This window comes from Diadema antillarum, unplaced genomic scaffold (assembly GCF_040938485.1).
Source record: "Diadema antillarum isolate AM-2024a unplaced genomic scaffold, OU_Dant_1.0 seq00000906_RagTag, whole genome shotgun sequence".
Lineage (NCBI taxonomy): Eukaryota > Metazoa > Echinodermata > Echinoidea > Diadematoida > Diadematidae > Diadema > Diadema antillarum.
The window spans coordinates 873-141,185 of record NW_027271764.1 but is presented as its reverse complement, the minus strand read 5'-3'; the positions used below and the strand labels follow the sequence as shown (position 1 = coordinate 141,185).

The following is a 140,313-nucleotide window of genomic DNA, read 5'->3' as shown; positions in this document are numbered from 1 at the left end:
AATGTACGTGAGCCTATTATGTACACACATGTACACACGCACATTCTTCGTAGCACATTATAATTGCTTTCTTAGTAATCATATCATGTTTATGTGCATTTCTTTTATTACAAAGTGTGAGTCGACACAATGAGTAACGGAGAAGGGCTACTCAGCTAAAGCGCATAGCTTTATCTGCTTGCAGCCCACATACTCATGTATGAAGAAAAAAATAGAATGGAAGAGTGACTTTGATAGAGATAGGATAGACGAAAGGGGAAAGGGACTGAGAAGCTCGTGACTGCTGAAGGTTCATTCCATTTATTTTGCGAATATAAAAGGAATGAATGAACCTTGGTGAAAGCAGATAAGCCTATCCTTCCCTCGAGGTTTACACAAAGGGTGCAACGAGGGATATTTTTTATTTTTTTTAATGCCTGGTCGTGGTCGGTCGCATATGGTTATGCCATGAGATTGAGTGCGACAAATAATTATGCGAAGGAATTTATATACAGTATGCATTGACATGTCATAGGTTCATTTGCCACGCACGCCCTAAAATACTGCTCAAAATCTGCTTGTGCCGGCTCGAATTTTGAGGCTTGAGTATACCAGAACCTACATTAACAAAATAATAATTCAAACAGTTCGCTACTTTTCTCTAATGATTACAGAGAGCGTCCTTCAGGTGCAATTTGAAATGTTTACACTTTCTTTTGCTTACCAATGACCTCATTAATGACTTTTCAAGTGACTGACATTAACGCTTCCATATACTGTAATGCATTCTGGGGGAACTTCTTATAATTTGTGTCAGGTTTTTTTCTTTCTAGAATCTATAATTATTAAAATTATCATTAAGAATGTTTTTTGTTTATTTTCTTAATTTAACGAAAAAATGTTACTTGGAATTTTTGCTTTATTTTTCTTACCAATTGTGGGGGTATGTTTGTCAAAAATAGAGAGAAATAAATCCCATATGATGTCAAATGTGATATTTGTGTCTGCGCTAAATGATACATCATGCCATGGGGCGTCACGGGGGGGGGGGGGCTTGCGTTGGGTGCGAACGCACCCCCTTCAGACCCCCCCCCCCCAAAAAAAAAGAAGAAGAAGAAAGAATGCCACTTCAGTCTGCGAGCAATCGCAACGCCAGACGCTATTGTAATTATTCTTTTTCATATTTTTTTCATTTATTTTTCATTTTGTACTAGGGACAAAAAAGAAAAGAAAAAAGAAAAGAGAACAATATTCTCTTTTCTTTTAAATGATTATCGTTGGAAAAAAAAATCGCACCCCGGGCTCTGGCATCACTGATTTTATACATAAGTCTAGTGGGATTTCTGAAAAAGGGCTCTCTAAAGGGTTGTTAGAGGCATTTTTGAGTAAAAGTTGGGAACCGGTCTCTTTTACCTAATTTGAGTATGCTGAATCCAAAAAATCCGGTTTCCAAGCGAAATTCATCGACCTTGACCGTCTAATTTGCATAAAACAAAATGGCTGCCCAGTCACAGAAATTGTCAATTTTAGAGACACGTTTTCTACAAAATTCTTTGCAAACGAGCGGGGAAAAATGATTTGAAATCTCTGTACATGGAATGCAATTAGCGATTTGAGGGATAAGCGTTTCTCAGGTGGTGAATATTTGTATTCATAATTATGCAAATTATTGCTGAAATATGCAAATATTTATATACATATATATATATATATATATATATATATATATATATATATATATTTATATAAATGTATATATAATGTGAGAAATAGTTCCCTGGGTCCCGAACGTACGCGGTGCCGCATTGTTGGATGCATATAGTTGAAAGAAATTGGACTGAGGCGGGACGTTGAATGATTGATTTGTGTATATAAAGGAAATGATTTAGAAGATTGGTAATATGTGAAATTGCATTATATATTATATGACACATCAGGTTATTCATATAATAATCGTTCTGTTCGTAGGTCCTGACGAAGGCCCAATGACGGGCCGAAAGCTTGACAAATAAAAGGGAGACTAAGATCGAGAGCAACGTCCCGCCTCAGTCCAATTTCTTTCAACTATATGTATGTATATATATATATATATATATATATATATATATATATAGAAGAACTGGAAGAGTGATTTTTACAGTTCTTTTTCTTGAGAGGCAAATTAAACATGCTTAAGGTTTTGAGGGCTATTAAATGCAAATATTGTAATTGGTATATGCAAATCATATACAGTAGGCTTCATGAGTCTTATATACATGCAGTTCATCCATTAGTCTACATACCGCGGTCAGATCTGTTTTTTTTTAAACTCCTCTAAAAAGGCACTGGTGGATTTTTTTTTTTAAATTTCAAGTTAGTTTTTAAACAAAACTGCGTGCGCTAGGGCCATTTTTTTTAATCTATAATAAATGATAATAAGATAATTTATGTATAAATTAAAGCAATTTGTTTAACAATTAAAATGTTTTGATGTTATATTCAACTATGATTTTGTCATATTAAAATCATGGAATATTAGAGTGGGGAAGTTCAGCTAGGATGAATATTGATAAGTTATTTGTTACTCTAAAAAGAGTTTTAAGATGTATTTATGGATGTAATTTATATGCACATACTGATCCACTTTTCTTAGATAGTAAAATTTTAAAGATAGATGATTTGTATTCACTGAATTTAGTCATTTTGATGTATAATTTGGATAATTGTGTTTTGCCTGAAGTTTTGGAGTTGATATGTAAGAAAAATAAATAAATACATAGATATCCAACACGACAGAGTGATATGTTTCATATACCGAAAACTAGATTACGAATATTACAGAATACTTTTATTTACAATGACCCCAAATTATGGAATTCTTTAGATGGTGAATTACGACGAACTCCCGGTTGGTATTCATTCTAACGCAAGCTCAAAAATAAACTTCTTTTGCAATACTCTGTGATAATATGAATTTATATGATTTTAGCAGATGATTTGAAATTATTTGCAATACTCTAGTGATAATATGAATTATAGATCTATCAGTTGATTTGAAATTATTAATACTGATATAGATTATTCGACATGATTGTAGAACAGGTCTGTATGGTTTTATTTTTAATTAATTTCTTTCATATTTCTATCCTCTTGCAGCTGCAGATACCGTCATTAATACTGTCCCTATGACGGTCTTGTAGGTGATTTCTCCTCTTCTTCCTTCTCATTCTCTTCTCCTTGTTGTGTGTGTGTGTGTGTGTGTGTGTGTGTGTGTGAGTGTAATAACCTGTGTTTGATTTTCTTTCGGGGAACCTACTCCCACAAGCATCTGCTTCTATGTAGGTTCCCTCCACACACAAGTTTATTCACCAGTATACAAATGATGCACAGGACAGAGTGGATCGGTGAGAATTGGATGCGCGAGTTTAACTTTGGAACTGTTTAAACCCACGAGCGCAGTGAGTGGGTTTTAGACTATTCCAAAGTTAAATGAGAGCATCCAATTCTCACTGATCCACGAAATAGGCCTGTGCATCATTTGTGTTATAAAATGGGCCCGTAAATTCATGAAATGCAACCATTTTCCCATCATGCGTCCGGTAAACCTACAACACTGTACAAGACTTGAGCCATGCGTTCGGGTTTTAGCGGACGCATGCATGGCCATGCGTTCGGATTTTACCGGACGCATGGCTCAATGTGGATCAGTAAAAATCAGTGCATGGCAATTGACCAAACAGATTGCAGAGATTCTAAAGCCCATCTTATTAATCATGAATGTACTCTTGAGAATGATTTCATTTGATTTTGTGTTATGTAAATGCTATTTGTAAATACTGAACTTATAACTTATAATTTATGTGTTACTTTACATTGTCATGGATGGATGTTGTAGACACAACACTTTATGATTTGTGTGGAAACTTAATAAATGAAATGAAATGAAAAAATCCGGTTCTTATTCAAGTGAATGAACTTTAACACCAAATTTGCATAATACATACAAAATATTACCATGAATTTGTCATTTTACAGTACATAGATAAACGTATAGAAGCAAAAATGAATTGATTAAAACTCTCAAATCTGTAGCATCAGCACAGAAATTATGTTTCCCAGTGAATCTATTTTTTCAAGAGCATGGTAATCATAACACACAGTGTTATATTCATTATCATTAATATCGCAAACATTCGTCTATAAGTTGAAATGAGATATGTGGTTTTATTCTCTTTTTTCTTGAGGTATTTGTTTTTCTTTCACGTCGAAGAAAAACGCCTTTAATTTTATAACAAACATTACTGATGCCCCAATAGATAAACAAAATCATGTTGTAAGTCCGTTAGATAAAATAATGATATTTTTTAAAGACTGGAGAAGGATCCATTGGGAAGTAAGGCTTGTAGAATAGCCACGATCACACACTGGCAAAAGATCAAGAAAAAAAAAAAGGCGCGGACAGATTGGCCAAATATCGAACAGTTGGATAAGATCGCGATCTTTAAGATCTCGACGTTTTGCAAGTGCATGTGACCTCAAACTTTCCGCGAAACTTCCCACTACAACTAGGGATATTTCATCCTATGCCATTACGGCCAAACTTCTCGATCTTTTGCTAGTGTGATCGGACAACAAAAGATCGCGTCTTAAACTTTCCGATCTTTTGCCAGTCTGACCGCGCCTTATTATGATAAACTTTAATAACGACGTTAGAATAGCAGTGATCGAGGGAGAAGAAAATGGATAAGAAAACATATCACACACATCTATCTAGATTTGATCTTTTTATACATCTGTTCCCCCCCCCCCCCCAAAAAAAAAAATACTCGGTCAACAGTTTAAACTCTGAAATTGCCTCGGTCAGTGCAATCTCACCTTCACCCCTTCCTGGTCCTTTTTTTTTTACTTTAAACATACGTGGATAACATGCCGCCAGTGATAACCACCAGGTATTGATGCATTTCAGTTTATTCTTAACTGGACGACACCACGCTCCTTTGTCTGTCTGACTTTTGCTAAACAGGTAAATTATTCGGTCCCATTCCCCCCAAAATTGTACCGTTATAAATCTTAACCAGGCTTGTTTTGCACAAAAAGTGTTCTACCCATATCACCGACAAAAGTAAACTGAACGCTTGCGGAAGCAGTTCAACGACAATACTCCTGTATCAAAAAAAAAAAAAAACCAGAAAGAAAGAAAAACCTGCTCACTGTGCCAGACCTGATCTTTCTTTACCAGTAGACAATGGGTGGGCACGTTTTGATTTGGCCTACAGCCTGTACTGATATCTCTAGCTCCAATCCTCCAAAGTTGCCTTGAGATTATTTCACGTGCATGCGAAAGCAATGCAGAACGTTTCGATGCAAATGTCACAAATCAGGGGCCTGTCTTATAAAGACTTGTGATAGAAATCAATCACAAGTTTCTTGTGAGCTGCAATGCAAGTTGCGATTGATTTGGGGACTTGTGATTGATTTGAAGGCTTTATAAGACGGAGCCCAGGCCTACGATGTACAGCAATGTGTGCATGTCAGCAACAATGTGATGATGCAAACCTTGCATGAATGTAGATTGATTCAGCTCGATTGAGAAATAGACCTTTCGACTCAGATTATGTTTCTTTGACAGCAAACATAAATTATGAATGTGTTAAAGGTCCTGTTTACCTTTGGGAGCAGTGATTTAAACAATATTTTTGTCAAGACATCACTTTTGATGCATATTATGTGTAGGTCAGTTGTATCACAAAACACTGTACCATATAAAATTTCTGCATAAAGCATAAAATGTAAGGAGATATCGCTATTTTTCTCATTAAACCATAACTGCAGACGGTTTAATCTGGAAACATTGTCATTATAAGTATTGTTCAAATTTTGTATATTAGTACTTAAAAATCTATTATACTGGTTCACATTTCTACATTGGTTGTTTCTATCCCTAACTTACATTTTAGAACTATTTTGAAGCCCTGATGCTGGGTATTTATTTCATCTGCAAATGGTAAATCAAGTGGTAAATTATGCATTTAATAACTTAGGTATATTACAAAGTCATTCTTCGGTTCTGTTTCAGAGATTCCAGGATTTTTCTTACAATTTATTTTTTTATTTTGGCTTGAGCTTAGTGACATGCAGAGTGGGTGAAGAGATAAATGAAAACAAAAAGACATTTTATGTTCTCAGACGAGATTTATGAAAGTTGCCACTTGATTTTACATTCACCTGCAGATTGAAAATAATTACATACCAACTTATCCAATGAATCCGACAAAGTACAGGGAAAGATACAGTGACCTTGCACTAATCTATAGAGCAATGGATAGTGATGCGATTGCCCGATAACTTATCCTTTTTGATACACTTTCATATATAGCAAGACTTTGTTTTGGTGGAATATATGCATCGAAAATGGGCAAATATTTGCATAATCTATTATGCAAATGAGATAATAGAGATGTGTTGTGTAAAAGATGCAGTTAATTCTTTTTATCTCGTTATCACCCCAGGAATCTTGAACAAGTCTTGATGTATAACAAAAAGTCGCCAGACATGGGTTTTTAGTTAGGGGCAGCTCCCCTTTATTGATTGATTTCAGTACTTAATTTACCTTAGACTCTGACGACACTATAATGTGCACCTTGTTTGCTCGATAACTTACCTGATTTTCAGTACGCCAAGGTACGTGTACAATTTGATAGCAAGACTTTGTTTTAGGGAAAATATGCGTAGAAATGGCCAATTATTATTTTGCGTAATTCATTATGCAAATCAGATTATTAATGTATTTCAAAGTTTTTTTTTCTCTGTATCTCATTATTACATCACAACCAGGAAGGTCTTGGTATATATATATATGATAACTAGTGTATATAATTATTCAGATTCATCTATATCGCGGCAATGTGTTGTAGAATCTCGAAGCCTGTCGCTTCTATAGCCTCTTGCATACCAATTTGCACACATAATTGCAAATATTGTTATTCATTTTTTTTTTCTGAATTGGTTGATTTCAGTACTTGATTTTCCTCTGATGACACCATGTACGCTTTCTTATAGACCGATACCTTATCTATTCTTCACACATGACGTCAAGGTACAGTTTGATAGAAAGACTTTGTTTAAGGGGAAAATATGTTGAGAAAATGGCCAAATATTTGCATAATTTATTATGCAAATGAGATGCGTGTGTTATCTTAATAGCTGAAGTTGGTTCTTGTATCTCTTTATCACACTTAGGATTCGTGAACCGGTCTTGATACAATGATTACTATATATCATCATGATTATGATTCAGATTTATATATTGCGGCAATACATTGTAGAATCTATAGTAGAAACCTGCCAGTCCTGGTATCCTCTTGTATGCCAATTTGCATATAGATATTTTGCATATGTATAATTCAGTTCTTTTGAATTGATTGAGATGCATTAGCAGGACCTAATTTTGATTGGGCTCTGACAACACCATGTACTTTTTGTTTGCCGGATAAAACAGAAGGGAATATAAGTACTATACATGTGCATAGTAATATGCTGTAATGCATTGCTGTATCAATGGCAACTCCTAATTTGCATATTTCATTTCTTAGTTTGCATAAAAATCAATGTTATGAACAATATTGATGATCTAGCTACTGTCTTTGGCACCTTGATTACTGAAATTATTACTATTTCTGCATTTCTGTGGAGATTTTATGAAAATTTAATCATCGAAACACCTTAAAAAGCAATGGATTGTCGGCCATTTTGTTTATGCAAATTACATGATCTTAGACGGAATTTTTTAATTCAGCGTACTTGAATTATACAAAATAGACCGGTTCCCAACTTTAAACAAAAAATATTTAGTGTCAAAACGCACCCCCCTTGAAAAAAAGCTGGTGACTCCCCTGTGCCGTGTTTCCGTGATTAAAAATAAAATCGTCTTTCAATAATAGGATGTTTTCTTATAACATTCATGTTACGTTTTGTTTGTGTACCATAAGGATACTTCATGTCATTACAAATTATGATATTTTAAAATGTAAGTAAAGTGATCAGCAATCGCACTATGCAAAAGGCCAGATTTCAAATAATATTTAATCAGTAGTAGTAAAAATATTATCAATCAAATGTAGTGTTAAAGAAATTTGCCTGTAGGATATTATATAGTTTCTTATAAATACACTGTATAAAATTATTAAAAAGATGAAAAAAAATTCTCATCCAAGCATCTTTTCTCGATTAATTATCTTATAAATATTTCTTCGGAAATAGGTTGCTGTTAATATGTGATAAAGGGCCTGTATATTACACAAAATATTCGATTTCCCAAAGTGGTGACACCTTATGCATTCCTTTGTATGGTGCAAAAGAAAAAAAAATGGGGGGGGGGGGGCCGAGCCCCCGGTTCCGCCGGCCATGCATCAGTCTCACGAGTCTTTTGCTCATTGTGCGAAACGGAGTACCACTAGGCGTTTTCACATCAGCCCGATGTTTCGAAATAGCGCGCTATTTTCTGACTTGGGAAATTGGAAAATATCTCGAGCTTGGAATTTTATCGGGCTGATGTGAAAACACCTGTTAATGAGTATGCGCGTTCGAGCGATCAACCCACACGTCGATCTTGCTCGTTGTTCACGGTTGACACAAGAGGGCGTTTGTTATTTTTGTCGGATTTGGCAGTTGCTGCCATGACGACGAAGGCGGCTCTTCCGCGGCGTCGGCGTGCGCGTCTTGTATGTGTACGTACGTACGTACGTTTGGATCATGTGTGTGTGTACGCTTTTCTTGTGTACACTACACACTGACTGGTTTTAGTGTACGATTGTATTGATCATTCAAACTTGTCCAACTTGTGAAAACAAGATTTTAACAATTTCAAATCAAGTGGAGTGATAGAGTGACCATACCGGCGGGCCACTTTGGTAAGAAAACTGTGTAAGTTTCGTTCTGTTGCTGCACGCAAATACGATGCAAGACCCGAACAATCTGTGAAAGTTTTAATGTACTGCCGCTACATTTTGCAGCTCCTAGAATCCAACGCGACCTCTCTGCTACAGATTGCCCCGTAGTTTCGGCGGTGGTGTCTTGTCCGGGTCCGGGTGTGTTGCACACAGCAGCTGCTGCACTGCTGCACTGCATGCCGCACAAAATGTGTCCATCTTGTAGAATCTAGACCTCCTATTGTAGTAGCTCTACTACTAACTAGGCCTAGGGCCTACCCTATAATACCTAGATCTACACTACCATGCTACTACTAGTGTCGCTGTTTGGTTTCTACACTACAGCTGTAGCTATTATAAACAATAGAACTTGTCTAACACTATTGACAGTTATTGTACAGTTAGTTCATGAGTTCTCAGCTAGGTAATTTTACTGATAGATTCTCAATCTCAAGAAACCGTATGCTGCTGAGGCCTACTACTAACTATGCACTAGAGTAAATATAGTAGTAATGTCTGGCATGTTCTGTTATTTATCTAGAAAACCCTATTTTTCCTGACGTAAGGGTGGAATTGAGGAACTGCTTCGTCCACATAAAATCTATCAAAGTCTCTGTAGAACTGGAGGACAGTGAAAACACTTGTTATGTGGGTGGACAATGAAAGAATTAATGTTAGGGTCTCCTAAGATCTAGGCCGTAGAACTACAAATTTGCTTTTTAATGTTTTTTTTTTTTTCAGTCGAGAATGAATCTGGACTGTGAATTGCAGTGTGTTTCTTACCGCAGTCCAGGTTTATAGGATCTTATTCTAAGTGAATATCTAACTAGCATTAAAGCTATCTTTCATAGACACAAATCATGGGCTGTACACATAACATAAAATTTAATGATGTTAGACTTTGTATCTAACTTGACTGACACAACAGAGAGTGTAAGTGGGTATGGGCACTGGTGAAGGGGATGCTCTGGTTGATAGGAAATTTGGGAAAAGTACACTAAATAAAGGCCATATCTTCAGTCCTAATGTTAGATTCATCATGAGAATTGCACCTACTGGAATTGGGAGTGCATTTCTGGGAGATACTGCCCAGCATTTTTAGTCAAATGGTTAAAGAAATAGAAGCTCAACAGCCCTTGATTTAGTGTGAACGACAACCCTGTCACAGCTAAATGCTGTAATCTGCAATCAGTTGTAGCCTGTGGGTTAGTAATACTAATATGCTGTCATGTAATGGTATTTATTGTGGTTCTCATAAAATTTTACATTTTGGCTGCATGATCGATTCAAATTGCATTGCACTGCACTGACTAGATAAGCTTGGATTTCTATACAATATGGCACTTCAAAAAACTATATTTTGCTTTCTACACTGCATGCTGCAAAGCAGCCAGCATAATCTTAATTATATTTGTAACTCACTGTTTTTTTTTTCTCTTGTCTCTATTCGTAATTCATAACAGGAACAAGAGAGACTGAATATACGTGTCTAGTGTACAATTGGATGCGTTCACACAACATGGCCGAGTGAGTCTAAGAGCAAAGGGGCGTCGCCATCTGACAGCTGCACAAAAACGTCAGGACACCAAACGGCACAATGTTTCCAGGCGGTCACATGCAACCCATGGCCAATCAACCACAGCTGCTGTCCTGGCTCCAAGAGCAACAGCGCCCTCGTCGACTACGCAGCATCATGGAAAAGGAGCGTAATAAACAGTTCCTCAAGCAAGCACAGGAAAAGGGCTATCTTGCTTCCCCCACAGAGGCTATGATTTTGACAGTAAGGAATACTTTGATACTCTATACACAGTTATGTAGATGCTCTACAGGTACCCTGTGGTCAGGTTTATCTTTGCAGTCTCTGAGGTCTCCTTGCCAGAGACTCCAACTCTCCTGTTTTCGACGGGAGATCTCCCGCTGAAAACCCATTTTTGCAAAATCTCCCGTTCTCCCGCTTATGATTTAATTTCTGCTGCCCTGGCTCTGTGTCTCCCGTTGGAAAGGATTTCTTACTTATTGCTATCGTATGTTGAAAAAATAAGCCTTAGATAGCACCAGAGAGCATCTAGAACCCTGGGAATTTCGCGCTTTGCACACATCAACTTGGAATCTCCCGTTTGCTAGGGGTTTCAGGCGGGAGAATCTCCAGATCAGAAGGTGCTTTGGGTTGGAGTCTCTGTCTTGCCCCCTGATGTTGTAGCCTTAACCCTAACCAGGCCAGGCTTTTTGGGGTGTTCTGTGGCCGAGGGGGGGGGGGGGGGGGGGGGGGGTTTGATTCCAGCAACTGCGGTTGATTTAATCAGCCCCGGCCTATTTAGGGTTAAAATTATGTTATGATGTACAATCAAAATGTAATGTGCGTTAAACTGATACAGTGTTTCATTGTAATTGTTCAGTTCAAAATTTAAGTTAGCAAATGCATTACAAGTGTAATTCTCAAAGTTTTCCTGGGGAGAGGATGTACTGTATGCCTGTTGGTTTCTGGTACTGCACACAAATTCTTTCTTGGATGAATGTGGTCCTGCAAAAGGACCTACTCAGTTCACGTTCGATGTAGTCTGGTCTTTGATGGACAAGTACACTGGTTCTTTCCGGGTCCACATTCACTAAAGGAAGAATTATTGTGGGCACCAGAAACCAACTGAGCTAACTGTATCATTGATGATCAGTTTGGCTTATAATATGTAATTCATACATTGTTTATCTGGCCTGTTTTTAACTTTGTTTACAATTTCAGGTTTGAACCGAAAATGCATTGGAATTATTTCAAACCCATAAATTTTTGATTGTCTGCAGGCATGCCGAGAAAAGGACGGAAGCATTTATAACTTAGAAGATGTCCAGATGGTGCGACTCTGTGGGGTGCACCTCAGGGATGTGGGAGCCACTGGAGAATGCCTCAACCTGAGAGTGTGCAACCTGGCTTCAAACTACATCAAGAGCTTTGAGGGGCTGGCTGCATGCAGGCGTCTGGTCAAACTCGATCTCCATGGCAACCAGGTTTGTACTTCTCTTAAATTTTCCACAGACATAAAATAAGACCCTGCACCTCAAAACAAACAAAAAGTCGCCAGACATGAATTTTTAGTTAAGACCATATTCTGAAAGAACAGACTTTAAGCTTTAAAATGATGTATAACTCAAATCAAATGGACTCTCCTAACCTATCTAAATATTGGAAAGAAAGCACAAACTCAGGAAAAGTGTGAACTGAGAAAAGAGGCTCTGAAGTACAGTGTCTATTCAAGCGCTTAATCTTTACCAAACCGTGCTGGCTGTGCGATGAATGGGACAAAAAAACAGGAAGTAAACCACGAGAGTAATAACAATGAAGGGATTATCAGATTAAACTGAAATTAAGCATGCCTCATTAACACATTCTGTCCATAATTAATGCTAACTTTCAAAGCAGTAGCACTATCCTTTCAAAAGTTATTAGAGTTGAAAGTGGTGAGTGTGGACAAGGTTTTTCAGAAATGAAAAAGGGATTCTAAAGACACACCTAATCACACTATTCTACCAAAAATGTTCGAGATAAACTGCTAAAAAAAACACACTTTCTTGCCCGTTTTATGATACCAAATATTAGCATAATGTAAAAGAAGACCCGCTCTTTCAGAAAATATGAAAAAGTCAAGTTCGGCTAGGTTGACCCATTTCACTTATTTTCAGTCCTCATGCAAAATCAGTGTGTGCGCGACTTTATGTTCGTTTTGAGGTGCACGGTCACAAATACCACAACATTTGTCATACGTGTAATTTCTTTTTTTTTTCCAAAGAATGCATTTATTGAAATTGATGAAGTAACATTTGTAAATTAATTAAAGCTATTCTCAGGGCACTATATTTAAAGAGATGAAGTATATCTGATTCCAATTCATGTGACTGTATCACATTCTACAATTAAAGAAACAATTGTTGATATTTTAGTGTTCTTTTCTTTTCTTATCTTGTGTTTGTGTTTTTTTAAACATCTTGTTATCCCTTTGTTCTGGTTTCAGATCAACCAGCTCCCAGATGAGAAATTCTGGTCAGGGATGAGAGAGCTGCGCATGTTGTATCTCCATAACAACAGCATCAGTCGGCTGGACTACTTGCAGGCCATGGGGGCAGCATCCAACCTTCAGGTCCTGACTCTGTACGACACCCCGATCAGTCTGAAGATGACCTACAGGCATCACGTTGTCAACAGGTAAAATGAGATGGAAACCCCTCGCAAGGCATTATTTATCAAATCCATCCAAAAATAATAATAATAATAATAAAAAACAGCAACACTATACAGCACTTCCCTGAGCGTAATAAGTGTCTGACCAACGACAAACTATCATCACCTGTAAACCCAGAAGGGCATGAATGTGGTCCTATATCCTAGAAATTAACAACCTATTCTGCTCTTTAGTGGCCGGCTTGTCATTGTAATGGGTCACCTAATGTCAGATTGAGGTAGAATGTACAAAGTAAGTCAACTTTGCAAGGTTGTGGCCCACTTGATGAGTTTCCAACCTTCAAACAAGCACACTTGATGATTGTTTTCTGCAATCAGAGTAATGAAGGGTTCACCTAAACTCACATTTAGGTGTTTAGAGTGTGGCAGTCAAATAACTTACTGAATGAATTTCATGAACGATTTTGATTGTGTGTAATGTACTCACTGCAATGCTGAGGGATTATTATGATCACACGTTTCAAAATCTGAATTTCATCTTTTGTTTTGTTATGTTCATGCAGTGTATGGTCGCTGAAGGCGCTAGACAACCATGTCATCTCAGATGAGGAAATCATTGAGGATGCCTTCTTTGGAGGTCACTTCAGCATGCTCCACTCGTCCTTCCATATGAATCTCGTCACACCTGACAAAAAGGTAGGCAATTTCTCATTTGTTACAAGAATATGCTGTAACAAAAATTCATTTCTCATTTCATACAAAAAAATAATGTTGCGGAATAGGATTCAAATTATTTGAGTATGTTTCTATTTGGTTTTATAGAAGACATGAAATGTTACAACTTTGTTTTTTTGTCTGCAAAATATTTTACATTTTCTGCCGGAAACAAACGAAGATTGCTACATTTTTCCTCATTTTGTAAATTATTAATTAAAGCAAAGAAGATAGATCAGTGCATGTCTGCAAAAACCACAGGATTTGTATCTCATAACAGCTGAAATCAAATTTACATTATCTAAAATGTCCCATTAAAGACCATTTTGGAAGTATCAACCCCAATATAACAAAATGGCTTCCTTCACTTTTTTGTCCCAAGTGATGTTACCCCATGATACTAATGATACAATTTCTTTGGCTGTATAGTTCTACAGCTATTTCTTCTGCTGTGATATTGTGTTGTTATTATCATATAATCTTTTATTGCTGAGGATAAAGGGCAAATCATAGTGTGGCAAAGATGCTTTTCCTGGTTCATTTGCAGTGATCTTCCTAAATGTATCAGTCCTTTCCACACCATCATCCACTTCTATTCTATTTATTTTTTACTCTTTACGTGCCATGTTTGCATGCCCACCTCAGTCAATGGCATGCCAAGTTCGTATATTCTGCTAAAACGCATAGATTTGACAGGCAGAATGTTTTCTGAAAGCTTGACTGTGTTGCTGTCTTAGAATAATGTGGCACGTAGAAGGTTTACACCATGGCACATAAAGTGTTAAATAATATACCCCTGTTTATTTCTGTGCATTGTCATTTTGCTTAGAGCAGTAGATAAGACTCTAGGTTTTAATTATTATTATTATTTTTTTTTTTGTGTGTGTGTATTCCCTTGGATTCCCTTCACAGGACAACTCCCTTGATGAAGAGCTGGCCCAGGTGCGGTCGGTGCTCCAGAAAGTCTCCCGCATCCAGGCCAAGCATTCCCCGGTCCTCATCATCCAGCGCTTCATCAGGGGATGGGTGACGCGCAGGAGGTTCCGAATCATGGCACGGACCAAGATCTGGTGAGTCCACGGATCTCCAGTTTCTCTTGAAATATACTGATTTACATGACCAGGGGGACGCTTTCATGAATGGATGCATTAAAGGGGACCTCCAGATGATTTTCAGACTTATACATTTGAACAACTATGAATTAGTTATACAAAATGTAGACTTTTCAGAATTTATCGTGATTGGGAGGAGGAATAAGAATGTTTTCAAAATTAATAACAAATTGCAATGAACAAGGATGATGACATGGCAGCCTCACCATAAGAGTGCTTGAGTTGGGGCTCAATGAAGCAGAACAAAAGAAGAAGGCACACATAGGTTCTATACTGGTGAGTTAGTTGTTCAACAAGCGGTATTGTAATTGAATTACACTGCTACATTTCTCAAATATGTGAGGCTCCTATGTCATCAACACTGTTTAGTGTAATTTGTTTAAGATTTTCAGAGTATTGGTTTCTCTGCTCAAGGATCACAATGAATTCCTCAAATCTATACATGGAGCTGTCGTTTTATGTACTACATGTGAAATTGTGAAAATTGTCTGGAATGCGCCTTTGAGTGTAGTGGTATAAAGGAATAGACCAAAAAATATGTTTCATGTGCTGAATGATAGAAGAAAGCTCTTGGTTTGGCCCCAGAACCAAAGTCATAATAATAATAATGATCATGATAATAATATAGTATTTCTATGTAGCACAATTCAACAGAGAAATAGCTGATGAAAGAGCTTTACAAACATAAAGTATAAAACATTTTTGCATATAAATAACAGTTACAGTGTATTTTTGGAATGTGTTGTGTACTTTGTGTACTTAGGGATCCTCTGCTGTTTGTAATTGGTGTGTGTGTGTGTGTGTGTTTTTTTTTTTTATTTAAAGACTCAGTCAGTGTATCTCTATCCATTGGTACAGTAAGAGTGAAATAACTTTGAAATAAAAATGACGGATGAAATGAGATTCCACTCCCCAAGAAAAAGGTTGTACCTGACGAACATGGATGACATACAAAGCCACAGATCTGTAGAGATTTTATCAGCTCTTGAAACAATTTATGGAGGCCTTTTACCATTATAGATGCAAGTCACCCGTTCAGCACCACATGAAGGGCATTGCTCTGTGATAATAAAAATACAGCCACATAGAATTGTAGGCCATTTGTTTTTATAGAAAGGATGTCCTTGATAAAGAAGTATGGAGAAAATGATAGAAAAAAAGGGTTTTCTATGTGAGTCTATAAAATGTGCAGATGGACTTGTATACACCACATACAAATGGCTCCCTTCATGGAAAGCTCAAGTGAAAAACAAAATCAAGCTCGAACGCAGCCCGAAGTGCTCTTCTGAAGTTTCAGTAAGATCCCAGAATGACCACAGAAGCAGATTCAGTTGTTATTCAAAAGACCTTACATGTAGAAGACTATAGTAGATATCCTTTTTTTTTACTCAAATAGAGTGATGACAACTTCTTTAGTTACAAAAAAAAGCAAGTATGTAGTAATTCTGTATAAAGCAGAAGAAAAATGTAATTAGCATCCACCCATCACACAACATTATTTGCGTGTTCGTATGCAGGGCAGTGGTAACGATCCAGCGCTTCTGGCGTGATTGCAAAGGCCTTGAGTGGAAACCTGCTCCAAAGGATGCTGGGATCGTGGCTCCGCCCTCCACGGCCGTCCTGACAACTGTGGCTCGCAAGCTCTCGGCCTCCCCTCCCCAGACCCTCAAGACAAGTTCCCCGGGGGCGGCAATGAGCGCCTCCGTCACGGAGGGGTCCAGCACGGGGATGGACTACGACACGTACCTAAGGAACCGGAGACCTGGCTCCAAATCACCAAGTCTGGTGTCGGCAATGGCCATTGAGCGACCCCACCCTTTGGCAGAGGATGTGCAGCATGCAAGACTGGTTGAGGAACATGTATGTTTAATTTTCCAGTGAAGAGTGATTATTGAAGACTCATACACCCACTTCCCCACAAAAGAGTTAATGTGTACATGCACTGTATATCCATTAAGAAGATATGAATTCTAATGTCCCGTTTGACCCAAGTTATCACGTTTCTAGATTGAATGGAATGTAGACATATGTCGTAATATGTATTTTATTGTTTTATCGTTAGCTTTATAGTCTGTTTGTGGTAGCATTGGAGGTGAACTCTTTGACTCCATAAACATTGCTCCAAATAAGCAATGAAATATATAGTTGCGAACACATCAAAGCAAAATAGATTACAATTTCCTTCAGGTTAAACCGTAGCCTGGCTCGTGAGATTGAATACGGACATTTTCTTTTATGTTAACCCTAAAGGGGCCGGGCTTTTTTGGCTATCCACAGACCGGGGGGGGGGGGAGATGGATCCCCCCCCCCCCCCCCCCCCCCCGAGATCTCGGCCATCGGTGGTGCGATCGTGCTGAAATTTTGCATGCTTGAGACCCACTTCAAAATCTACAAGATTGTGTCATAAGATTTTTTGAAACAATCAATTTCTAATTTTAATTAATTAATTATGCAAATTAGGCTCAAGATCATATTTTGGCCTAATTAAAAGCATTGAGAGTCTAATTTTTGATGTGTAAATCTGTTTTAGCATGTTCAACAATTGTACATCACAACAACTTCCAAAACTCATTCCAATTCTTATGTATTTTATTGTTTTCAGAATTTCTTATGTATTTCTTTGTTTTTCAACTTTTGTTTTTTCTTTGTTTTCTCATTGGAAATTGTCACTGACCACTTTTCTACCATAATGAGCACAAAATTAATCAATGAAAGTGATTAATTGTAAAAATAATTAGGTTTTTATGACTCATGACAGAGCACCATTTTCCATAGGAAATGTACACAAAATCACAAAATTGTTCCCGTTTTGGGGCAACATTCCGTTACAAAAATGGGCTTGGCTTCGCAAAAGTATGCGCGGACGTTGCAAATTTGGTCTCAAAAGTTGCAGGAGACTTGAATGAAGAAAGTCAAGTAGCCTCGCAACAAGGCCTTCTCGTGTGACAGAATTATAGCGCGATAACGTCGAGGGGGGCGGATTCCGCCCCCCCCCCCCCCCCCCCCCCCCCCCCCGGCCCTTTTAGGGTTAGGCAAGTATTTACTTGTGTGGAAAAACAGCCTGTAAATAAGATTCTTTCAAAGGCTCATATCTTGGCTAAGCGTGTTCTCTCTTTGTTTTCTATCCGATCCTCACCACAGGAAACTTCTGGTTCTCCAACAAGAGTAGGGACTGGCACCCGAAGACAGACCACTTTTTTTGTCAAGTTGCTCCCCTCCGATGATGAATTGCCCTACGAAGATATCTTGCCGGAAAACGCAAGACCAGGACTTTTCCGCAGCATGGGTCAGGACTTCAAGAAGCCCTCAAAGCCGAAAGAGGTTAAAAAAGCAAAAAAGAAACATAGAACTGTTGGCTCAATGCTGGGCACCCTGTCAGACGGTGAACTGCAACGGAATCGGTCATCGGATGAAAACTCTGAGGACGAGGAGCTGTCCACCGTCAAGTTTCGACTCATGGGTTTGGTTCCAGCCTCTCACAAACTGGACCCCCTCCAGGATCTGCTGATATCTCGCCGAGAGGCTGGTAATGACGTCAGGACGGGGTTTCAGAAGTACTACACCCGGAAGGCAGCGACTGCCAAGCCCGTCCAGAAGCCCGTGCATAAAAAGCCGATGAACGCGGACCAAAAACTGTTTGCCAGGGCCCAAGGCACAATGGGTCTGTCCTGTCTGAAGGCAGTGCTGCAGGCCTATCGTGATAGAGAGAGCTCAGACGTGCAAGGGCTGAAGCGGGACAAGGTTGCAGCCATGCGGGAGCAACGCGCTGAGGGCAAGTTGAGGGCCAAGAATTTTCTGGACGAGAAGCGCCATGCGGCGCTGCGCAAACGTGATCGGGAGATCAGCAAGATAAGCAACGAGTACAAGAAACATGCCAGTAGGGAAGTGGAAGACATGGAGAGGCGCCGAGACGTCCGCACCAAGATGGTGGAGATGTCGAATCGCTCCCGCAAGGAGAACGATTTCAGCCACGACTTCAGCAGTCAGCACACGTCCATATCGAATGCCCTCTTGCGCCACGACAGACAAGCCCGCAACGAGAAGCTCAGCGTCAACAAGGTGGACTTTGTTCAGACCGAGCGTGAGCACGAGACGTCCCAGCGTAACCTGGTGAAGCGTTACCTCGAACACAGGCAGCTGATGCGCCAAGCGCAGGTCGCCGTGGAAAAAGCCGCCCTCGACACGCGCATGATACAGGAGGCCAACGACCGGCTGATGGAAGCGCGGGAAAACATCTCGAGGCAGAAGGAAAAGGCCAAGCAACTCCACGCCTTCTACCCGCTGCCAAAATGTGCCACTCACCCCGTCCTTCCCCCGGTGAAACGCGAAGGCAAGCCTGATCAATGGAACACACTTATCTCCATGTATGAAGGGAGAATAGGAAACCATCCTGCAATGATAGGAAGTACTTGATACTTAGTCTTGAGGCTGTTGTACCTTATTATTAATAGAAATCGTGTGAGGAGAATGTGCGCTGTTACGTCACTGGAAAAACTGATGACCCAAATGCTCTCAGGAAAATACGTGTTTGCTCATATGCCATTTGTCAAAAAACAACAGCAACAACAAAATCTTAATAGAAAATTTTGAAGTAAGCAACTCCATACTAAAATATATTTTCATGTTACTGCACACATATGTATGATATATTGTTTTCTTTGCTGTTCCATCACAGTAGTAGTGAATATTGAAATTGTCTTCCGTGTCTAGATGACATGTGTATCCTGCGTTTGATACAAATATCGATATAATATATGCATTGCCGGGTGAGCTGGTTAAAACAAATTACGTTTTATAAGTTGCCATACGGTGTATGCCCGATTATGAACATGGTGAATTGGAATACATTCATTCGTAGCGTTGAAGATCATGTACATCAATTATGTGGACACCCAGTACTTTATCTCAAATGTACCTTTTGGTTTTTATTTTCATTATGCTGTTGATAAGAATTAACTTCGTCTGGATATATTTGTAAGTCTGTAACCTTGTGCAACACGTATGTACGTGTGTATTATGTATAGATATGTATTTCAGGATTGCTTCCATTTATTGGCTGAATAAATTACGTTGTAAGGTTCATGAGAACCACTGATGTACATTAGGTTTCATCATATGATGACAAACGCTTAGGATACATTTTCAACACATGAATACGTGGACATGTAAAATCATATCGCACAAATTACCGAAAAAACGACATCAATAACATTGAGAGTAACAAGGAGGGATATTCAAGTGTACTATACATGCATATATGTGCTAGAATATTACTTGAACGATTTCTTACAATGTCAACATGAAATGCAACCGTGCCTTAACTGTATTTAAGTCATCCAGTGTGAGTGTGCCGTGTTTCACAAAGAGAACTTCAATTTATCCAGTGTTGTTTGACTGTGGAATGCCAGCAACAGTGATACACTGTATCTTACCGAGGTAAGATTTTTTAGGTGATCGTATAGGAATTCGTTTTTATATTTTAAACAAATTTATTTTCATGTATTTAAATACAGCTGTATTTTAGGCAATGAGTGTTCTGCCTCTATTATGTGTTTGCTTGTGTAGGGGAAACTTTTTTTTTTTTTTTTTTGTAATCAGCATCATAGTGCTGATGGCTGATGCATGAGTATGGAGCATGGACCATTATTTCATTTTATACGCTTTTTGAATGTGCAATATTTTTAGAATTGTACAGTTATCATTGCATTGAGAGTGCTGGTGAGTATTTTTTTTTTCTTAACGAAGTTTTGTATGCAAAATAAAGAAAACATATGAAACAGCATCATTGCTTTTCCCTGATCATGATTTCTTGATGAGTTGCAATGCTTGTTTAACATATGCGGCACTTAAATGAGGCAAGTACAATTTCTCACTCAGGTGCAATGTTTGACAATAAGTGGAATTCATATCTGCCATTTCATTACTCTTTCAATAACTGATAGCTACAAAAACAAACAAACAAACAAACAAACAAACAAACACTACTCTGACCACCTTGATACGTGTTGCATGTGCTTGTATACTTATTGAATACCTGAACAAATCGAATTAAAAATGAATAACACTGACGATTAATTACAATTGTACTCGTTTTATTATACAATGACTCACACTAATCCAAGACCAATCTATCAATGCCAAATATGGAATTACAGGGTATTATTAATGTACAGTGATGACAAGATTGAATCGCAGTTGAGGAAATAGCTCGAAGTCGTCTGAGATGTGTTTTAGGTTTGGATTAATGAACGTTAGTGGAGCGGCATAGCCGAACAATTGTGCATTTTGTGATAAAAGCACCAAATTTCGCACACAGGTTGACAAAACGTTTAGATTAAATTTAGATATTGGGCCATCGTGAATAGCGCCCTAAACGTCCATGGCAGCCATTTTTCAAAATGGCTGCCATAAATGTCATGGTTTCGTAAAATTTGCTAATTTTAGGAGAGAAAAGTCAATAAGATTTTGGTAACAAATGGGAAATTACATTCAAAACAAATCTAGATATCTGGCCACCGGAAATAGCGCCCTCAATGGCCATGGCAGCCATTTTTCAAAATGGCCGACATAAATGTCATTTTTTCAAAATATTTGTTAACTTCAGAAGGGAAAGCCAGTAAGGTTTTGCAAACAAGTGGGAAATTACATTCAAAATGAATTTAAATATTTGGCTATTGTTAATTGCGCCCTCAACGTCCATCTGTCTAATAATGTGCCACTTCTTCGATGATTTTGAAAATTTCAGATGGGAAAAGTCAATAAGATTTTGCCCATAAATGTTGATTACATTCAAAATAAATCTAGATATTTGGCCATCGGAAATTGCGCCCTCAACGGCCATGGTAGCCATTTTTTCCAAGATGGCCGCCATAAATGCCATTTTTTGTTACAAAATGCAGATTTCAGAAGGGAAAACCATTTTTTTTTCTTTTTTGCAAACAAGCGGGAAATTACATCCAAAATAAACCCATGTATTGTGCAATTGAAAATTGCGCTCTCAATGGCTATGGCAGCCATTTTTTTTTTTTTTATTGGCACCTTAGGTGTCACTTTTTCATTTAAAAAATGCTAATTTCAAAAGGAAAAGTCAATGAAATTTTGGTTATAAATGGGAAATAACATTTAAAACAAATCTTGATATTGGACCATCGGAAATTGCGCCCCCAACGGTCATGACAGCCATTTTTCAAAATGGCCGCCATAAATGCTACATTTTCGAAAAGATTTACTGAAATCAGAAGGGAAAGCCAACGAGATTTTGCAGGTGGAAATTACATTGAAAAGTAAACTTATTGGGCCATTGCAAATTGCCCCCTCAATGGCCATTCCAGCCATTTTTCAAAATGGCCACCATGAATGTCTTTTTCTCGTAAAGTGTTGCAGACGTCAATCAGAATTTCCACAAAGGTGAAAAATTACATTCAAACTGAATTTGATGATAGGCCATCCAAAAGTGCACCCTCAACAGCCATAGCAGCCAAGTTTCAAAACAGCTGCCATGGATGCCCCCTTTTTTTCTTTTGCAAAATTTGCTGATGTCAGAAGGAAAAGTCAATAAGACTTTGGAAACAAGTTGAAAATTATGCTCAAAAATAAATTTAAGTATAAGGTTTTCTTAGAAGGCGCCCTCAATGGCCATGCTGACTGCCATGGATGTCTGCTTCTTTTTTTCTTTTTCTTTTTGATAGAAAAAAAGAAGAGTGTATTGTAGCCATTTTGACAAATAGCTGAAATAGCAATTGAGAACACAGCTTATGATGGCTAAATGTCTAAACTTCTTTGTTTGTAATTGTCAACTTGCGCAAAAAAAAAGTTTATTGTCTTCTTCCGGCATTAGGACATCTTCATAAAAAGAATGGCATCTATGACAGCCATTTTGGAAAATGGCTGCAATTGCAGTTATTAGCATTTTTTTCTTTTTGAAAATTTGTGAAGCAACAATTTCTAGAGTTAATGGAATCAACATATATTGTTTGATTTTAAACATGATTTTTCAATTTATGTACACATTTGCTGACTTTTCTTTCAGAAATTAAACCATTTTTCAAAACAAAATGATTATGACAATGGCAGCCATTTTGGAATATGGCGGCCATGGCCGTTGAGAGCAGTATTATAGTAATCTGATACAAATATTTATTTCAAACATAATTTTCAAATTGTGTGCAAAGTCTTATTGACTTTTCCTTTGGTGAAATCAGGAAGTAAAAAATAATGGAATCCATGGTGGCCAATTTGAAAAATGGCTGCAATGGCCATTGAGAACGCTATTTGCAATAATGTAATACATAGGCGCAAGGTATATTTCAAACGAAATTTTTGAATTGAGTTCAAGATCTTATTGACTTTTCCTTCTGAAATTAGTAAATTCAGAGAAAAAGGTGGTATTTATGGCAGCCAATTTTAAACATGGCCGCCATTGGCATTGGGGGCGCAATTTGCAATGGCCCAACATCTAAATTTATTTTGAATTTTATTTCCCACTCGTTTGCAAAATCTTTATGATTTTCCCTTCTGAAATTAATTTTCATAACAAATTGCATTTATGGCAACCATTTTGAAAAAAAAAATGGCTGCCATGGCCGTTAGGGGGCGCAATTTTCGATGGTCCAATATCTTAATTTATTTTGAATGTTATTTCCCACTCGTTTGCGAAATCTTACTGATTTCCCTTCTGAAATTTGTAAAATTTTACGAAAACTGGCATTTATGGTGGCCATTTTGAAAAAAAAACCCTGCCATGGCCGTTGAGGACGCAATTTGTGACGGCCCAATATCTAAATTTATTTTAAATGTTATATTCCATTCGTTTGCAAAATCTCATTGATTTTCCTTTCTGAAATTTTTAAATTTTTACGAAAAATGGCATTTATGGCGGCCATTTTGAAAAAAAATGGCTGCTATGGCCGTTGAGGGCGCTATTTACGATGGCCCAATATCTGAATTTATTTTTAATGTTATTTCCAACTCGTTTGCAAAATCTTCCTGATCTTCCCTACTGAAATTTTAAATTTTTTGCGAAAAATGGCATTTATGGCGGCCATTTTGAAAAATGGCTGCCATGGCCGTTGAGGGCGCAATTTGCGATGGCCCAATATCTTAATTTATTGTAAATGTTATTTCCCACTCGTTTACAAAATCTTGATTTTCCCTTCTGAAATTTGTAACTTTTTTTACGAAAAATGGCATTTTATGGCGGCCATTTTGAAAAATGGCTGCCATGACCGCTGAGGGCGCTATATACGATGGCCCAATATCTGAATTTATTTCAAATGTCATTGCCAACATGTGTGCAAAATTTGGTGCTTTTATCATAAAATGCACAATTCCTCTAATTTTTCAAGCTATGCCGCTCCACTACGTCCAGAGAAATCGATGTGCGACGTGATAGTGGGGCTGGTTTCCGAAAGTTCGAGACTGTTGTATTCTATGTCCCGTATCTCCCTTTTTTGTATGCTATGTAATCTTGCTGAAACCACTATTGATACTTCTATTACTACTGCAAATACAACATTAATGCTTCGCCACTAACTGCAACATTGCTTTCAATCTTACTATCATAGCGTAATTATTACTCTGAATGTCATTAGTATTATGTATTGTAATACAGGGGAAACTCAGTATAACGAACACTGCTATAACGAGATATCGGTTATTACGAGGAAATTTTCCCGGTCCCAAATTTCCTTCCACACAAGTCTGTAAAATGTTACTCTTATAACGAGATCGGCTATAACGAAATAACTGCTATAACGAGATAAATTGTGTGACTTCCAAACAAAGAAAAACATAGCCAATCAAACCTGTTATAGCGAGGTAAAGCAAAATGTCTTCGGGTAAAGCTTTACTTCGCCTGTGCTATCACCTTCCGAGATTGTAAAGCTCGATGCGCCAAAAACTGTCTTGTACACACATATTTTCTTCAGTGCACTCCAGCTAGCACCGCATGTTGTACGTGTATGTGTGTGTGTGCGCGCACACTGATACATGTAGAAAATGTGGTGGGACGGCCATATGGAAACATGACATCATCATGACGTTTAGCAGGTGTGAGGCAATCTGATGCTGTGATTGGCTTTCTACGTAGGGAATTCCCCATCTCCACACACACGCAGTCATAATGTACATACAGAATGTGTCACATAAACACACAGCATTGTACAGACCATATTCCACACACAACACACACCCATACCACAACCACAGTATACCAATCCACCGACGATCTTGACACAATCGCAAGCTACAGTATATAAATTTACAAATTCAAACATCTACAATTTATAAGAAACACATTCTTGATATTGGATTTCATTGGCGAAAAACATCTTCTTACCCATAAAGGTGAGTAATTCCCTCACACACATTATCAAGTTATCAGTATTGATTTAAAGATGATGGGTAGTCCCACATGTGCAAATTAATGTCTTTATGTTATGCTTTCTTTTATGGCATGCCTATTGATATAACGAGATATCGGCTATAACGAGGAAAATGACTCGGTCCCGACCATCTCGTTATATCGAGTTTCCACTGGTAGAGGTAGCATCAGTAGTAACAGCAGAATAAAACGATATACATTAGATATCATAATTTATACATTGGTTTATTCAGAATTTCAAACACATAGTACTTATTCTTCACATTTCTGTCCGCGCGCAGATTCATTCAGCTTTCATCACACACACACACACACACACACACACACACACACACAAACAAAAAAACAAACACGATTATTGTGACTGACTTGGAAACACAGAAGTAACCCTTTTTATTAACTTACGGGTTAAGTACAGATATTTAACCAATGGTCCCTTCGCTGCATCCATCATCAGAAAATAAAGTAATGTTGCGCGGATTATATCGAACAATGTGGGAATACTGTGTAACAGTATAGTCTAGACTGTCAACAGGAGACTGCGAGTTCGGACCCATACCGGACGTGGAACAAGATGTTTATTAATTACCCACAATGTTCTTTTATGCTGGACGTAATAGTGTCTATCTGAGTGTGCCGTGCTTGTGTGATAAGAACAATATAACCGGCCTTCTGAAAATGCACGAGAGATGCTACCCGGTTTCAGAGACCATTGTCATATCAAAATTTGCAACACATTTTCCAACGCACGTTTGTAGTCACGTTTTAACATCATTAGCGAAAACTAAGTACAGATATTTAACCAACTAATCACCATTGTTGACTGAATGAAAGACTATCCTTTATAGATAATTAAGCTTTTTCCAACGCAATTGCTCCATAAAACAGTTTTAACTATTTTGATAAGTAGGCCTACTTACGCCTCATGTCTTTTACTCGAATGAAAGTCATCAAGATTGAAATTTAATGAGCACGTCTCTACCTACACCGCTCTTTACTGCGTTCCTTCCAATCACAAATGCATACACTGTACATAACTCTTAAAAATGATTTAGACACATAAACAATAATCATCAGCGACGTCAGAGTCACAGTAAATATAACTATCATGACATCTAGTAAGTAGTATTGATACCAGGGTAGGTCATTTGCGGGCGTTCTCATGTATTCTCCGCCATGCTTAATCACGTGTTCTGTCCAGAACGCCGCTCTCTGCAGTGGCGACATGTGGCGATGGTGAAATATCGCCGATTGACGCTTTGCTGACTCTTTGTACCTGACAAAAAACAACAAAATAAAAGAGAGCAGAAATTAACAAGTTGTCAAGAGTGCGGTATTTAGTTCAAAATCGCCTGTGAGGAATATGCCCAATGTATGATATACAATGTACAAAACATGATTGTTTTTTTTTAAAGTGTACACGCTGCATTTTTACAAGTGTCAGTCACCAATGTTTTGCATACGAAGGCACTGGCGAAGCAGAAACTGCCTTCCTTTGCATGTACAACGTGTCACTACCAGCGCATTTCAATTTTACTTGACTGTTGCTGTGTAGTAGGTCAGAATTATACTTTCTACTTCTTTATCTGTCTTCCATAAGTACAAGGTCCCAGAGAGAGAGAGAGAGAGAGAGAGAGAGAGAGAGAGCATCATGTGTGTTAAACATTTATACTTCCCCGAAAAATAATTGGTAATATTTTATTGAACAGTTGAAAGCTGATCACGACTGTCTTCACACACACATACTTTTTGTCGTATATGACAGCATGCAGGGCGTTAAAAATCTTCTCTGTACTGAGCGCGTTGAAGTCGAGGGCGACGCCCATTCCGCGGTAGACGATTCGCCTTGCGACATCGGGCTGATCCACGAAAATAGGCGTGACCACGACCGGCACTCCGTGGTACAGGGCCTCATAGCAACCTGCGTTCCCGCCGTGGTAGAGAAAGACCCGCGTCTTGTTATGACCTGAACAGATATATCGACAACAATAAGCAAGGTTAAGAAACGAAATGAACCCTCTTAGACAAACTTGTCAGAATCACAATAAAAATGAACAATCGAGCTAAAATCGTTTAGTCTCATGACCAGGCGTAACAACACGTCAATCGATCCTGGGTTGTGATCTTCGTGAAAGAAATTTCCTTTTTTTTTTCAAACTAGAAATAGAACCCAGGTCAGTGTACTTCAACATACTATTTCATTCAAAGACACTTCAGGACCAGAACGTACGGCTCTTAAAATTGTTCTCAGATATTAGTAGACGTATATATGAATTAATCTTAACATTGTGCTGGGATGTCCCTCACGAGTACGATTTCAGGCTTTCCATTACAATCTGAATTGAACATTTTCAATAACTTAACTGTGACAACAACAACAACAACAATAAAACCCTAAACAGACCTGAAGAACGAAAAAGAAACGTGTTTATCGTCTATGAAATTGCGGACTTATGACTCTTTGGAGAGAATGAGAGAGAGAGAGAGAGAGAGAGAGAGAGAGGAGAGAGAGAGAGAGAGAAGGAGAGAGACTGAGAGAGAGAAAGCGAGGAGAAAAGTTTCGTTGTTATTCTACCAACATAAGTACCCGCGGATGCGGGGATTGCGGGAGCAAAACTACTCCCCCGCCTTTACGCACCTAACAAATCATTCTGTGGGATCCACTCCATGGTCAATACGTTGGGATCGTCCGCAGTCTCCCGGGGAGGCTCTCCTCGCCAGTGCCACACCACCCTCTGGGGAAGCCTGGCGAAGGCGTCGACGAACATCGAGACGAGTTCCTCCCGGAAGTGCGTGACGAACGTGCCGAAGCTGAAGACGATCACTCCGTGTTCGCCCGAACCCTCGACGAACGCTTCGAGTTCCTGTTTTACGAACGAAGAATTATTACACTTTATACTGTATATTATGTGGTAGGCATATACAGTGGACTCCCGTTATAACGAAGTCCTCGGGACTTCTTTCGTTATATCGAAACTTCATTATAACCGAGCAAACAAACAATGCAAAGCATAGAGTGGATAATGGTGCAGTCTGAATTTTTCTTTGTTGTAACCGGAATTTCGTTATAACCGTGCTCGTTATAACGGGAGTGCACTGTACGAGAGATATAGAAAGCTACGGACGCCGTGAAATTGACGTGTGCAGAATAGGACCTTTATTTGACCAAAACTCAAGTCATGTTTGCGCGGCATGAAAGGCGACAAACTTGTAGGAAAATACTTAAGATTTTATGAAATGTGCCAGAGCACACTGGACGAATAGCAACCGAAATCACCACCGCTACCCATATCATCAGCGAGCTGCATTGTGTTGTTGGGTGATGCTATAGATCTAACTTAAAGGGTATCATAAGACCTAACTTTCACACCACACTCAAATAGCAAAATATTTGTTTTTGTATTTTTCCCTTTTTGTTATTTCTCTACAGTTTTTTCTTTTCCTTTGTCTAACGCAGAATCTGTGTTAAGTGTGAAATAATTATGATACACACATGCATATCAAAGTACGCATACACACTGTCTTGTCCATCTTCTTGTTTCAGTAATGGCCAGAGGTGGAGTTTTTATCTTAAATTCAGAGTTCATTTCTTGATAAACAGTCCTTAAAAACTCCCTGCTATAGAAGAAGGTTCTCCAAAAAGGCGGGTTTGGTAAGTACTTACACTTACATTTATAATAATCGTGCAACGTTATGAAGCTGTTGTGTCAGGTGAAAGCAGATAGCACTTACTGGACTTAATGGCTTTGCAGGCGACGTGGACAGACCGCCGACTGGTATGACTTTGGGCGTGATTGCCGCAGGAAACTCGAGGCTAAAGTCCATGTTGACGAGGTAAAGGTCGGCCCTGTCGTATCGTTCCCGCAGGGTCATTCCGGGGAAGAGGTTGCGCTCCCTTTTGTACTTTTCGTAGATCGGCATCATCAGAGCTGATGAGGTGGTGAACTGGTTATAAAAGACATTCTGCACCCGTTCTGTATATAGTACAATCACATGAGACGGAACAGATCGATTTGACTCCCGTATTTCTAACGATGCTTGATACAATTATTATCGTCTGTTCGTGATATGTATGTACATCAATCGATCTTTCAATTGATCGTTACAATTGGTCAAATACAAGAAAGCATCACAACTTTACACGCTATACACTTGTATCATTCTCTTTTAATGATCATTATTAGATCACTGTTACATAACAGAATAAGATAAGGTTATACAAACAACTACAATTTATTGTACATCAAGTCGAACTAGGAGTTACCTCTGGTCGTACATGTTGGTGCGGGGGGGGGGGGTTAATTATAGGGATGATATTGATTTATTATACTTTCTCTCTGCGTTTAATTTCCATTGGTGAAAGTTAGAGGCATGTAAGTATTCTTGAAACGGTCGTGTGTTCACCTCAATGATCTTAGCTATATACGGAGGTGACGATGATAGGAATGATGGTGATAATGATGATAATATCGATGATGATAATGATAATAATACTAATGATAATTGACATCCTTACAAATTAGGTATTGTTTCTCTCGTTATTACATTCATAATCGTACATACAATATATGTATCTCAAGAGTATAATACAAACTATTGTTTGTATCGTACTTTATGACTTGTAGGTACTTCTTACGGATTGTTGAACCAATCTGATTTGTCAAGAGATACTTTGCTCTATACTGTTATAGTGTATTATACCTTTTGTTGGATGGAAGTGAAGTATTACTGAATTAAATAATAATGATAATATTGATATAGGCCCTAGTGAATCATAGTCGTGTAAACGCTCCACTATGAACCAAAGAACGACGAGGAGGGTAGTGGAAAATTTGTTTGATCTTACTTTTGTTTTCTTCATACAACATTTTTTTTTTTAGTACCTTTAAAACTCATCCGAGTTGGAAGACCGGAGCCAATTGCCGGTGTCACGGCGAGAAGGTTCGGCGATCCCGCGATGATGCTTCCATAGTCGGCGCCCCACATCGTTGCGGAAATTAAAATCAATCTTCTGGCTCCGATGAGATCGCCAAGGAGCACCGCACATCCGAACAACCTCTCTGCGATCACGGCATCGTATTGGACGTCGGCCAGTTGTCCGACCAGGGCCTCGTCGCCGAGTAGAGCGTCGCAGTCGCTGAACTCGTTCATCTCTAGGTTCACTTCAGGAGGTCGGTTGAGGAGAAATTCCCGAAGGAAGTGACCAGTCATCGATACTCTCCCGATCCAATCAAAGGTGGCGTAAACCTGATCAATTGGCCGCGAGTGATTGAACACTGCGAAGTTGAAGAGATCGTGGTACTTTGGATCCTTGGATCGTGAAAGGTAAGCGTTGCTGATTAGTGCGGTGACGTTGTGCCCTCGAGTCACGAGCTCCTCGCCTAGCCGGGCGCAGGTAGTGTACACGCTGCCTACACCCAGGCCGCAGTAGAACAAGATGTTCGCTCCTTCTGCCCCGAGAATGTTAGGTCCCAAGAGCAATGACATGAACACCGTCGAAGTCCAAACGAACACTGCTCTGGATCCTATCAGCATCTTGATATCGTGCAAATACTGTTACTCGCACTATCTATTGGTTGTAAACACACAGCTTTCATATCACACGAGAGCAGCTATATGACAGCACGGGATATTCGAACATGTTCACGCGAAGTTCACCGGGAGTTACATTGTAATAACATCCAAAGCCATTAAAATTATTGTTGTTTCCAGTCATACTACAATATCACTTTTAGATTTCCTGACAACTTGGAAGTAATGAAGCGTCATTCTACTGAGTTAAATGCATGCAGAAGAGCCGCACGTTGACTTGGAAAATCACGACTATACAATAACGCCTAGAGTCTACGAGCACTGTCGAGTCATATATTATTTCCCTTTATACGAGAGAGAAATAAAACACGAGAGAGAAATAACATATAGCGATCTGTGTCAATAGCATTGGTCGCTCACTATGACGGGATATGACCTTTGGTCGCGCTTGAACTTGGACGAAAATATAGAGCTTGCATGTGGACATTTCTCACACAAGAGGCTCGTCTCTTCTGCTCCTGACCTGTGTCGTGCTCTTATACGCGGATATGGCACGAATATACCACACTGCGTGTATCAAGATATTGTACATAATATCTTTCATATATCATGATAATGAATTGCTGTTTTAGTCATTGGTATACATAACGTCATGACCAAAAATAACATTGCTATAATTTGTGTTGAAGACAAAATGCCTGTAGAGGAAAAATGTGCTATCCGTAATGTTAGGGGTATAGGGCACTATGCCATGAACATTACGTCATAGATACATGATCAGTCATTTTTTTTTTCTTCGTCAATACCGTGTAAGCAGCATAGACCTGAGACCGTAGAAAAAGGTAGGCTGGATTTTTTTTCTTCCATACGGGATTAATGGAGTGTAAAAAATATAGGTAGGCCGACATAGAAGGATTTATACAGGGTGGCCCAGAAAGAACGGAACACATAAGATCTTTAATTTCAGCAATATTGCTGAAAATATGTCATTGTTTTGCATACTATTGGAAAAAGCCATTTTTTCCCAATAGAATGATACCAGATACAGATACAGATACAGATATTTTTATTAGTCTTTCTTCCAACAAAAAAAGATAATCATTTTCCAGGTGAAAAAAATACAATATGAATTATACAAAGTATACATAATTCAGACATGAAAATATAACTACAACAATATAACTTAGCAGTCGCACATAATATACAATCCATATAAATTAAAACACAATTAAAATATCTTCACAATCATAGTACAGAGTAACCAGGAAGAGAGACTAATAGGAGATAAAAAGACAGAGAGAGAAAGAAATAAGAAAGAGAGTGAGGGAGAAAGAAAAAAGGGAGACACCCAACTAGAAGTGGTAAAAAGAAAGGAAAAGTCTAATATAGAGAAGAAAAAAAGGACATCATTCATGCACTGCACTGTGTTTAAATTAAATTACAAGAAAGAAATACATATACAAAGACTGCACTGGGAAAGACACAAAGACAACCTGTCGATAGTGCCCTAGTTAAAGACACAAGCTGGAATGCAGTGTTCAGGAGTAGCATACCTTCATGTAACTTCATGTAACTTCAGATGCGGAATGTCCCACCAGGTGCAAGCCAGGCAGTGACCATGCCAACCGAATCATGCAAATTCACTGTAGTTAGCACGATCAACGCCCGGCACACTCCAGGCGAGACAATCCGCATCTACTCAAAATTTTACCATGGTCTTGTGTAAGTGTGCTTAATGCACGTGAGGTTAAAACAAATCAAGTGGTAAAAATAATGAATATGACCAAACGTTTTCATTATATCAAGTGATACGAGGCGAGAAATAAGGGTGAGAGGGGAATGAGGGGGAAAGAAAAGAAGAGGAAGAAAGAAGAGAGAGAGAGAGAGAGAGAGAAAGCAAGAAAAAGAAGAAAAGAGAAAGAGAAAAAAATGCATATGCTGGTAGAGAGACTGTCATGTACCCTATTGTTTCCCCATCAATAACAATTAAGTAACATATTATGATGCATATAACAAATTTAAATGACATCTTATAATACATATAAATCCCTAAACACAATTCATGTGTCAAATCTACAGACACCTAAGAAAAGATTAAAGAAAGTGACTACGGTAGAAACCAAACAGCTCCAACTGACTCAGTGTCGCTGAGTACTATTGAATATGTATATTGCACATGGAATAAAAAATTCTTCTTTGTAATATCTAATGATACAAAAAAGAAGGTAGGGGAAGGGGGTGGGAGAAAAGAAAAAGAAAGAAAGAAAGAAAGAACAGTTAAAGAAATGTTGAAAAAAAAAGAAAAAAAGAAAGATAGCAAGAAAAGAGAGAAAAATGCATATGCTAGAAGAGAAACTACATGCTTTCCCCATCAATAACAATTTAAATGCATACATGAAGTATATAAATTCCTAACATAATTCTTCACAGATAGTTACATTAGATATCAGTTTCATAAGGTTCATATGTCAGTCTACAGACTCATAATAAAAAGGACTTCAGCAAAGTTCTTGAATTTTGGTTACTGCGTTATGATTTTAGGACCATTTTTGTCAACCCTTGCAGTTTTCAAAATGTGATCATTTTGCACTCTCAGAAATACCGAATATGGCAAGCCGAATTCTCGCTGGTTTCGATGATGTTACTGACAGAATCTATCTTTACCCACGCCGATGAAAATCGGCAGGGGGTTATGTAAAGGGTTCCGTATGTTTGTTTGTTTGTTTGTTACCCACGCCGATGAAAATCGGCAGGGGGTTATGTAAAGGGTTCCGTATGTTTGTTTGTTTGTTTGTTTGTTTGTTTGTTTTGTTGTTTTTTTGTTTGTTTGTTTGTTTGTTTGTTTGTGTACAAGATAACAAGAGAACGGGTAAACGGATTTGCACGAAATGTTCAGGGAATGTTTGGATAATGACAGGAAAGAATCGATTAGATTTTGGTGATAATCGGTTGACCCTTGCAAATTCTGTGTGACCTTGAAGTTTTGACCCCATGGTATAGTGACCATTCCGAAAATTTCCCGTTTCTCACTTTGCGATTTTCCGCTACCATACGAACACATAAACTCCCCAACGATCCGACTTCGCTGCTCAAATGTTCGTAAGAATTCCGAAATTTACGTTTAGGCCTATTTGAGGGACTATGTCCTTCTAGATTTATGAAAGTTCGTTCTCCGTCATCACAAACTGGCCCGTATTTTGATGATTTTTCAAATTAACATTGATTGTTTTTTTCGTTGGAGGAGCATTTTGCTCGGTCGCAGTCACACTGCACGATATGCGTGCTCAATGTCAATGCGTGGTGCAAGGCCGCTGAAAATGCATCGCGCTCTACACTGTTGGTGCAAAATTGCACCGGGGACGTTGCGGCGCTCGTTGGTGGCCGAATACTGGTGCAGTAGACATTTGCATTCAACCCTTGCATTGAATAATTCCCGTAGACACTAATCATAGGGGTAATTGCCTAGGGGGTACGTAAATTTTGTTTTTCTTTTTTGCTTTTGTGGATACCATCAAAGATCGTACACTCATACGACCTTTGATATTTGATGATTTTTCAAATTAACATTGATTGTTTTTTTCGTTGGAGGAGCATTTTGCTCGGTCGCAGTCACACTGCACGATATGCGTGCTCAATGTCAATGCGTGGTGCAAGGCCGCTGAAAATGCATCGCGCTCTACACTGTTGGTGCAAAATTGCACCGGGGACGTTGCGGCGCTCGTTGGTGGCCGAATACTGGTGCAGTAGACATTTGCATTCAACCCTTGCATTGAATAATTCCCGTAGACACTAATCATAGGGGTAATTGCCTAGGGGGTACGTAAATTTTGTTTTTCTTTTTTGCTTTTGTGGATACCATCAAAGATCGTACACTCATACGACCTTTGATATTTGATGATTTTTCAAATTAACATTGATTGTTTTTTTCGTTGGAGGAGCATTTTGCTCGGTCGCAGTCACACTGCACGATATGCGTGCTCAATGTCAATGCGTGTGCAAGGCCGCTGAAAATGCATCGCGCTCTACACTGTTGGTGCAAAATTGCACCGGTGACGTTGCGGCGCTCGTTGGTGGCCGAATACTGGTGCAGTAGACATTTGCATTCAACCCTTGCATTGAATAATTCCCGTAGACACTAATCATAGGGGTAATTGCCTAGGGGGTACGTAAATTTTGTTTTTCTTTTTTGCTTTTGTGGATACCATCAAAGATCGTACACTCATACGACCTTTGATATCATCACACTCTCGGCTTGCTATAATCAAAATATCCCGCAAGAAAACGGCGTATTTCTCGATTTTTAGCGCTTTTTCCGCGACCCGTCGCGTAGACAATACTCTTAAAACTGGACTTAATTCGCGCGCGCTTGGAAAAGTTCCGATTCTGCACTTTTGACGGTGGAATTTGGGATTTTCGATGGATTTTTGGAGGAGACTTAAGGACTTTCCTGTACGTGAATGAGTGTTAATACCGTATGTGTAATGATGTGATTTGCGTGTGATGTGACTGTAGAACCAAAGATCGTACACTTCAGTGTACGATCTTTGGTAGAACTCACTGGCTGGTGATAAAGCACACTGGCAATTAAGTGGCCGAATTCTGGTAGATGACCGAATGCACATTATGTTTACCCCGACTTTGTACTTAGGCGTGGGTCTGCCGCCTTTGACGGCCCCTCTCTAGTTTGTTTGTTTGTTTGTTTGTTTGTTTGTTTGTTTGTTTGTTTGTGTACAAGATAACAAGAGAACGGGTAAACGGATTTGCACGAAATGTTATGGGGATGTTTGGATAATGGCAGGAAAGAATCGATTAGATTTTGGTGATAATCGGTTGACCCTTGCAAATTCTGTGTGACCTTGAAGTTTTGACCCCATGGTATAGTGACCACTCCGAAAATTTCCCGCTACCATACGAAAACATAAACTCCCAAACGATCCGACTTCGCTGCTCAAATGTTCGTAAGAATTCCGAAATTTACGTTTAGGCCTATTTGAGGGACTATGTCCTTCTAGATTTATGAAAGTTCGTTCTCCGTCATCACAAACTGGCCCGTATTTTGATGATTTTTCAAGTTAACATTGATTGTTTTTTTCGTTGGAGGAGCATTTGCTCGGTCGCAGTCACACTGCACGATATGCGTGCTCAATGTCAATGCGTGTGCAAGGCCGCTGAAAATGCATCGCGCTCTACACTGTTGGTGCAAAATTGCATCGGGGACGTTGCGGTGCTCGTTGGTGGCCGAATACTGGTGCAGTAGACATTTGCATTCAACCCTTGCATTGAATAATTCCCGTAGACACTAATCATAGGGGAAATTGCCTAGGGGGTACGTAAATTTTGTTTTTCTTTTGCGCTTTTGTGGATACCATCAAAGATCGTACACTCATACGACCTTTGATATCATCACACTCTTGGCTTGCTATATAATCAAAATATCTCGCAAGAAAACGGCGTATTTCTCGATTTTAGCGCTTTTTCCGCGACCCGTCGCGTAGACAATACTCTTAAAACTGGACTTAATTCGCGCGCGCTTGGAAAAGTTCCGATTCTGCACTTTTGACGGTGGAATTTGGGATTTTCGATGGATTTTTGGAGGAGACTTAAGGACTTTCCTGTACGTGAATGAGTGTTAATACCGTATGTGTAATGATGTGATTTGCGTGTGATGTGACTGTAGAACCAAAGATCGTACACTTCAGTGTACGATCTTTGGTAGAACTCACTGGCTGGTGATAAAGCACACTGGCAATTAAGTGGCCGAATTCTGGTAAATGACCGAATGCACATTATGTTTACCCCGACTTTGTACTTAGGCGTGGGTCTGCCGCCTTAGACGGCCCCTCTCTAGTTGTTTGTTTGTTTGTTTGTATGTCTGTTGGTTGGGTTTTTGGGGTTTTTGTTTTTGTTTTTGTGGGCATACTCTAGTAACCCGTAGAAACTGTTTATATATTTAGATATTCTTTTGGCCAAATGCAGATAAAGTGATGATCAGAGTATTTTCTATCAAACTAAAGAATCTATTCTTATAAAATATATACCTGACAGGCCTGACAATTATGTTGTTTGGAAAGTTGTACATTAAATAAATTTACATGAAATAAAATTACATAAATTTGAACTTGAACTTGAATTTGAACATGAAAACCCATGTGAATGTAACATGTATGCTTGTACTTGTTGAGATAATGTAATCTTTACGAAGGTGAAAGAACAAGTAAGAATGTCAAGTATCGTAGGTCTATAGTGTTATTTCACTTGTTACTTTAATTGTGATATCGCAGGATCAAGGAAATGCAAAGTTGATGTAGTTGAAGTCACTAAAGTGGGCGTGACGCTCACTCTGTTTTTCAGTAATAATTATGCACATGCAACATCATGTGAGGCAGTATTTTGTACATTAACTTTATGAAACGGAATCTTCAGCCATGTAACACCGGAATATGTAAGTTAGTACACAAGACTATGTAAGATTACGTATCTAAGAATGTCAGGTGTTATACGTCCTGGGCTATGTCGCATGTCATTCTGTTATTTCACAGAATCGATGACATGCAAATACTTGAATTTACTCAAGGAGCGAGGCAATTACTGCGTTCGGCACGCATGCAGTCTTTGTACATTTAGTTTTCTTATAATTTTCCTCTGCTTCATGTAAAAAGATTGCCGTGATGTGCCAGGTATTCATGTATAAAGTCATTGACACCGTTAAAAATCAAGGAGTATTTCAAGTCATTCAGCGTAGGAACAGCGACATGCGGTAAAAATAAGAAAAGCTGAGAGGAATAGATTACAAAGAAAAAAAGAAAGTCTTTCTTGGATTAATAGGAATAATTGGGAACGGCATAGATATAACGAGTGCATACCGATATTGGTATAAGTCGCTGACGGTTGGGAGAAAGCTCAATGGCTTGTGTTGTACACCAGTCGGAGTAGGGTGTATCAGGATGTTGGGCTAAGGGTTTTCGATATACGATGTATTTTGAGGTTTTCTCTGCACTGTAATTAATCGTTTTCAATACTGGGTGTTCGTTTCGTGTTCGCTTAGCCTCTATGAAAGATGTAAACGACATATTCAATTTCTGTATAGACACGGTAAACAAAAATGCAAAAAAAAAAATAAAAAAAATGGGATTTCTACCTAACTTCTCCCAAGCTTTAAAACCCGCGAGGGTTTTGATATTCTATGGGTACTATAATGGCATGGATCGGTAATAGTATATCTTTTGATCGTATTTTTCTTTTTCTTTCGTTGAATGTTACAGAAATCAGAAAGAACATTTAAAAGAGAACCTATATCTATTCACATTGGTTAAGAAGACAAGCAAGCACATGCTATTTTCTTCAAGAAACATATAACACAAATGAGATTGAAGATGAATGCAGATCATCATGGGATAGGAAGTAGTATAGCAAAGGATTCATTATCTTAATCTATTTTAGATCTGATACTCAAGTTCTTCTGGATCAGCGCAGACAGTGAAGGGAGGTATGTTACAATGGAATTCGTTATACAAGGGCTAAAGTTAGATAGCTTAAAGATCTGATGTATATTTTCCATGAGTCCAAAGGAAGAGTGCGTGAAATTCATTCCAGCATTAGCATGATTAGGAAACAAAAGAATGAGCAAAACTATATAGTTGACGAAGCTTGGGGTCGACCTCCAACATTCGAATATTGTTTGCCTTTTAACCTTTCAAAGGCTCTTTTTTTCAATTTTTGTTATTATCATTTAGCCCAAAATGTTTCACATTGCATGTTGGATTTAGGTCGGGAAAGGTTCGGTATAAGTAATAATCGTTGGGAATCAATTTGCTTTGTATCCGCTTTCATCAACTATTAATAGCATGTTCAAGCAAAGACACGAAAACTAGTAAAACAAAGCAAAACAAAACAACACATTGCCACAACTACTTCCATTTTCATATGGCTTTCCAAAGACATAGAGGTGATGGAGAAATCGAGTGTAGCAGTATACACATTCCCTGTAAGATTAATGCTTATTATGGAAACAAACAAATAAACTAACAAGCAAAACAACAAAATGATAGAAAAATCCTGTTTATTCGTTATTCGTATTCATTGTTCTGGAGATGTTATTTTATTTATTGGTTGGGCAGTTTGGTGTGGGAAAGTACGAGATATAGATCCAGGTATACAATCAAGTCGTATATGTATTTTGTCAAGGACAAAAAAGAAGAAGAAGAAGAAGAAGAAATAAATAAATTGATAAACAAAAGGAAATAAAAGTGTCAGATATCTGGCGTATTTCCCGCTAATAATGTCATCTGGCAACTCTTAGTTGCAGGAATGATTTTAATCCTGCAGTTATTCTTGCACGTTCAATATACTTGCGGACGCCATTACCGACAAACTAAGTGGGACGAAGACATATACGTATGATACATATATTTTTTCTTTATTGTCCGAAGTATATGCAGAGTAGCAAATTTTCAATATTGTCTATTTCACAGTTCTGAAGACCGGTTTACCTAGAAAACAAGGTCCATCAACGTCACAGAAGGAACATTGATGACCTTGTGAACTTAACATGGTAGTATCACATTTATTTCCAAAGATTATTATCATTTTTTTGCTCGCGTTTTGAAATTCTTCATGCTCTTAGTATATTAATACTCGCTCGCGTTGCTTTCCGTTCTTCACTGAAATTAACGTACTAGTCACTCACTTATTGCAAATTAACAGAACCTCTAGATAAAAGAGAAAAGAAAAATTGAGTCCTGGAAATATTCTAAATGGAAATCAAAATCCCGAACAATGAGGCTTATTACCAAATATCGATTGTCTCCCATATACGTGTGTTCACCGCTCAATGGTCTTGCGATTCCGATATGATACACTCGGTTACTACACTCAGCAAAAAAAGAAAGTAAACACTTTTTCGAGGTCATATTTTTCATAGTAGATTTTTATGAAAATCAATGTATTATATACCATATTAAAGGTAATTTAATTGCCTATTAAGTTAATAGGATAATTAGAAAGAAAACTTTACGCATGAGTAAGCACATTAGGTTTTGTCCTCCAAGGCACAAAATTAAAAATTTCAAAAATTGACAAGTTCTCTCTTAACAAAAGACCAGTTTAAGACAATGAGAGACATGAATGAAATAGGAAAAATAAGTTTTTGTTCTCTTTATCTCTTTATAACCTCTAAAAAAACAAAGTGGGAAACTCGGAAAAACAAAAATTTTCTGTCAAGTCAAACTTCAAATGACAAAGGAAATAATAAGCATAAAGATGGTTAAATGAGCAGAATTTTTTTATCTATTTATTTCAATCTAGTGATTTAAGAATCCATGGTGACAATTTCAAGAACCGAACATTATTTACAATTTCCAAATTTGAAAAAAACCCTCAAATTTCTACCATTTTTGTTAATTATTACTTCTTCTGTCATTTCATTTGAATTTAGATTTGACATAAGATGCTTTATTTTTCCCCTTTATTTTTAGTCTTCATTCACCTTTTGGTCTTTAAAGAGATCATAGAGATCAAAGGTTTATTTTTGCAACTTAATTCATGTTTCTTTTTGTGTGAAATTTGTTGTTTGTTCGTATTGTTCTATATATGGAAGAGCACATACGCATGAATGGCAAATTGTTCAGTTTTGCAATTTTTACTTTTGTGCCCTGGAAGAGAACAACAATGGTGTTCACTCATGCGTAAAATTTCCCTTTTTGATGATCTACCATGTTGATAGCCAATTAAATTACCTTCAATATGGTATATAATACACTAGCTTTCAGCCAAATATTCTATGAGAAATCTAAACTTAAAAAAGCGTTAACTTTCTTTTTTTGCTGAGTGTATATGCATTACAAAGTGATAGAGCAGATCCTTATAATGAAATGATAGCCTGAGAGCGTACACGTGACTATAAGCATACTTTTTGATTGACACGTAATTATTTTCCTTATGACCAGCCACTGGTAAAGTATAATGACGGTTCATTAGCACTTTCGCAAAGATGACCGGGGGAGATACATCATTTTACAGTGCTTTATTCCTCTAGACCTGCAGTTTTCTTTCGCTATATCGAATTTCCTTAATAATCAAACACATCAGTATATTGGTGTACACGGGAGCGATGCGTATATACTGTGAGCTGTTGTCTATATACTCATCTTAATGCGATGCTATCTCTTTAATTCAATTTTTTTTTTCATTTAACAGAGAGCACAAGGTCGTTTGTGCTTTCATGCTTTGTTTGAAACGCCTGAAACGCTAGCAGATGTATAAAAAGTGATGGTTTAAGATTCGGTTACATTTCATCATTCCAAGGGTTCGTTATCCCGAATGTTCATTATTCCAAAGGTCCGTGATTCCGAACGCTCGTTATTGCGAAGGCTCGCTATTCCCAACATTCGTTATTCCGAGAGTGCGTTATTTTAAACATGGTATAAGGTTCGCTATTTCGGAGGGTCGCTGATCAGGATATGAGATAATGTCCCTTGTTCCCAGGGCTTATCTGACCATACATTGAAAAATGGTTCGCTATTCAGAAGGTCACATGCGTAATTGCAAAAGTGAATAGGGTTTGATACAATATTCCGAAGGTTCGTTTAGGCGAAACTTAAACAAGGTTAGTAATTCCGAAAGCGAAATAAGCTGTAATTTCGTAGAGTTTGTCAGTCGTCACCTTTTTTTTCCACTGTCGGAATGACGAACCCTTTTTCATCACCCGACTAACGATCCTTCGGAATAACGATTTTGAGAATAACGTCACAAAAGTGTGATATTCATAATAATGAACCCTATTTCATTTTTGGAATAACTACCATCTAGCACGGAAGTCTTATGATAATAAGCCAGAATGACGTATTTTATTTCATTATCGGATGAACGAACAATCGGAATAACGCACATCACCTTAGGATTCCATACGTATCCTATTTATCGCTCCCCACTCCACTTCATATGAATTTCTCATAATCCGAAAGGGGCGATTTCTGCTTGAACACTAAGATGGAACACGCTCTGTAAAGGTTTGTTCAGCTTTTTCAATATTTTGTAAGAGATCCGCATTTCGTTGTTACCGAGTACATTTCTTTTGTATTTCTTTATCAATGACGTTTAGAAATAACTTCGTTATAACGAAAATGTCGCTATATCCGTGTCCGGTGTATAGCGAATTTTGCACCATATAGACTTTAATGATGATATTTAGGCACCATGATTTCCACTTCGTTGCAATGAAATTTAGTTATAACCGTACTCTATATAACTGCAGTGCACTGTATTTACTCGCGATGAGTGCGACTAGTCAAACAGCAAGTATCTGCTTCATCATTTTTCAGAGCAAATAGAAAAAAAAAATTGTGTTGTATACAACATTGAGGATACCCGAAAGTGTGCTGCATATGTGCTAACATCACTATCCTAGACATATACTTGTTTAGTATATATATATACATACATATATATATATATATATATATACATTTATATATATATATATATATATATATATATATCCATTTTATTTATTATGAAATGGGTCTATGAACTATTTTTCGCTCCGGAGTCGCTGTTCCATCGGCCATGCAGACGCACTACACATTTCTCAGTAATCTGCCATAGAATAACACTAAGTGCAGTTATTTTTTTTTTGTTGCTTTTGTTTGTTAGTTTGTTTGTTTGTTTGTTGTTTGCTGCACGCTTTTTGCCCTCCCACGCATGTTAGAGAAAGAAAAAAAAAAGTAAGTGCTGACACGACATTTACTCCTGCGATAATTGCTCCGGAGCTATTTTCTCCAAGGGCTTCGGATCAGGCTTGGGGTTGTGATAGCCTTTTAGGTTTAGTTGATGTGAGGACTGTGAGGATTAGGGTAAGAGTTATCATATGTTTGAGGGTAGAATTTATGTTTGTCTCAGCTTGCAGCTATTTCATGGGAAGCAATTTTCGTAGTAGCAAATGTCATGGATCTCCCTCCCCCACCCACCCCAAAAAAGGGAAAATTTATACGTCCTAAACAAACTCCTAGATTATTTCGTAACTCATTTCAGCGCTTCTGATTGGCCACATTCATGAAACCACTTTTATCATGTGTTTAATAGTGCTGTTTGTTCTTTTTGAAAAGACTTACAGACATTACGAGAGTTCCCAGAGGTGTCATGGTCGTGCATGTCCATGAAGCATGAAGAATTTTACCTTTTCCAATAAAACTAGATACTGTTTTGAAATAAAAGAAAAGCTGGCTGTTTATTCAAACATTATATGCGTTTATAAATGAAATGCTGCCCTTAAAAATATCTATGTACATGAACCCTTGTGTTGGCACTAAATTCATATCATAAAGTAGTGTGAAAGGGAGAATTTGCATCTTTCAAACATTGAGTTATTAATAAACTTAGTCCAAAAAAAAAAACCTAAACAAACCCAGTTTCACAAGAAGACAAGAATAAACAGTGAAGCAAATCTGAAGTATCATTTTAATAATGCAAAAATTACAACCTTGCGATTCCTTAAACCAAATAATACTATGATAGAGAAAGTTGTTAGTGGCAATTTCCCTAGATAGATTATGATTAGAAAGTGCGCATATGCTTGCAACTAAATAGCGTGGCTGGGTAAATTTTCTCAAATCGATTTTCACATTGTTTTAATTCAACCAAGGACTATTTTAAGTCACTTTCCCAAGTCAGCAATTGTCTTGTTTCTTTTGGACACATTATCTTATTCATGGAAACCTTCTTAAGTATTTTCACAGGCTGTTACTTCAAAAAAGAAAAGAAAAAAGAAAAAAAGGAAGATGTGACAGCTCAACATTATCTGCCAACTTATTAAACAAGATGATTGCCAGGAAGTTGAACGACGATCCTCTTGCAGAGCAGTTGCAATTCTGAAGAGGCTATATCCTGGATAAAAAAGACCATGTTGCTATTACAAAATCGAATGTACGTTGCTTATCAACGCAATATCTAAATAAGCCACATCTTTAACCGAGACAAGAATAAATGGCATATACTTAATCCAACTATTTTCTATTGAATAAATTAAAGTTTATCATATATATACATATATATATATATATATATATATATATATATATATAATAATAATAATAATAATAATAATACAATTATATAGCGCATTTTCCATAAACATACATGTTCAAGTGCGCTTTACCAGTGGATTATTGATATTAACGGAACAAGTGAGTTTTTAGATGTTTTTTGAAGGTGACGAGAGATTGCTGGCTTCGGAGAGTTTTGGGCAGTTGATTCCACAGTTTGGGAGCAGCAGATGAAAATGCTTCATCACCAAGTGTGGCCAGCATCTTGGAAGTTGGGTGATTCAGTGTGATACCTTGTGAGGAGCGGAGGGTGTACCGGGATGGGTGACGGATGGTTATGAGATCAGATAAGTAAGGAGGGGCAAGACCATGGATACATTTGAAAGTGAGCAGAAGTATCTTGTAGTGGATCCTGGACCTGATGGGAAGCCAGTTCAGTTGACGGAGGACAGGTTGCATGTGGGAAAATTTGGATGTGCCTGTGGCAAGTCTGGCAGCTGCATTCTGAACCCGCTGTAATTTCTCAATCTGGGTAGCAGTGGCACCGTAGAGCAGGCCATTACAGTAGTCGAGGCGGCTGGTGATGAAGGCATGAATGATGGTGAGTAATGATCTCTGGTCCAGATATTTGTGAATTCGACGGATGTTGTGCAGATGGTAAAAGGCTGCCTTACATGTCATTAGGACATGCTGATCCATGTTCAAGGTTGAATCGAAGATGCAACCCAAATTCTTGACATGAGATGCAGGAACAATATTAGCGTTGCCAATCGTGATGTTGGGAATGTTGATCTTTTGGAGTTGTCGCCGTGTGCCAATGATGAGGAACTCGGTCTTATCATCGTTGATTAGCGATCTGTTTGTTGCCATCCAAGTTCGAATATCCCTGAGACAGCACTCCATCACTTCTACAGCTTCTCTTTCACTAACATTGCCATCAGGCCTGAATGAAAAGTAAACTTGAGTATCATCAGCGTAGCAGTGGGCGCGCGGGAGATGTTTTTCTAGGACATCAAACAGGTCAGATGTATAGATGGAGAACAAGAGGGGACCCAAACAGGATCCTTGTGGGACACCACAGTGCAGATCAAACCTCTCAGACTGAGAGCCACAGATGGTTACTCGTTGACTCCTACCAAGCAGGTATGACTGAAACCATTCCAGTGTATGTCCGGAAAAGCCCTATCTTGGTGTGCAAACGTCTGAGAAGAGTTTTGTGGTCGACGGTGTCAAAAGCGGAGCTCAGGTCCAACGACACAAGTAGAGTGACTTGTTGCGAGTTCATGTTGAGGAGAATGTCATTCTTGATTTTCAACAAAGCAGTTTCAGTGCTATGATTTTTTCTGTACGCAGACTGGAAGAGAGGAAACAGAGAATGCTTGCCCATGTGATGCTGAAGCTGGTCACAAACAGCACTCTCGACCAGTTTGGACAGGAAGCTCAGATTGCTAATCGGACGGTAGTTCTTGAAGTCACACTCCAATCCATGTCTCTTTAAAGGGACTGTACAGTACTGGTTGGGGTGGGGATTCATGTTTTGAACATTCTTAAGTGAGATAATGAGAAACCTCATATGAAATATGAAAGAGCATGTAATTCTAAGAAGGATTCAGCGTTTGTTTGATGAAAATTGGTTTTCAAATGACTGAGATATCGAAAAAAAGTGATAATAATAAAAGGCGACATGCCACAACTTTATTAAGATCTCTTTGTTTCACCTTGTTTTTGGATATCTCAGCCATTTCAAAACCGATTTTCATCAAATAAACTTTTGATACCCCTTAGAATTGCATGCTCCTTGACATCTCATAGAGTTGTTTCTGAATATCTCGTAAAATGTTAAAAGCTAAATCCTCACCTCGACCAGAACTGTACACACCCTTTAACAGGGGTGTAATGAAGGCCTCTTTCCAGTCTTCAGTGAATGTTCCAGACTGTAGGGATAAGTTAATGACATCTCTCAAGACTGGAAGAAGTGGGTCCAGACAACTCACAACAAGTTGAGAAGGCATTGGATCACACTGGCAAGACTTTTTTCCACACCTCACAACATATATATATATATATATATATATATATATATATATATATATATATATATATTCTTTCTTTTTTTAATGAGGGAATGTTGTTTAGACGAACATTATTTGGTGTATGGGTTCAAATTCCGGGTATTTTTGGTATAGATAAGACCCTGCAAATTTTTCGAGTCTTTGATCAATGCGTGGATTATGTCTATAGTTACCGACCGGGCCGGGTTAGAATACCAATGTGTCATTGTGTCTGCAGAGTGTACCTATTTTGTGTAAACTTGATGATGTGCAGGGGTGATTTTTGCTGGTCATATAAGGTACTGAGCATTATTGGAAACAAGACTTCCTGTCCCGTCAAGGATATACCAGCATAATCAGACACCGATCTCTTGCCTCTTTGCTGGTATATAAGGTGTCACTTTTACCCTCTCCCCCCCCCCCCCCCCACATCCACATTCGGATGGTCTTTTCGAAAACGAGAATATAGCAGCGATAGTAGAGAGATGTATGAGTAGAGAGATTGAAAGAAGGTGGGGCTCGTAGGGGGAGGAGGAGGAGGAGGACAGAGGAAGAAAGAGAGAGAGAGAGAGAGAGGGGGGGGGGGTGGGGAGTGGGAAAGGGCAAACACATAATAAAGACGTCTAACCAAGCATGAAATGCTTAACATACAGTATGCAACTTGTGTAACATGTAAGAAAGATCCACTTCATAGATTAATTAAACCTCTGATATTTTCATCTTCAACAGTCATAGGTACTCCAACTGAGTTTAACTTAAACTTCAACAGTTAACTGTACAGCGATCGCTATATACTTGCGTTATGTCAGTAGTTAGACAAAGGATATGAATAGGAGGTGAGGGAAGTTTCAAGAATGATTTCGATTTAATGCCACCATGAGCTTTAAACATGAACTATGTAAGCGTTTGGTAGCGCAGGTTGCATAAGGGCCATTTATGAAGTATAGGAAAATGCTGGCAGGTGAAACATTACCACACATACTGCGCTGCGACTGCCATTTTTAATCTAAGCGAATCACTTTAAATTAATCCAAAAATCAAGATTGCATAATTGTGGGGCCTGAACTACAGTATTGATATTGTACTCAGTATTCCATGCCCTGCTTTTCCTCTCAACCTATTTGCCTTTGTCAAAACAATGAACCATCTGGAAATTAGCGAAGGTAGAAATGAAGGTGGCGCCTGCTACCAGTAATAGAACAGATTATAGCAACTCTGTGTTATCTGGGTGCTGAGCAGTTCTCCATTTGTTTTGTTTACCAAATATTTCCATTCTCGTAAATATGGGGGCACAGATAGAACTCGACCATTTAGGAGGTTACGCAAAAAGGGGGAAAAAGAGAAAAAAAATCCAAACTTTTAGGCTTACTCTTTACCAAAAGCAGGTCTAGATATTTTTTCTTTTCTTTCTGGAGAAAACGACACTTGGCGATAATTCGTGTGCAAACCAAATGGAGAACTGCTCATAATGTTGAAAACGCCATTCTTATACGTATATCATTAAGCATGAAATAATCGAAGTAAAATGAAAATAAAATGCATCTAAACTGAATAAAACTCCCAATACTGTACCTAACATACACAATCACATAACCCCTAAAAACACCAGAAACTAACAACAAATAGAACAAGCAAGCAGCTATAATCATAATGTCATAAATGTTAAATTAAAACATGAAAATACATAAAATCCTGATCAAAGGAAGCAGATCGAAGGCAACTTAAGATATGCTGGTATTGTTTGAAATAACGGTCTTCTTCTTCTTCTTCTTCTTCTTCTTCTTCTTCTTCTTCTTAATATGGCACAATGTGCTTGGCTAGTGCCGTTTGCTGACTATTGCTATAGTCACCTGGGGTGAACAACAAGGGTCGGAGTCATTGGTTCGTTTTTTTGTGTGGGTATGAGGATGGATCACTTTATTGGGTTGGTATACGACACTCTGCTCTCTGCGATGAGTGAGATCTTTTACGTGTATGGGTCTTGATTACATCACACACGGGGCCTCCATCAGCTCAATGCCCTATATCTACGAGGAACAAAATGTTTTTCCCTTCCTTACTTGAAGGGACGACATGATAACACACGTGCTTTGTTCAGCTGGACTTGGCGGGAATCGAACCCGAGCCATATGTACTTTGGATCGCAAAATAGACGTGCTAAACCGACTGAGGCATATAATGATAGTAATGATTATAATGATAATAATAATAATAATAATAATAATAATAATAATAATAATGACAATAATAATGATAATAATAAAAATAATAATGATGATGATAATAATAATAACAATAATAATAATATCAATAATAATGATAATAATAATAATAGTAATTATACTAATAATGATAAGAACAATAAACAAACAAACAATATATGTGCACATATACATACGGGTAAACAATTATCAATTTAATTCGAAAAGGTAGGTCTTGAGGTTCTTTTTAAACTCATCAATAGAAGATGCTTGTCGAAGAGATTTTGGCAGGCTATTCCAAAGTTTTGGGCCCATGTATGAAAAAGCACGACCCCCAAACTATGCTTGATTCGAGGTACCTGTAATTTTTACGGGTTCGATGCACGGAGATTTCGTGGTGGATGATGAAGATGAAGAGTATTTTGAAAGTAGGCAGGGGCCAATTTGTGCAATGTACGGTAGACAAGAAGAATAATCTACGTTTTTCTATACAGGGAGTCAGTGCAATGTATAGGGACTGACTGAAGTAAGGGGTTGTATGCGTAGTTTTCTTCGTGAAAGTAAGTAATCTATTCTGAAGACATTGGAGTTTACTGAGTTCTTTTTGTGGAAGGCTGCAAAACAGAGAATTGCAGAAATCTAGACGAGACGAAATAAGAGCACGCATCAGTTTTTCTGCTGCTGATCTAGTTAGATACCTCCGAATTGAGCCAGGTTACGCAAATGAAATCTTACAGATTGGGATACATAATAATTGAAATATGATGAAATTAATATAATGAAATATGGTCTTTGAATGTCACATTTGCATAAAAAACAACACCAAAATTATGAATTTTGTTCGAAGGCTTGATATTACTGTTGCCAATTCTAACATAACATGTATCAGAATTCACTTTAGACATCATTTGTTTGGATCCTATCAGAATAAATTCTGACATACTGTTGTTAAATAATTATTTCAGACCATTTCTTTTCATCCATGCGTTAAAATCATTGATACACGATTCTTTGTTGAAAGCTTCAGAGAGTTCAATCCTGGTTGATGAAGAGGACACACATATTTGTGTATCATCAGCCTGACAATGATACCGAATTGTTATATCTTTCAAAAAATGTGGCTAATCCTTGAAAGATACAGAGAGAACAGAAGTGGTCCACCTTCAGACCCTTGTGGGACACCGCAATTAAGTGTAGCCGGATTAGAGTTACTGTCATTGATCTTAACGTATTGCGTTGTAAGGTATTGTAAGGTATAAGATTGAAACTACTCTAATGCAAGTCCTGTGACACCAACAGATCTGAGAGTCTAAATGTTAAACCCTAAATGCATGTCGATGTGTGATTACATCCTCACTGCATAAGACCCCTGTGTTTAGATAACAAACATATTATAACAGCAGAGTATACTTACTGGTATCTGGGCGCACTGGGGCATATAAGTACATGTTTTGTCTAGACCGTGCATGTAGACGTTATAAAACAGGGGCAAAAGTATTTCGATGGTTACCATCACATTTTAATTCAGGCTTGAGCAATAAAGACATCGAGTGACTGTATGACTGCATGTTCTTGGGTTGGGTTGTGTGTGTGTGTGTGTGTGTGTGTGTGTGTTCGTTCGGTCGTTTGTTTGCTTGTTTTGGTTTTTTTTTTTCGACAACGGGTGTGTATGTATATACATATACATATATATATATGTATATGTATATATATATATGTATATATATATATATATATATATAGGTTCTCTCTCTCTCTCTCTCTCTCTCTCTATATATATATATATATATATATATATATATATACATATACATAATATGTATAACGCTATTTCCAGCCATTGGAAATGCGGAATAAATGATAACTTGGGGGAATTTTGATAAAAAGCATAATAATATTCAGAAAAAATGCAAATACTACCCTTTTTTGAAAAAATTATGCGTTTATATGGGCTCAATGAAGCATTGAATTGACAAGAGCACAAAATGTATCTTATACTACTAAATTATGTATGTTAATGAGAAAATGCAACTTTTCTTTTGAAGAAAAAGCAGATATACATACAGTCCCCCAATGACCTGTTTTCTAAGCACATCCAATATATACATCCACGTTTTTGGTTGTTATTGTTTTTTTTTTTTGTTGCATCGCTGACAATCTCCCCTAAATTGTACTGATGGTACAGTCCTCAATCTACACACACACTACGTCATCTGTGTCCTACTGTGGAGTAGTCCTTAGGCCCCAGATCACTGATAAATGCATCGAAAAACATTGTCAAAACCTTAAGGGGAATCAAAGATTTCCCCTTTGGATCAAATTCCCCTTTAAGATTTTCAGACGTATATTTTTAGACGTATATTCGCCCTATGGACCGTTATGTTATATATATATATATATATATATATATATATATATATATAGAGAGAGAGAGAGAGAGAGAGAGAAACAGAGATGCAAGAAATGTTGTACCAACGTTTAAGCTTCTAGTATAAGTCGTGGAGATACTATATAGGCGTAAGACAGTATAATCATTATTCCACGGGGGAGGTAGCTTCTTCTTCCTATTTCCTTTATTTTGTGTTCGAGCTTTCGGCCGTGTCGGCCTTCATCAGGATCTATACAGACAAACAAAATGACAAATGTGCCACTGCCAGCGATATTTATAACATGACTTACATGTATGTGAAATAACATCGCTATAAAGCACTATATCATGGCGTGTGCAAATAAACAACCGCATATACACGTACATATATTTGGATATAATAATGATGTAATCATAAAGGTATACATACATTTTGCGATGATCGAGTAGCCACTGTTTTAGTGATGGATTTCATGGCGTTGCGGCGAGTGTGTTGTGTAATGTTGGTGTCGTGTTTGGGTATAGAAGGCGTGTGTTTGTGTGTGTGTGTGTGGGGGGGGGGTCGTTGTATGGGATCATTATATTTTGGCAATTTTTTGTGAATAATGTTCATGGAGGTCAACGACCCCCACACCCACACACACACGCGCGCTCGCGCACACATGCACACACACACAGTCCACAAGCAGCCACAATGGTGACACCACTGCGTCTATTACGATGTCTACTCGACATGCTCGAGGTCCAAGATCCTGTCTGCACCATCACACTTTCCAATAGACTTCGGGTCATTTTGATATCTATATACTTGTCTACCAGCAATAGTTACTTACATACCAGTACTGACGACTTCAATTCCGAGATAATTTGATCTGCCTATACGATGGATCATCGTTTGAAACTTACCTTCTTTATCAAATGGAATATTTCCGCAGAATCATTTTGATGAAATATGAACCTTCAACAAACACTGAAAAAAATTGGACAAACAAAATTAACTCTTAATTCCGCCACATTCTGGAGCGTATTTGAAAACTGTGTAGAAGGGACCATCTCTAGGCACATCCTTTTGCTAAATAAATTAATATTCCTGTAGGGTGTTTAAAAAAAAAAAAAAAAACTCGGCAGAAGGACGTATCTCAAGTTAAGCCTATCTGAGTAAACAATCACACAAGAACATTGCCCATGCTTGACCTGCCAGAAGGGTGTATGTATTGATACGTCTTTCTATACCCAGACTTACACGCGAACAGTCCAATTGATCAAATTTGGGGAGTTTCGATAGATACACCCTTTTGCCGAATAAAAATCGATTGCAGTATCCGTAAATCATAATGACACACAGAGTTACATACAAAAATACAGTAAAATTAAGATTTGTTAAAATGCAAAAGTATGATCATGGATGTGATTACTTTGATGACTATTCCCCCCAACATCTTTTTATCAACACATCTTATAAACGTGCTTTAATATCATTTCACAGAAAAAAAAGTTCGCCAGCCAATGACTGACAATATGTCACACTCCTTTTAATTCCAATTTACTTCGAAGTGGATAGTTTATAATGCCCGTATGGACAATCAATAAAGTGATGCAGAGGCAAGCGTGTATAAGAGGAGTTCTACATGTATCTGTTTCTCGTTACCCAATGTCAACAGGTTCGATGAACTTCTTGATGAAATTTATTACTCGAATGAATAGGATTGTATTACATGTACCTTCATTTATTCAAATACATGTCTGTTATGCGACTCAGATACTGTTACTTATGAATAATGTATATACAGTATATGTATATATATATATATATATATATATATATATATATATATACATATAGTCGAGACAATGCAATGATGACAAAAGATGTCGCATGAAGCCGGCTGGTGGGAAGCTTTCGACCTTGGTCTTCTCCAGCTTTATTATCTGTTTATGAAATGAAATATATGTTTTGCGCATAACAGATCTGGAGTAATGAACATAATACATTAAATACAGGTTCAGCATGAGTTATAAAATATATTTTATATATATATATATATATATATATATATATATATACATAGATATATCATATATTATATATATGTTTAATATATTCTCTCCACGGTACAGTACTCTTTTTTTCCATGTAACATGTCTTTGTGTATACAGATACATACTTGAACTCTTAGACCAGAGAGAGCTAAAAGGACGTGAGGCATTCAGCTGGCATTATTCGAGTTGTAGGTGCAACTTTGAAATTCACCAAGCATGATATTGTTGAACACTAGCGTGAGCACAGTCTTGGCTATACTTGCTTGGTAATCAGAAGTTGACAAGTTCAATTCCTATATGGGTTTTTTTCTTTTCTTTTCCTTTTTTTTGCTTAGTTTATTATGACATGTGGAATCATTATTACCAATAAATGAAATGAAATTAAATGAAATTTGATCTTGCAAGCTTTCTCTCAATACGCAGGAGAAGACGGAATGACAAAAGGAATTTGCCGCACATGATAAGTTTTCCAGCAGAAATTGATCTGTGTTATCTCAGTGACAAAGCACATTCCTGCATGCATAGTTCTAAAAAGGACTGAAGGACAGCTATTCAAGATTACATGTACATCGATGAAGGGCAATGTCTAAATCACATTCAAGACACAGTTCGGCATACTACGCTCCTATTTCTGTTAACTGACTGAATATGATCTTCATTGTTTCATTCATGTTTTTTTTTCTTACGAATAGAAACGTAATTTACAGCCTTTACGTGTTATTCATTCATGCATTCATTCATTCATTCATTCATTCATTCATTCATTCATTCATTCATTTCATTTTATGTCATTTCCGTCGAAAGTATACAATATGACATTTTGCATATAAACAAAGTAAAGTAAAATGTGACTTTTGCATATTCAAATAAGATAATGATAATCTGCATTACGCGCGCTATGGATGTAAGATTATCGAGTAGTAGTATCATTCTCAAAGTGAGACACTACTAAATGCACGCCAGAAATTTTTAGTTTTAGAAATTTATCTTATCATGGATAATGATTATTCGTCGTATTGACGTCTGCTAACTTTTCATTCAGCAACCATGGTAACATACAAATGATCAGGTCCTCATTTCCAGTGACCAGCTGTTTGTCTGGCACTCAATACGAAGTGCCATGAACTTAAATACGTTAACCAGTACAACAATAACGCTTTGTTAGCTTCTTTCAGGGTGGTCCATAGATAGATATTCTCCTGGTTACCAGCCTTTCAAGACTGAAAATCACACGGGTATGTCCTCCTACGAGTGAGAACCTTAACAAAGGTGCCTCGAACACTGGCTTTAATGGCAACTTAGCACTTTTAGCATTTTCAACCGACTTATCATTTGTAGTGATAGTCTGGGGGCACCTGAACATTTGAGTGGGTGGTGGTGGTGGTGGTGGGGGCAAAGGTAGTGTTTTCCAGTACCCATTCCACCCGATATTTCACATTGTAGTCCAGCTTTTCAGATAAAGTTAATATTCATATGCAAATATAATAATTATCGTTTGGGATCCGGAAACAATGGCGAGCTACGCTGTACTTCAGACTCTTGGCTTGAAAGATTAAACACATGAAAAACGGAGGCAATGTTCAATTCAACTATCGAGAACAAACATAAAATGTTAAGGAAACAGTTAGATGAACTAACTATGGTCTTCTTGCTGATTTTTGCGTTGATACAATATGCTCTCCCAGTCTTCTCCCAGAATATTGGGCAAAATGTTGAAATATAATTATGCAGTGTAGTCAATACCACCTTTTATCAGGAGTGACCTCGAGATTGTGGTTAGATATAGATGATTTTTTTTTACATCTAATCCCACTACGAACCGGTATATCAGGTGACTCCTGTTTTACATACACATGCATGTTAACATTTATTTCATATTTCAGTCCAGCTTTCGTATAGAGTTAATGTTCACATGCAAAGATAATATCACCGTCTGTGACTCAGAAACAATGTCGATCTACGCTGTACTTCAGACTCTCGGCTTGAAAGATTAAAAAAAAGAAGAAGACAATACTTATTATCTACTATCGAGAACAAACATTAATGTGCAGCAAACAGTTGGATATATTACTTACAGATTTTCCAGTTGCATATACTTTCCTGGAATATAAGGCCAAAGATCAAAGCACATTCTAGAAGTCAAAATCACCTTGGTCACAATCGACTATGGTTATGTATGGGCGTTTTACATCTGAACATGCAAACGTGTATTCTAATCTTCAGTTCAGCTTTTCGGATAAAGATAATGTTCACATAGTAATTAGCGTTGCGACCCGGAAACAATATACAGCTTTAGATCTGTGAAGCGATGCTGTTCTTGCTAAACTAAGTTGATCAACTGTCGAGAACAATCTTGAGTGTTCAGCAAATAGTTGGGTGCATTAAAAGCTGACATTTCCGTTGATAAGATGTGCTTTCCAAGGACATCAATTCAGGCAAAAGCTCGAAACATATAAAGACAAAATAACCTTGGTCACGAGCGTTCTAAAGAGTATGGATATTTAGGTGTTTTACATCTAATCAAAACCTATTTAAGTCAACATCAGGCTCTCGTATACGAACAGCCTAGCTTTTGAAGAACGCTTGAACCTCAATAGTTTGAAGTTTATACAACATTTATACAACAACTGGTCTGGCAATATGATTGTTTGTTTGTTTTCTGGCACAGAAAACTCTAAAGAGTTATACACACCAATGCACACTTTCCAAGTCCCTGATCAGCGCATTATTGCTTCCGTTTCTTCTTGAATGTATTGCCGTTTTCTCCTCGAATGTATCGCTTCCTATTGTACCGTGCACTAAAATGTATCTGATATCTCTGCGTACGATACATAAAAACCCCCACCGAACTTGACATTGAGGTTGACATTAGCCTCAATGTTCAACATGCAGGGAGTAAAATAATATGTGGACAATTTGTCGTGAAACCAGCTCTGCATTATCTTTTGTGAGACATGGAAACTATCAGTAAATCAAACTGTCACTTTCACGGTTATTCTTTGATATTTCACGGATCGTTTGGAGAGGACATGCAATGTTACAGACAGTCGTTCTAATACCCAACTGTGATGGGTACTGTCCTTGAGGTGGATTGATGTGATAGACATGGAATTCATCTCGTTCTTGATTGCCACTCAGTTAACTTTGACGAATACTTTTTTCCGGACCGAACAGAAGCCGTTCTTATATCATTCGCTCTCAAAATATCCTGGAGACTTTTCTTATGACTTTGAAAGTCTGGCAAGAGACCTGAACCTGCCTGTGAAAACTCGTACCACGTACGAATTTAATCAAAATTGAACAGTGCATAGCCAGCCGGTACACGACAACCTAATTCTCCCATGTTTTTATCACATTATTGGTATTAAATGCAAGATTAAGCAGTGTGTAGAGATGAGGAAAATGGCCAATTTCTTTTGTAAAATTGTAGAATATTATGACAATAGCTTTAAATCTCAGATTACAAATATTAAAGTGGATGGCGTCTTGAATTCCTACTTTATAAGTCATAGATTTGGAAGAGACAAACAAACAAACAGCAACAACAACAACAAAAAACAAAACAAAACAAAAAAGACCCCAAACCCCAAACAACAAAAACAACAACAAAAATGGTTACGTAATAGCTCTTAGTGGATCTTTGCTTACAATTTTATATTACATCATAACACCATGTCGCCAGTGAATAAGTAGGCAAACTGATACGGCGAAATCCAAATAATGTATGAAGATTTGTGTGTTGTGCACGTGCGTGTGTGAGTGCGTATATTGATACGTCTTTCCACCCAGACACACACGCGAATATGCCAATTGATCAAATTTGGGGAGTTTCGATAGATACACCCTTTTGCCGAATAAAAATCTGTTGCAGTATCCGTAAATTATAATGATTAAGCAAAAAGTTGTATGTGAAAAAAAATGATATAAAATATTTTCGGGAAGTTTGAGAGAGGCAAATCATACGGCTGAAGTGTACAGAACATGCATGAAAATCAAAACAAAACAAAACAAAAATTGCAGTAAACGTTTAATTTGATGACAGCCAAAGAAAATAAAGAAAATTTAAGGTCGAGTTCTTCTTTTCTAAGTCATGTTGGTTATTGTAGTAAGGCATAGACAGGCCATTTTACCGAAACACGGGTGAGCTCTATGCTGTGGGACACCACATCTAATTTGTTTAGAGTAGGGGAAATGTTGACCCGCGATAACTTCCATTTATATATATATATATATATATATATATATATATATATATATACCTATCACTTTCTTCGATAACAGAGAATAAGGTTGCATAATCAAAACAAAGTAAATTGAGAAAATTATGATTGTGGAACCTTGGACTAACAATACGTTGTCATGAAAACTGAAGTGATAAAGACGATATAACAATACGCAAAACAACAAAAAAATGGAGGGACCCACTGAAAAGACAAAGCTTGTAGAATGTGGGCCCCTCAGGTACAGAATGTCAAATAAAAATAAACTGATGCAAGAAGGGAAAAAAGGCTGGGAAAAAAGTTTTACAAAAGTCTGGAAGTCCACTACAGAAGACAGAATAACAAACATACACTCATACACACGCAAATAAACATTAAACGAGACTGGGACAACGAAACTAATAAAGGGAGACTAAGAGACAAAACAGAATGAGACAAGACTAACATAACAGGAAGACAATACAACGGACAGAAAGGCATAACAGATCCAGCGATCCTCGACAGAATTATATCGAAAAAATAACTATATAGTTATTTATTTGTTCACTTATTTGCATTTCTTTATATATGAATATATTTATTCATTCATTCATTCATTCATTCATTCATTTATTCATTTATCTATTCATTCTTTAATTCCGTTTTATTTTCACAGGGTATAGTTCTTTCAATTAAAAAATCTGATTTACAAGTCGAGGCCCTGCATAAAAAAAAACCAATGCAAAATACACACAAAGTTACATACAAAAATACAGTAAAATCAAGATTTGTTAAAATGCAATAGTATATGATCATGGATGTGATTACTTTGATGACTATCCCCCCCCCCAACATCTTTTTATCAACACATCTTATAAACGTGCTTTAATATCATTTCACAGAAAGAAAGTCCGCCAGCCAATGACTGACAATATGTCACATTCCTTTTAATTCCAATTTACTTCGAAGTGGATAGTTTATAATGCCCGTATGGACAATCAATAAAGTGATGCAGAGGCAAGCGTGTATAAGAGGAGTTCTACATGTATCTGTTTCTCGTTACCCAATGTCAACAGGTTCGATGAACTTCTTGATGAAATTTATTACTCGAATGAATAGGATTGTATTACATGTACCTTCATTTATTCAAACACATGTCTGTTATGCGACTCAGATATTCTGTTACTTATGAATAATGTACATACAGTATATATATATATATATATATATATATATATATATATATATATATATATATATATACATATTAATACATTCTCTCCACGGTACAGTATACTCTGTTTTTTTTTTTCATATAACATGTCTTCGTGTAGATACATACATGAGCTCTTACAAAAGAGAGAGCTAAAAGGACGTGAGGCATTACGAGTAGTAGGTGCAACTTTGAAATTCACCAAGCATGATATTATTGAGCACTAGCGTGAGCACAGTGTTGGCTATGCCGACCCCTGCTTGGTAATCAGAAGTTGACAAGTTCAATTCCTAGATGGGTGTTTTCTTTTCTTTTCTTTTTTTTTTTTGCTTAGTTTATTGTGACATGTGGAATCATTATTACCAATAAATGAAATGAAATTAAATGAAATTTGATCTTGCAAGCTTTCTCTCAATACGCAGGAGAAGACGGAATGACAAAAGGAATTTGCCGCACATGATAAGTCTTCCAGCAGAAATTGATCTGTGTTATCTCAGTGACAAAGCACATTCCTGCATGCATGGTTCTAAAAAGGACTGAAGGACAGCTATTCAAGATTACATGTACATCGATGAAGGGCAAATCTAAATCACATTCAAGATACAGTTCGGTATACTACGCTCCTATTTCTGTTAACTGACTGAATATGATCTTCATTGTTTCATTCATGTTTTTTTTTCTTACGAATAGAAACGTAATTTACAGCCTTTACGTGTTATTCATTCATTCATTCATTCATTCATTCATTCATTCATTCATTCATTCATTCATTCATTCATTTCATTTTATGTCATTTCCGACGAAAGTATACAATATTACATTTTGCATATAAACAAAGTAAAGTAAAATGTGACTTTTGCATATTCAAATAAGATAATGATAATCTGCATTACGCGCGCTATGGATGTAAGATTATCGAGTAGTAGTATCATTCTCAAAGTGAGACACATTATACTAAATGCACGCCAGAAAAAGGAGCCTTTGTATAGTTTTAGAAATTTGTCTTATCATGGATAATGATTATTCGTCGTATTGACGTCTGCTAACTTTTCATTCAGCAACCATGGTAACATACAAATGATCAGGTCCTCATTTCCAGTGACCAGCTGTTTGTCTGGCACTCAATACGAAGTGCCATGAACCTAAATACGTTAACCAGTACAACAATAACGCTTCGTTAGCTTCTTTCAGGGTGGACCATAGATAGATATTCTCCTGGTTACCAGCCTTTCAAGACTGAAAATCACACGGGTATGTCCTCCTACGAGTGAGAACCTTAACAAAGGTGCCTCGAACACTGGCTTTAATGGCAACTTTGCACTTTTAGCGTTCTCAACCGACTTATCATTTGTAGTGATAGTCTGGGGGCACCTGAACATTTGAGTGGGTGGTGGTGGTGGTGATGGGGGCAAAGGTAGTGTTTTCCAGTACCCATTCCACCCGATATTTCACATTGTAGTCCAGCTTTTCAGATAAAGTTAATATTCATATGCAAATATAATAATTATCGTTTGGGATCTGGAAACAATGGCGAGCTACGCTGTACTTCAGACTCTTGGCTTGAAAGATTCAAACACATGAAAAACGGAGGCAATGTTCAATTCAACTATCGAGAACAAACATAAAATGTTAAGGAAACAGTTAGATGAACTAACTATGATCTTCTTGCTGATTTTTGCGTTGATACAATATGCTCTCCCAGAATATTGGGCAAAATGTTGAAATATAATTATACAAGGTAGTCAATACCACCTTTTATCAGGAGTGACCTCGAGATTGTGGTTAGATATAGATGATTTTTTTTTTTTTTTACATCTAATCCCACTACGAACCGGTATATCAGGTGACTCCTGTTTTACATACACATGCATGTTAACATTTATTTCATATTTCAGTCCAGCTTTCGTATAGAGTTAATGTTCACATGCAAAGATAATATCACCGTCTGTGACTCAGAAACAATGTCGATCTACGCTGTACTTCAGACTCTCGGCTTGAAAGATTAAAAAAAAAGAAGAAGACAATACTTATTATCTACTATCGAGAACAAACATTATTGTGCAGCAAACAGTTGGATATATTACTTACAGATTTTCCAGTTGCATATACTTTCCTGGAATATAAGGCCAAAGATCAAAGCACATTCTAGAAGTCAAAATCACCTTGGTTACAATCGACTGTGGTTATGTATAGGCGTTTTACATCAATACATGCAAACATGCTTATAATCTTCAGTCCAGCTTTTCGGACAAAGTTAATGTTCACACGCTAATTACCGTTGCGACCCGGAAACAATATCTAGGATTAGATCTGTGACGCGATGTTGTTCTTGCTAAACTATTGATCAACTATCGAGAACAATCTTGAGTGTTCAGCAAATAGTTGGGTACATTAAAAGCTGACATTTCCGTTGATAAGATGTGCTTTCCAAGGACATCAATTTAGGCAAAGGCTCGAAACATAAAGATAAAATAACATTATAGTCACGAGCGATCTAACAATCACGAGTTTTTTGATGTTATTTAGTCTTTTTGTCCACGAGGAGACTGCAAAATACAAGCTTAGCTTTTTAGCATGTCTCCTCCATTTCCTGCAACTTTAGTTTTAATTCAATTTTCGTTTGCTTTTTTGATACGTAGTATTGTTAACTTCACGTATTTTTCCTTTTCACTACATTGTATTGATGTTGTGTTATTTTGTGTATGAAAATGTTGTTGGAAATAAAATAAATGAAATGAAATGAAATGAAATCTAAAGAGTATGGATATTTAGGTGTTTTACATCTAATCAAAACCTATTTAAGTCAACATTAGGCTCTCGTATGACGAACAGCCTAGCTTTTTAAGAACGCTTGAACCTCAATAGTTTGAAGTTTATACAACAGTTATACAACAACTGGTCTGGCAACATGATTGTTTGTTTGTTTTCTGGCACAGAAAATCCTAAAGAGTTACACACACCAATGCACACTTTCCAGGTCCCTGATCAGCGCATTATTGCTTCCGTTTTCTTCTCGTATGTATTGCCGTTTTCTCCTCGAATGTATCGCTTCCTATTATATACCTCATCGCACTGAAATGTAACTGATATCTCCGCGTACGATACATAAAAAACCCCCACCTATAACTTGACATTGAGGTTGACATTAACCTTAACGTTCAACATGCAGGGAGTAAAATGTGTGGACAATTTGTCGTGAAACCAGCTCTGCATTATCTTTTGTGAGACATGAAACTATCAGTAAATCTAAATGTCACTTTCACGGTCATTCTTTGATATTTCACTTATCGTTTGGAGTAAGACATGCAATGTTACAGACAGTCGTTCTAATACCCAACTGTGATGGGTACTGTCCTTGAGGTGGATTGATGTGATAGACAAGGAATTCATCTCGTTCTTGATTGCCACTCAGTTAACTTTGACGAATACTTTTTTCCGGACCGAGCAGAAGCCGTTCTTATATCATTCGCTCTCAAAATATCCTGGAGACTTTTCTTATGACTTTGAAAGTCTGGCAAGAGACCTAAACCTGCCTGTGAAAACTCGCACCACGTACGAATCTAATCAAAATTGAACAGTGCATAGCCAGCCGGTACACGACAACCTAATTCTCCTACGTTTTTACCACATTATTGTTATTAAATGCAAGATTAAGCAGCGTGTAGAGATGAGGAAAATGGCCAATTTCTTTTGTAAAATTGTAGAATATTATGACAATAGCTTTAAATCTCAGATTACAAATATTAAAGTGGATGGCGTCTTGAATTCCTACTTTATAAGTCATAGATTTGGGAGAGACAAAGAAACAAACAGCATCAACAACAACAAAAAACAAAACAAAACAAAAAAGACCCCAAACCCCAAACAACAAAAACAACAACAAAAATGGTTACGTAATAGCTCTTAGTGGATCTTTGCTTACAATTTTATATTACATCATAACACCATGTCGCCAGTGCATAAGACTTAAGTAGGCAAACTGATACGGCGAAATCCAAATAATGTATGAAGATTTGTGTGTTGTGCAGGTGCGTGTGTGAGTGCGTGTGTGCGTGTGTGTGTGTGTGCATGTGTGTGCTTGTGTGTACGTATGTGGCGTATTTTGCTCATGCACCCAGTCAAACGTATGCTGGTACCCGTGTGTTGTCAGCCTTTCTTGGACCAGCAAGTATTTGGGGGGAAAAAGTTCAAAAATATAAGTAGACACTGAAGGCCAACGAATAAAAGAGGAGAACCTACCATTTTGTTGCCGCGTTCTCGGTGGACATAGCCTTACTACGCCCGAGAATGTCGTCCAAGACAGTCACCGAGGTCTACGGAAAGCGACTGCTCTCCAAAGAGCTCTCCCTGCACGTCGGCGAGCTGCGCTGTGCCTGCGTGTCGGCTCAGACGGACTGGGACAGTCTCATTCAGGACCACCCATGGCTCTGCAACGAGGTAGGGTTGCTATTTCTCCATTTATACATCTCCAGAAATACTCAGAATTCTTGAAAAGCAGCTGCCCGGATGCAAATTTTCACTTAGGTTTTGAGTATTGTGCTTTTCTTTTCCTGTAGTTAAGAATTTTGTTTAATGTTCCGTCAAAAAGTGTAAACCGTGCTTATGTTGAACGACAGGGAACGCTTAATATTACAGTATTCGTCTGTAACTTCTCTGAAACAGTCGTACTTAAAGTATATAGCCGGTTTGTGCCAAGTTTTCTACGGTTTCTGCAGTATAACATCGTTCAGAAAGAGGTGTTCTAACTAAACTTAAACCAAAGATGCTTAAACCTAGTCTATAAACTGGTGAATCCGAATTCAAGGACAGGGTTAATGTGATTTGTGTTTTGTTAGCACCTATACTTGGTTTTGTCAACAAAAACTACTAGTTTTGTTAACAACTACTAAAGTTGTTTTCTGTTCAATTCAGTCCAGTCCCTCGATTGTCCGTCTCTCTATCGAATTTTGTTTTGTTCTTTTTGATAAAAATTCTCACAATATAAAACACCTATAAGATACTTCTTATTACATAACAGTTGGATCCAAAATATACAATGTTGAATAGCAAGCAAAGTATATGAAGGGCGTTACTCAAGCAGTCAATGTATCGATAATGAGTTGTATCCTTTAAAAGGAGAACACAAATCAGAATTGCAATAAAACACGAATATGTTCTCTTTCAGCCCAGCAAAGATGTGACCTACGTTTTAACCGCATATCATAATATTACCTGGCTGTTTCCTTTCATTCTCTCTCATTTTAAAGAAGGTAGGATCACGTTACATACAAAAAAGACTAAAAGATGTACAAGGCTTTCCAACGAGATTTAGCGCTGTCGAACTTAACCTCGTATTGCCATGAAAAGGAAGCAATGAAATATAATGACCCTTCGAAATTGTTATTCCTATAACCAATATGTTCGAATATGGAGCTTTAACATCCAATCTCGTGCGTGCTTTTACCGAAGCAATATCATAGAGAGGGTTTGACGTATATAAATGATATCAACGATAACCGTAGAATACATACAGGAAGATTTTGTATCTAAAACAGTCCATAGTTGAATGACAATGGCACGTACAGTTGTATTGCTCAATGAGAATCACCAGCAAATGACAAGTACAACAATATAGCATACCTTGATGTGATCAAATTAAAATGGAATGATCCCTAAATATATGTCAAATGTTTAAGTAGAGCACACCTGCAAAGTTTGTGGAAAATCGGACAGATTTTAAGGTTTTAGTGCAGCCATTGCCAGATGAGAAGGCTACAACACTTTGTGACGTCACGTATGGAAAGTGACGTAAAGGAAGCATAAAGAAAATTTTCATATTTTCACTTTCCTATTGGATATAGTGACTTACCTCTAAAGAAAGTTAGTTATCCATCGTATATCAAATAATCTTTCAATTGGCTGTTAAATAGGAACAAGCGTCTTTGGAATTGTATATAACTATGATGGTTAGGAATTCCAAAATAATGGACCTGTGTAAACTTATATTCTTTGCATGTATTTGGTTCTTAATCTAGGTAAATGAAAAAAATGATGATCGTCTTGTGGGGTAATAAATGTAGTTTCTACCAAACAAAATAGATAATGCTGCTAGAAGCTCTTTCTATATAGTTTGGATATAGGGTTTTCTACAAATCTATGAAAAGCTCACTGCACAAGCATTTGTGTTATATTGTCCTGCATTTAAACATAATGCAACAGTTTCCATAACTCCTTTTACAAAGAAATTTAAGACGACGACAATTAATCTATGCAAATGCGATTCATCGGTGGTATATACTGGGCACCAGTAACTTCATGTCTTCTATTCAACGACGTGTCTAGACTGTAAAGTCGCTCCGTAATAAAAAAAAAACAAGGAATGAGAAATGGTGGAAATATATGGAGGGAATGAGGTAACTAATGTCAAAAGGTCTGCTATGTGAATACGAATATGTGTGTTCAGTTATGTATGAGAACTTATAGATTATATATTTCTGGTGGGTTTCTCTTCGATGAGAGCATAATTCAACATTGTCAAAATTACGAATCAAAAAGAAAGAATTTCGTATAAAGAAGGATAGAAAAAGGGCAAACTCGTCAAACAGAAGGTAACAAAGCACCCTTCTTGTCCGGTGAACCCACTCACGTTCTCACTCACTTTAATATTAAATCACAAAGGTACAGTGCTGATACTTTATGGGTGTGTGGGAATCTAAGGTTAAAAACAAGCACACAACCAACAACAAAAACCAAAACACTTACATCCAACATACACACAAACACGTACACACACACACACACACACACACACACTTTTTGTTTTATAATGTTCTTTATTTGAATTTCATTCAATATCAAATCCATATTAGCAATAAAATTGATATTACCACAAAAAAAAAAACAGCTGTATTCTTCTCTCTTGTGCTGCTGAATCTTTTTTTCCAACTATTTTCCAAATATATTTGGGTTTTTTACAAAGCATACCATGTTTTTATCAGAAAAAAAACACACACACGTACCCTCTTACACACACACACACACACGCGCACGCACATACACACTCACTACAATAGCTTCTGACCACACGAGCATTGTGAATTAAGAGTTTCTATAGGACAAAGATACTACTGTAGATCTTCTATAGCCCAGTCGGTAGGGCACTGGTCTAGCACGCAGGTCTCGGGTTCGAATTCCGACGGAATTCCCTTTTCTTTGCTCAATTTTTCACCTAAAGAATTGAGAAAGGATCGATTACTAGTACTTAGTATACAACAGATCATGGACAAAGGATTAATTACAAGGTTCCTCGTTCGAGTCAAGGGCTCCATTGAATAATCCCTCTATAGAGGCACTTACATGGAAGTTTTTATTGAGATAGAAATGAAAACACGTGGATTTAGCGAATGCAAATATGCAATCAATTCCAAATTTGGTAATTCAATTCATTTATTTTCTTTCTTCTATAATATAATCGTGTACTCTGTAATCCATATATATTGATGTTTTCTGTAATATTACCGAAAAAAGGTTGATACATATATTTGCAGTAATGTTGAAGACAATAAAATCACATAATAAAACAAATATGTAAATACCAATATGTTATAGTACTCACAATAAGTTGAGAAATTTGAGAAAAACCCATATTCCATTTTATTAAAAATTATGACGTCTTATGATTTGGCTAAATCCATGTGGATAAGACGACTAAACACCATCCGTGATGCTAAATAAATGAAGTATAAGGAGAAATTCCACACAGAATAATGTCTATCTTTCTAATACATATGCATCCGACTTGTAACTAACATGTTATGTTAAAGGGATCGTACAGTTCTGGTTGAGACCTAATTTCAGGTTTCTAACATTTTTTGGGTGAGATAATGAGAAATCTCTTATGAAATATGAAAGAGCATGTAATTCTATGAGGAATTCAACGTTTATTTGATAAAAATTGGTTTTGAAATGGCTGAGATATCCAAAAAAGAGCGATTCTAATAAAGTGTGGGACCCACACTTTGTAATGATCGCTTTGTTGTACTTTGTATTTGGATGTTTCAGTCATTCCAAACCCGATTTTCATCAAATAAACTTTGAATTCCTCTTAAAATGGTATGCTCTGTGCTATATCATAAGTGTTTTCTTGGTATCTCGCAAAAATTTAAAAGCCCAATTCTCATCTCCACCAATACTGTACTATCCCTTTAAGGGTAATATAGGGTAATAAGACCTTCTGAAAGGGGTAAGTTAAGATTGTTTTTTTGTTACCGGTACTACATTAAATGTTAAAAACATGTTAAATTCGATGACGACACTTGGATTAAAGAAAAACCTCTGAATAGTCATAACTTGAAAACAGATTGTCCAATTTTCCTCAATTTTTACTGATGATTATGTACAACTAATATTTGTGCAGTCATCGAACCCACGCATAACATTTGGGGACATTCCACATTAAATTTTCATCTTGTGCTTGCTTGTAATACAGGCATTCAAGATTTAATTGTCAGAACGTATAACAAGATGGTTCAAATCCACTAAACAACTTGTTGAATCAATGTTGAGCATCTTACATTGTGTTCATGGCCATTTTCAACTTAGAACTGAGGTCTTTTTGTATTTATTCATTTTTCAACAAGAGGAAATTAACCACGGAATTGTGCAGACGTTTATAAGAAAGTTAGACTCCGCATAAAAAAGACAAAAGATAACAAGAATGCAAAAAATCTATATGCTCTTGCATAAATGCTTGTAGTCCTAATCGTTCATTAAGGGATAGTTGCGAAGGACAAAACATATCGATCCAAACCTGTTGAATCAGCTCTGAAGATTTTTTTTTGTTTAACCTCAATGTCACTTTTTGCATATTTCTCATGGAAATGTCCAAAAACAAAAATACAATACCAAAATTACAAAATACAAAATAGGTGACACCTTACCTGGATGTACACCTGTCTCAATAAACACCAAGGTATGTTTAAAGTTGTATTCGACTATTTTGCTCAGAGTACGAGAAATGTGATGGGGGGACTACATAAAATAAAGCTTTTTCAGTCGTAGTTCCCAGGACCGTACGTTTTATTGCTCCATATCATATTAATGCCATATCTTTAACGGATATGCCTGGCATTTGATGCAGAAATTATAAACGTTTTAGATGTAGTTTCACCGTATTTATTCAAATGTTATTACAATGGCCTATATCGTAGCGCAAGTATAAAGGGATATGGCAACTGCTGACATTTGAAATCAACGGTAATATATCACTGAAGAAGTTAAGCGGGATGCTGTAAATTATTTCCATTCAATTCAACTCGAATTTTTATTTGATTTTTCGTTTAAAACATGATAATAAACATCAACATCGGTTCACCAGTTTGTGCAAACTACCTATAAGCATGAGGTACTGATGTCACCAACTCAAAACTCTTTCATTGGTTTGTGAACAAGAATAATGTCGTGCATGTTCAGTTCATCATTTGACAACGACAACTGCATGAACAATATTATCAGGTTGCTAGGTTGTGGCGGCACGTTTTGAAAGAGACACGGAATAGCACATCGAGTAAGGATACACTGTAAAAACAGCGGTGTTAGATTTAACACCACGGGTGTTAAATCTAACACCGATCAAACTTCAATAAAGGACCACACCCACAGGTGTTAAAAATGCACTGTGATGGTGTTGAAAAGTGTTCACCTGACACTTCGTGGTGTTAATTTGACACTGTACCTGGTGTTATTTTGACACTGTACTGGTGTTAATTCAAAAATGACACCACATGGTGTTGGTTTGATATTTGTTGGTGTTAATATCAATGGTTTAACACCCGTCCAGCTTCAATAAGAGAACACACCAGCTGGTGTTACTTTGGTGTAAATTTATTTTCAAATTTTTTCAAAAATCGAGTATTTTAATGTAAAATTCTTCATCGTCTTGTTTAAATTAAAAATCAAAAAGAAGTGCAGTTACTAAGAAACTCTTCAAAAAAACAGTTTAAAATTTGGAAGTGACACCCGGAGGTGTTAATTTAACACCATAAATGAGCACCGAAAATTTAACACCAGCTCGGTGTTCACTATTTAACACCGGACTTTTTGCAGTGTAATAATTTATGTACATTGTATCAAATATGGCATAATCATCAATGGAAGACTAGATCTTGTAAGACGGATACACCATCTCCTTATCTATTTCTTTCTGCAATTCGATTCATTTCAATTCAGTTTAATCAGATTTAGTTAAATCAAATAAAATTGATTAGATTAAATTAATGTCCTGATGTTATTGTGTTTTTAAGGTCTTTTTGTACGAATAACACCAGTGCGCTTAGAAACACCAGTATAAAAGCCATATGAATGCACTTATTGTTACTCTCATTATTTACATGAGTGATTGATAATGATATCACCGTCTTATGGACAGAAGATATACTTTATCGATAGTGACAACGATTATACAGAGTTATGAAATTACCAAAATGTGTACTCAAAATGTTTCGAAGAGGTCTACAGTTCAAGATAAAACCTTTTACGATTCATAAGAGGAGAAGCACATTCAAAGTCAATTAAAATTTTGAATAAATCATAAGTTAGATAATCATCAATATAATATACTGTTCTTTAAATATTTGCATTTTGTTCTTTTTGAATCTCTGTCTATAAATCTGTACTTATATCTATATTTGTATTTATATCTAAACACACACACACACACACACACGCACACACACACACACACAACCATGGTAAGCACAATAAATTGGCAGATGTATCTTCCCACTGTTGACCAACTCCTGTGAGAAAATAAAGATGATCTATTGTGCCATGAATGGATGAGCACACATTAAAGACAAAATGGTTACTCTTAAAAAGTAAGATGTCAATTTCTGTTTCTAGTGTATGTTTCTGAGTTGTTTTTGTTTTATCATCTGTCGTTGATCCCCTCACACCTATGACCCTAACACTTTTTTTAACATATTACACAGACCTCAAAGAGACTCTTGAGACTTTTGAAAAGTGGTAATTTTGTCTTATAGGTATTCCCACTCATGCATGACTAAACACTAAAAGAATCCATTGAAAGAATATAGCTCGTCATGTATAATGTGGAAACATCCCTGTCAAATTATGTTGCACGAAACATTTCGTTAAAAAGTTATGCCATCTTTCAGGGGGAGGGAAGGGGGATAATTTTTTTTTCTAAGTATTACATGTATATGGTATTTTTACCTCTATGTCTATGTCTATATACGTACATGTGTAAGGTTATGTTTATCTACATGCATATGTATGATTATGTGCACTATTGTATAGGGTATGCGTATCTATATGTATATCATAATTATACGTATAAAATTGTATTACAAAAGGACGGACCATGTATTTCTTGCTCTTTGTATGGAAAGAATGGGATGTGAACGATTCCTGGTCAGGGGTGAACAGCAAAACAAAGCAAAATGACAAAATAAAAAACAAAACAAAACAAAAACAGCAATTAACAACAACAACTACAACAACCTCTGTTAGTGCTCTGACCATTGTGTGATGTCAAAATCTCCTTGGAGGACTGTCTCACCATTACAATGAAACGCATTCTTTGCAGGCACTGGTGATCAAACCCGACCAGGGACTGAAAAGGAGGGGTAAGCTGGGCCTACTGAAGCTGAACACACACCTCGACTCGGCCCGGAAATGGATGGCCCATAAAATGGACGAAGAAATACTGGTAGGATGTGCAATATCAAGACTCTCTGCTGTTATTTTTCCCTCTTCTCTCGTCAGGAAAACTGTTGACGTGTTTATCCAAGAACACACATACAGGCTATATCCTAAAGCACCCGATATAGTGCGCAGGGTACCCAGTTTGAGGTGGTTGCACATTATAATGTTACATGCACTAGAAAACACCTGCTTGGTTCTGTACAAGTACTTAGTCAATTCATGATACATATATTTCGATGCCTTTTTGAATCTTTCCAAAGTATACATGGACATATTATTATGACTGTATTATTTGCATGCGTACGGCTTTCGAGTGACCTCATAATATATTGTGCTAATTCTGCTTCCACAAGGCTTGAATTAATTCACTGAAGAGTGGGAATCTCTTAACAACATTAATATGTTTAGTCGTAGAATGCAGGCTAATTGATGGTAAAAAACCAAGGTTCTACATCCATTCCAACAATGTTAGCCTCACTCACACGTACAAAATAGAGGGATGACGATCGCGCTCCAAATCTCGAGACTTTTTTGCAAGCGTTCACGCGTGATAGCGATCGCGCTCAAACTCTCGAAGTTTTTAGCAAAAATTAAGAACAAAAATAGCTCGATAGCTGCCGATCGATAAATCTACTTGCCCCTCACAGTGGTGTTCGTGGTGCGTACGCTGTGATGTGAATGATGGGATACAAAATCTCGAGCATATTTGGTAGAGCGTAACCGTCACCATGGGGCAACTTAGAGCGCCGATTCAGGAATAAACGCAAGATTTCTTGGTTTTGTGCGTTTTTGTGTCCACGCGTGCAAAAAACCAAAACAAAAAAAAAACCAAAAACAAAAACAAAAACAAAACAAAACACTCGAGTTGCTGATCGCCCTAGTTTGTGTTTTTTTCCGTCAACACGTGCAAAAAAAAAAACAAAAACTCGAGCTTGCGATCGCGATGCAAATCTCGAAATTTGTAATTCGTGTACGTGTGAATCCCCCTATTAACAGCTATAACAGACAACGACAATAACAGCCACAACTGTGTAATATTCCAGACGAAGCTGACCGTTTCTGCAACATTAATTTGCTTTGTTGATCACGAACTTCAATCGTTTCTAAACAAAAGAATGCTACAAGCATTTTAATATAAGAATGAAATGAAATGTTTCGTTTTCTTAGAAAATGTGAGCAATTACTAACTAACCACTGGCCTTGACTATTTCCTCTTGTGGGGGCGTTGTTTAGGTTGATGGCGTCAGTGGTCGTCTGCGCCAATTCATCATCGAACCGTTCGTGAAACACGACGCCGTAGATGAGTACTTCCTCTCGATCTACTCCGAAATGGATCATGACGTCGTCCTGTTTCACCACGATGGCGGCATCGACGTCGGGAACGTGGACGAGAAGGTATTTGTTCGCAACGCAACGCAATGGCTGTCCAATGACAAGTTATGTTAGTTCCTAATCTTCCTATCCCCAGAAAGTAAGAATAATGGTCATGTGTTCCCATTTCTCGTGCCAAAGGCCCCGGTCACAATACAAGTGAAGAGCGGTATACATCGCCGACAGTTCTACGAAATCTGAATCACTGGTCGATTGTTAGTGGTTAACGGTTGTAAAAAAAAAAAAAAAAAATTTTCTATGAATAGGCAAATGGTGGACATAATGGTAGATATAAAGTCGGCTGAAAGTTGTCATGCTTCATCTAAACAGTCCTGTCATCTGTACTCTTTAGTAATATTTTAATGGTTGTCAAGATTAGAAACCAGCCCGTGAAAACACACACACACACACACACACACACACACACACACACACACACACACACTAGGTCTTCATAAAAGTTGCCTAGCAGATACCGATTATTTGCCAATCTTGGTTTGCTAGCACTCGATGATCTATAAAATCATGTCTAAAGTCGAAGGTTTTTGGTAGTCTGATTGATGAGAAATTCGACAACTATGATGTGTTTAGACCCAAATTGAATCATAAAATCTTGTCGACATACTGGCTTGGTTTCTGTAGGAAAAACGGAGTTGGCCTATAGAACAATGTTGTGGTCTATGCAGTATTGAGTCTTGCACAGGAACCGATTCACCATCACTTCTCAGATTTCTCCCTCACTGCTATAGCGTTGTCATTAGATTGTGCTATGATATTTCCGAATTCTATATAGGATTTTTACTTTTCATTCTTATATTACATTTAACCAAAACATCTCACTCAGGCTCTGAAGCTTGACGTGGGGTTGAATGAGGAGATAAACGAGATTACGGTTCAAAAGGCCTTACTGCAGAAAGTCCCCGCCAAGAAGAGCAGGTAAGAAAAAAAAAAGTGTAACCTGTAATTCTCTTTATCGAAGTGTGTGTAAGTGTGTGTGTGTGTATGTGTGTGTGTGTGTGTGTGTGTTTTTGTGTGTGTGTGCGATGTGGTATTTTGGTGTATATAAGATTTCATTAGATATTATGCTTGTTATAAGATTATTGACTTTGTCAATTTGAACATTATTATTTTTGTACATTCGTTAATCTGAACATTCGAGGAGAGTGATTCAAGTGTACTCCTTGACAGGTGATATTTACGTTTCGTATATTCATTTTGTATATTTAAACATTCAATTGGAAGGTATGGCAACGAGTAAAAAAAAATAAAGGCAAACCGTTTAAAAACTTTCTGTGTGTGTGTGTGTGTGTGTGTGTGTGTGTGGTGTGTGTGTGTGTGTGTGTGTGTCAGGGTATGTGTGTTCGCGTGTGTATGTGAATGTGCATGAATACCAGTGTGTATATGCCTTTAATTTCTTTTATTTCGGTGTATTTTGTCAGTATAATTCAATGCTTAGAAAATGGCTGTCACCCCTGTACTGTACATTGCCTGCATGCTTGAAGCTCTTTACTATACTACGTGTACGTATGCCGTGAGCGACCAACTGCCATGTGATTAGTTACTCACCGTCCAGAGGTAATGAACCACTGGCCAAAAAATTGACCAATCAAATTCACTCATCATTGTGATTTAGAGTACTCTGTATAGGTTGCAGAGATCGACGCAGAATGTATAGATATGACAGAGTACCTACCATCATTTCGCTTGAATTTCCTTGCAGCAAAATTCACGGACAATTAACCAAATCTCACACTGTCGTTGTTACCAAACCCGTCTAGATTTTTCCTGGTATGTTGTTCACATCAAATAACGTCAATGATATCGCAAGGATAACTATAGGTTGAATGCTTCCACCCACTTTCATTTCAAGTTGTTGCTGGTCTTTTTGTGTGTGGCATTGCTACCAGTATACTGTTCTTTTTAAAGCGTCTAATGTTTTCGATTCAAATATCATTAATGCGTACAAACTGTCGCGTATATGAAGAACTCAGACTATAGGGTCCTTGTTAAAACATATTGAGTCTGAAGTTATCAGCCTTTTATCTACAAAGTATCAACGTCATAAATACCATCTGTCCTTATCATGTTATAAATTATGCTTATTGCAATGCATTTGAATCGGTTGCGTTCGAAATAAGATCACTTTCTTAATCGCTTTCAATTCTTTCCCGTTGGCAAGGAATCAATATGTTGTTAAGCCATCAGTAGCCAATAAATGTCTTTGCAACGTCAACTCGTGTCAACATGTAATTCTTTTTGGTACGGTTTCAGGAGAGCTTTTGTGAAAATACAAGCAAAGGCCTGCCACAAAAATCGTATTGCAACCAATAAAAAAAAAGATGGAATTGCTACGCTTTTATCTTTCAGTAAACTGGCGAGTTTCATTGTGGATCTTGTCAAGCTTTATCAAGAAATGCATTTCGTTCTTCTGGAAATCAACCCACTGGGTAAGGCTCTGCCAGTCTATTCTCCTGCTTTCACTGTTTGATGCCTAATGTCAATCGGAAAATAGTACAGCTGCCGTCATGCCATGTAATGTAATTATTAGCATTCGACTATGTTCACTGAGATGGAATGTAACATCAGAATACTTCGCATTGTTAAGAAATACTGAAATATGCAAATCAGTGCCAAACCTGATTTGGTTGGTGATAAGTGAAATAACTGACATTACGTTTTGGAAATACATAATAGAAAGCGAGGAGTAGTTGACTATGTTAGTTGAATGTGAAATCAAAGCATTGTGCTGAAACGTGACACCAATGCATGAGTCACCTTTATCTTCAATTATGAAAACAATTTTGTTTTTTGTTTTTTGTTTTTTTGCATAAAAACTTTAACGTAAACGCCTTGGTTGCAATTTAGGACTTTATCAAAATGTTCCTATTTTAAAATATTAACACAGTTATGAGAGTCTCTATATTATTATCATTATTAGTTGAGAAGTGCTAGCTAAATACGTGATTCCTTTGAAACTAACAGGCTTTATGCTAAATGTATAGGAACTGAATAACTCGTGTTCACTTGCCAGTTGGACATGCTATTAGAGAACCACACGATACCCACTCTATCACAACACAGAATGTCGTTGCCATGTGTTTGCGATCCCTGTATTTTTATAATTAGGTATCCATGTTTCTATCTCTTCCAGTTGTCCTAGACCAGATCTATCCTTTGGATTTGGCGGCCATGCTGGATACCAAGGCCACGCCCATGTGCAGAGAAAGATGGGGGCAGGTGGAATTCCCCTTGCCATTCTGTCGGTTACCAACGAAAGAGGTAAGAACGAGCGCACTGGATGGAGGAAGCTTGAAAGAAAAAACTAGAAAGGTCCTATTTGCAATATTGAGTGAAAACCGAAAGCAACTGTGACGGTAAACTTTGAAGTGATACTTATGGTGATAATGAAGGAAATCGCAGGGCAGAAATTCTTGTTAGACAAGTTACCGTGAGCAATTGTTGCCAGTGTTATCATATTGATGATATAAAGTTGGAATAGACATTATTTCGAAATCCACTTCTTCATTTACTGCAACCAACCGTAGACATCACGTTCAGTTCATCATTAGGCATGTGCGTGTGTGTGTGTGCGTTACAGGCGTGTGTTTATGTGTGTTGTTTATGAGTGTGTGCTTGGGGATCATCCCACGAGCTCGTCACCCACGAGTCATACAGCCCACGAGCTAGACACCGAGTAAAACAGGCCCACAAGCTTGACACTTGGCAAAATAAAAACAAAACAAAACAAATAAAACGACTTATAAGCCAGACACTTGGCAAAAAGACGGCACATTTATGAGCTTATACACATGGCAAATGATTGAGGCCCACAAGCTCGACACTATGTAGATTAAGCTCTATGGTGTAATGCCCAACTTGTGGGCCTTATTTGCCCGGTGTCAAACTCATGGGCCTTATTCGCCTAGCGTTTATCTGATGGACCTATTGCTCGTGGGCCTATTTTAGCTGATGTCGAGCTCGCAACGTGCACCCAAACTATATAGTTGACGGGATTTAAGACACCTATAGATTCCTATATACGCAAGTACGTAGCATTTAATAGATAGTTTATCAGCTTGGTAATAATAACAGCGTTATTCTCAAAATATTTGTGTACTGGAGTGTTTTACATGTACATATGTATTTGAACATGATGATGGAACCCAGTCAGCAAAGCTTGACAAATTTGCTGGAATTGAGTCACTACGAGTAGCCAATTGAGCAACATGAATCTACCGCAGTGGCGTGATGGGAATACCATTGGCATGATTGGTGTTATGCCTTTCGCACAGATAAAAGGTGTTAGCATCATTCCGGTGGTTTTGTTTGTATTGGCTCTATTGGCTTGATTTATTCTCTGTATGACATTATTTTACAATTGCATCAATTTTTAGCAATTTCATATAACATTGTTCATACAAATATGACATTACAAAGTATTATTACCTTGTACAATTAAAAAATGATAATTAATTAATTGCAATTGTATAAATTTTCAACAATTTCGTAACATCGTATGTACAATTTCATAACATCGTATATACAAATAAGGCATTGCACGGTACGATTATCTTGTGCAACTTTTAAAAAAATCATTACGTATATAAATCCGTAATATTATCGCATATCATTACATCATAAATTTCAATCCAGAACAACTGCCTAGAACAAGCACAAAGCTTGACTGTTTGGTAGGTAAACCGATAATGCATATCATTGATACAATAAAATAACGGGGTCTAATGTGATGCTCGTGGAAGAGAGGGTAAAAAGAAAGAAAGAAAAAAAAGGAGGATGAAAGACGTCTCCCGATACTAGTCTTGCCAGGTCCAATCGTTTTAAGCAGTTTTAAACTTAATCATGGTCCTGCATTCACAAGATATGAACACTTATGTAGGCAAATATTGTTATGCTGAGGATTGGATGAGAATTCGCTCAGTATATGTGTGCTCGTGTGGATGTGTAGGCGTATATCTGTATTTGTTTGTTTGTTTTTTTTTTTTTTTGATGAAGACATTTTAAGGAAAAACATTATCACAACATCCTTTCTTGGCAGGAACGGTACATCTCAAAGCTAGAGGTTGGCACACCAGCGAGTATCAAATTAACACTCCTCAACAAAAAAGCCAGAATCTGGTCTATCATCAGTGGGGGTGGCATTTCGCTCCTCTTTGGGTAAGCTTTTCTTTGTTCGCATTGTACAGACTAAATTCCTAAACTACCTTAATAACACTTGTTCAAGTTGAAGTTCAATTTATTCTTTTTTTTCTCCATGTCAACATAATCGATAACATATATGTAATGTAAACACTATGTACATGGAAGTAAATCAATATCAGTCAACATTAGTCATCAATACAAAAATGGTGACATTATACTTTTGATGGGGAATGCCTTTACCTGCAATATGACTGTTATGCATGCCAATACATTTTGGTTGTGTAATAAAATTTTACGCCAGCCATTGCAAGACAATATGTACAGGCTGGTTGATGTTCTCAAAAATACATTGCAGGGTCAAATTACAGTGCTCTTTCAAAACATATCTCCAGGACAATTGCACTAGATTATCATGGCATGTATATAGGCTTGATAGATATTTCTGTTTTGTTTTTAGTACTTCACTTTTCATCATTTTACTGCATGTAAACAATCCTCTATCCTTTCGTTCTGCAGCTGATAGAATGCCTGTCGTAATTCTCCCTTTTTCAATTTAAGCTTCAATATGTGTCTTTGCAATACGTTTGAATTAAAACTTGATGATTTATTCATTCACTTTGGCAGATCAAACAACATGATCGTGTGCGATTTGGGCTATATAGGAACCCTTTTCACTTTCTCATGAAAGAAGAGTCAAAATAGTGTACTGCAAAAAAGGCATCAACAAGAAATAAAAACAACAACCAACAACAAAAAAATAAACAAAAATAAAACGATGAAATGACCTATCTGAAAATATTACCTTCTCATAAAGTGATACTGCACGACACCTTGGTTGTGCGGAGGAAATCGGCTGCTACGCTCAGTTCTCCGGACCGGTGAACGCTGACCAAATGTACGGCTTCACCAAGACAGTGATTGACCTCATGCTGGAAGAGCCACACCCGGATGGCAAGGTTCTCATAAGTGGCAGCCAGGCCATTGACGTCACAACCTTATTAGCCAATCGGACAGGACCTGGAGAGGTTAGGATCTCCTGATCAATGAATCTCTATGCAGTTCAATTTGTTTGTTTGTTTGTTTCACTTCTACATCAGAGAAGATGGCTGGATAGCCCATATTATCAGCTGCTCTGGCTGAGTCTTCCATGGGGTCAAGTTGGATGTGAGGCATTCATCCTGTTATGCACACTGCTCTTTGTGATGAGTGAATGAAGCGGGGTCTTTTACTTGCATGATTTGTGACTCTCTCACACACGGGACCCCATTTTATGACCTAGCGGAGGGAGTATTTTATATCTTAAGGCATGCCATGATAACACAAAACATTACTAAGTTAGACAAGGGAATCGAACCCGGGTCCTTTAAGGCCGTGTCACACCTTTCCGGGCAAGCTACGCGGGCTTGGGGCGAGGAGGTATTTTCCAGCACGCAGGAGATTTTCCGCAGGAGATTTTCCGCGGGCGAACAAGAATGTTTGCAAGTTTCGCACTTGTTTCTTACCTACTAGACGCGTGCTACTTAGCTTCTACTTGCGTGCATTCCGTGTGACCTAAGTGAGAGCTTTGAAACCGATCCGTTTTCTGTTACGAGCGACTTATGGGTTCTGAGAAGTACCTGCACTGGAGTTGCCTGCGAGGTGCTGCCGGTAAGGGTCTCCTACTGGTATTCTGCGTGTACCTCTGCGAGTGAACCCCCACGACTCACTCGGAACAAGTTTTGAGCATTCTCAAGGCCTAGTCATACAGTATCTGGGGAAGTTTTGCGGCTTGACTTGCAAACAAATTTGCTACCCGGAGCTCTACGCAGTTGGTCCGCACCTGACAGTACATAGCGCGTATCTCGCCTGTAGTTGCCTGGAGGTGCGCACGCAAGTCCCATCTAACCGCAGCCAAGTTTTGAGCACGACCCAAACTTTTTCCGGGTGAGTCGCGGGGATGCCCGGAGAGGTCCACGCAGAACGCCAGTAGGAGGCCCTTAGCGGCAGCACTTCGTAGGCAACTCCCACGCAGGTACTTCGCAGTCCTCGTATGCAGCCAAGATAATGACATTCCTTGGGACTTTTGCCATTCCTTCAGAGGAATTCCTTCACTGAGTTGTCAGCCCCCACGTGACTGGTACACAGGTCACAAAGTATACCCGCAAGTAGAATTTAAGTAGAACGCGTCCAGCAAGTAAGATGCATGCACTGACTCGCCCAAATCCTTGTCCGCCCTCAGAAATTGTCCGGTATGCTGGAAAATCCCTACACGCAACAAGCCTGCGCAGCTTGCCCGGAAAGGTGTGACAGGGCCTAAACATAGTTGCGGGTAAAAAGAATTGCGTGCGCACCTCCGGGCGACTACGGGTGAGATACGTGCTATACATATATAGGTACTGTCATGTGCGGCTCATCTACGGGGACCTCCGGGTAGTAAAAATTGTTCTTTGCAAGTCGCACGCAAGGCTTGCCCGGAAAGGTGTGACACGGCCTTTAGATCTGGAGAGAGACGCGCTATATTGACTGAGCCATATCACCGCCAATCAGGACATCAATCCGTAAAAAAACCCAGAAATTTGGCCTTTACTCCTATTCTGTCCAGATGTGGCACCTGTATTACAACTACACAGTGAAGGCCATACAAAATGCAAATGAATACGCAACGTATAACGCTATATGCCCAGATATGGATGTCAATACGAACGGCATGGTAGAATACGAAAGTAGTGCAAATATTAATGAAAGAGGGTAGAGAAATGATGGAAAGACAGCAACATTGATAATCAAAACTTCTTATTATGAGAGTATTCTTAAAAAGGGGGAAACTTTCCGTGCAAGCAAATACCTGCAGAAATCATGAAAAGGAAGTATTTTTTTTTGTTAGCTGCTGATGAAAGATATGAAAACGAACATTATCACTTCAGTGCAATTATCTGTTGTTTTCCGTTAATGACAGGAAACACATGATACATGGTGATTAATTTGAGTAAAAATGTAAACAATCTTCAAAGGACGAAACATTGATATAACACAAAAACATAATTTTACGAGAGATATCAGAGCCCCCCAAATAATCAATAAATACATTGCTATTGTAACCCAAAAGGGGAAAAAAAATGTTTATGTCGATGGAAAATATTGTTCCACAAAAATGCAAAGTTTATAGGACGTGGACCAATTAAAAAGAAAACAACTAACAACTGTATACCAATTATAACATGTTTATGCTAAATTGATCTATGTAGGCCTAACATTGTACCATGTGATCATTAATGTCATATGATGCCCTGTTAACAGTACTTGTTTTGAAATACAAACGAAATAAGATGTCAATGTAACATAATGCCACAGCGCGGAAATTTTGAGGGATCCTGGGCCAAGGTCGACGATGCGTGGGTTCATTATCTGCTGATTAACCTAGATGCATAATAGTGCCGAGTTATACTTACAACACAAAATAGACGGAGCGCTATTAAATTCGAACACGTCCATGGAAGCGGTTTTTTTTCTTTTAAGTTCATTACTGAAAATGGTAGATCGCAAAGGATTTGGGAAACGGGATGGTAGACAGTGTTTTCGACATGAAATCCCAGGACTGCTGCAGACAGCATGTGACAGAAAATGCAAGTTAGAAGGTTGATTTCTTCTGACTGCAAAAATACCGCTCAAATGAGGAAACGTAGTTGTTTCTATTATTTTGATTATTATAATGATGATTATAATTATTATTATCATCATCATCATCATCATCATCATTACTATCATTATTATCATTATCATTATTATTGTTATTAATATCATTAATATTATTATAATTATTACTACTACTATTATTATTATTATCATTATTATTATTATTATTATTATTATTATTATTATTATTATTATTATTATTATTAATATTATTATCATTATTATTGTCTCGCCCACCGGAGGTGAAGGCGAGACTAAGGGATCCAAATGGCGTCCGTCCGTCGTCCGTCCGTCGTCCGTCGTCCGTCACAAATGTTAAAGTTTACCTGCAAGACTCTCTTATGATGCATAACTTGGCAACTGTTACAGCAATGGCAGCCACACTTGGGTGATAGAAGCACTAGGGGCATCTTCATCTTATGGTGTTGTCAGAGGTCATGTGATGATGTCAAAGGTCATTTGAGGTCATATATTAAAGAGTATGTGCAAGACTCTCTTTTCTATGTTAAAGTTTACCTGCAAGACTCTCTTTTGACAAATAACTTCACATAAGTTGCTTGGATTACAACCTAACTTGGGTCATAGATGCACCGGGGGTACCTTCATGTTATGGTGCCGTTAGAGGTCACAGGATTAGGTCAAAGTTTATTTGAGGTCATACGTTAAAGTTCACTTGCAAGACTCTCTTATCACATGTAACTCGACACATGTTGCTACAATGGCAATCAAACTTGGGTGATGGATGCACTTGGGGTACCTTCATGTTATAGTGCCGTAAGAGGTCACATGATAAGGTCAAAGGTCATTTGAGGTCATACGTTAAAGTTTACTCGCAAGACTCTCTTATCACACGTAACTCAGCACATGTTGCTACAATGGCAATCAAACTTGGGTGATGGTAGATGTCTCTTGGGAAATTGAAGGTAACCACAAGGTCAAAGGTTACAGACAGGGGTCAACGAACTTTTAGGGCCCAATGTTATGCTTTTAGGGCGCGTTTTGATTGTATAGCTCATAACTTTTGATCCGTATGTCCGTTTGTGACCAAACTTGGACGGTAGCTGTCCCTTGGGGAGTTAAAGGTCATCACAAGGTCAAGGTCACAGAAAGGGGTCAACAAATTTTTAGGGCCCAATGTTAAGTTTTTATGGCGCATTTCGATTATGGCTCATTACTTTTGATCCCTTTGTCCGTTTGTGACCAAACTTGGATGGTAAATGTCCCTTAGGGTGTTGAAGGTCACCACAAGGTTAAAGGTCATAAGCAGGTCAATTAACTTCTGGGAGTTATAAAAAATATTAATTCCTTGTACGCGAATGGGCGAGACACAATTTGGCGATTGCCTTGTTATTATTATTATTATTATCATATTATCAATACTATTATCATCATTATTGTCGTTATTATTATTATTATTATTACTATTATTGTTATCATCATCATCATCATCATCATTATCTTTGGTCGATTACATGTATTTGTCTCCATGCTTTCTCCTTACCCATACAGGGACTGATGAGGGCGCTGTTGGAAAATAGACAACGGCTTATTGAAAACAAAGTGTCTCTCTACATCAGAACAACCGTGGGCCTTGTGGGTGCCTTCAACGAAAGACTTCCATCCTCGTTGCAAGACCTAGGTGAGTCCTAAATGTTCATGAGAGCTCTCTTGAACAGTTAATACAGTTCAAGGTCGGTTGCATGATTACCTAATAGATTAAATGCTGTGATATTTCTGCGAAAGAATTTCGTGTATAATACACTAACAATGACAATGAAATTACTGATATCCAGAGAGTTACATTGTTTTCACAGCTTTCCTAAAAGAGCACATGGATTTTAAACTTCGAATTTCAGAAGGAAGAGATTTCCAAACATCGGGTTCGGTGTGTCTGATAGATTTCAGAGCCATCACCGTTTTGGGAGTACATAAATGAAATTTGTCAGATTGTCTTGTGGGATAAGAATGTATGTCCATGTGTAATTGAAACATTTGTGACTATTAATCCAGTTAACGATTAAGAAGAAATCAGTCATGGCAATGGCAAAGGGAAAAAAGGGGAATATGATCTGGAGGTATGTTTACTATATGAAAATAAAGGTTTTAATAAAATCGTGTTCATGGCGCAGATGATGATCGAAATGGTAAACGATAAAAGCGATGGTACTCTGAGAAAGATGGGTAGAATGGTGTACGATGGTATTGACGCTAAGATCCAAAAACACGCCCTATTGTTGCATATAGTACATTCATTATGTTGATCTATAAACATGATAAAAACGCCAATATCATTAGCTACAATATTATATTCGTGTCAATAAAATATGAATTTGACTCCAGCAGCAATGACTGGCATGCAGTACCAGCGGTCGGTAAAGGCTTGTGCAAACATGATATCATATTCGCTAACATTAAAGTACACAGACAAACTACAATATACGACGTATCTCATTCCCTTTTCCAGCTTTATACATCAATATCTTTTTTAATGACTAATGAAAACATTAATGTACACATTCCCAGGATTTCCTGTACATGTCATTGGCGGAGAGGTGCCCATTTCTGACGTCATCAACTACGCTCTGGGAAAGAAGGCCATACCAACAAATTTGAATCGACCCCGTGTTTACACAAAGGTATATTTAAGTGCATTACACTCACAACCATAAACATCCGTCTGAATAACGGGAGTCTGGGTGGATATGGCGAGTTCACGAGGGGAACGTTTGACCTGTGAAATGATATTATAGATGTTATAACAGCTATAAAAAGAGAGAAAATGATTGGCTTATACCATCAGGTGGAAGGCCGATGAATAAAGAACCGTTGTGCCTAAGAGCAGAATAATGAGCCAATGAATTTTAATGGTGATAAACCGATGACTCAATTCGCCGAGGAGGATCCAATGAAGCGCCAGAGATTACTGTCAATCCGCTCGACCCATCGGACGTGTATCCTCGATAGGTATAAGTAGTAGCCCGTCTGACATTGTCTGAGAGCCTTAAGGTTATACATGTATACTATCATCAATTCTGTAGATGTTACACGAGATGTCGTCTTGGAAAGATGAGAGAACCCCATTATTATTATTATTATTATAACTATTATTGTTCATACAATGATGATAATAATGATAATAATAATAACATTATTATTATTATTATCATTATCATTATAAGTATTATTATTTATACAATGATGATGATAATGATAATAATGATAATAATAATAATATTATTATTATTATCATTATCATTACAAGTATTATTATTTATACAATGATGATGATAATGATAATAATGATAATAATAATAACATTATTATTATTATTATTATTATCATTATCATTATTATTACTATTATTGTTATTATTATTGTTATTATTATTATCATTATGACTATTATTATTTATACAATGATGATAATGATGATAATAATGATAATAATAATAACATTATTATTATTATTATTATCATTATAACTATTATCATTTATACAATGATGATAATAATAATAACATTATTATTATCATTATTATCATCATTATTATTATTACTATTATTATTATTGTTATTATTATTATTATTATTATCATTATTATTATCATCATTACTGTGCGACTATTACCAATCTTTCTGACGCTTTACATTTGTCACCTTTACCGTGCAGGTCTATAATGGATCAGAGGTAGAAACCAGGTTGGATTCAACAGAGAGCACTAATGGTGTCTCTTGCAATGGACACACAGACAATTACTCGCCAGACTCAATCTTCACATCGAGGACAACGGTAAAACATTGACTTTTAGTTGTTGTTGTTTTTTCTGCGTTTCCCATGTCCGGCACAATTTTTAAAATGACGTTTCCCTGCGTTTTCCGCGTTCGACACAATGTTCCCCCTTCTTGATATGTATTGGCAGGTGGTACATGCAGCCTGAAATCGCTTAGTTGCACTTTACGGACTCCATTTTTTCCACTGAATTTAGCAAGCATAATGGTATTTGTATACCATTAGATTTCTTATGCTCCTTTTAACTTCCCTTTACCCTTCTGTTTTCCTTCTGTTCTGTCGAATAAGATACCTTTTTTTATTTCAAAGATGTCTCGAAAATGAATCATCCACTTGGAATACTCTCTCGCCCCTCACCTCAGGCCGTAGCAATCGGAATGTTCCCCGTCGCCATCCAAAACATCTTAGGCTTCGACTCAATTTGCCACCGTGACACACCGTCAATTGCCGCCATTGTGAGGCCGAAGAGGTTGGTGAAGTTTAAAGGTCCAGGGCCCTGTTTTATGAAGAGTAATAATTGATTATACAGTTGATTTCTGTCATAAGCCTATGCCAGCCTGTGTGTTAAGGAAATTTATCATCGATTTTATCTTTTGATGAAACGGGGTCCTGTTTACCTTTTCGAGCAGTGACTTACTTTTTTTCTTCAAGATATCACATTAATAGTATGCATAGTGTAGGTCTGTTGTATCACAAAACATCCTACCATATAAAATGTTTGCAATAAAGCCTAAAATGTAAGGAGATATCAGTATTTTTCTCAATAAACCATGATTGTAGACGGTTTAGTCTGGAAACATTTTTATTATAACTATTGTTCACATTTTGTGTATTTAACAATACTTAACATAGATTATACAGATTCAAATTTTTACAGTGGTTGTTTCTATCCCTAACTCACATTTTAGAACTATTTTAAAGCTCCAATGCTGGGTTTTGTTTCATCTGCAAATGGTATGCCTTTAAACCCGACTTTTCAATCTCTATTTCTCTGTTTTTGTTTTTGTTTTTGTTTGTTTGTTTGTTGTTGTTGTTGGGTGTTTTTTTTTTTTTGCATTTCTGTGCAATTCCCATTGTTGTCGACTGTCTTGGCACTCTTTACATTCCCCTAGGAGAGTGATAATGAATAAGATTAAGCGCCATTAGCTCTGATCAGCCTGATTGAACCGTTTATTGCTGTTTGTGTGGTTTTATCTTTCTACGCCAATTTCACATTGACGCACTTGACGTAAAAAGAATAGGAGCTTTTAACCGCGACAATAAGCTTTAATACATCTAACATCTGCTATACTTGTTGGATCTTCTTGTTCCCATGTCAGCGAAAACACAGAAGAGACGTACGCCTGGAAAACGGGATCGATCACACTACCAGGTATGATATCGATATTTCGTTGCGTTCTCTAAACTTCTTGTGGTACAGAAGCAGAAGAACTAGACATGCTGGACATGAACTTAGAATCTGAACGAAGAAGAGCAAGAAGAGGCATATTTTCTTTCGACAACGCTGCTTGAGATGTTTTACCCTGTTAATGAACAATATTGTATAGTCTGCAAAAAACAGTCTCTCAATCAATGCTATTAACATTGAAACAAAAATATTCTTATAAAAATGTGGAGGTGGATGCAGCTAGTATCACTCGTTGATGTTAGTTAGTGCACATTCCCTCCTCTAGATACATTATGATATGTTAAGGGTGATATAATTCATCCTGTTTCTGAAAGAGATAGGTCAAGTGTTCTTTTATCATGCTAGAAAAGTGAAAATACGTTGAATTCTCTTTATATTTTCTTTACATTGTAGTCCGTGCATGACGTCACGAAATGTTGTAGGCTTCTCATTCAGTAATGGACGGCACTGAAACTTTGAAAATTCCTTTCATTTGAACGAATTGTCCGATTTTTGCTTCAACCTTCACTGATGTGTTCTAGTGATATGGTTGCATTTATGTTTCATTCTTCTTTAAGTCATTGCAATGTTCAACCGCAGTTCTTATCAGTGTCATCATTTTACGCTTTGACTCATAGTGTACAGAAGTATTGCCGATGCCCTATCCAAGCATTCAGACGTCACTGTCGTACTGAATCAGGCCATTGGTCCAGCAGCATACAAGTGCGCCCTCTATGCCGTGAATCATACGCAGGTAGGTCCTCCATTATAATTATTGATTTTTGTTATTACTGTCAGATATAAACATGCATGTATTACGTAAAGTCATAGTGGTGAAATGATTAAGTACAAATGAGAAAGAGAAGCTAATCACTATTGTGATTACTTTAAACTTGTTCATTCCCTCTTTATCATGAACGTTTTGGAAAATGGTGAGGGAGATAGAAAACAAGCACACACGCACACACACACACACAAACACACACACATACACACACAAAAAAAAAACTGTTAGGGAGTAGTTTTCATTTTTATATATCAGAGAAAAGGATACATAGATTGAAGTTTGGTGAATATGTCATCATAAAAAATATTTATTTTGTACTTTCAAGCTGGTCTGGGCACCTGACTGGTAAGAAAAAAAATCGTTATGCAATCGAGACAGGAATGCATGCATTGAAGTTCGGTGAATATGTCGTCATGATTAAAATATTGATTGTGTAGTTTCAAGCTGCTCTGACTGGAAAGAATGAATTATTGTTATCATCGGCGAACAGGTGCGGGGCATTATCATGATGGTTGGACAGGTGACGGAACGGCAGACCAGAGAGCTCATCCAGATTGCCAGAGAGAGGCGTGTCCTGATGATCGGACCTTGCACGGTAAGTTTCCATGACAACAATTTCGCTGGAGAGACCGACCAAAATCATCTCTACCACTCTGAATCTGCTCTATATTATCTTAACTGTGTTATGTATTGATTCGTCTAGCTGTGAAATAAAAGAAAAGTATACATTGTTAATTCAGAGAACTCGATCTGCAGTTGCAAGAGTTATCTTCTATGATTCTTATCGTCACCATCATCAATATAATTTTTATTAATCATTATTCTTTTTCTTATGGTTAGGTCAAACACGGGTTGCAAGTAAATGTCCTCAAGCCCGGTGCGTTCCGATGCAACCTTTTTGGTGACATCGGTGGACCCCTGCCGGACGTCATCGACCTCAAACTGTACCGCCAGGGCAGCGTGGTCTACCTGTCGCGATCTGGTGGTCTCTCCTCAGAGCTCTGCGCAAGCATCGCCCGCAACTCAGACGGCCTATACCTTGGACTAGCGCTAGGCGGAGGAAGGTGGGTACCATAAGAATTTTTTTCGAATTGCATGTTCTACGACGCAAAATGAACTAGCCGTCTTACAGCAACAATAAAAATAAAGATGATAAAAAAACATTAACCCGATCACAATGGGGTTATTTGATTGAATTAGCCGTTTCTGGTAACAGCGCAGGACTACATGGGACGTCCATGGGAGCCTTAATCTGATGCATGTGCAGAAAGTATTATGGTGGTCATCATGATTATGTTGCAAATCAGTTAAGGTCACTCGTGCAAATCGAACGCCTGTACCTTTGTCATCGTGGTGACGTCACCAGGCAGTCGATCTTTCCATCCCATCCCATTCCATCCCTATACATGGGAGGAAGTCCATTCCAAATTCAAACTGACTTTGATAGGAATATTAGAAGCTCAGAGTGAAAACAGTTAATCTTTCATGTCACTTTCAAAAAGATATTAGATAAATGTTACAACTTTGTGTGTTCAGCTAGAGGATGGAGAAACGTTGAAGGAAAATCGTACGCACATGAGTCAATGTATAGATATGAGTATATTATAAACAAGTTATACAAGTGTTTCGTAACAATTACACTAACTGCATCTTGGTCATATGGTTGCTATGGTGACAGATACACTGGTTCGGGAATCATGGACCACATCAACTTCCTGCAAGATGTTCCTGCTGTCAAGTGCTTCATTCTGATTGGGGAGGTATGTTTTTGTTTGTTTTTGTATGTGTGTATGTATGTGTGTATGTGTGTGTGTGTGTGGGGGGGGGGGGTTACATATTTTATGAGACAAGGGTTCGTAGGAGATGGGGATGTGGAAGGGAGGAGGTTCGAGGGAGAAATTGGGCTAGTGGGAGGTTCTCGTTTTTTTTTTTTTTTTTTTTTTTTTTGCGTATTTGCAATACATCTTATTCACACAGTTTCGCCTTGATATGCTGCATGATTCATCAATATACCTGAATTCCTCTGTTCTCTGATCTGTGTAATGATGGACATAGAATATCTTATTTATTTTCTGCTGTGAGCATTAAAATTAAAAAAAGGTGTTATTTACTTTTTTATATAATTGCATTATTTGAGTTAGACATGGTAGATGAAGTAAAACAAAAAAAATATATAAAAAAGTTGTGTGTGTGTTTGTTTGTTGGGTGTGTGTGTGTGTGCTCGCGCGCGCGTGTGTGTGTGTGTGTGTGTGTGTGGATGAGCAAAAATACATTGTGGGGGTACCATCTTATGTTTCGCGTTATATAGTCAGGCACTGCAGGGGTAAAAATGACATTGTGGGAGTATTTGTCTATGGGAGAATTAACGGGGTACTCGGTATATACCACAGGTACCTATTGTTGGGTTATGTGTGTGTGCATGTGTGTGTAGGTGTGTTCGTGTTTATGAATCTGCAGTATAAGCAATACTACCAGCTTTTAACATCGTATCTTGTCCATTGAATTAAAACTGGCATGGGATCGGGTAACGGATGTGTGATAAAATTAATGTGCAACGCTAGCCAAATTATATAATTAGTTTTCGGCTTCGGTTTCAGTTTGGTGTATGTTCATATTTCTCCAAAATAAACAATAAATATTATGGGAACGTAATATGTATTTTTCCCTTTTCTTTTTTTTTTCTTTTTACACGAACCAAATAAATAATTATGCAATGATATGACTGATCATAATCGAGATATTGTAGATGTAAAAAACCTCAGAAGCATGAAATCAATATACGAAAAGCTATAAAGCTTGTAGGAATTGACGGTGTCTGACGAAATATGAGATCATACCACCGCTATGAACTACATCGAAGCAAATATATTTTTCATTTATCTACAATGTATACGTGTTTATATAGATGTATGTATCAAATCTTAATTGGTAATTTCTTTATTGTCACACAGCCATGATGTTAACTAGATAAATATTTCAGTATTCTTACTCATCCGTAATGTTGAGTAGATGAATATACATATGACTTTGTGTCACAAGTATCTTGCGAAAAAACAAAACAAAACGAACAACAGCCCCCCCCCCCAAAAAAAAAAGAAGATTCTTTTCCAGATAGATAATGAAAAAGTGACTAAACAGAAGACAAGCCTCCGATAAGACAATGCAGGAGATAACCAACCATTCTCTTTTTTTTTCTGCCTTTCTCTCCCTCCATTCTTTCCTTCTACTCTGTCAAGTCGTGTCATTTTTTTTTGTTGGTATTTTTCCTGTCTTGTTCCGTTCTGTCGTAAAAATATCTGTGATAAGTGTTTGTAAATAAGTAACTCATAAGTTTGTTCATTTTTTGAGTTGTTCATAACCTACAAGCTTGCTTTTTAGTGGACTTCTAAATTCTTTTTTTTTTCTCAACTAAAGCATGCCATAACTTTGTATTTTTTTTTTTGCCAGTATGCATTCTTTTGTTTATCTGTATCATTTATCTTTTGCAAACTCGAATGTTCATGTTTATGATGTAATTCCAGATTTATTATGCGTTATGTTTTGTTGGAAAAAGAAGAATGAAAATAAATGAATTGAATTGAAATGAATTGAATGTAGAGCTGGTTTACCAATTTACACATCCCAGTGTTATGTATACCAGATTAAAAAAGAAAAAGAAAAAAGGTTGCTCCTAACAACGCGCGAGAGCCTACCACGATGCCTTCCCGACATGGCAATGATCACAACTGAACGCGAAACGAAATAGGAAACCAAATCCCAAGTGTGTGAATGTGGATTGAGTGAAATCAGCAATATTAGTAGAACACATCAGTGAGAGTTTTAAGGAAAATTCAAAAGTTATGAATCCTTAAAGTTTCTATGCCGTTATCGCTGGATAAAGGAGACTACGACCTTTCATGGCATTTTGGACAACAACATTAAGACAATTATTTTTATCAAAATATAGAAAATTCAGCGCATTTTCACTTTTCTACAGCATAATGTAAGAGCCCTTGACTTCTTGCAGAAAGCAGGGGGAATAATATTTGTCAATAACAAGTCGGTGGAATGCGTACTTTTCATGAAAAAGGAATTCCTTTTTTGGAATGCTCCTTATAGCTTATATTGTTATCCAAAATGACGTCATGAACTGTCGTAGTCTTCTTATCCAGCGATGACGAAACAGAGACTTTAGAAATAATAACTCGTGAATCAATTGCCCGATTTTCCTTAAACTTTCAGCGATGTGTTCTGATAATGATGCTTTCACTCAAGCAACCGGAGCTAGGTCCAGGGTGACACATTTATGACATATTTTATACGCATCGTAATCTCAATACGACGTCTTAATTGTAGCCATCATTATGTATGTCCTTCGGGTGACATTAGTAATGAAAATTCACACCTTCGTGTAGCCTTCGTGTGTGGTTCGGATGTCATTATGAGATCTTCTGTAGGCATCGTGATCGATACTTGGTTCGGCTATCATTATCGATTGGCATTTTTTGACCAATAAGTTCGGGGCCAACATCATATGAAATTGAAAATTCCATATTCGTATTGCCATCTTGTTATAACATCGGGACAGCGTGCCCCCCCCCCCCCCCCCTGTGAGTGAGGCGTTTGGCTTGGGCAACTCACCCACGCGCCCCGCAACAGGTGTTCTTTTTTTTTTTTTTTTTTTGGGCCACATGTTTCATTTTCTATATCAGCCGATGACAGCTGCACGCTTAGTTATATGACAGGTCCACAGCGGCGGGCAAAACACCCGTTTGTTTGTAATTGGCCAAGTAATGTAATGCCATCTCCTAGTTATACCTCATTTTATATCATTTGTTTTGTTTGAACGTATCTGAATAGTAATACAGTTGCTGCAATTACTGACATGTTATGGCATGAAATTGTGAATAGTAATAGGAATGGCGGCCAGCATTGACTGTAATGTATACTGTAATGTACACTGTAAATTTCATGTTATGGCATGTCATGTTACAATGTGTTCAATGTCATGCAATATCATGCAATGTAACATGATGAAGTAATACGCCTTCACAGTAAGTTTACTGCTCATGTATATACGTGGTCGTATGATATTTCCGTTGGAATTATTCCGTGACGCCCTGCACGCCACGCACTGTGACCCATTGTTTTGTCATTTGGCTATTTACCAAACTCCTTTCCACTTTCACCTTCTACTTCCTGTGCTCGTCTTTCCAAAGGTTGGCGGCTGTGAGGAATACGAGATATGTGACGCCCTCAGGAGCGGGCACCTGAGAAAGCCCACAATTGCCTTCTGCATCGGAACCTGCGTCGACCTCTACAAACAAGAGGTACGGTGATTTCCCTATTCCTCCTCAACATCATGCATCTTTCTCCATTCTTCCCCTATAATCATTTATAGACCTGGTTGGTTTTGGGTGCTGTTAGTAACCTTGTAGCGCAGGGAGAGAAGGGTGGGTCGATTAATTTTAATCTACCTTCATTCGCGACCTACCAGGTAACATTGTGTCAAGGCCCTCTCACTGTATGGTGAAGAGAGCCCAACCGAGTCTGCGAGTGTAATCTCAGGACTGAAATGACACTTTATACGCTTTAATGAGACCGAGGAGAACGATAAAGGCCAATGCGACACAATACGAATTAAAACATAAGCAAACAATCCGCAGCTTTTCGGACTTGCATTTATTCATTTATATATCAGTTTTTTTCGGCTAAGACTAACCTAACATAGCAGCAACTAATGTTTGCTGAAATAGGTTTCATTTGCAGAGAACAAGATGAAAATTAGAGTCTGAAATGGTGATATATCATTATTTTCTACATCAATTCATTGATCATGTAATCCAAGGTGACTCACGTGAGTCCGTCATTCATTCTGATCTTCCCGATGTTTGTGGTGCGTTCGACCATTCCTCCCTCCCTCCCTGTGCAAGACTTTTATTTTCAAAGCATGTCTCTTTGACAAAATTTTAACAATGATTGACCCTCCTCAACTCTTTCGTTATATAGTTTTGCCCAACACTTGTATGAACTAGATCAGTCATGCATGCAAATGAATTTAGATACTTATTATGGCTGGAAGAAGAAAATTGAAGAAACAGTTTCTCTCTGAGCGTACTAGTACATAAAACCAATGTCGAATACTTTGCTTCTCTCGCACTTCATACGCACTCTCGCGAATAGACCACTGTTGAGCGAATATGAGACTATAAAGTGTATTTATTCGCCAAGAATGACAAAGATATAGGCGCCATTATTGTCAATGTCTCGATGTGATGTCATTAATTTTCGAACTAAGGGGATTCGTGTGCTGATTTATTTACTTTTTTATTTATTCATCTATTATAGTGAATACAAGGATACGAAAATAACCACAATCCTAAACATGAATGAATAATGAATGAAACATAATAAACGAGTCATAGATAATGTAACGAGTGTACAAATAAATGGACAAATAGGTGAATAAATTGAAAGATGTATAAATTGTATCTGTAATTAAGGAGTAAACGAAGAATTCGGACTCATATATTGAATCTCCTTTTGCAGCCGGCTTACTTCGGGCACACCGGTGGCGGAACGGACAGCCTGCGAGAGAGTGCCACTGTCAAGAACGAGACCCTCGCCGCAGCTGGCGCTATTGTCCCCGACACATTCGAAGGCGTTGCGATGAAATTAGCGTGAGTGAAGCGTATCAAGCAGATAGATTTGCAAAATAAAACACACAACTAAACCCTTGATTTGTCTTCATCATACCTGGCAGTGCTATCTTCTTTCGACGCTGTGATAGATTTAGTATTCAATGAGTTTTACATTGAGGCCAATCCATTTGTTTGTTTAGATAGGACAATAATGTTGAGCGGACGCATTCAACTACAACATAAACATGTTAATTTCGGTTTCTTCAATATCTTTTCATACTTATCATAAATTGCACTTTTCTGTTTGCTTACAGGGAGCTGTATGATCGACTGGCTCAAGAGGGCGCCCTGTCTTCCATCTCTGAACCACCCGTTCCAGAAATTCCTGCCAACTTGAAGCCAGCGAGGCGACCACCTGTTCTTTCAAATTGACCAAACCAATATTTTACTAGAGTCACCAAAATCTTAGAAATATCTGTACGGAGCCGTTTTGCCTCTAACCAGTGTAAATCATCCTCCACTTCAAATCGAACATTGATGAATTATTGGACGAGACGTTTTTACCCACGGTGTCCTTCTCGACCCAGATGTAACATATATATACATATATATATATATATATATATATATATATATATATATATAAATATATATATATAAATGGGTACATGACAATGATGAGGTGATAGTAATGGCAGGCACATGTAGGTTCCTTTGTAAGACCAGTGTTAATACTGAAGATGCTAACTGGGGCAGGAAGTATAAAGTCAAATTCTTTGATATAATAGAGAATTTATTAAGTCAAATTTTCCATTACTAGACTGGACTTTACCATATGGTGGGTTTATTCAACCTTGAAATATATTTTAGGGCAGTGAAGAACTCGCTATTATTGTTTGACGTAGAATCATGTCAAGGAGCTTGGAATGAAAGACGAGTGCAATAGTGCAATATGTCTACCTGAATCACTTTTGCTTATTTGCAATTCACACATGACCTAAGCCAACTTCAAGAGATGCGAGAAAATTTGACTTTGGAGTTATGTCATGACGGATTTTAGATTAAGGTTATAGGAATAGATGTCAACTGTTATTATGGAATCATTTTGTTTCCTCAATGTACTTCGCGATCAATAGTTTCAGTATTATTCATTACATCGTCAGAAAAGGCCTTAATTATTGTCATCAAGACAGTTATACTACATCTGTAATATCCATCCCTAATTCATTCAATGAAACACCGTATAGGCCTACTCAAGGATGCCGGTAATAGTCTTTACTTGAGAATTTTATATTCGATTCACACCAAGAATATGCTTTTATCTATAATTATCATGGACGATTAAGATTATGGAGCTTATCGAAACTAAGCTGCCAAGTTTTGTTTCAAAAGAATGTGGAAAGAAAGGTACAGCTGAAGTTCCCTATACAGAAGATTCCCGACTTCAAAAGGAACCTGATGCCTACATCTTTCTAATAGACGAGATTCTTTATCTGCTACGTCACTCATGGCATGCTTGTAATATTATGAAAGGGTACCTACAGGACTGTAGCGGGGCTATGGCAGTGCGCTGTCTTGGAGAGTATCGTGCTTTACTTACGAACCTATCCTTTGTAAAGAAAAGTAAAGATGATGGTCGTTGTTTATTTTCTTTATTTTATCATTATTTATTATTATTTTACTTGCAGTCTGCATGACAATTAGCTCACGAAACAAATAGGCGCCCTCTATTTTTTTCTACTTTAGGAGTCACGTATATCAAAGTAATAACTGGTTTTACATGAAGCCATTACCACCATCTCAGGAGTATGTCATGACTGTAAATGTTGCCTAGCTCGGCTTGTGCAATACCGCTTCAAAATTTTGTAGCGGATTGTGCCGGATTTTTTTTTTCTTAAATGCGTTGAGAATAATGTTGCCGTCAGAAATTGGAAGAGACCGTTTCAGTAATATCAAATAACGTTTAATGGATGATAAGAATCTCAATCAAATTTACATTTAGTCTATCTTTACCTCCTAACGTTTAATCTGATAGCAGCTGTACAAATTAGGGACTGTATAGGTCAAAAGTATCCTCACGATTTTTGTTGTTCATAATCATATCTGCGCTACAGGCAGAGTCTAAAGTTGCTACCTATATATGCACGAAGAGTGTTGACGATAAGCGAGTACATGTACCATGATATTTGATTTATGCAAGTACAGTGTGTTATTTGGTTACAGCTGAGCTAGCTGCTGGAAATGTGAAAAAAAAAATACTTTACGGCAATAGCAAAGTATCTATAAGCTCAACTACGTAGTTTATTACCCGCACGGATTCTTATCATATAGAATGTCTATGTATCTATATCTTTGATATATGAAAGAGCCGAAGAATATCAACTGTGCTCATTTTTTTTTGTAAATAAGAGAACAATATGCACGATGTTGTATATATAGCAATGAACTATTTTGAATAGTTGTGATTTCTGTAGCTTTTTCACTGTAGCTTCATATTCATGGAAAGATATGGAATATCTGAAAAAATTTTCTTTAAAAATTCAAATGAAATCATATCCTTCATTTCAAATTTTCAAGAGCTGTAGCGGTTTAGAAATGATTACTGTTCAATGGCAAAAGGACATAACCATATTTGTCGAAAAATATCATACTTTGTTGTTGTTGGCTTTTTAAACTTGTATTTAAGAGTATACCCATCAACGGGAGAGCTGTAAAGGAGATGACGGAATTCTTTTGTCTAACTTGATTATATGGGATCAACGTCATCAATATTTCGCAGAAACATTCGAGATTTCCAAGTTTCATAGCTTTTTTAGGGGGTATTATTATAGATATTATCTAAAAGAAGTAAAATGTGGAATAACTTCTTTTTATGTGTGTGATTTTAATTCTTTACTCTTAATTAAGTTTAAGCGTACAGTGCACTTTTACTTCAAGCCGCGTAACATTTCACTTCACTTCATTTCATTTCTTTTCATTTATTTCATTTACATCAACGTGATAATTTAGCGCAGTGCAGTCCCACAGGGTATCCGGATTTTCATTTGTATATGGCTAACTGTTACCTCCAACAGATTATAGTGTGCAATGTGATCCAACAGAACTCAATGTGTCAATGGACTATGAATATTCATAACAATGAAAAATTAGCAAAGAGAGTGGGATCCCGTCGGCATGGAATGTTATTTTCTTTCCTCATTATTTTGATTATATATATATATATATATATATATGGATGTGTGTTGTGTTGTGTGTGTGTGTGTGTGTGTGTCTTTCTGGTCAGAGTCCCTTTGCTTGCATTAGATATATGATATTGGGAAGCATTATTGGACAAGACACAGAGACCAACATTCTTTGGAAGATGCCAACATATTTTGTTTGGTTTTCGAGATCATTTATTTTTTTACGGTATAATTTACAGCAGGATGATACAACCAGTTATTTAAGATCAGTAATATTGCAAACAACACTGCTACATTAAAGCTATTGTTATGTACGTCATTTCATAGTAAGACAATTATACACTCATACGAAAAAGATATAATTACATGTTACTGGAAAAGAAGGCACAGTTGATTCTGTAACCAATATATTATTTACATATTAAGTTATATTAAGGAACAAGCAAACATTGATCACAGAAACCTGGTCGAAATATTGCTTAATATACACATCAGTTCAAGTGGAAAAAACATATCCAATTCAAAAAAAGTCAAACAAAACACACCAGAAATATTTTAATCATAACGCACGTTTCTTTCCAGAGCTTTACATAGTGAAAAAGGAAGATTCATTTAGGATGTCTGAAGAGTCTTGTGCGTTTCGAGTAAAAGCATGGGATAGTGCAGCGAAAATTTCATAACAGACTCAATATTAGTATCATATACCGTATGGTTACATAATGAAGGAAATACACTCCTGTGTAACAAGAGTTTTCATTGAATACATGATTAAAGTGATGATATTAATAATCTGACGTAAACCTAAGCAATGTCCTACATTAAAACGAAAACAATACTAATCGTATAATAAGTATCTCAATGACATACTAATTCCTGTAATACACAGACTACTCCGTCCATTACAATATTTTACAAACATTTTGACTGACAACAAACAAACAAAAACAAACAAACAAACAAACAAACAAACAATTAAACAAACTATTTATTTTCCCCCAGCTGACAAAAAAAAAAACAAAAAAAAAATCATTAGCATCATTCTTTGCTTGGCCATAAACGTCATACTGTCCTATCGGAAGAAAGCAGGCCCTATAGATGTCAAAGATACGTATCACCTTAAGACCGTAACATACGTATCATCGCTATATTCCACTAAGCAGCGATTACCTGCTATAAAAGCTGCATAGGGTATTAATGAATCGGATTCCATATCAAGTCAAGTCACGCGTCAAAGTCATGATCCGGACATCGAAACAATTCTTTCACGACCTGTCACCCTGCCGGCAGTATTCAAGACTTCCATTTCTTGACCATGGATTTTGACCATCACAGTGAAGTCGATCAAGTTCGATAGTTGTATACACATTACAGCAGTCGTAAATATCTACTAGAGCGGAATTAAAAAAACAAACAAAACAAACATGCACTGATCGTAATACTGCCTACACCATCAGCAAGATGATTCGGAAAACTCGTTACGCAGCGGTGCACTGTTCCACAATCACGAGGGGCATGCAAAACGTTTTTTGTTCTTCCCTTTTCTACAACAAAATGGCAAAAAAACAAAACATTAGTGGTGATAATGACAGCAAAAGACAACATCGTGTCCTACTCATAGTACTACAATCACAGCTATTAATGATAACGATAATAAGTAACAATGATAATGATTACAACAATGAATTCAGCGACGAATGTTATGTCGGATTTCTATATTAATAGAGCCCGAGGCATATTCATTTGCGGTTGGATAACATGACCACAGGCAACTGATGTGTATTGAGAGCAGTGCCACAGGCTTATTCACGCCGGATAATATCAAAGCCGCACATGCGCAGTGCAACGTTCTCTGGCCCCAGATTGACGCCTGACCCCTAGTTGCCTGTGATGGCGCTGTGGCAGATGCATCACCAGTGCCTCACTAACCCCGAAAAGGCTGTAAGATATGGTTGCTCGTATACGAGTTTCACATTAAAAAGAAAAAGAAAGAAAGAAAGCAAAAAGCCTTTGAAATGCACATCAAATGCATTTGCTTGGGAGTGTTTGAAGGGGAAAGATAGGCTAGGTTATTCTCAGCATTATCCCAGAAAAGTCGTTTCCCGAAATTGGGACGGGCTTAATCGCTGGTTTCCGCCATCTGCCTTGGATGGCGGCCAAGGTTAGACACTCTTGTGGTGGCTCGTGCATGGGCAGTCGCAACATTTTCATATTTCGCGCAGTCACATTGCATGATTAAGTATATTACGCGTTTATAAATGCATGACGAATTGTATCCCCATGCATGTTCTCATTTAATTTCTTAATTTAGGAGTTCGAGCAGAAATGGAAAGGGTTTTCTAGGGTAAAGCACTGAAAAAAAAAATCACCTGCTCTTTCTCTCTCTTCTTCTCTCTCTAGAACATAGATAGATAAATAAAGAAACAAATAATTAAGTAAATGAATGAATAAATAAGTAAACAGATAAACGAATAAATAAATAAATGAACAAATAAACGAATAAATAAATAAATAAATAAATAAACAAATAAATAAACAAATAAAAAGATGTGGGAGAGAGAAAAGATCATGTTGTTTTCATTGTTAGCAGCAGGGTACCATGTAAGCAAGCTTTTGCCAGTTTCGACAGTTAAACATCAAACACCAGTGTTCTGTACACATACATGGACTCTTTCTCACTTTATCAGAGCTGTCACAAACTCTTTCAGACTTTACAGGCCTAATTTGGGATATCAACATCCGAATAGTATTTTGAAGTCTGAGAACTTAACATCGTCGGGACACGACTGCACATGCAGGCGATGAGAAGATCAATGTATAACTGAAACCTACCATTAAGTGTACACAGCATATTACTTGAAACCAGTGGCACACAGCGATACTGAATTATTGTTGATATTTTTGCGATTTCTTTACAAGTCGATGGTGATAACTGAATCCGATTTCACACGGAAGTGCGTTAAGGATCAAAAGGATGAAAAGAGGTATTACCTAACTTGCTGTCATAGCTATGGTGAAATGATGAAGTGTCGTACAAAACAGGAACAATCCGGCAAGTGCATTGTGTGCTGATTAAAGTGGTAAATACCACTTCCGATACTTATCAATACTACATGTTTCAGACATTGCAGATGAGGTTGTTTTTTTTTTCCTCTGTCTCTTTCTCTCTCTCTCTCTCTCTTTTGAAGGCAAAATGTTTAAGTATAGCTATGTCAATACTATTTGGCCACCACCAGCCAGATTTTCCTATGTAGCCATGGAAGCGGAAACATGTTATTCAACTTCTCCTCCCACGAAAGGATTTCCTACCACAACTGTCTGCAAAGCTCCATCATCAAAGCCAGCTCAATTCGAACCAAACCGTCTCTGAATTATATGCACGACTCTCTTCCCGGAGCGCTTGCATCCCCGAGGATTTTCCCGTACTTATCTCCGCGATCACGCGGGAAGTGTTCTATTTGAGTGTCGCATCGGGTCGACTATTCTATTCTGGTAAATTATCATACAGGAGAGAATGTCTTCTCTAACCCTAATGCGATTGGAAAATAGAATTAACGACGGAGAACAGCAGGCTCAACTAAAGCAGAGCTTACGATAGCCTTCCAGCATTTTAGGCATTTTAAAGTTCCGCGTATTCACAATTTCGATATTACGATCATATTATCGGCGCATTAAAATTTAATTTCAACTGTAACATCCACTCTTTCTCTGTCCCATTTGCCACGAGAATATAATGCACGAATTATTATGCACATACTGTCGCTGTTTTTTGCTGTGTCCAGATATATTTTCTGAACTATACCAGAAATGTAATGGCCCTGGCCTGCCTTTCGTTGCCATCGTTTTTGTTCGAATTGATTTGACTAACCTGGGCAATATTTTATTCTACACATTCCCATCAAATTCAGTCAAATATGGTAACTGATGACATTCGCTAGCTCGAGTTGCACAAGACGAGGAAAGGCAGTACCCCTAGAAAAAAAAAATCTGTAGAACCATATTTACCTGCTGTGATAAGTATGACGCTCGAATGTTCTTCATCATACCTGGCGAACTATGAATATACGCCCGAAAATGACATGCAAGTTAAATCGCTCTTTCCTGGCACCATAATTTCCAGTTCTTGCATAATTCCGTTTGAATCAGATAAAGAAAAATGAAGTTTTTGCTGATATAGTGTCAAACTGCCGCGGGCATTCGTTTTTTATCACACTTCTATAGAAACTACGCCACTGTGATAAACTTTACATTGGTCATTATCCATGTTATCAGTGAAGTTACCTTCACTCATAACAATTTCGCTCCAACAGATGACCAAGATTCGCTTGAGACATTTTTTACGCTGTGATTAGGTCCTAGTATAAGCTTACACTTTCTGACGAATTAATAACATTTTTTGTTCCTTTCTTCAAGCATGCGTAATTACTAATTAAAGTTTACTTTGGTTAAGAGGAAAGTCAAAGAAAGAGAATACTCGCACTATAAATATATGAAAAGAAACAGAACATTTCCAACATTTTTAGAAATCGTCACTTCAACTTTAAAATTGCCATGGTAAATCATTGCAAATTAAGTTTGATTAATCTGAAATGGGTAGTCTAGTGAGATTTGCAATTCGAATTTGAACGGTTAATATCTACTATAAGAAATACGAAAGACTATGGGGACAATTTGAGTGGTAATTACGCTGGCATAAAATCACTAGTCAAAACGTTCGGAAGTTGAGCTCAACCACTCACATGTATCATCATAAAGTAATTAGTCGAACCGGTGTGATATTGCCCTCTGACTTGGGTGCATTTTCTGTTTTCTCGAAACCTCAATAAACAGCTAGGTGGTATTAAACTTGACGTAGTGCCGGATGCAACGCCTCTCCGAAAAAAATTGATATGAGAATCACCTGGGAAAAGACGGACTTATCAGCCACGTCCCAAAACGGTATGATTATAAATAGAGACCTTCTCTTTTTCCCTCCTCCCCTTTCGCTCTCCCTCTCCCTCCATAGCACTGATAAGGCAAAAAGGTGAAGCGAATCGATTTTGTCTAACTGGACTTCCGTCACGTGACAATATTCTCGACTCGAGTATCCAACAGGTAACTGAGCTGCGTCCCTTCTTGGCAAAGGTCATATATGATGTCATCTTACCTGCCGAATGGAGGGGCGTGCACGGAGAGCACGTGTCACGTTTTGCATTGACAGATTAACCCATCAACGTTCCTTAAGGCTTAGCAGTTAAGCTTTATCTTTAAGCGCCACAGCCTAGGAATAATGAGAAAATATTTAACAGAAGTTCCTTGCAATTGACCTCAAGAATATTCTTTAAATCCTATATTGATGCAACTTTAAGTAGAAACAAAGTAAAACGCCTCGCGCTTCTAAAACCATGATGTAAAAGATTAAAATGCAGACTGCAAGCAGTGTAGTACCTGCTATAATGATAATCGAAGTTAAATTTTAATCCAATGATTTTGCTTCGTTCTCCTACGTCCATCTTGCAAATTTTGATTATGAACGTGTGGAAGCTAAGCCATGATTGATTAAAGGGGAGAATGCAACAGTGTGTTGTCTGTTGTAGACCCGCCGGAGTTCAGTTCAGTAAAAGAACTGTGGGTGCTGTCAGTATAAGTAGGCTATATTTATTCCGGCTAGGAAGGTCGCACACATACTGTCATGAACAGAAATGCAAACTACTTAGTAACCTGTGAGACGCTGCTGGCTGGAAATAGCTGAGTAGATCTATAGTCGTCGATGGCGGTTAACATTTTTCCAATCATCCGTACAAACATGTGTCAAAAGAAGAAAAGTACAATATTCAGGTCTTGCAAAGACGTCACTACAATACCAGTTCCTGCTCTTCTGCATTTCTGTCACCTCCCGGTTTTTGCGCCATTGGATGTTTACTTCTTGGTTGCTTGGGAGATGGGGTGGCCTGTAAACTTGCAATTCTTTCCATGTCTTCTAAGACCGCGTGTCCATGTATATAAATGTCACCTGGTCAGCTTTAGTTACGATGTTGGGTTTGATATGGGACGCTGGTTTCGGCTTGGGGAGAAAAGGTCATCTGTACGAGGAATCACCAATGCTGTAGTCAAAGGATTCCTTGGCGGGATCCGAGTGGGCGTCGAGCCGAATCACGGGGACACATCGTGGGCTCCCTGAGCCAGGGGCACTTCAGACGCGAGTGGGCCGCGGTCAGATAAAGTGTAGTGACAAACGCATTTTAAGGTGAGCTGGTCTTAAAAGGGTGCACTTGTGGAGTGATTGGATAAGCACTCAGTAGAGCTCGGCACGCCAGTTGTGTCATTGCTAACAGTAGAAAATCCTCGACACAGCATTAATGACCAGTAAGTAGAAAGAGGACCATGGTCATGATCATGGAACTAAGGAATCGCGTGATTAAACCTTATCTAAGGAAGAGGGGGAAGGGGGGTAATCAACTGTGAAACTACACCCTTCTATTTCTTTTTTTTTTCTCCACGTCGCCCTTAGGACAGAAAACAATGGATTATAATATAGGATTCAGAGATGTATTGCTATTTGACTTCAGGGTTTCCTAATGTGAAACAATTTTTAACTTCCCGCAGAGGGATTGTTACATGATCATGCGCATGTGTGATAGTCAAAGGACTGACAAAAGATCATTGCATGTACCTTACAAACTGGCGATGTAATACAAAAATTAAAGATGTGTCGTTTTTCCTCTATTTTTACTTGCTGCGTCAAAGAGTTTGACTATGGACAGATGGAATGAATGCCACGAGTGCCTTTCCATTGCTTCTTAGGTAAAAAAAAAAGAAGAAGAAAGGATGACACAACTTTTCAATATAACGACAATGTTTAAAATCAAATACATTATCAAAATCTTATATGTTTGTCATTATTCGTTCCGATACTCTGATTTCGTCAGAGCGTCAGGACCTGGCAGAGAAATCGACAATCAAGAAATAGGTAGAGCACATCATTCCCTTCCGGCTGGAGCCGATGTATGCACAGATGAAGAATGGATAAATTAAAGTTAAAAAAAAATAAATTTTAGACATTATCTCGCTCTCGTCGTCATAATCTTTTAATCCATGGGTCTCAACTTGTGGCAAGACGAGAGAGCTGGAGCCTAAAAGAATAGCCGAGTTCGGACAACGCTTGATGACTTGACGTCTTTTGACCAGTCCAGGTAGCTACACAGACTGTGATCGAGACAGTGGTCCACATCTGAAAAATATAAGAAAGGGAAAGAATGAAACGTTGCAACTCAATAATTTTTGTAATGATTCTGAAATAGTTACGGTCTAAAAGAAGCTGCAAAAGTAAAACAAGAAACAGACCTTCAGCCTTAGCTAGGAAAACTTGATCGAATTGGTACATCGCGTCGCATTTGGGAACGCTTCCCTTGGTGACAAACCGTCACACCTTATTATCAGATGTTAATTGATGTGGCAATGGTTCAAAGAGGTCGGCAATTTGCAGACGACCATTATCGCCTTGGCTGTCTCACCGGAAGTGAAGACACGAGAAAGCTCGCCGAAATACTGTCTGAATTCTGGCTTCTCTAATTACGAACAATTAACAATGGGAAGAGTTGGCAAGATGTGTTAATGGCTTGACCAATTATCATCAGCCGGTGATAATGTGAATAAAAACGGACACGTGTTTTGGGCCTGGAATGGGTGGACCCTGGACGTGTGCAACTGTCGCCAGATTCGGCTACCAAGGTATAAAGCTCTTAGTTACCGCGCGCAGGTGCATCAGGTTAAAACAGTATACTGTATTCGCGCCAAAAACAGAAGAGCTCCGCTCCAACTGGACACGTTTGGTCACGTTCCCACAGAACACGTGCCTTTCGGTCAAACGTGAGTATTGGCGTAAATGAATATCATGCAGAGTTGATAAAAGTGTGTTTCCAATAAGCATTCCCTTCCTTTCTCTCTCTCCCTTCCTATTGCAGAGGTAACAGTTTTCTTTATTTCGAGGAAAGACAACACACTACTTAGATCATTTGCTGCATGAACACATTTGAAGGATTCTTTTTGATCGTTCATAATTCATAGTACTAAAAGGATGAACAATTTTGCAAGATATCTGCTAATTGCGTGAGTGATTTTAGTCCAGTTGCCACCTTAACCCCGAGGTTTATGATAAAAACTAGCCGAATAATCTTAATGACATATTTTCAACATTATGCAGAACAAAAAGTATAGAAAGTAATCATGGCCTTTTGAAAGCTATTGCTTGTTGTTCATGATATTACATGAAATTCTTGTTAACGTGGATACGTATTTCAAAAACGTGAAATGTTTTAGTAATCTATCCTGGACAGGGTTCTGTGATCAGTTGTAACTGACAAAGAAATTCACCCAATGTAGAATCATGATCGACAAAAATTTAAAGATCTCTTGTCTGCAAGCACTGGTATTCTTCACCAACAATAGAATATCATGCAATGACAGACTTGCCTTGGGGAGTTCTTACAGGAGCCCCTTGGGTAGCGTCCCGATGTCGTAGAGTTGGTTCAGCGTCTGGGCCAGCTCTGTGACCTTGTCAATGATCTGTTGCCTGTCCCTCGGCACCAGTCGCTGCCCGCACCGCTGGAGGAACTTGTCCGGGTGCCAGATGAGCTGCTGGGCTTTGATGAATCGGCGGAGCTCTTGCTTGTTGGTCACGTCCACATCGCAGAGGAGCACCTTGATCATGCTCTCCACCTTGCCGGAGCTGCAGGGCCAGGGGATGTCCCGGTAGCGCAGTAGGTCGTTGGCCATTTCGTGGAAGACCTTCTCGCACTGCTTCATGTAGGAGTGCTTCTGCTTGAGGGTCTTCTGTCTTTCCCGCTCCAGACGCCGTACCTTCTGCCGCTGCATCTGGATCTCCTGTTTCCTCCATTGCGACTCCTGCTTGTCCTCCGGACGGACGTACTCCCGCTGGAGGCGGATGTTATGCACCTTGGGGCTCTGCGGCTGATACTTCTTCTCCTCCTCCTGGTGCTTCCTGCGGAACTCTTGGGCGATCCGACTGGCCCAGGCGTCGAAGGAGTCGCAGTTTTCGTCGGCGTAATCTGTGTTGAAATACAAGCATTTCCAAGTTGAGGAATGCGTGGAATAGACATCTCATGGGTAAACGAAAATAAGGTTGGCAAACATTTCATTAAAAGATTGAAGGTGATGCATCGAACCTACAGACTCGTTTTCGATATCTTTCCGTGTTTGTTTAGGCAAAACATTTGTTACAGGCTTCGCAATCAATACACGAGTATGGCGCAGCAACCAAATGAAACGAATACGAAATGAGACGCCATGGCACTTCTGTGTTGCATTTTTTCCTCTCACTCTGTCGATATGACATAGTTTTCAAATAATTAGATTGTGTATACGCGCTTGCCACTCTGCACGTCATTCGCAACCTTCCGGCTATGTCAGCTTTTAACATTCCTTTCCGTTGTAAACCCACACAGACAACATACCTCAAGAGAAAAAAAAAATGTGCATGTATAATTAAGAAACTGAACAAAATGTATTCTTTGTCATGTATCTCTCAGCTCTGATTGTTACAAGAGTGTTATATGATGAGTACCAAATAAAACATCACTTAAAAAAAAAGAAAGATAAGAAATGAGACAAATCAAAACAACGCAGGGGCCGCGAAAGGTTGTTTGTTTGTTTGTTCGTTTGTTCGTTTTTAGACTGCGGGCGGAAGGCGGGTCAAGGGTCAATGGTATCCCCCTCTCCCCCCCACTCCCTCCCCCCCCCCCCCCCACACACACACACACACACATGGGTACCATTCAAGGACGGAACCTTCGAAAAGTAATGGGTGATGTGATTTCTTTTTCCGACTTCCAATTTCTTTTTCCAGGGCCCCTGCGATGAAGTAACATTAAATTTTAAACAAGATATCAGCTAATACATGTACCTTTTGAACAATTAAATAATGTTGTCAGAAGCAATTAGCAACAACGCCCATCTACACAAAGGACAATGCTGAAATGGGACACACTGGTAAACTGCACTGCCTTTAATCGTTGGGTAATAAAGTTTCTCAGGAGTGCCATACAGCAGCGGAGATAATGAGGGGAAAACACTACGGATGTTAAGCGCTTTTAATTTGATAACTCACGGGTTTGCATGCAGAAGTGCTAAAAAATTCATTGTGCTCTGTACGATTTTGCATTTTTGTGACATCTCTGACGAAAAAAAAAAAAATGATGGTGATGGTGAATAACAAACTCATACCAGCGCAGTTTCCTTCTCAAATGTTTCCTGCATTGTCACTGCGCATTATCATCATCATCATCATCAACAACAACAACAACAACAACAAATGCCCAAAATATTTGAAGACTCATAGGTGGTATCCAAACAGGAGACTTATAGTAGACAAGAGAAGATGTTTCTTTTCAGTCACGATTCAACAAGACGCAAGTGACGTAATATCCTCATTTACGGCTCAAGAAGGGGGAAATCCCTTTAACTCTGGCAGTATACAACAACTAATTACTGAACGAGGCAAAGTTCGACGGGGGGTCTGTAAGTGATCACATCATAATTAAGATGTTATCGCAATTGCCCCCGAGGAAGAGTAGATGGTGGACTTAATTGACGTTGAGTCAAATTACGTGCTCGTTGGGCCAGGTCATGGAGCAAATCAAGTCAATCGCCACGGCAGATTTTTTTTTTTTTTTTTTCTGTGAGTTTTGAGCGGGATACTTGTGTGCTTAAAAATTGTGTGAAGACAACTTCATTACTCTTATATTATTCTGTCAAATCTTTTGCTTTTGCATGGACGTGACTAAGACAATTTGTTTCCATTTTGCATTAATAGGTTCTATGGGCACACTCTCGTAATGACGTTATAATCGCCTCCGTTCTGCACAGGGAAGACACGTTAGAGGAGTTATTTACCTGTGGCGTGCAGGTAATGAGCAAAACAAGGACAACATAAACAAAGAAGAGAAGGACACTCGCAAAAAATGTCTCCAATCTAATCCATTCATAATATTTTGCAGAACGTTCAAGTTCTACATCGACCTCGACAAGCAACCAGACACAATCATGACCAATGATACAGGGGTGCGATCATATAGCGTGATTGCAGACTTTTTTTTTTTTTTTTTGCGTTCATCTGACGTAAACTGACTCAGTGTGACCTACAGTATATATGATATTTTGTGTAACTTCTCAAAACGAATGAGACAATAGTAGTCATCACGTTTGTCACGCTTCACGCTTGAAGTGACTATCCGGTCTAGTCTTTACGTCCAGACCGACACCTTTCTAGCCCTATCACTCAATAGGTTTCTCGACTATGGTCAATACTTTGGTGCTGTAGCTGTACAACACAAAATCTTTACAAACTTGACCACAGAAAAAAAATATACTGATTTTGATTCCTAAAAATTAAAGAAGAGAAATTGAACCGCCGTCCACCAGGAAGCGACACTTTATTCCATCTGATTATTGAATGGGTGTGTCCGTCTGGCTTCAGCATTCCTTGCTTGACCATTCCCATAATACACAAACCGCACGGTTGACCCACGGTCGAACCACCCGAACGAGCTTGAAGGGAGGGGTCAATTGTCACCTCCATCGAAGATAGGATGAGTCGATTACTGTCCTTTCCTGCTACTCAAGGCCAAACACAGTGAGGAACATACAGCAGATTCTATATCGGCGTCATCGTATGGGGTCACTCAATCTGCTTCAGGCAAAAATGGATACACCCGGATATCACTTGCAAAACTAACATAAGCATCGGCTTTATCATTCATCTTACATAGTTGTCGGAGAACGCGTTATCATCTTCCACCTTGAAGCTCCTTGTTTCCAAAGGCCTACACTTGCCTCAACATTGATACCTATAAACAGTGCCCAGGGTGATGCTTATAAATATATTATACACTTTAACCCTTTCTGGTTCAGGGATTTTGAACTGGGTGCACATCACTATTCAGGTTTCCGTTCCAATCGACGCTAAAAAAAAGGACATACAAAAAGTTAACAAATTGCGTATATACGCAATGGATCCCTGTTACCTTCGAAACAGGAATGTAGGCTGACTGTTATTTATCATAAAGAGCTTATATCAAAAGGAGAATACTGGTTAAAAGGGGCCTTTCCCGACAAAATTGACATTTACACTCGATTTTAATGAAAAACATTTCACTCGATCACATTAGAACCCCCCCCCCCATGCACCCCCACACACAATACACCTGTTTTAACCAAGGGAAACGTTTCACTGGTTAACCTCCTCGATCTACCGAGACATTCACATACATGCAGGACGAGGCGTGTATCCCGAAAGGGAGTCTGCGGTACCCAAAAGAACAACATCCACGACAAAACGTAATTAGCAGGTGGAATCCACATCCGCTTATGTCATTTCTCATATCATCGTTAACCAGACTAATGATGTCCCTCTCATTATATGAGGATATCACAACATTTTTTGCATACTTAAATTTTCTTAGCAGGATTCCATGCATGAAATTATCTCGCTCAAAATCTTATTCTACATTAAAACTGGTTACATTAGTACGTGGATGGTGGCTGGGAAGTCACTGTTAACACGTGACAAGATCATTGAGAAACCACGTGACAAAAATTCAAACAACCCCTCCCCTCCACACACACAAACACAAACACACCAGCGTAATATACGCATAATGTCATGTATTTGTGTATTGCACGTACTTTGCAAGTTCATACTGACTATGGAGCATATTGATGCGTTTCTCCCGCTGCCACCATCAGGTGTTCTTTTGATCATCAGATGATCTTTTGATATACAAACTGAATCTTTTTCTCCTGATATCTCTTTGTTTTTATACATTAATCGAGGGAGATTTTAAAGGGGAAATCCACCTAAGAAATAGATGGACTTCAAAAGAAAGAGGAAATTATTCCCTTCAGATCGATACAAAAGTGACAAAATATGGATGAGTAATGAGGAAGACATGGCATTTTGAAATTTCATTTTTTTTTTTCGGAAAACATTTCTTGACCAGTCCTTATGAATACGCAAATGAACTAGTTGCTGATGTCATACCCTCACAAGTTTTCATGTATGTTGTATATGAAATTCGGGGGAAAAAAATTATTTCGAGCTAATACAAGTAAAAGCATGCTCCCATACCAAGGTATATCAGAGTTAACATTTGGGGTTTCTTTATTTTGGGTGGTTTTGTATATATAGATATGTATATATATGTATGCATATATACGGCTGAAATATAGGATAGTTGTCATTTTTGTATACGAAATGATGAGAATTTTTGAGAGCATGACATCGTCAACTTGCTGATTTGAATATTCGTAAGTACTGGGCAAGAAATGCTTTCCGAAAAAATGGAAATTTCAAAATGTCATATCTTCCTTACTTCTTATCGGAATTTTGCCATTTTTGTCTCGTTCTGTGGAGAATATTTTTTCTCTTTCTTTTGAATTTGATTTATTTTTAGGGGGATTTCCTCTTTAAGCTATTCTCGCTCGCGAACATTGCGGCATTTTTCAAAGCGGCGATGAGACAGAATTTAGCAGATGAAGCCAGGAAATAATTTCATCCCTCTGCATTCAGATTTTGATTCGGATCCAGCTTGAACTAATGACAACTCAATCGTTTACGTTCACCTGCCACGTCCTGTATTAGTACTTTGCCCTAGTTACGACACAATTATATAGGTCATTGATTATCGGAGCCAATCAACCGAAGGAAGTATGAAAATTGACGCGTTCAGAAAAATTGCCGAGTGAATTTCGCAAAGTTGGACGTTTGGATGAAATTTCCTAAATTACGTCCAATCAAAGAAAATTCTTCAGAAGAAGATTCGAAAAGGAAAAAAAATCGTTCCTCTTTCTGTTTTTCTTTCTCTCTCTTCTTACACACAAATTATACACACACCTCTCCACAAAACACTGACAGACAGACAGACAGACAGACAGACAGACAGACACACTACCCCTCCCCCATTTTCCACCGTCTGTTGTCTTTTCAACTGACTGTTGAACGGGTTTTGTTTGTTCGAGTTCGTTCTGGTTTGCTCTATTTCTCAGCCTGCGTGCGTTCCTGACACTCCTTAATATCGATCTAAACAATATGTAGCACAACGAATGAAGTTCGATCGAGACTATTTGTTACAAGGCTAATGATAAATCATCCAAGCACTGAATGAAACATCCAGCACATTATAGAACTGTTATTGTCCTACAGGTACTACAGGTCAGGTATATGGAGCCGATGATAGTTGATTTTAAAGGGATGGTATAATATTGGTGGGGATGAGCATTGAGTTTTGAATTTTTGCAAGTTACTGAAAACCACTTATGAAATTTTTATACAGAGGATACCATTCTAAGAGGAATTCAAAGTTTATTAGATGAAAATCGGTTTTGGAATGGCTGAGACATCCAAAAACAAAGTAAAACAAAGTTATCGTAATAAAAGGTGGATCCCACCTTTTATTACATATCTCTTTGTTTAGGATAACTCAGCCATTTCAAAACCATTTTTCATCAAATAAACATTGAATTCCTCTTGAAATTACACATTCTTTCACATTTCATAAGAGGCTTCTCATTATCTCACCAATGAATATTAGAAACCTGAAGTTAGATCTCGACCAGAACTATACGATCCCTTTGATAATCGCCGGCAATATCGCACACTCTCTGACTTCTCCTTCTCAAGATTAACTGTTTCAGAATTATACCGTTGCTGAAGCATGAAACGAATATTGTTATACCTTCGGGTCTGTAATGGTTAATACGGCACTAGAGGGAGCGTCATTGACGTATAGGGTGCATTTTGTTGAGCGACAAACTTGGCATTCCAGTAAGTCTGTTAGTCCCATCCAGGGGGAAGATTGACATCTGTGGCTAAAGTGGCATGCCACGTTGCATTAAGCTAACAGGTCAAGAGTTGGAACCGCGGGAGTGAATATGCGTCAAGCGCTTGATGTGGTGACAACTTCCAGACATTCACCTGAATGTATAGTCATCTCGAAGTAATAAGGCAACTGTATCAACGCCTAGACTTCTGTTTCGCAAAGAATCTAACACGTTAGAGGGATGGTATAGTTTTGCTTGAGATGGGGATTCAGGTTTTAACTTTTTGTGAACTAATTAGAAACCATTTTCATGAAATATGAAAGAGCATACAATTGTAAGAGCAATTGAAAGTTTATTTGATTAAATCGGTTTTGATATGGCTTAGATATCGAAAACACTAACAGGTCCTAATAAAAGGTGTGACCCAACTTTTACTAGGACCACGTGACTTTGTTTTACTTTGTTTTTAAATATCTTAGCCATTTCAAAACTGATTTTCATCAAACAAACTTTGAATTCATCTTACAATGGTATGCTATTGAATATTAAGTAGTTCCTAAACATCTTGCAAAAAAAAGGTTAAAATCTGAAATCGCCCTTCTCGACCAAAACTATACCATCCCTTTAAGCCTTTAAACAGAGCGTCATAAACTTGAATATGTAATGACCGCGCTAACCGAGCCCTCCAGTGAGTTGCGCTGACGTTATCGACCGACCACTGAAGTGGCATTATATTTTAGAGATCTCTGAAATAATATGGTAGACACAACTGAGATTTTCAAAGGGTGGGAGTTGCCCAAAACGCGGCTAAAATGTGTGTCACGCATATTGCGGTACTGATGCAAAGATCGGTTTGGGAGCTAATTAATGGCAACTTGCTGTGCAAAAAAAAAGTGTTTGAATCAAGATGTCCCTTACATTTTACATCGCAAACATGTTCGACAAGATGCCATGTGCTAACGATAATATCTACTCTATATGTCATGTATGTTGTAGGTTCTTCCACATCCCTTGTGATTTCACTCTGAAACTAACAAAACATTTCCAAGTAAGAGATATACCCATGTGTGTGAAAAAGTAACGAAACTGCCATCCGACAAACAAAGTACTCGGTTCGTATTAAAAATCAGCAGATATAAAACATAACAAGAGCCATATCAAATTACACTCACTGTACGAGTGGACGACTTATGAAATGAATCACTGCAGATACTTGAAACAAATGTAATAGGAATGTCGGGAAATCAAAGAAAGGCACTGACACACTTGTCATACCCACAGAAACTTCACGTAATATTTGTTTTTACGGAATTGTATCTGAACAGAACTAAGGCAGGTATGCTTCACCATGTACGAAATATTTGTAATCAGAGTGTTACCACTTTTATCGCTTACTTTTTCGACATCAGTTCATTTTCGTTTTGTTTGTTATATAGATGTAATAACTTCTGCTGCAGCAAAAACGCAAACACGTACAACAGTATACAAGGGGGAGTACATCAAGATAATTAATACCAGCAAAAGCATCATTAAAAACAAGACCCCACTTTTTAAACTAGCATTGTTTGATTCCGCTCTTCTCGTCGCATATTTCATTTTTCATTCATTTCATTTTTATTTAATTTCCGGCCAAAACATATAATATGACAATTTCATATAAACAAATTAAGTACAATGTAACTATTACATTTCCAAATGAAATTTAGATGCACGTCATTTGTTTACATGACTCAATAAACATACTAGTTGAAAAAATACATGGGCAAAATGTGACTGAATCATAAGAAAGAAAAGGTCGGAAATGGAGGGGACTGCTAAAAAGCCAAGCTTGTAGAATGCAGTCCCCTCGTGAGTCGTGAAAATTATAGTAATAATGTAACAAGACAATTTGACATATTCCTCGGGAAACAGAAAATAAAACAAGTATACGCACACAAAACGCACACACAGACAAAAACAAAGCTGCTCTCTTACATACGCGAGGAAAGAATAAATAGGAGGTCAAAGGCCAGATGGGGACAGGAAGACAGAGGAAGAGAGAGAAAAGGGCAAAGGAGGAAGAGTTCAAGGGCCAATGCCAGGGCACATGAGACTTTGGTCTTACCAAGAAGTGGACTATCTATAAGTAATATATATAACAGTTATGAAATAGATTAAACAAAGTAAAGACATTAACAGCAAAGAAGTCAGTTAGCAACTTTCGAAATGCAAATCCCCAGTGATATAAGAATTGATAAACATTTTCTTTAATTTCAAAGTAAAAGTGTTAAAACTTAGAGATTCTTTTATGCTGCTGTCAAGGGAGTTTCAAAATTTAGGTCCAGCGAAGGAGAATATAGACTTTGCCAAAACCGTCCTAGAGAGTGGTAAATGGAATTCATTGATTTGTCTCGTGGGGTATGAATGTACAGTTTTATTTTGAATAAACATGGAATCAAACGCAAAAGGAAGGGAATTATTTATCAATTTGTACATAAACTGACCTAAATTCAAACAATACAAATCCTTAATTTTTAAAATATTATTTTGATAAAACAAATCGTTTGTATGACATCTCCACGACTCTCTACAAATAATACGAAGAGCTTTTTTCTGCAATAATAATATTCTTTCTAGATATGAGGAGTAAGTGTTGCCCCAGGCGAGAATGCCATAGTTCAGATAGGGTTATAGCATATGAAATACTAGTCGTGATCAAACAATGACACTAGCCCGCATGTATCAAGGGCCACTTTTAAAAATATGGTTACAGTTCCTTTATTTGAAGGTTCGTTATTCAGAACGTTCGTAAATCCGAAAACGAAATAAAGTTCGCAATTCCAAAGGTTCGTTAATAGAAAGCATCCTTCCCCTTCAAGATTAGCGAACCTTCATCTTCTGAGTAAGGAACCTTCGGGATAAGGAACCTTCGGAAAAACAAACATCATCCGAAAATACAGCCCTTCGTCTAGGTTAACCTCTTCGGTACATGTTGCCACTGCTCTAACAGAGGGCCGTAGCATTATCATCACCCTTAAAGCGTTTCTATAGGTACCCAATTACAACTGGGTGGAGAGGGACATAGGCCTAATGGGTAAAAACAGATTGTCCAAGGACATAAGCGTTAGGCACTGGGCGGGATTCGAACTCGGGACCTCCAATCGGCAGTCAAGAGTCTATCCACCAATCCCTGCAGTGCCCCAACCTGGCTGGTACGGCAGCCAGTCTTGAAAGAAAAAAGAAGAAGAAATGTTTTGTTTGAATTAAGGTCATGTATAAAGTGCCGGTATATCGTGTTGCTGCGAAAGAAGGAGAACTATAGGCATTGTCGTATGACTAATCGCCCCAGCCATAACAATCATCACCATGTCCTCAACTCTCCCGTGGTTCCCCCAACCCTGGAAATTAAGTAGGTACCTGTCAAAGTCAGGGCGTGACGTCAGAAAGCCAAACCCACAGGGAGTGCTCCTTAAACCTGCACGTACACGGTGGCAACACGATTATTTTGCACTTGTATGAGCACACCTTGTCTTTAGTCCTTTCTGGATAAAGATTGTATGTTTATAATCAACACATGTTGCTCTCATGCGGTACAGTTTGAACGTCTGGTGAAAAGACGTTACCCATTGAGCATAATCTTATGACGTATGACTCAGCGTATAACGAATTTGACTTCCTGAACCCTCATTTACATGAAAATCAGCTAATCAGATTGGACTATTTAGACTATTATAGTTAGTTGCCAATGCAGCAGTCTTAATTTCTTCACTTAAACTTTTCATAAAGTTATTATGTACATAAAGTATTATCATCATCTACAGAGATGTTGCCAAAGGCTTATGATACTGTTGTGCAAGGACGGTTGCAGTATTAACGCAAAATTAGTCTGCTACGACACTGACCTAGAGAAACAAGACTGACCATGTGCTGTGTGCGAGCAGGGGAAGGAAAGAAATATTCTTTTCACACCTCCCTGTGGTCAAGTGGTGTGGTGCAATCCTGATACATGTGTAAATTTTGATATATCATTATCATACGCTCTCACTGTTCACGTGAAGACTACCCAGGTAAACCATGAATCATCGAATCACCTCGACTGTCAGGGCAGTCTGTGCAAAATCCCTTTAATCTGATGCTTTTTATCTCTTTCTTCTGACGAGAAATGCTATATGCTTAACGTCACCCGGAAGTGATCACCCCGCGCCCCTCTTTGACTCGCACGTCAGCAGGTGCGTTGACGACGCAAGGCAAGTCTCGTGTGATGAAGTCTTGGGAATACCCAACATCACCAGGTATACCACAGACTGACAGGACTGATAGACAAGCAGTATTCCTTTAAAGGGATGATGCAGTTTTGGTTTAGATGGGGGATCCAGATTTTACGGGGGTTTTTGCGAGATAATTAGCAACCATTTATGAAATGCCAAAGAGCATACAACTCTAGGAGGAATTCAAAGGTGATTTCATGAAAATCGGGTTTGAAATGGCTGAGATATCCAGAAACACAGTAAAACAAGCTGCTCCTAATAAAATGCGAGTTCCACCTTTTGTTAGGACTGTTTTTTTTTTCGATATCTCAGCCATTTCGAAACCAATTTACGTCAAATAAACTTTGATTTCCTTTTAGAATTGTATGCTCCTAAAACAAAGTGGTCCTAATAAAATGTGGGCCCCACCTTTTATCAGGACTTCTCTGTATTTCAACATCTCAGCCATTTCAAAACCAATTTTCGTCAAATAAACTTTGAATTCCCCTTAGAATTGTCGGTATTTTCATATTTCTAAAGAGATTTCTCACAAAAAAGTTGGAAACCTGAAGCCCCATCTCAACCACAACTATACCATCCCTTTAACCCTGAGTGAGTATGGGTAGAGAACAACGATTTCCAAGTTCAGAGTGGATGTATCAACGTTATAAGCTACAGTACAAGTATACGTGTGTGTGTCTATCCTCATGTGTGTGGCAGATGCTGCTTGTTCTCGCCTTCTGCCTTTATTCAGAGTTAGATTCGATACGGCAGTGGCTATAAGCTCATCAAATCCGGCACTAATTAACAAATACATTGACGAGTGTGTAAAGAAGAAGTCGATCCTTGTGCCATCGGGAATCTGCATCTTCACACTTCACACTCTGGATCCTGCCAGCCTAACAGGATGAGGCCTAAACATTGGCAAATTACACCCTTCGAAAAGTAGGATAGATAAAAGCAGGTACAAAGTCTCACCGGAAAGATGCAGTATGAGATGGGGGTAACTGAGAAAAAAATGAAGAGCTGGTATAGAGGATACACATATACTTGCAGAGGCAGTAGTAAACGAAACAGGTGCAGAAAAGAGGACCGAGGTAAAAAAGTGGTGGTAGCGCATGAGATCGTACCAAGTGGATGAGGTAAAGGCCTAAGATCCATGATTACGGCTCTTGAAAAGGTTTACATATAGATTATAGGACCAAGGTAGCTCTATACCTGAAAGTGGCACATTGGAACAAAGAAGATTTAGGATTACGAGTGGGGTAAAACAAAGAATAGATAGATAGATAGAGAAAAAGATTATTCTTCTCGTCACTGATTGAGCCCCGTCTATAACCAGCGTTGCCATGGCGACAGACTAAGACCGCCAGAGCTCTCTAACCAATCATCAAAGACATCACTTCCTATTTTCTTCATGGTTTGCAATCAATTCATTGCAAAACACCGCTCGAGGTATACTTTGTATGCAGCTGAGAGTAAGTTTGTCGACTTTCGGAATTGCATGATAATCAAAGGAGTTTCGCACGTCCCTCCATCCACTAACCATACTAACCGGATCAACTATAGCTTGTCAATGTCGAAGGATCGACCTAGCGCTCGATAGGACACTGAGGCAAACCTTATTATCTTTTTTTCAGGATGTGACTATCACAAAAATCACGAAATTGCATACGAAATTGCATGCTTTGATAAATGAAAAAATACAAATGTATACCAAATACTATTGTTTCTTAAAGTACTGACCGATTCCAGGTAAATGATCAAACTTTAATCGAACATGTACACATTCTTAATAGAAGGGAGTCACTTTGGCATGCAGTCCCTTTGATATACGTCGGTGTTTGCTGACAGATGCTCAAGTGTTCCATAAGAAATATTAGTTCACTTACTACACGATAGGCTTAAGCTTTATTAAACGGTCAATTTACACAGGGTGTTCTTATCGCATGTCAGCACACGCCAAGGAGTGGCATTGGGGTATACAGTGAAATTCAGACACACCTGCGCAAATGCACGGAGGACATGGAGTATGTGCTTACGTTCCCATGGTAACATCGGACGCAAAGGACTTGGTGCCTTCACCCTGTAAATTTGTCTTCTTACTTAAACAGCGCGTGATAATTATACCTGCGTCATTATCTTTTATGTGGTTTCGATATGTTAAAGTAAAAGTCGTTTGATTGCGCTTCTTTCCACTTTCCCTCCACTAGAGCTGACACTGCTGGGTCTAGTTAAAAGCTGTATATATGAATATAAATAGGCCTTCTTTTACGTTTGTTTGTTTTAGTGTTTTTCCTTCACAGACAGTGGGTATGAGTCGACTCCAGAGATGTTTGTCTTCTGAACCACATGACGCACATTCGAACCTGTTTCACTTGCTTGCCAGTACAGTACTTCAGGGAAGGGGTGGGGGGGGGGGAGAGATATGGGGGGGGGGGGCAGGAGGAGGATTGGCGGAAATGTGACAAGCGGAAGCAGTTGATTAGAGGGAATAGGGCGCAACTGTGGCAGGTCTCTTCTTGTATTTAGAGAGTCCGACGAGGATGGGTAGTAGAGACGAAGGGGAATTTGAAAGGGGCCCTTCCATCCTATACAGTATCATGGCTTTCTATTGCCGCAGGCATGACAGGCAAGCGGATTGTAAGGGTGCTAAGGCAATATAGCGACTGGCATAACAAAGTTCATCGTCATCTCTTCCGTTTATTAATTTTAAAGAATAAGACAACAACCCACAAAATATAACAATATGGTTGGTGCCAATTAATGACGGTGTCCAAACGTGATATACCATAGCATCATACTTTTCTTTTTCAGAGAATCAACAAGTTTGATTTAGTTGTGATGTCTTCAAAACATCATAAAAGAGATTTCCCGAATCGGCTTTTTGCTTGACGTAGAACACTAAACTTGCTAATACGCTGCACTTTTTAATAGCAATATTAATTCGCATATACTTCCATTAATGAACGCGTCGTACAATTTCATGTGCGAAGATGATTTTTGATCCACATTCTCTGGATCATACGAGCATTGTCACTGATTGTCACTGATTGTTAGACATTATTCGACCAGCCTACAAGAATAAATTCAAAGCCAAAAGAGAGACGTACCCTGGGTACAGTCAGGAAAACACACACTGAATTGCCGATAGATTTCTTGTTTCTTAAACTGAACAAAACTGTATAACCGTCCCACTAAAAGAAGCAAACAAGATTTTTTTTTTAAAGGAATGTAAACCTCTGCTACATGTATTGCATTCGGAGCCGTGTTAAAGAGAAGAATAATATAACAGCATATATCTTTTAAAAAAATGCGAAAGAGTCCACTCGATGATTGACAGGTCAACATGATTTTTTACCCGAAATACGGATTTGAGTCGGAAAGCCTTCCAAACTTTCAATTTAATACTCATAAGTCGTGCCAAAGTGCCACATTAAAAAAAGACAAGGGCTATAATTACGAGAAACCCGCGGATGACATTTTCGTTCAGATAAACAAGTAAACATTTATAGAGGTTGTCGCCTCGGGATGATCAGATCAGCTGTTGCGATTTTTAGGACAGAACTTGAATTGTCCGTCATTTACTTTTGGACCTTCCGGCGTTCTTTCACCGCAAACAGTGCCAAACGTTCCGCGTGTAGACCGTACACATTACAGGAGCAAAGCAGAGTGAGCTTATCCCAATTCAGAACAAAAATAGAGCCCCGTTCTTATTGCTCTGGCTCCTGGCTCTAGGCTCCAGTCTGTGTATCGCCATGATCACGGATAGCTTAGGTTAAAGCATTTATCAGCAGGGCTAGACCAGATTTGGTCATGACCAAGGCTAAGCAATATACAGACGGGTGGCTAGCGTTTAGACCAGGACCGGAGTCCTAGGATTCGGCACTGTGACTCCGACAGAAGTGGTCTATAGACCCCATAATAGGCCTATGGTCTCGCGCTATCTTGTCGGTCAAAGTCTAGCGTATTCAGAGAGAAAATTTTCACTTCACTATGTAGCATACCAAATATTTCACACTTGCAACATGAGCACTTAGTAATTACAAAATTAATTAGCGGTACGAGTAACAAAATATAGGTTTAGATATGAAAACAGTTCAATATAATGTGATCTCAAATTGTAAGCGTGCAAAACATCATTCCTGACCTATAAACACACAATTATTCTATAGATTATAAAAGAAATGACAAAATTTCACCTTCCCAGCAGTCATGCTCCCACATGACCTTATCTTCCGGGTCATCGTCCACCATTTTCCACTGCGGCTCCTTCTCACTCTTCCTCTCCTCATGCCGACGTGTCAGGTGACTTTCTAAGTCCTAAAAAGAGAAATAATAGACAAAAGGAGTGCATGGATTATCATGGTCTGGCAGCAACTATATACTTACGTTCTGAACTTCCTGCATAATATATACAGCGAGTTATAGAACAACTGAAAAACTTCATAAATATAGCGTGTGATAATTGTGTTCTAAATTCATACTAGTATACATTAAAATTAACGTACAAGCAGGAACACACAAGTCATACATACATGTGCACATGTATATCATGTATGTATTATACAAGATCATAATTATCATGTATCTCTCTCTTTCTCTCTCCCCCCTCTCTACGCACACACACACACACACACAATACAATGCTGTTTACAATTTCTTATAGGCGCCTTTAAGTTTTGCTCTGTAAAAGAGAGATTAAAAGAGAACGGAATTGATTCTTTTCCGCTGTTTTGCAGAGTTTTCGGAATAATGTGACTTTCATACTTCCTACAAAAGGATAACTTGACAATCCCTGTTAATCTTACATTGATTACGTGCCCCTCGTATTACTTTCCGACACGCACTATCTCTCGCGTACACGCAATGTCATTGATAAACATCACGTACGAAGTATCAAGGATCCGCTAATCTTCATCCCTCATCGACGCACATTAATGTTGCGGGATTGCCGAATTAATGAGACTGCGGTCTGCGCATGCGCGCAAGAGGCTAATATCAGATCTGCCACAAATCCGCATTGATTGCGTCTGTTGATTGATGCGCTGCATTTTGTGAAATATCCGCAGTTCTGCACTCCAAAATATTGTGCCGACTTCACAGACCTTACTGCCTTATATACATGAAACAGATGGACGTGAATATTTTCGTCAGCTGACAGAAATGAAGAGAGCAAATCATTTACAAGGCGACTATGATAGTATATTTATATACTTTATGGAGGCAAAAACGGGCATTTAACTGCCGATATCTAAGAAAATAGTATATTATAACAACATGCTCCGAAGACTGGCTAATATAACTTTCAAGAAAATTGTTTTGATGAAATGACTAAAATGATAAGTTGTTGTTTGTCTGTTGTATAAAATACGGTTTTGAAAATCACTATCAGTCTCAGAGCTGTTTTGCAGTGAGTCGGTATGTCAATTTACTGCATGGAACAAACACATTAGAAATGTAACAACTAAAGAAGAACATAAATTGGCAATGCAAAGGACCAATAGAGCTAAATTTGAAATAAGAGAAGGGCGTAATTTTACAGCAACAAAAAGATAAAAAAGAAGAGGAACATGGTGAAATGTGATGAATGAATGGCAAGTCATTTTCAAAACGCTTTATACCTACTGAATGACTGCCGATTATCAACTGGAATTAAACTACCTTTGCTATGTTTAGGTACTAAATTATTCTTCGAGATTTGGAAAACCTATTGGCAGCCACATTGGACATTAGGATATTTGTATTGGGAAAAAAAAGAGTGATGGTGGCGGGGGGGGGGAGGAGGTAATTCTATGTGGTGCACGCCGTTGGTTAACTTAAATGTAAGCTGTGATCTGAACTACCGACCTACCTCCATATCAAGATACATTGCGAATCGAACGTGATGTATTATTTATATTTCTCTGTCTGTAACCATATCCCATGTTTGTGCGTGTGTGCAAAAACATACAGGTTTGTGTAACTTCGTGTGTACCATTCACACAGTCCAACAACAACAACAACATGCGTACGGAAGTAAAACAAAAGAAAATAAAAGACTGGATTGCAGTAAGGGAGAAATGGAGAAAGGAAAGTGATGATATACGACGGGAGCATGATGAAACAAAAACTTTAGAATACAAATAAGAATGAAATGCATCCGTATTCCTAAATCTCAGGCGATTAAGATTGAGCAGCACAAAGGCAGGTAAAGCCTTTTTAAAGGAAATGCAGAATTAGAGTGTAATTCCCCAAATCATCAGTATAGCGACGGATAATGGTGTAGACGTCTTAAGCACCGTTGTCATGGTAACTACGCTCTGGCGCTACTCAGCGAGGCACGGCCCTAAGCGAGGCTGTTCCCCTTCTCGTAACTTGACGGCTTCGGTGCCGACTGATGGCTCATATATCGTACATAGAAACGCGCAACAACCCCACTAACCATTGCAATGAGACTTTCATATTACATTTGGGGGAACAGTGGGATTACACATGGAAGGAGATAGTAACTATCCACCTCGGCTTAAACAGAGATCTATAAAGACGTGAGAAAATTATTCCCGTCTGTGTATATACCTGTACGTGTTGTGAGCTGGCGTGTTTACGGGGTCTGGTATCGGTCTATCTGGAACTAGTAATTAGGTTATTCATCCTGTTCTATTGTGAATAATTATAAAGCTTGGCGATTCTTTAAAAACTTTTGGAAATACGGGGGAGAGTTTTGACCATAAATAACCCAGCCTTGGTGTTGGATAATGGAAGTCTTACTCATGTTTTAGCACGATACCTAATAGCTATTGCCTGCGTCATCACATGCCAGTTGGCACTCCATACTCCAAAGGGTCCCTGTGCATTTCATGGCAAGGCCAAACAAATATCAAAAATAAAAACCCAGAACAAAGGGACATAAAAGATAACAATTTTAAGAGTAGCCATAGCCACGACCTAGGAGAAAACATAGAAGCAAACAAAGAAACAAAGAAACAAGCAGGAAAACAAACAAACAAAAAAAGCAAGACATCTTGTGATCAACTGAATTCTATAGGTGTTTCAAATATTTTTCATACTTCATTCGTGACCTGAAATGAGTACGGAGGATTAGTGCTGGATGTTGTGTTACGACAATAGCAGCAGGGTGCTCGCATTGAGGGGACAGGATTTGGGCCTGATTAACCCATAAACCAGCAAGGATGTACGCCACTCCTACAGTCTTTAGCACATGCCGATGCGTGAAACGAAGTTTGAGGGCAGTGCATAGCCGTCCCTTAAGGACAGGGGTGCAGTCAGTTTGCTCTGTATTGAAGATTATGCACTCTTTTGTTGTTGTTGTTGTTGTTGTTGTTGCTATTTTGCATTAATAACACCTCTGCTGAAAATAGATATAGGCCTATATAGTTATACATGTCATTATATTTCCGTTGACATCGCCAGTTTAGCGTAGTAACACTGGCTTTCCAGAATGCATTATTCACTTGCAAAACAGCAAAAGATGGCCCATCAAAATGTTCTTCACTGTTACGTAGTTAAAATGAATATGACTAAGAACAGCATGAAGTTTTAAAGATGATGAAGAAAAAGAAGAAGAAGGAGAAAAAGAAGAAGAAGGAGGAGGAGGAGAAGGAGGAGAAGGAGGAGGAGGAGGAGAAGAGAAAGAAGAAGAAGAAGAAGAAGAAGAAGAAGAAGAAGAAGAAGAGGAAATACTTGGCATGTGTTTGGACAGACAACCATTATAACCTTGCACCAGTGAATAATGCCAAAGCAATCCTCGTATGTCTGTGCATGTTCTTGAACTACGTTCATGCGTACTTGAGGGCTGCTAACAGACACTGTTTATTGGTTTGCGCGATGGTGGGATGATGCGAAGAGTCTGTATACTTTGACGGAAGTACTGTGATGATCCGATCTCGGCGCACCGGCGACGTATCGAGCGTTACTATATAGGGATATTAAAGTCAATATTCATGCCACGATCAAGTTCAGTTCAGCACACAGAGTGGATGAAATAAACAACAGTAGAGTGAAAATTTCACGAAAATCGGACAAGTTTAATAGAGAAAAGTTCAGGAATCTTGAACTTTCATATATTTCCTCCTAGAGCAGAGATGTTGTTTATAGTCCATAAAACGCATGTCACGGCCTTAGAAGTATGCCACTGACTTGTTCACCAATTTCACAAGGCGTTTTTTTTTTCGACATAAAGTTCAGGAGAAAGCTATTATACATCATTAAATCAAATAATTGTGTAGAATAGTGACAAGATAGCAATGATATTGTAGGTAAAAAAGACACTTTGTAATAAGTTTATGGACAAACTATAGGAAGAATTGTGAGGGGATGGCATCATCGTTTTGTATAGATAATCATTTTTCATGACATCATCACCGATGTCACTGACCTAGACAAACATATGAAACACTCAAAGTCCATTAACTTTTCTATTTTGGTTCGATTTGTCCGTGAATGTGCAAGTGAAGATGTATAAATACATCTGCCATGACAGATCTGGAACAGTAACATTTCTTGTGTTGACATTCTGTCGACTTTGTCTTCAGAGAAACTCGACAGACCCTAGGGGAGAATTGTGTCTAGACTTGAATGACGAACATTCCATGACGTCATCAGGCGCCTGCGCGCGCATCGTTGCATAACAGTGAAAAGACAATCTACAAGACTCGCCTCTTTTCCAGTCAAGCGACAGACATAATTATGACACATCAAAACTCTGGGTTAGAATGGGATGAAGATTGTGACATGATGATAGAAATCGGGAAAACTAGTGGCAATATCCTGGGCAGACGGCAGGATTTTACACTGTTTGAAACAAAGGAAATCATTTGAATTTTGTCTGACTTTGAAATCATGTTAGTTTCGTAGACGTATTTTGCCATCTGCTTATTGAGGTTGTACGAATAAACTGACAATAATTTGTTTTTCTTTCATAGTTTGATATTCTTTAAACACACAGCGGATGGCACGATATTAAATGTTTGAAATATCACCATGTTTAGATCGAGAGATGTTTTCCTGAAAGTCTGAACAAAGTAAAACAAATAATATTCTCATCCCCACCACCATCTTTCCAAACTAACTGAGAAATTTTTGTGTGTTTCTCACAGAATACAACGGCAGTAAGTAAGACTTGCTAGCTTGCTATATTATGTGTAAGTGTACTGCACACGGATCGACATGCAATGTGATCAGGGCCCTGTTGCATAAAACCTTTACCGCTGGACTTACCGCTCCTTTCTAGCGGTAAGTCTTCAAATTAGCGGTAAATTTTATAATCCTTGATGCTGATTGGCTGTGACGCCTAATTTTGATGGTAGTTACCATTGAAATTCAACGGTAAGTTTTATGCAACGGGCCCCTGATTTACAAAGATCTTTCATTTAAAGATTTTTTTTAAAGAATAGTAAGACTGTGCAATATTTCGATATACAACAAACAAGTAGCTCTGTGTGTGTAACAGTAGAGTGTCTAGGTCTGCATACTATAGTGGCTGTAACTCTAAAATCGACTCCTTATTTGACTTTTTAAAGATCGGCGAAAGATCTTATATAGCAGTCTGTAGATGTATATATGAATTTGCCAAAAGTTATATTGATTGGACTGCTATACCTATATTGCAAAAAAAAAAAATGGTTTTATATCCAACAAACTATCCGTTCAAAGTACACACTAATTTTGTTCTAAATAAACACCGTTGTCATCTGTGTGTCCCGTTCTTTTGATCTGTACTGTCATGACTGTTCTAAGGCTTATCCAATTATACTTTCTTGCAAGACATTTGATTCGTTTTTGTTTAAAATTTGAAATGCAGACACGTGCATTCACAGCGGAAATGCGCGCCAAAAATAAAATGTGCCTGTGTTGGCGGGGTGAATGGGTGCTGGCTATTTGGCGTTGTCAAGGAATTGCGATACGGATCATGGACACGGGATATGCTTTAAAATATTACCAGCTGGGCATACACACCAGAGGGAAAACTCGTGATTTGGCTTGGCGAAGGCGACGTGGACATCAAAAAGCAAAGACCAAAAATTAGAACGGTCAAAATACTCTGTAATATTCCACGAGCGACCATCCGGAAAATATCGAAAACGGGCAAAATGCCAGTGGGCCATGGACAAATGCCCGTTTCGTAGAGTGATTTGCAACAACTGCAACCTGCAACAAACATTTTCACGATATCGACAGCAAGGGCGCAACTGTTAAAAACACCTGCAAGCATTTCAGGCGTTATACCATCATCGGAAACTGATGTAGTTCCACAGCTATAATTAAACCTCTAATTTGTGCTAAAGGTCCGAAGACTCGTGAAGAAGACAGGACAGTTTATCTACAATAATTTTGACTTGGAAGCGTCGAAAGCTGTAGTTTATAGTCTATCTTTTCGATATACTGGAATAAGATAAGATCTTGGCTGATAGAAGTTAAAATGCTGCCCATATACACGTTCATATTGATTGTAACATACACAAATGGGTAAAGTCAAACACACAAAGTTTGAATGTAAGTTTCCTAAAAATCCTGTCAAGAGTGAAAGAAACTTGGGAAATTCAAAAGTTTATGTGTTTTCCCAAAACACTAATATTGATCGCATGCAGACACGTAATTTCTGTAAATGAGTTCGAAAGATTAAATCTATGGCCTCGCACGCCTCCCATGCCTTAGATTTGCTCGCATAACGGTGTTTCCAGACGTCATTTTCGACTCATCATAACCGTCGTATGGAACCGTATCCATGATGATTTCTGGAGTGGAGTTTAACTCGCATCATGTTAACCCTATTCTAACTGGGCTATTTGAGACCAAGTTTTTACGGGGGCGGGGGGTCAATTTGACCCCCCCCCCCTTCAGATCTCGGCCGCCGATCGCGCGATCGCCGCAAAATTTTGCCTGAACATAGAGCCGGATGTCAACTAAAAGATTACATGGTCATACAATAGAAAAATGTTGATTTTATATTTTTTTAATAAATTAATTATGCGAATTTACGCATGAAATCATATTTTCACCTATAACTCCATCAAAAAGAATGAAGGATTGCTAAATTTTTGTGTCAGAGTTCCTCAAGACACATCAAACAATTTTCTTGTAAAACAATAGCGCAATCAAAATCAATTTCTTTAGTTTTTTTATTGTTTTGTTAATTTTTTATGTATTTTATTGTTTTTTCGACCTTTTGTTTTCTATTTTTTTTGCCAAAATTTGTTGCAGGCACTTTTTCAAGCTTATCTACATTAGAATTGATTAATTGCAATGTTCAAAAGTTAAAATAATCTAATTTATATCAATTAAAAAAAAAACCACACACAATTTGCATTGGATTCGCACACGAAATCATGAATTTGAGCTGTTTTCGGGTTGACATGCATATGCAAAACATTGCGTCACTTCAGAACGGTGTACCTGGACGTCGCAAATTTGGTCTCAAAATATGCAAGATACTTCAATGAAAAAAGTCATGAAACGACGCGGCAAAATCTTTGCGCGTTGCGGAATCGTGGCGCGAAATGTCGAGGGGGTGGGGTCAATTCCACCCCCCCCCCCCAGTTAGAATAGGGTTAAGCTTCAAGAATATTAGAGTATAATTGTTCATTTTATTTGGTCCAATGATAATCAAAGTTGTTCAATTCTGTTTACTTGAATATATTCTTCACGTCATATTGGACAAAAGCTATAGGTTGAAAAGCTTGTTGAATCAAGGGGCATTCTGAAGGATCATGTTTAGCAGGTAAGTTAAACATGTTTCCATATACATGATATAGCATTGTTATCGTTAGCAATCACAATACGCAAAGTAATGTTTGAGGCGATGCTTTCGTCGCTCCACAAGCTTATCTGTCAAACTCCTTTCACTAAAGCGCACTTATGAACGGGAGTTTTTGTTTCTTTTTAGATTTCAGGAATCAATCTTTTCTCAGTTTTCTTAGCGAAATTTCGCCTCATCAACATCACTGGACATTATATGCTATGATTGCAAATTATGATAATTGCAGCAAATGCGACAACACTTAGGAATTTTAACGTCTGATGTTATTTCAAATTACTTTGCAGATCCTGCCTTTAGTAGCGGCAAACCTTTGAAGTACAGAAAAGTGCTTCAAGGCACAAACATTGTTACTGTAATAATTGTTAAGGGTGGGATTTCACGGAGCACGCGAACGATTTGCGAATGACGCGAATGGCAAAATCCAGCATTCGCATTTTAGTCTGCAAAAGATCGCCAAACAAATGTGAGGGTTCGGAAGCGTCGTCAATTGTTCGCGAATGTCGTTTTTACTTCGGCGAGAATTTCAAAAAAGTTTGAAATTTTTCGCGAACCTTTTCCGCACACTTAGTCGGGATTTGCTCGTGAATTGTTCTCGAAAGTGTCTTTAAAGCTTCGTCATATGCGCAAGACCTTCGCAAGACACGCGCGATGTTCGCAAAATGTTCGTGAAACCCCAAACAGACTCCGAAGCTTCTGAGAATGTCTCGCGTATGTTACGCGAAATCTGCGAAGTTTTTCCGATCATTTTACGACGTAATCGCAAACTGTTCGCGTACCTTTTGAGACATTCTCGCGAACGTTTAGCGCACGTTTGGGGGATGTATGCCCTGTACGTTTTCTGCAAATAGAAATCGTAGCATACATCTAAACATCAAACAATTATTAACAACTATAGTAACAAAAGAAATTATAGACTAGCAAAGAGAAAGAATATTTGATATACAAAAAAAAAATTCGCAGAATATAAGTATGTAATCTTAAGTATGTAAATTTCATTTGAACTATAGAGATTATGTGTTGGAGGAACTGCCAAAAAAAAAAGATCAAATGCTTTACTAGTGGAGATACGTCCTAGGGGAAAAAATGTAGGCAAACACACGATAGAGAAATGAGAGAAAACGAAAAGAGAAATAGAGGAAAGAAAAAAAAAATCAACTCAAGAAAGCTGATTTGAGTTGATCTTTTTTTTTTATTGCTTCCACCTCTCCTTGCTACATTTTCTCCCATGAAAATTTTTCGTTGTTCGCATTTCCGTCGCGTGTTCTTCGTGTACGTAACATGCTGTACTTTAGCAATGATACACACGACAATCGCACAAACGTCGTGGGAACTTCGCACAAATTGCGCAAGAATAGTTTTCGGCTTCATTGTCGGAACACATTCGGAGAAAAACTTTTCCGAATGTTGGATTTTGTCATTCGCGTCCTTCGCAAATCGTTCGCGTGCTCCGTGAAATCCCACCCTTAGGAGTAAAATATGATGTGAGCTTTGCAGAGGGACGCATATACCACGGCATTTGTAAGCACGATGATACGGGCCTACGTACGAGGATACGAGCAGGGTATACTGCTTGCACCGCAAAGCAAGTGCGGGATATTTCCGCTCATTTCATGTTTGTTCCGATTTCTGACCTCTCAGACGATACTATGCAAACGAGGCAGAACTCTCCAAAGTGATTAGTTTCCATGGAAACGATAAGATCTGCTTTACGTGACACGCCTACCCCATCTTCAGCTGTGCTGTCACCTAATCTACTAATTCACGGCCAAACTTCAAGGAGAGATGGATGTCTCTTGAGTAAATGGGATAATCATTACGATGCCGATGTGAGACCTCCGAGGAATAATTTCTGTTTTCTAACTGCCTTTACTTCTCTTTCTGTTTGGGGGAAAAAAAAGGATGAATTACGTTTGCGTCCTGCTCGCTAGAAAATTTGTGCGAAGGATAGTATTTGTAATTTAAGATACTCGTTTAACTTTTGCATGAACTAAGTGACAGAAATGTCGTTCGCACCCTCCGACATCTGTAGTTGGCTGCGGACTAGTGTTTGTCCGAATTTTTAAGAACCTAACCTCGTCTTCTTGCCAGAATTGATTGACTACGTGACGATTTTTCATGGCTTCTACTAGACTTTCCAGCAGAATATATTTGGAACGAAAGCGCAATGACCATGCAAACAAGGTCTCAATAAAATACGGGGCAAAGATTTAAGTTGCCATTCAATAATCACCAACAATTACCATGGCGCCACTATTTCATTTCACTCCCATCCAGTTTCAAATGGTCCAAAAGTTACATACATATGTAATCGACTAAGGAAACGGGTAGAAGGAAGTCTCCCACGCTACATACATGGCTTACAGAAGTTAATATCTTGTCAATTTCCATAGAATCTCTGTTATATTATAGCTTACCCATTATTGCGTTAAGAGCAAGATGTGTTTTACGTGGTTTTAAACAGATAAGACAGTGTGGTACTGCAGCCACGTATCAGAGCATTGTTAAATTTAGATGAAAATAGATTGTTATTGTGACGATGTAAAAGTGTGTGAGTTGTATCTACTCCCCTTTTATAATTTTACAGAGGTACTACGCAATACAGTCTTAATGCTTTATTGAAGGATGAAGGATGACGGTATCTAACAGAAAGAGAGGAATGCTTTAGAGAGGAGGTTTATGAATACGAGAGAAGACATGATGGCGACTAGAGTGTCAAAAGAGAATGAGCAAGAGAGATTGAGATGGAGAACGGCAAGTTACAGTGGGCCAGGGAGCAGCCGACAGGGATAGGTAGAACAAATGTGAGAATAGCAGAGACATTTTTATGTCGCGAAGCGAACACGCCCACTTTCCTGGTCGCATGACTGTTTTCCGTGGTGCCAAATTTACTTACCGTGAGTGTCACGAACTGCCATTTGCTGTTGGTTTCGTTCATCATCTGTCGTGGCGTGAAGCCGGTGTTGTTGCTGACGTCGATCACCGTGCGGGGACTGCGCTCCAGGATCGGGATGACAATTTCGGCGAAGGCTGAAAATGAAGTCGAGTCAGACAAAGATAAAGGTTTGTTTGTTTGTTCTTTTTTTTTGTAATGGATTGTACATTTAAGACATTTTCTGTCTAAGATCTCAACACACAAATTCACACACACACACACAAACACATACACACTAAGGTATACATAAACCTAAAATAGAATGTGAGATATGTCTCATCTTTGTTTCCCCGGACTAGCCCCCATCTCTGGTGGATGAGTGAGTCGCGAAACCCCGGCGGCATCCATAACTTAATCCGTACTATGTGCGGGTCAAACTTAACCAATCTGATGTTTTCTTTTTATCTCTCTCTCTCTCTCTGCTGTGCGCAATTACAGATACAATCTATACAGCTTTAAATACTTCGTGTCTCATTGTAAATCTTTCACGTGAGAGTTTTAAATCACGGGGAAAGCACGTGATTCGTCACAACAGCACTGACATGAATATCATACTGCAATATCGCAGAGCCAGATAAAAGGAATATCACGTGCATGGCTATAAGGTTTCTCCCCTGCACAATGAAAACCAGAAATTCTGACTAATATGTATAACGCCGGGACTAATAAAGAAAATAATTTGACTGTATAAGAAAATAACAATTAAACATGCTGACTGCTATTACACCATTATACATAACTTTTGTGACAACGTTATGAGTTTGACCCATAGTATGCTACGTAATTCAAAGAAGAAAAAATAATTAGGTCATCAGCAGCAAATATATATATATAATATATATATATATATATATATATATATATAATTATTATATAAACATATATTCCGGTATTATGGAAAAAGGTAAAACTCGCAGTAATATATATAAAGTAGAAGAGATTTTGTGATTTTTTTTTTTGGTTTGAACAGGTTGGTATGTTATACCTTCCCCTTCCCCAAAGCGCAGTAAACAAGAAATACAGAGGGTTTAAAAATGTCATTGCCAGTTTGTTGTATACATGATTCTGATGTTGTTGTTGCTGCTGATTTCACTTCGTTGAATGACGAGGAAATTGATGACTAAAACATGTAAAGTGTAATGCACTTCAAAAGGAAAAAAAAAGAATCCTCTGTATAAGGCCAACAATGCTAGTTTTGATACAGTGTTTAGAATAGTCACTTACGAGTGAAAGTTCATGACATTGTGACGTATCTCTCTCTCTCTCTCTCTTGCAAACTCTCTCGTTCTATATAATATCTATCTATTAATCTAATTGATATCGCTGGATTGAGCGACAAAGGGATAGCTCCACGGCCCCATCGGTAGCAGGATTAACAAAGATTAACGAAGACCTTGGCTAAGACCTATGTATTGAACAGCGGTTGCCACGATGTCCCTCACGCTGTTGGAATAATTAGAGATTACGTGGGATATTTTGAAAAAAAAAACACTTTGCAGAATTTCAGCTCTTTGTTGTAGTTGGTGTTGCTGTCATATTTCTCTTGCCACCGTCTTTCGTAGCTTGTCCAAGCAACCCCCTTTTTTCTCCTTCAATGTCATTATTTTAAATTTTTAGTTAGCTAAGCGAATAATAATTTCTTTACAATGACATCGTGTGACAATCGACGATGTACGTTACTTACTTTGGCAGTGTTTACATGACCAATTGGCAGAAAGGATGGACAAATAATAGTAAAACGACAACAAACAAAGACGATAGTGATAAAATGCTATTCTCTTCTTCCATCAAGACGCTCATGAACCATGGTTTGCTGAATGCTGTACTATCTCCGCTAAAACAGGCTCTTATAGAAAGTTGATAATGTAACCTTATCGCACGATGGGGAAACCTTTGCATAATTTTGCCTCTGTTGGCAAACATGATTACAAAATTTTTTAAATATTGCGCACGAACCAAAACAGGAAAACGCAGATGTGGTATTCGTTTGAGATCCATGACAAGATTTTCGTTTTCCCTCAGTAAAAGGAGCCGAGCTTTCGTTGCAATGCGAACTTCATTCGAGGGAAGTCCATTAATTTGTAACAGTGAAATGCTTCCCTGGCGGTGAAGTTTTGTTGAGGATATCCCGACACTACATGTCGGATTTGCCCAATTAAAATTAAAGACAGGGACTTTACTGACTTTATTATAGCAGGTAGGTATATTGGTTCTCTTGTTGTTGTTACTGCGAGACAAAATGTGAAGCATACAATCCATTAACTGCGCTTGAACTCCATATTGTATAATCTTGGATAAAAATAGTATGTTGTATATAGATGCTATATATAATGGTATACACACATACACGCACATACACACAGACACACACACACACTTATATTATATAAGATATATCTATATATGATAGAGAGCCTTGAAAACAAACTAAAATCTGAATAATCAAGACATAATCACAAATATGCTGGTAGTAAGTGTAGAGTCCGACTATTTGTATATCATAAATACGTGCATTGTGTTCCACACATTGTATCTACATCAATACAGATAAAACATACTATATGAACATGCAGAAAGATACAGAGAGAAAAAAAATAAGAGGGAGAAATAAAGAGAGAGAGAGAGAGAGAGAGAGGGAGAGAGATCGTGAGCAGAACACACTCTTTGCGGATTTCAGATACTGTGACAGAATTTTCTGGAAGCCCATTGAGGGATTTCACAATGTCATTCTCAGGCCAAACAGAGCATTTCAGTGTTTTGTTTTTGTCACCATTTTTTTTTCTTTACAGTTGTATGTAATCAGGACGTATCCTTATTATTATTCGCTGATTTCAATCGATTTAAATTCGGCTGTCCCCTTCGACACTAAGTGTAAAACGGCGGTTTCATAAAATCATTTAAAATCATGGGTGTTATAATATTTATAGAAAATGTGTTTTTGTTTTCTCCCTCTCTTACTCTCAGACTCTCATTTCTCTTCACTTGATAACCTCATTGGACACTTTTACCTGCTCTGAGGGAAGGGAAGGGAATCAGAATATGCCTCTGTGCCTGTTTTATGTCATCGTTTTGTGCCCAAGTTGTGAGTAACATGTTGTTCTATATGCGTCAGATAATAAGTAGGGTAATTCGTGGCAAATTGCATCTTGCCGTGGAGTTTTCCCCGTGACTGCAAGTGCACAAGGGCATTATACTAACGGGAAAGCCCTGGGAATAACCCTAAATTTACCCCATAAGAAGAGGGTGGAGGGTTCAACGTTTGAATAAACCCTTCTTCGCATTCGATGTACAGTGTGTCTCTAAAAAAGTAAACCAAACTTCAACGGGAAATTTTCAGAAAACTATAAAATATTTACACATTATTTTTTCATGGTTAGATAGTCCAATAAGTCCTCTGTCCAATGATACCACGTATGTTATGTAACTCTCATGCATGACTGAGCATGATTCAACTTAGTGAATGGATGTGAAGTCATCACTGTGGCAAGTTCCGTGATCAGCATACTTTCTCACATTGTACCAGATGGCTCTCTTTGTTGGAGGCTGCCTGTCGGGGAACTGCACCCGAAAAGCCTCTTGAACTTCCACGAAACTTCTTGTTTCCTGGTATCGAGTTACCAGGAATACTCTCTGCTCAATTGTCAACTGTACCATGTTTGGAAAGCATGTGAAGTGTGAATGTGTCAGGAACAACCTTTGCTGAAGTTGTTATGTAATCATAGGCCCATGTGACAAAAATTTAACTTCAAATATGCCCTGAATGCATGACAATAGCAAGAAATAACTTGCCACAGTGATGATTTCACACCCATTCACTAAGTTGAATCGTGCTCAGTCATGCATGAGAATTACATAACCTACGTGGTATCATTGGATAGAGCACTTATTGGACTATCTAACCACGAAAAAATAATGTGCAAATATTTTATAATTTTCTGAAAATTTGCTGTTGAAGTTGGGTTTACTTTTTTTAGAGACACACTGTATAGCTTGTGTTATCGCTTTGTTGGGGGAGTTGTATGTGTATCGTCATACCATTTTCGATTGTGTAATTATGTAAAGGCTGATGGGTTTTCAATGTTCTTCATGCACCCCCTCAACCTTGACCAGCCATTCTGAATTATCTCGTTAAAACACAGTCTTAAGAAAAGGTAATTCATAATTCAACATAGAAATGATAGTATTCGTCCACATAACAACCGGCTGTATTTTATTTACTATCATTATGATGCAGTGTCCTTCACTTCATAGATTAATTAATACAGTTGGCTATCTATTGATCCTTGACATTGGACTCGGCGGCCCCTAAACAATATCACTTGGCCTGTATTCCAGCCACTTGCAGCTGTTCTGTTGTGAATTGAAAAGGGGGCCCATGAACGGTTCAGTATTTTGTTATAACAAAACAAACTAAAAACTGCAGCCAATAACTGGACATGATAAAAGTTATACTGCATAATGTCTGCATTGCGATTAATCGAATTGTTTGATTGCCGAGCTTATTGCGGGAATCATTGTGTCGTAGCAGAACTAACGACTTGACACTTTTTGCTTTTTTTTTCACGTTTTATTAATTGATTTTATCTTATAGGGGGATGTGAGGCAAAGAATGATGGATTTGTAGTAACTGAATGAAATGTTTATTAATGTTGGATGATCTTCAATGAAGCAAGATGCTGAAAGAAAAAAAAATGAACGGAAGTAAACAGTAGCAAATTATAAAGTCTTCACCAATACGTGTTTTATCTCCTCCCTTTCTTCCAATAGATGACATCCCTTGTTAACATGTTACTACAAGAATTTGATTCTCAAGCAAACAAAACAATTCTATGGGCAAAATATAGTTTGCCTAATAAACGCTAACTCTTTCTGTGATTATGCCTCAAGTTTCATAACATAACAAACAATCTTGCCCGTGATAGCTAGGCTCTACTATAGTTATAACGCTATTTTGATTCAAGGAAAGAAACGAAGAAGGGGCTAATGGAGAATAAAAACGTTTGTATCTCACTCCTATTGATGTTTATGATGGACTCAAGGCTTACCATATTCATCGCCATGTAGCACTCTCCGTAGCGCTAGATGAAGCGGGGTGTCGCCCATGGTGTCTTGGACGGCCGAGTCGGCGCCGAGTCTGATCAGTAGGCGCACGATCTTCTCGTGCCCGGCGGCGCAGGCGATGTGCAGCGGGGTTCGCTGCATCTGATCCCGATGTCGAATCGTGTTGAGGTCGAGCAGGGCGTGCTTTCTGAGGTAGGATTTCACCTTCAACACCTCCCCTTCTCTGATATACTCCAAGAGCTTCTCTTCGGTTGATTTTCCCATCCTGGAGGAACGTCGAAATTCAGCGAGAAGACTCTGACAAATAGGTCTTAAAACAATCAAGGATTTCACTCAAAATAATCTGCCGGGCTGGCTCTCCGAGCGGACGACGAGCAAGAAGCGATCTTTAATAATGATGGCTGCACCGAGTTTTGTGACGACTTTACGAGGGCCATGCCAGGCGATGAGATGAGCTCGTGTGCAAACATTGAGCGACTACATGACATAGAGGGCGTCATTCGAACTCCCAAGACAGTGTCCCAGAGTTCCCAGCGCAAAACAGGCCTCCATAAATTTTCATCGTAGAAGTAACCAGTAGCTAACAAGCTTGGATGGATTGAATGTACAACTCTGGAATTATACTGCCCTACTTTGGCAAAAGGAAGCAAGTGACATCAAGTACAAAATGCTACAAATGAAGAAAATATGCTTTTGGATATATAGGCCCTTCAACATGGAAATTTGTGATGAGAAAAAATGTCGGTATTCGTGCAACTCATGGTATTATGGTAATTATGCATTTATGACAATTCGAAGGATTTTGATATTCCCATAGAAACTCATTATTATGTAACTTGCTTCCTTCTGCCAAAGTATTATAGATTTGTAGCAAACATGAAAAATCTGGCAAAAGGAAGCATGTGACAATCATATCATGAGCATGTTACTTGCTTCCTTTTGCCAAAGTATTATAGATTTGTAGCAAATATAAAAAATTGGCAAAAAAGAAGCAAGTGACAATCATATCATAAGGATGTCTCTTCCTTCCTTTTGCCGAAGTACTTTAGATTGTGTGCAAATATAAATAATTTGGCAAAAGGAAGCAAGTGGCAATCATATCATGAGGTTGTGCTTGCTTCCTTTTGCCTATAGTATTTCAGATTTTTAGCAAACATGAACAATATGGCAAAAGGAAGCAAGTGACAATCATATTATGAAAATGTTATACTTGCTTCCTTTTGCCAAAGAACATATATTATAGATATGTAACAAACATAAAAAAATTGGCAAAAGGAAGCAAGTGATAATCATATCATAAGAATGTTACTTGCTCCCTTTTGCCAAAGTATTTTAGATTGTGTGCAAATATAAATGATTTGGCAAAGGGAAGCAAGTGACAATCATATCATGAGATTGTAACTTGCTTCCTTTTGCCAATTTTTTTTCATGCAATTTTGTGCACTTGCTTCCTTTTGCCACCCGAATATCTCAGAAATGGGCCAAAATTGTAACTTTTGATTTTCAGTTAAATAGAGCATGCCTCAAATATGCCAAATCAAGAAAAAAGTCAATACATTGTATTCAAGAAAATGTCACTTGCTTCCTTTTGCCAAAGTAGGGCAGTATAGCCATAGCACTACACGTACATTCAAAACCGCGGGAGGAGGGGTGCGGGAGACTGGAAGGCTGCATTCATTTTGCCCTAAGAACGTACACTGCGTTAGACCTTATATTCTTCATCAGGCTCCGTACACACACTATCTTACTCTCGGTCTTCGGCCTTGCATACAGAAATCTGCAGTTGGGCTAATCAGGGACCACCTCCCTGGGCTAATCACGCACTTATTGAAGAATCAATACGAATCATTCAAAGTCATGAACGATCGATAGTCGCATCCGTACACATTATGATTATTTCTCCGACTTGTATGGCAAATAAGAGGCAATGGAAATCATGCAATTCTGCTTATTGTTATCATTTATTCACCAAAAGGGTTCATAACATGATTCAGCTAAACAAACATCATGAAATCGATTGTTCAGGGTCGTACAGAGGCAAGTTGTTCTTGGGGTGCAGTACTGATTATGCAGCTGAAGAAGACTCAGCGTAGAGGGCATCGGTAAGATTGATTTGTGAAAACATCAATACATAGGGACCTACACTCGATACAGCAGACCAGCAACCAGCATGACCAGTGCAGCTAAACTTTCAGCTTGCAGCGAAGTCTATCATGATTACATAATGTTTGCAAGTGTACGACGGCACAGGTTTTTGGCGACAATATATGGAATTTCACCTGCATTGCTTTCAATATGCATGATTACGTAGCGTTGTACACACGGTCTAAAGTCGCAGGCACAGATCATAGAAAGGCCGGTTAACTCTTTGTGTGCTTCAAGTATGAGTGTCGCCGATTGGCAAAGAAACTACATCACATCGTTGTAATCACTTTCCAAGATTCCTGGCACAGAAAGGGTTAAAGTGACGGACCAGTGTTTGATAGACACAAACAAAATGAATGACAGCATCCATGCCAAACCGTGGCTGCATATTATCAACTACGGTATAATAAGGTCCACAGGTTTCTGTTATTTACCTTCCTACTTACGTAATCTCAATGAGATGAAAGTCATAGATATTTTTGATGTCTAAAGAATTATTGCTAGGGGCAAACACTCATTTGAATGAGATTCTACGCGTCCGAATTATCTTTGTACGTCCTTTTGAACAAAACTAGCGACAGCTGGGGGGGGGGGGGGGGGGGGGAGTCAATATCTATCACATTGCAAATTGTTCTTCTATAACTTTCACCGCAAGTGTGCAAAGTAGCAAACTGTCAACGACATCAAGAACATGACAGCCTGCGGCCTATACGAATATTGATTTTCTTCTCCTCTGATAAAAATAAAATAAATCAACAAACACTGTTCATAATATCTAGGGGCATTTCATCTTGACGATTAACGAGCCATATACTCAGTCAAGATGATCGGATATTTCTATATGAATATTTCGTAGATTTATATCCTGTAGCTTTCAGGAAAATAGTCGTCGCTGGATTATAACATTTTGGGATTGCAGCAGTTGGTACTTGCACAACATTAGGTTAAATGATATTACGCTGAGAACGTATGCATGAAACCATTAGTTTTACATCGTGTCATTATTGTGCCGAACACTGGAGTGAACTCATGATATTGATGACTTCTCAGGAAGCAAAAGTATAAAACAAAACGATCTGCGTGAGGAAGAGGAGAATATGAAGCACTATTCTGATGTACTTTATGCTTTCAATTCATTTCCCTCTGATGACGGTTGGACAGAGTTATTCTCCTGCAAGCTCGGGCAAAAGTTTTGGTCTGATTTCTTCATCGCTAGAGGGCGCCAGAGCCGTGACGACCACTTGTGTATTGCACCCCGTAACTCGTGGGTCCAGCCGGTATCACCCCAAGTCGCCTGAGGCAGCGACGTAGCTGAGTGAATTCGCTCGCCACTTTCTCGAACCGGAGGTTGGCTCTGTCGGCATCGATCACGGCTCGTACAGTCTCCTGTCGCAAGTCTTTGATCGTCGCGACGAGGCCCAGCTTGCTGACATTCGAACAGCGAAGGTCAACACTCTCCAGTGATTGGTGTACAAGGTTGCGTATCTTTACCGAAAGATAGAGGAGGCAAAAGGAAGAAATACAGTCAGTAACACCGATAAGCTCTTGTAATGGAGGGGGTTACCTTCACGTTACGTTAATCTACTGGAAAAAAAGAAGAAGTAAAGATACACCTACTTCTCTTCGAACACCGCGGACACATTGAGTCTATAAACGAAAACTGCACCTTGTAATATCACATGAAGGTTGACGAGTCTACTGCACCAAAAATGATAATGATATCAATAAAGGAAATGCAGATAGTGAAATGAATAAAGGATAGACCTACGGTACATTTTTTTTTTCACACCGTGAATAAAAACACGGTGAATAATTCATTATATAAACAGAGACTACTGAGTGTACCAGATCATTCTAGCTCCATTTATTGTTTCGTCACCGTCACTTCGCTAGCTATTTCGCTAAGTAATAATGGTAAATAATTATGTAGTACATCATTGTACAACATATCACAAATAGTACCATTAGTAGGGTTCTGTCATTTTCTTGCTCGCTTTGAAAAGCTTACAGTCTGCCAAAATCTTCAGGTCCTAAACGAAGAAGGCAGACTTAAGCAAAAGAATTAGGAAGAAGCAAACCTAACCCTGTCCGTTCCAAAGATCACTTTCACATCCCATTCCCTTCGACTGAATGAGATGAGTCTTCCTCACCTTCTGGGCGGCCTCCACGATACTCTTGGCTGAATCCATCATGGCGTTCACGTCGCCGAGAAGTTCGTCCAGCATTTCCTCGGCCTGGTTGATTGACCGCGAGCTCAACGTTGTCAGTCGGTTGGAGCAGTAGATGTTCGTCAGCTTGCTGCGATCTTGCACCATGCGATTGGTCGATCTGCCCTCCAAAGTATCGTCGGCATACGACCCGTAGCCCGCTGACGTGCTGGGGCACCTGTCCTACAACCCAAAAGGAGCTCGCTTAGTATATAGTATCATTAATACTTATGGACTATATTCACACTAAATTTGTAGTGAATGCAACTATACCTGCGTGTTTGAACACTAAAAGGAGAAAATTGCTTGAGTTTTACAGGTATTTACCTCAGACAGGGAGGTTCCATGTTTTGCTGGCGTTGGTTTGTTTATTTGTTTGTTTGTCTGTCTGTTTATCTGTTTGCAAGGATAACTAGGAAAATAATGATTCGGATGACATTTTCAGGAGAAATTGTTTATAAATGACTAAAGCCCGCCGCACACTACACGATTTTGCCCCGATTCACAGGTCTTATGACCTTAAGACTAGAAGTGTGACGTCACAGTCTTGCCAGTTTCTGGTCGTACGACTGGGTCTTAGCGCCAGTCGTAGAGATTTGACATGTTGAATTTCTACGACTGGTCGTAGGCTTTCAGCCATTCACAATGCAGTAAAATGTAAGCGCACGCAGTGCGCACTGCGCGCGCTTTTACAGTCGGGTCGTATAGTGTGCGGTGTCCGGTCGTACGACTACCCAGCTTGGCTTAAGACTTTAAGACCAGTCTGATCGTGTAGTGTGCGGTGGCCTTTAATTGTTTGTACTAATCCGGATCATCGTCTGGATCCAGGTGGTTGTCGTTGGCTTTTAGTGTTGACTTTTGTTGTTGTTGTGTTGTTGTTGTTGTTGTTTGTGCGTTTCATTTTGTTTTGTTTTCTTTGCATTTTTTTTTTTTTTGGAAGAATTTATTCTTTACCATTGGCAGGGTCTTTATCATGAACGCTAGATGGCGCGCTTGCGGAGAAAGCGACACATCAAAGTCAAGAGGGTAGGTTTCTCACCACTCATAATTTTAAAAGCTCTTTGCATGGGGTATAAAACCGAACTTAAAACGTATCTGTTCCTCTCACACTGAGGTCTGTAATTGCTGTCATTAATGTTCGGAACAATTGTATTCTTTATTTGATATAAATATATGTTTTTTGTTGTTTGCCATTTTCTTCTTTGTTGTCATGCTTGAACATAATGCATGTGTATATCTATCTTTTTATTTTTGAAGCGCCATGAGTGCTGAAAGGTGGACATGTGCGCTATACAATTAGCCACTATTATTATTATTATTATTATTATTATTATTATTATTATTATAATTATTATTATTATTCAAAAGAATACATTGTACTGTATTTAGGATAGTCAGATGATTATGAATGTAGGACTACGATACTGGTGGAAATCACAATACAGTGGGTGGAAATGCGCTGCTTGGCAGCGGTCTGCGCTCTACGAGTTTCCCAATGTGTTTGTTTGCACGCTTACGAAGAAAGAGCACAAAAACCAATTCAGACAATTATGGGTTAAAATATTTGGGGTTTCAGTTAATGATTTAGCAATGTGAATGCG

General features: G+C 38.1%; 6 protein-coding genes across 6 annotated transcripts; 2 read left to right on the top strand and 4 right to left on the bottom strand.

Annotated features, from left to right (window-relative positions):
* Positions 1-10,285: 10,285 nt before the first annotated feature.
* LOC139741132 (uncharacterized) lies at positions 10,286-19,292 on the top strand. Its single transcript, XM_071651719.1, has 7 exons — positions 10,286-10,665; positions 11,682-11,885; positions 12,887-13,077; positions 13,617-13,749; positions 14,680-14,837; positions 16,397-16,739; positions 18,021-19,292. Exons 1-7 carry the CDS (start codon positions 10,483-10,485, stop codon positions 19,290-19,292), a joined length of 2,484 nt encoding a protein of 827 aa, XP_071507820.1. The 5' UTR covers positions 10,286-10,482.
* A 6,562-nt stretch (positions 19,293-25,854) lies between these two features.
* LOC139741131 (UDP-glucuronosyltransferase 2B1-like) lies at positions 25,855-31,019 on the bottom strand. The gene is made up of 5 exons (XM_071651718.1): positions 30,144-31,019; positions 28,993-29,234; positions 27,899-28,124; positions 27,007-27,226; positions 25,855-26,536 (listed from the first exon to the last, which is right to left on the bottom strand). The coding sequence occupies exons 1-5, from the start codon at positions 30,793-30,795 to the stop codon at positions 26,239-26,241; spliced, it is 1,638 nt and encodes a 545-aa protein (XP_071507819.1). The 5' UTR covers positions 30,796-31,019; the 3' UTR covers positions 25,855-26,238.
* Positions 31,020-42,531: 11,512 nt separating this feature from the next.
* Positions 42,532-44,732, bottom strand: LOC139741130 (uncharacterized). The gene is made up of 2 exons (XM_071651717.1): positions 44,078-44,732; positions 42,532-42,602 (listed from the first exon to the last, which is right to left on the bottom strand). The coding sequence occupies exons 1-2, from the start codon at positions 44,730-44,732 to the stop codon at positions 42,532-42,534; spliced, it is 726 nt and encodes a 241-aa protein (XP_071507818.1).
* Positions 44,733-62,181: 17,449 nt separating this feature from the next.
* LOC139741129 (ATP-citrate synthase-like) lies at positions 62,182-92,822 on the top strand. Its single transcript, XM_071651716.1, has 20 exons — positions 62,182-62,338; positions 69,486-69,608; positions 70,838-70,999; positions 71,820-71,911; positions 73,343-73,422; positions 74,127-74,254; positions 76,032-76,150; positions 76,950-77,160; positions 81,317-81,446; positions 82,331-82,443; positions 83,477-83,596; positions 83,959-84,065; positions 84,916-84,968; positions 85,622-85,737; positions 86,261-86,365; positions 86,611-86,834; positions 87,449-87,530; positions 90,969-91,079; positions 92,299-92,429; positions 92,705-92,822. The coding sequence occupies exons 1-20, from the start codon at positions 62,189-62,191 to the stop codon at positions 92,820-92,822; spliced, it is 2,475 nt and encodes an 824-aa protein (XP_071507817.1). The 5' UTR covers positions 62,182-62,188.
* An 11,210-nt stretch (positions 92,823-104,032) lies between these two features.
* On the bottom strand, positions 104,033-134,624 carry LOC139741144 (NF-kappa-B inhibitor-like protein 1). The gene is made up of 4 exons (XM_071651731.1): positions 134,345-134,624; positions 129,261-129,394; positions 118,812-118,932; positions 104,033-104,616 (listed from the first exon to the last, which is right to left on the bottom strand). Exons 1-4 carry the CDS (start codon positions 134,622-134,624, stop codon positions 104,033-104,035), a joined length of 1,119 nt encoding a protein of 372 aa, XP_071507832.1.
* Positions 134,625-137,717: 3,093 nt separating this feature from the next.
* On the bottom strand, positions 137,718-138,895 carry LOC139741159 (uncharacterized; the record flags this gene model as incomplete). The annotated part of the gene is made up of 2 exons (XM_071651750.1): positions 137,718-137,990; positions 138,656-138,895. Coding segments are annotated over 2 exons (513 nt in total), but the record flags the coding sequence as incomplete, so codon positions are not given.
* Between the last annotated feature and the right edge of the window lie 1,418 nt (positions 138,896-140,313).

What these genes read in the sequence shown, in the direction of transcription:
- LOC139741132 (XM_071651719.1), top strand. Translation starts at nt 10,483, where the DNA reads ATGTTTCCAGGCGGTCACATGCAACCCATGGCCAATCAACCACAGCTG. An exon ending in ATGGCACGGACCAAGATCTG is followed by an intron (nt 14,838 to 16,396) that starts GTGAGTCCACGG and finishes GTTCGTATGCAG; the next exon opens with GGCAGTGGTAACGATCCAGC. An exon ending in CAAGACTGGTTGAGGAACAT is followed by an intron (nt 16,740 to 18,020) that starts GTATGTTTAATT and finishes TCCTCACCACAG; the next exon opens with GAAACTTCTGGTTCTCCAAC.
- LOC139741131 (XM_071651718.1), bottom strand. Translation starts at nt 30,795, where the DNA reads ATGCTGATAGGATCCAGAGCAGTGTTCGTTTGGACTTCGACGGTGTTC. An exon ending in CTGCAAAGCCATTAAGTCCA is followed by an intron (nt 28,125 to 28,992) that starts GTAAGTGCTATC and finishes TTCGTAAAACAG; the next exon opens with GAACTCGAAGCGTTCGTCGA. An exon ending in CCCACAGAATGATTTGTTAG is followed by an intron (nt 27,227 to 27,898) that starts GTGCGTAAAGGC and finishes ATATCTGTTCAG; the next exon opens with GTCATAACAAGACGCGGGTC.
- LOC139741130 (XM_071651717.1), bottom strand. Translation starts at nt 44,732, where the DNA reads ATGGAGTGCTGTCTCAGGGATATTCGAACTTGGATGGCAACAAACAGA. An exon ending in CAAGATGCTGGCCACACTTG is followed by an intron (nt 42,603 to 44,077) that starts GTGATGAAGCAT and finishes TAAACCTAAAAG; the next exon opens with GCTATCACAACCCCAAGCCT.
- LOC139741129 (XM_071651716.1), top strand. Translation starts at nt 62,189, where the DNA reads ATGTCGTCCAAGACAGTCACCGAGGTCTACGGAAAGCGACTGCTCTCC. An exon ending in ACCCATGGCTCTGCAACGAG is followed by an intron (nt 62,339 to 69,485) that starts GTAGGGTTGCTA and finishes CATTCTTTGCAG; the next exon opens with GCACTGGTGATCAAACCCGA. An exon ending in GGGATCGATCACACTACCAG is followed by an intron (nt 84,969 to 85,621) that starts GTATGATATCGA and finishes TTTGACTCATAG; the next exon opens with TGTACAGAAGTATTGCCGAT.
- LOC139741144 (XM_071651731.1), bottom strand. Translation starts at nt 134,624, where the DNA reads ATGGGAAAATCAACCGAAGAGAAGCTCTTGGAGTATATCAGAGAAGGG. An exon ending in GCTACATGGCGATGAATATG is followed by an intron (nt 129,395 to 134,344) that starts GTAAGCCTTGAG and finishes CTTCATTTTCAG; the next exon opens with CCTTCGCCGAAATTGTCATC. An exon ending in GGCAGTTCGTGACACTCACG is followed by an intron (nt 118,933 to 129,260) that starts GTAAGTAAATTT and finishes TTCTCTTTTTAG; the next exon opens with GACTTAGAAAGTCACCTGAC.